Here is a 136850-nt window from a genome sequence, read left to right on the forward strand (position 1 = left end):
GAGATAAGGTATACCCCAAGGGGATAGTAACGTTAACAGTCACTACCAGTTCATACCCCCTCCAGGTAACTAATTAGCATAATTTCTTGGTGGTAGACTCGCCTTTATCCTACAACGTGATCATAGAACGACCAACGCTCAATCACTGGAAAAGCAGCCACTTCCACGTATTACTTGAAGGTAAAATTTCCGATGGAACAAAGGGTCGAAGAAATAAAATGAGACCAGGTGCTGGCATGAGAATGTTACCAGGCCGTCCTATCCTCAAAAGAGAACCATACGTGTACAATCGAGGAAAAAACACTGGAGATAGTTGAGAAGCTAGAAACGATAGAGTTGGTTGAGGGAAGTCCAGGGAAGACGACCCAAATAGGGACAACTCTAAGTCCTAGGGCAAAGGAAGGGATCATTAACTTCCTAAAAGATAACCTCCATGTGTTTGCTTGGAGCCACGAGGATATGCCAGGGATCCCAGCAAGCCTTATCCAACATCGCCTGAATGTTGACCCAAGGAAGAAGCCTGTCCAGCAGAGAAGAAGAGTCTTTGTCCCCGAACGAAACAAAGCAGTGATGGACGAGGTTAATAAATTACTTGCTGCCAACTTCATTCGGGAAGTCCATTACCCTGAGTGGTTGGCCAACGTGGTCATGGTCAAGAAAGCAAACAGGAAGTGGAGAATGTGCGTCGACTTCATAGATCTTAATCAGGCCTGCCCAAAGGATAGTTTTCCCTTACCCAGAATTGATCAGCCGGTAGACTCCACCGCCGGGCATAAACTCCTCACGTTCATGGACGCATTTTCTGGGTATAACCAGATACAAATGGCCGAAGAAGATTAAGAGAAAACTGCCTTTATCACCAGTCAAGGGCTCTATTGCTACTGGGTCATGCCCTTTGGACTCAAGAAGGGGCTACTTATCAAAGGTTGGTGAACCAAATATTCGAGAAACAGATCGGGAGAAATGTGGAGGTGTATGTTGATGATATGCTCGTCAAGAGAAAAAAGGAAGAGGACCACTTGGACGACCTCAAAGAGACGTTCAACACGCTCAGACAGTACAGCATGAAGCTGAACCCGTCCAAATGTGTTTTCGGGGTATCCTCAGGGAAATTCCTCGGGTTTATGGTGTTGCAAAAGGGAATTGAAGCAAACCCCGAGAAAGTCAAGGCCATCCTCGAGATGTCATCGCCAAAGACAGTAAAAGAAGTACAATCCCTCACAGGAAAAGTAGCAGCCCTCAATAGGTTCGTCTCTAAGGCCACAGACAAATGTCTTCCCTTCTTCAAGACTTTGAAGAAAGCATTTGCCTGGACGGAGGAGTGTGAAGCTGCGTTTCAAGAGCTGAAGCGTTACCTGAGCAATCCCCCACTCTTAAGTCCGTCCAAAGAAGGCGAAGATTTATTCTTGTACCTAGTGGTATCTCTTACAGCAGTCAACACAGCATTGATCAGAAAAGAAAACAGGTTACAACTCCCTGTATATTACGTCAGCCAGGCTTTCTAGGGGGCCGAGGCACAATACCCGCGCATAGAGAAGATCATCTTCGCCCTAATTGTGGCTTCAAGAAAGCTCCGTCCATACTTCCAAGCCAATCCCAACATAGTAATGACGGACCAGCCGATCAAAAGAGCGATGAACAAACCTGAGGCCGCTGGACGGATGGTACAATGGGCTATCGAACTCAGCCAGTTTGACATAGAATATCGTCCACGAACAGCCATAAAGGCTCAGGCGTTGGTCGATTTCATAGCAAAATTTACCATCGCCGAGAACACAGGGAACCAAGAAGACCTTTGGACGATAAACACCGACGGGTCGTCCACTCAAAAAGGAGGCGGAGCAAGCGTTGTTATTACTTCCCTAGAAAAAGACGTCCTGAAGAATGGAGTCCAGCTTAAGTTCCCCATAACTAATAACGAGGCAGAGTACGAGGCCTTGTTGACAGGACTAAGAATAGCTCGGGCACTTGGAGCAGAAAATATCGTGCTCAAGAGCAACTCTCAGCTCGTCATAGGGCAAGTCAGGGGAGATTTCAAAGCAAAAGAGACGAGGATGCAAAAATACCTTAAATTGGTAAACCAGCTGGTAAGTGCTTTTCATCGCGCGGAGTTCGTTCAGATCCCACGGGATCAAAATGCAGAAGCTAACGAGATAGCACGAAGCGCCTCAACGGACAACTAGGGGGAAATGACTGAGTGGAGTATGGAAGAACAAGACTTTTCCAGCATCAAAAAGTTTCAAACTTTCCCATGCATACACAATCAGGGTGGACGGATCCCATTCTATCGTTCCTTAGAGACGGACGATTACCACCAAGTCTTGAAGAAGCCAAAAAGGTTCAGAAACGAGCCACCCGGTTCACAGTACTAAACAGCAAACTTTACAGACGGGGTTTCTCCCAACCTTACCTGAGATGTATAGAGGAGGACGAAGCCAGATATGTCCTAGAGGAGGTACACAGGGGAATTTGTGGAGATCACATGGAGCATAAGTCACTTGTGAGGAAGATCGTAAGGGCAGGATATTTTTGGCCCACGATGTAGCAAGACACAGCGGAGTTCGTAAAGAGATGTGACAGTTGCCAGAGGTATGGGAACGTCCAACGAGTCCCTAGGGAAAAAATGACAACCATCTCCTCACCCTGGCCGTTTGCACAATGGGGGATCGACATCATGGGCCCCCTACCACAGGGAAAAAGACAGGTGAAGTTCCTACTCGTCGCAATCGCCTACTTCATGAAGTAGGTTGAGGCAGAGGCCCTTGCAATGATCACCGAGGCAAAGGTACAAAATTTTGTATGGAAAAACATTGTTTGCAGGTTCGGGATACCAAGGACGATCATTTCAGACAATGGTCGTCATTTCAACAGCCACGGATTCAGATCGTTTTGCTCAAGCCTAGGCATCAAGAACAAATATTCATCACCCGGGCATCCTCAAGCCAACGGACAGACGGAGGTAACCAACCGAACCTTGCTCAAGATCATCAAGTCCCAATTGATGGGGGCAAAGGGAGCATGGCCCGAGGAATTGCCGAATGTCTTGTGGGCATACAGGACGACTGCAAGAACACCAACAGGCGAAACACCCTTCAATCTAACATACGGCACCGAAGCAGTCATCCCAGTTGAGGTAGGACTTACTAGCCTCAAGAGAGAGTTTTTCGACGAACAACGCAACGACGACCAACTAAAGCTGAACCTTGATTGCCTGGACGAAGACAGAGACCAAGCCTCCCAAAGAATAGCCAAGTACCAGCAAAAGATGGCCAAATACTACAATCAGAGAGTAAAACTAAAGAGATTCAGCATCGGGGATCTAGTACTCTGAAAGGTGACTCTTGCAACAAAAGATCCAGCACAAGGCAAACTTGGCCCGACCTAGGAAGGACCTTACAGAGTCGTCCATTATTCGCGATAGGGAAGCTACCACCTAGAAGACTTAGATGGAAGAAGGCTATCCCGTCCCTGGAATGTCGAACATCTAAAGAGGTACTACGAAAAAGGAACCATAGCCTGATTGTATAATTTAATTTTCGAATTCTTTAACACAAGTCATGTAATAAATGATTATGAGGAGTTTTAATAGTTATTATTCACGAGTATTATCCAGCAATTTGCACATTCTAATTATCTCCTTCTCAAAAGACCAAAAAATGTCGTCAAAACCCAAGAGACGATAAGATTCCTTAAATAGATGTACATCATCCAAACAAAAGAGACGATAAGATTCCTTAAATGGATGTACATCATCCAAACCAAAGAGACAGTAAGATTCCTTAAATGGAGGCACATCGTCTAAACCAAAGAGACGATAAGATTCCTTAAACAGATGTACATTGTCTAAACCAAAGAGACGATAAGATTCCTTAGACGGATGTAAGTCGTCCAAACCAAAATGACGATAAGGTTCATCAGAAGAATTTATATCGACCACATATAGACAAGGGGAACACTCAACCAAAAATCCCTTAAGTTTGCATCAAGATGAAGGGAGCATTCAAAAAATCCTTTAAGTCCACGAAGGGAGCACTTACGCAAAAAATCCTCTTAAGCCCACGAAAGGACGAGGAAAGCATCTAAACAAAAAATCATTTTTCCTCTAAGTCCCCATAAGGACAGAAGGAATATTCAAATAAAAGACGAAGATAAGACATCCACAATTGAGAACGAATGAGGAAAATACCAACCCATATATCATATATAAAGAGGCGCAAGTTGTTCAAAAACACCAAAACATACCAGACATAAAAATATTGTTCATTTGAAAGCCTAAAAAACATACAGGGCACCCAAAAAAAAGGGTAATGTGAAGTGTCTTCAAAAGTGAAGCCTGATCAAGCCAGAGGTGTGTCGTCACCGCCCTTATCAGCCACGAAAGGATCCTCACCGGAAGCCTGAACAACTTGGGCCACCTCGTCCGCCTTAATTTCCTTGTCAATGGCCTCAAAATCCAAGTTTTCCAAATCCGTTCCAGGTCCGTGCTTCAGTAAATACCTCCTTAGTAGTTCAAAACCCTTGAAATACCACTGGAACAAAATAGTATTATATTCCTCAGTCGTTTGGAAGGCAAGGACGGCCTTAGCGACTACAGCTTTCATCTTCTGGTTGGCCGTCGCAAGAAGCTCGTCCTTCTGTTTCGTCAGCAGTTTCTCAGCCTCAAGTTGCTCAGCCAGGACTTTCACTTGCTCCTTGGAAGTATTATGAGCGTCCATAGCAACTATCAAATCCATCCGTAACCCCGAAGCTTCAGCCTCCAGAGCTTCCACTTTGGAAGTAGCCATGACCGTCTTCTCCTCGTTCGCCAGAAATTGTGTAGTAAGGTGCATCGTCTCTCCCAACACCTAACAATAAAGAACACTGTCAAAACTTGAATCAATAAAAGAAGGACTAGCAAAGTAACGGAAAAGTTACCTGGACGAGCTTGTGAACATGCTGGCTCACCATCTTGTGGGAAGGCACAAGGGAAATCTACTTCATTTCTTCAGGTGTTAAGAGCTCGTTAGCTCGAGTCATAGCGGCCTCAGCATCGGCCCAAATGTTGGAGCCCACCTTTTCCTTGCCCTTGTGCCCGATCTTCTGCTTCTTCGGGGTAGGGACTTCCTCAAGGGAAACGGCAAGAGAAGTTGTCTGTCCCTCATCCAAAGTAGGAGTGGATGAACCCCTTTTAGCCACTTCTTTCTCTCTCTCTCTCTCCTTGTCAATTATCCTTAGCGTTTTCTGGCCAATACTTGAAAGAGGTTCGTTCTTCTTCGTCTTAATTTTGGCGTACATATCCTTGTTAAATTTACTCATCATCTCTGCACCAAAAAGAAAGAAAAATTCAAGAACTCAAACAAGGAAGAAAAAAGAATGGATGATCGCAAGCACAACTCACGTTTTCTCTGCTCTCGGTCGATCATTTGAAGAATGTAGAGGGAAGGCTTAGGACCTAGACAGTGACGGGCCTACGTGTGCGGATCAACCAACTCGTCAAAATCGTCGATCGTCCTCGCGTACCTAATGGCCTCCTGAACTCTGTCTTCAAATTGGCTCTCAAGATCAGGACGCTCCTTCACTGAAAAAAAAAAAAAAAATGTGTAATGAGGACGATCAAAATCAGCAAGAGTACCAAGAAAAAAAAAAAGGCTTAAAAAAGGCAAACGCACCAATATGAGGGGTCTCCCACCGGCGCAGCAACCTAGGGACATTCCCTCAAAAGTCGTCAGACATAGTCTCCCAACCATCGCCCGAAACAAAGAAATATCTAGACTTCCAATATCGGAAGGACGAAGGAAGATCGATTACAAGACGAGAGCTCCGGTCCCAAGGAACGAACTCATAATATCCAAACTCCTTGGATTCTTTTAGACGGTACAGGTGGGTGAACTCGTTGAGGGTGATCATGTCACCATCCGCTATGGTCGTCCAGATCACCATACAGCTTATGACGATCCTCTAGGAGTTTGGCATAAGCTGCCCAGGGGCAATGTGTAGGTGATCTAAGAGTTCCATAATGAATGGATGAACGGGAAACCTCAGGCCACACGAAAAAGCAGCTTCATAGAAGCAGACTTCGCCATGGGCAAAGGCACAAGCCTTCTCACCCTTCCTAGGCAGACGAGCCCTAGTTTCAGCAGGAAATTGGAACCTATCCCTAAACTTATTAAAAACATCCAGCTTCAAGGTACACTTTTCCTTGAGGGCATGGAAAGGCCGGGTTGATGTAGGGGTAGAAGGAAGAATGGACGAAGACGGAGGTACAGAGGTGGCCATATCCCTAACAACCCCGTCCGCGGCAATACCAGAAGACGAACCCCTCTCTTGACCACTCGTTCCCAACTCCGATCCCATAATTTCCCGCCTAAGAACCCCACGGACTGATTTAAACCAAGATAATGACCGATGAAGTAAATTATACAAATCACCTAAGGCTAAGTTAAGACCACTATCCCCTACAATGAAATCCCCAATCTGTGGGTATTGGTCCCCGGAAGAATCTAACAGGCCCCCCAAACGAGCAAAAAGAAAGGCGATGGAGGGAGAAATGCTCCTAAAGTCAGTATAGCCCACCATTCAAGAAAAATACACTACCTCAAAAAAGGAAAAATGCAGAAGAGAAGAACACAGTACAACCAGAAAAGGAAAAAGCGCAGAAGAAGGCGAACGTACCTGAAAATAAGGAGGAAAACCAAATAGGATGGAGCAAAATGCGCCGCAGCAACAGTGAACTCAGAGAAATCAAACACAGAGAAAAGAAAATGGAAGTCAGAAATGTCAAACGCAAAAGGAAAGTGAAAGGATAAAAAAATAAAAGAGGTAAAAGGTTTTTTTTGCCTTGAAAAATGCAGGAAACTGAAAAGGTAGTCACCGGAAACGAGAACTGCTCACTGATCAGAAAAGGACACGTGGCCACGATACATACCACACCTCCATAAAACCATAAATGCGGAGAACATAACCCCAAGTGTTAGAAAACTTTGAAAAAAAAAAAAAGGGAAAAGACCTCTCATATTCCCTGGACCGTCCCAAATTGAGGACGATCACGAAATAGGGGGGCAGCTGATGGCCCTGAAGATATATCCGTCCACCGTGGAAGGACGATACTAACGGACGACAATAAAGGACGATACTGAGAACCACCTAACGAAGACTCCACCATCGTCCCGCAGTTATGGCGAGGCATTACACGAACGGACAACGGTCTCCAACGCCGTTGGAAGATCATTCTGTCCATTCAATACCTTGCATAGGTGTTACGAATCCTGCAATGATTCGACCATCAAAGCAAGGCCAACGGCTAGGAAAATAGATCTTATATATACCCATTGGTAAAGCCCGCAAAGATTATATACAAATATAATCTTAGAAATACTGCACTGTTATTATTCTCTCATTACTAGTTATTCTGACTTTGGCATCGGAGGCTCGTTGGCAAGCGCCACACCGGTGTCCTTATCTTTTTCTTGGATTGTCTTTCAATCAGGTTAACTTGTGGACGGTTCCGATCTGGACGAATCTCTCTACTGACGATCACAGCATCATCAAAGCACACAAACTCTCATAAAATAAACATCAACTAACTCAAACTCCCGATACATACGAAGGTGCCCTCACACTAACATACTAAACAAAACTTAGTCTCTCACTCGACAAAACCTAATCTTTTAACTCCCACACACACGAGTGTCCTTCAACCCAAAAATAATGTCACACTAATCTTCACTTAAGATGACTACTTTCGGCAAGCCACACACTAACATACTAAACAAAACTTAGTGTCCATTTGGGAACAACTTATTTAGATTTTTTTATGAAAGTGTGTTAAAGTATATTTGTACCTTGAAAAAATTTGAAAAAGTGAGAAAGAGCGGGAAAAATGAGGTTTTAAAAAGCTATACATAAAAATTAAAAACTAAAAGCTAAAGCTTATAGCCGATGTCAAACTCAACCTTACTCTCTCACTCAACAAAACTTAATCTTTTAACTACCATACACATGAGTGTCCTTCAACCCAAAAATACCGCCACATCAGTCTTTCACTTAAGATGACTACATTGGGCAAGACCCTCCCACAAAGAGATTAAAGCCACCAAATATTTGCAATACTACTTATTTCTAAGACTCCACTTCTATTCTCTAATAGACAAAATATATCCAATTACTTCTTCAATAAGAAAAATTATTTCGTCACATAAAAAAAAAAAAAAAAAAAAAAAAAAAAAAAAAAAACAACAACAACACCAACAACAACGTATTTCTAAGACTCCACTTCTATTCTCTAATGGACAAAATATATCCAATTACTTCTTCAATAAGAAAAACTATTTCGTTCCATACTTAAAAATAAAAAATAAAAATAAAAAGCATTTTTTTCCGCACCAAGAAAACCCATTATAAAAATAAAATTTCAAATAAGAGTGACAGTTTTTAGACCCCTTAAACAATTGATTAAACTTAAATAATTAGCCAAGTTGTTACTTAGTCTAATTAAACAAGTCTAGGTTATACAATAACAAAGATCAAATCATGCAAAACAGCGGAAAATAAATAACACAAGATATGATCACCCAAGAAACCAAACCGGTAAAAACCTGGGGAGGATTTGACCTAACTATCCTCAAGATAAACTTGAATCCATTATCTTGAAAGAATCGAAGTTCATTCAATAAGACTTACAAGCCCCCACGCTCGACTTCTTATTGCTACCAACCAATAGTACTTACTGACACGACCACGTGTAAGCTCCGAATCCACGGACTCCTTCTTTCTTGAATTCCCACCAGCTACAAGCACACCCGCTTGTGTATTCTTTAAGTTTTAATGGCAGCAACTGAATTGATCATCAAGGTGTAGATAAATCTTCTCCTTGAAAATCCTAAGTTTGTGTAAAGGAAAGCTCCTCTAGATCTCACAAGAGATTTACACAAATCGCAAATATGAGCAACACTAAAACGTGGCTAGGGTTTGCCTTTTATACTTAGGACAAATAAGAAACCCTAAAAACGTTTTAAAACAAATAGAATTGAGTTGGACGAATCTGCAAAAAAGCATTCTGCCCGAGCTTCAATCGGTAGAGCCTAAGCTTCGATCGATCGAGCCAGGCCGAAAGGCACACTGCTTCCTGCTTTAACTCGATTCCAACTTTACATTGACACACAACTTTAAGCTAGCTTTAAACATATTGTTTTGATCATGGTTTGCCAACAATAGACATTAGAGTTCTAAACACATAAAATCCTAAATTTTAGAACCTAACAAAGAGTTAGAGTCAAATTCTAACAATTGTCAATGAATTTCATTAAGTAGTCTTTCTTCTTTATGCAGCAACTTCACCTTAATCCAACCAAGCTTTTCTCAAACAACTCGATCATCTTTTTTAAAGGTACACCAAACATAATCTTGTCTTAAACTTCACTAAGATAAAACCTTAAGCCTTAATACGAATTTGTTTTAAAATACACACACATACAAAACTATAAAATACAAGCACTACAGACGTGGAATTTCCACTGGCAAAGTCAATCAAAAATCTACCATTGATAATATAAATGACAACTACACAATAATTCTTATAAAATTTACAAATATAAACTAATTCAAAATGTCAATATTGCCAAAGATAACATCTCACTAGCACACTGGACAAAACTTAGTTCTTACTCTCTTCTTTCAACCCAAAAATACTACCACACCTTTCCTCACACGAAAGACTATTAGCCCCCACCTAAGACTTAAGCTACCAAACCATTTGCAAAAGTATCTATTTTTTAATGCTCCATTTATCTCTAAAGATGGACAAAAATACCTTACTACTTTTTCAAGAATAATTATTGGGTACTCTCGAAATGTTATAAATGTGTATTTCCTCCTTACATAACTGTAGATTCTACTAATTAAATTTGTAGTGAGGCCCACAATTCATGTAAAAGTGAGGAGTACATATTTATGGTACTACCGAAATATTCAATAATTTTTCCTTTTTCAATAAAGAAAAGCATTTCCTTCCGTACCAATAAAGATCTTTTTCTTCCACACCAAGAAAACCTAGTAAGAAAATCAAATCCCAAAGAAGAATTATGTCAAATTCTAACAAATCTCTCACCACCGTAAAAATGAAACTTAATTAAAGAAAAAAATTATATCATATAATATATAATAAAAGTTGGGCTTAGAAGTCATGATTGTGTCAAGTGTCTTCACTAAATTATAGAAACTTTTTTAGATTTTTTTTTTTAAAAAAAAATAGATATATATTTTTTTTGTCTTTATCTTCTCCTATAATTTCTAAGTTGATAAAAATTTTAATTTGATTACAGTCAAAGTTCTTCATATAATCCTTTTATTATTAATTTATCATTTACATATGAATTTTGATTAAGTCGCGTATTGCACGGATATAATGCTAGTAATAATAATAAAGCAAAGCCCTCGCAACCTTAGTGAAGCCCGACTTCCTTTCAATGATTTGAACTATTTCCTTTAATTATGTAGAATTTTCTTGCATCATCAATTTAATTGCCAAATCTTCCTGGGCTTCAATAAAAGAATAACTCATCCATTTCATACGATCGTAAATACCATATTTGTTTTCGTTAGCCTAACTTTCCGATGAATCTTGATAATTAAAACAAGTTTCGTTCATAGTTCTATGGGCGGCGCAATTCTATATTCAGGGGGTTCATTGAACCCCCTGACTTCCCCAAAAAAAAAAAATTTTATATATAAATTTTTTTTTTTATAGTTTAATACTTTAATTTATTTTTAAAAATATTTTTGCACATCCTAACTTAAATTTTGCACACCCTTATTACAAGTATTTCTAACTCTAAGAGTAAAGAATAAGTGTTTGTGAATTGTAAGTATCACTTTTTTTTATAAATTTATATAATGTGTGTGAGTGTGTCTAATATTGATAGTATGTATTACTTTTTGTTATAATGCTGTTTGTATGAATTATGATGTGTGTGGACATTTGTGTGTACAATATAAATATAATATAAATTTATATAATTTAATAATTAGGAAATAGAAATGATTTGTTACATGTGTGTGTATTGTTATCATATTATAATAATTTTTTTTTTATAAAGTTAGTAAAATTTAAGAAAAAAATTGTAAAATTAGTGATTGTCCAAGCATTTGGCTAGTTAAGTAGAAGCAAAGTGTATAAGTTTATATATGAATGAGTGTGGTTGTGTGCCTCAATAATTAATACAAAGCTAATGAGTTTAGTTTAGTCATTTAATTTAAAATATTTTATAAAAACAATAACAAATAGATAATAACAACTGCATTAAAATAAAAATGTTAAATAGACTTAACAAAATAAAATAGTCATAGTTACCCACATTAGGCATAGATACTCATAATGAACTATCATATAACAATTTAAAATTTGAAAACTTGTAGAAGAAAATTATAAAACTTCATATATTAATTTTATTTTGTCGATAATTCGATATATTCAAATTCTTTTTTATTAAAATTTTTTAATAACCCCCCTAAACAAAATTCCTGGAGCCGCCACTTGTTCTATCTTAGTTTTATCAATCAATATCTACTTTCAGGAACGGAAAAAGGAATGTGCATTTGCAATTTAATAACTGGAAAACAACTTCTAGTGCTACTTTTGTAAATACGACCAAAGTTATATTTGTTTTAACTTCCTCCGGAATGTCAACAAAGATGTTATGCATCAATTCTTCTTTGGAGAATCATTTACCAAAGTTATATTTGTTTATTTGCTTCTTTTTTCATTCCTATATTTTAATTCAAGTGCTAGTAGGAATAAAACTGAAAGCTGACAGAAATCATCAGTAATTAGTCGGGGCAATAAAGGAAACAAGAAAGTTAAGCATAGGAATTTGACACAAGTAGATAACATTTGGGCGCTCAACAATGAACGAGAATTTTTTATTTTTTTATGTCAAGAATCTTGTAATTCAACTAGTTGACATTTTTTAGTATTTTCAATAAAAATATCTATAGTTCAAATCCGTCAACCACCATCTACTTTATAAAAACTTGCATTGAGCATTACTTGGGTTCATTTATTTTTAATCAATGTATTGATGAAATGGCTATAGATGAAGAGTTTATGCTAGTTTAGTCATTAGTTCATTTTCAAATATATGCGTGCGGTAGAGACGTCTCCATCAGATTCATTTTATTATACATGAAAGTGGGTATACAATCAAACCATTTTCCTCGTTTGCAAATAATCAGAGGGAGATTAATTTAATCCGAGAAGGTGACTAATGGTGTTCAGATTTAAACATCTGGATGTGCATATAAACTTAAAAAGCAAGTAATGACATTTGATTACATCTTAAAGCCAAAAGAACATATACTTAAACTAGGAAATTTATATAATTCGCAGCTAGATTAGGAGAGAGTATTATTTTTAAGAGGCTAATTAGATTATTGCCTCTAGCATAACCGGGCACTGAGCTTGATCTTTTAGCATATATATTGTAATTGCTTTGATGTGTTAGAGCACCTATAAGTGCCAAGAGCACCACTTTCTATTCACTTATGGTGATTCATTCTCCTTGAAACAAAAGTTCACAATTTTATTGAATACAAGAATGATACGTACCTCAAACAAGATTGTCAAAAGACTCAAAACACTACCACACACACATGCGCATGCATATCTATATACATATGATAATGACAAAACTACAATGAAAGAACCAGTGTCACCACGCCATATATATAATTTCTCTGACAGCAAAGCATTCCACAACTTAACGTAATTCATAATAAGATAGAAGGAATCCTTAACACCGTGAAAATATTTCAGAGGGCCTCCTTGTATATTTATTACTCCATTTCTTTATTAGTGCATCATTTTAATTGAAACTGCATGTATCTTGCATTATATATGTGGGTTTTGGTGCACACTTGAAGAAAAAAACCCGTTCAGCACCACAGGAGGGTTCTATGTAGTGCTAAGCTCACTGATAAAAATCGTTTCCGTCGCTATCCTATATATTTTTCTTTTAAAAAAGTGTGTATTATTAGACTACTTATTTCTGATCTCTTCATTTATATAACAAAGAAAGCAAGAATCTGTATGGGCCGTGGGCGCCATGGCTTCCACTTCCACTCGTCGGTAATACCTTTTGATAGGAAGTTTTAGTAAACTTTAATTCACTTGTAAAAACAAATAAATATAAAGCTTTGATTAGACAGCAGTGGGGATATGTCACTTTTTTCATTTCTGCGCTTCTAGTAGTTAAGCTCCTTTCTTTATTTGACATTTCCATATTTCTTAAAAACTATTAGCAATTATAGGCATCCTCTTTATCTAGCGTCAATGATGACGTGAAGGAGACAAAATGTGGAAGCCGTGGATATCAATTAAACGCTAAAAATCTTACCGGAATAGTGTGGACGTGTTAAACCTACTATAATAATCTTACCGAAAAAACTGTGGACAGGTAAAACCTAATAAAGGCTAAGCCGAAAGAAGTGGTAGTAGATTTTATATCGTGCTAACTTTGGTTGACTTGCTGCATGAAGACAACTAGAATCGTGTTTTATTTATTTAACCTAACAAAAAGATGAGAATTATGTGATGAAGTACTAGTCTAATGTAGTTAAGATATAAAGGAAAATTAGGTACAATTATAGAAAAAGAAGCATTAGAATGGACTAACTAATATTTCACCCACACATGTACATAGTACCAAGGATAAGGAAACTAGAAAAATCTTTATGTATTGGAAGACAATAATGGTATTGCCGGAAGAGATTAGGGAAGATGGTTAGAGGGTCTAAAAAAGAGTTGAAGATGCACCCTAGAAGAAAAAGGGTCTGCAGATTCACATGCATTGTAAGTGGGGATACACAAGAAATGATAGAATGGAAAGGTTGGCTTTAAAATCTTTAGAAAGTAAATTGAGGAGATTCTCACTTGGGAAAACAGAACATCAAATACCAGAATTACCTAACAACAATTTTCCATCGAAAAACCCTTCAAATTATTTTTTAATAAAAGAAATTGTTACTCTTAATATTTAATCATAAGAATCCAATTCTGTTACCATCTAATTATTAAAGCGCATATTCTTATAAGGTATGTACCTCATATATAGTATAAAAATTATCAAAATTAACCATTCGATGGTTCCTAGTTAAAAAACAGATCATACATGATAAAGTAGGAGGCAATCGGTTTCTTTATTAAAATAAAAAATAAAAAAGTGATCAAATTCTTTAGACGGTAATTTAGCAACAAAAAAAAAAAAAAAAAAAATCTTCGGACGGTAGAGAAGTCCTTAAGTGGTGTTTGGTTGGGATGATCTGGGGGAGGATGTAAAAGAAGAGGGGGAAATATGGGGAATTTTGAATAGTGAGATTGTTTAGTTAGGAAAGAGGATGATTTTGGTATGGCCTAGAGTGTACCCTCAAGCTCACAATTTTCTTGTGTAGCGGAATTGGGGAGAAAATGAGGGATGGAGGGGGCTTAGATGGGAATGTTCCCATTTACCCTTCTTCCCTCCACATTATTTTCTTTTTCTTTTTCTTTTGGTTTTTTTTTTTTTTTTCAATCTAACGTTCATTTTTTAAAAAATAAAAGAAGATTTCTAAACATTAGGTTTCGTTTCTTTCTTTATGCTTATAAACTATTAAAAAAATTATTTAACAAGAATATGAGAATAGATTTATACAAACTACATTTTTTATCCTCTCATTTTTATTCGCAACTAAACAAAAAATTTAGCAAAAAAAAGTTATTTGTCCTCCACTTTTCCATTTCCCAACCACACACACATGAGGAAAAATTAAATATTTTCTATCCTCCACCATTTTTTGTCCTCTACTTTTTCACCCCAATCAATCATGAGATAAAGTATGAGGGCATCATTTTCATTAAAAGAAATTATTTAATTTCTTTGGACGGTAGAAAAATTCCTAAAAGATTGACTTAGAAGGAAGAATTTATAAAAGTTGATGGCTGTTGTTCCAAATTTATGAGATTCATTGTACATGATAAAGTATATGATGAACGCCATCATTTTCATAATTGATTTATTTCATAGTACAGTAGAGAAATTGTTAAGATTTGTGATTCAAAAAGCTACAAAAGCTAATGGTTAGGTCAGTTTTAAATGTTTATTTTAAGCATTATTGGTTTCTATAATAGGAGCCATCAAAGTGTAGCCCCATTGTTCCTTGCAAATGAACATATTAATTATTCTCACATGCATATTTAATTTTGTCCCTTTAGTAATGCATGGAACGCTCCTCAATATCATATCCAAGGATCTCCCACCAAAATATAAATTCAGAATTACTTTCTTTCTTATTCTTCTTCTTCTTTTTTTGTATAAAAGCTTTTATGTATCGTAAATAAATTTTGTGTACGGGTTAGTTAGGTTGAAACTTTGAATCCTTTTTGGAAAAGAAAACGAGGCTATCGAGTATCGACCTTCGTGGACCCCTTTGGCATTATTATGATTCGAAACAATTAAACATGACCAAAAAGAAGGTAGCAATCCTTTTGCAAACATTTCCTGTTCATCTACGAAAACATTTTGGTCCAACACAATAAAAAGTGAATCATATTAAAAAGTTAATAATTGGATTTAGCTCGGGAACCACCTTTCCATATATAGTTTCCGACAAGATTGGGAGGCTTACTGACATAAATGATCTTCCAAGAATAATAGATCTCTATTAAGTATCTAGATTAACCCTAGCCTATATATCACCAACTTTTTTTTTTTTTTTTATGAACATTGATAAAGAAAATGGAAACCATGTTTTGAGCTCACTTGCTGATCTACGGGGATAAATCTGTGACAAGATTTGGGCGGACCTACCATCACTTTTAGAAATAAAAAGGAATGAAATGGGCTATATGGGCTATCACGCAACAAATGGACCAAGTCTAGAATTACTGAGATGGGCCCAAGCCCAGGCCGTGTTAGAACAAGCTGCCAATTGACAGAATTAATGGGCATATTGTGATTCCATGATCTCTACCCACAATTGAAATCTTTCCGTGACAAAAGAGAAATGTCATCCAAGATATGAGCACACCAACCAGGGAAGACATAAGGGGCTGAAAAGGTTTTTAGCATCTCCTTCCATGTTCCAACACAATAACATAAGTACATAACAAAGAGACCAACCCTAGCCTCTCCCCACAACAGACAAGTCGGATTGAGCTGGAATGTAGTAAAAAAAAAAAAAATTTTTTTTTTTGTACTTCGTTAATACTTTTTTTTTTTTTTGAGCCAATAATTCGTTAATACTTTTAATTTACTCTTAAATTCTAATTAATTTTTCTCATTATTGAAAGTGGATTTTTTTTTTTTATTCATATTAAAGTTACTCTTAAATTCTAATATATATCTCTCATTAATGAATGTGAAAATTTACCACCGTACACTCTTGGTGCAGTGGTTACTCCACAAGTATAAATGCTTATAGGTTGTTGGGGACAAAGGCTGGGATTCAAGTCTCCAGAAGGGAACTTCACACACATATACACTTAGATTATGTTAGAATAGAAATTATATCTTGTATCAAGAAAAAAAAATGAATGTGAATTTTTTATTGATATTTTGGACCCCTAAAGATAAAATTAAGGTTCTACATGGTATAAAGAAGATGCATGCCTCTAATGCATTAGATAATTATTGCCTAGATTGCTTGAGATTTTTTCCTTCCAAACTTGAAGATTTGCAGTGAAAATCTTGTTAACTTCTGGAGTCTTGCCAAGTGAGTGCCATTACAATCCCCAAAATATTTTTAAAATCTTATGTATAAATAAAAATAATTAAGTATGTATAATTTTATATATATACACACAAATAAAATTATTATTATTTAAAGTATATAAACTATAAGAAAGTACAAGATAATTTATATTTATTTAAATCGAGTCACTATCTCATTAGTGATAAGTTATATATACCAATTATAACTTTAAATTATTGGGCATTAAATTATCATGAACGCGGTTATCCTAACAAGTATGTTAAGTAATAAAGGAAAAAAACAAAAAGGTTCTAATCCTTACTCTTTAAGGCTTGTAATTTAAATAAAGACACTTTACTTTTGTATTATTGTTTATTGATGGAAATCAGTTAGTCTATGTCTATGGTAGAGAGAAGGGCATATGTCTGTGCATAAATAATTTACGGGGCAAGAGGGCTAGATTTTATTTTAATTTTGTAATTTTAGGTGAGTAAATTAAGTTTTCGTCCAATACTCTAGTACACTAAATTAAACATCAGAGTAGCACAATTTTATAAACACCTGTCATATCAACATCATGCCTAATATATAAAGCATTGGTCGTAAACCAAATTCATTTCAGGTAATGTAAAACACCGAGTTAAATGGTTTGGAAGCTTTTTGTTAGCCCATTACTTTTTTCATTTTGGACCACAACTTGAAAATTAACTAAGGTTTTTTTTTCTTTTTTTTGTTGAGGGGGGGGGGGGGGGGGGGGGGGGGGGTGTGGGTGGGTGAGAAGAGATTACCTAAGTAGCATCTAACAATAACAACGGCACTTAATTCAGGGGAGAGGTACCCAAGCAAGTGGAATGTTAAAATTAAAGCTCCTGTGCAACTCTGATGGAATTCAGTATATATGTATGTAAGGAACAAAGGACCATTATTTTGATGACCCTTATTAACACAGCCTAATGAGACTTGATTTCGCACTCCAGAGGGACACGTATTAGGAGTTAGGACCTTAATAAATCTATCAAACCACCAAATTTGTGGCTTTAATGTAATGTTTGCAAAATTGCATATTAGGTTGTAACTCGTGTTATTGTACAAAAACATTCAACAGTGATAATGATGAAGTGGACTTACATAGGTGAGAGAGATGTGTTCATACAAATCATACCGTATTTTGTTTGGCCCTGATTAGTGTGCCAAAACTTCAATTGAAGCCTTAAAAAGCCAAAAATCATGTTTATAAATGTTGAAAAAAAAAATTTACATCAAAATTTTCCATTTATCCCTATCGTTTGTTTAATAAATTATTTTAATGATCCAAGAATTTAAAATCCTGAATTTTTCAATTTTTGTTAAGTTCGACCAATGTCAACTTAACCTTAAACGGGACCAGTCAAAAATTTGACCAAAAAATCTGACTGTTTGATTGAGATTAATTTTTGTCCATTATGAAATTCCCTTTAAAACAATAGTTTAAGGGCAAAACTGGAGTTAAAACAGATAAGATATCATAAAAACATCAAAATCCTTATTAAAAATACTTTTTCATTATTTTTCATGTTAAAAAGGTTGTTTGCCACAACGAGTATGAAAGGCCTAGACCACATTAAAGTATGATAGATTAGCTACTCTACCAAAAAAAATGGCTTAATGATATCCCTTTCGAATTAGAAGAAGTGAGTTTTCCAAGAAAAGTGCTACACAATTCCTGCATTGTGTCGTCCTTTCGGGCGCGATATCTTAGTAACCGTAGCTACAAATTAGATAAGACCAAAACCTATAAAAACTATACATCTAGAACTTTTTGACGATATACGATTTGGAAAAATCTGAATTCCCAAATAGCTGCTCAAAGATAGAACCTAAAAGAGGAAAAGAAAGGGCCTAAAAAGTGGCAGAACATTGTAAAAGCTTCTAGAAGCTAGTGGAGCATCAGCTAGAATTTAGGATAAGCTCCACTATGTGCTAACTCATGGTAGGGATAAGACCTAAATTCCACCTCACCCCCCTATAAATATCTACCCTCTCCTCATTTGTGAATGTCAAATTGTCAATTCCACCCACAAAAATTCCCTACCCTCTCCAACCTCTCTAGGATTCTCTCTATGCCTCTCTTCTTTCTCTTATCTCTCTAGAATAGCTCTTAAACCTAGAAAATACAGCCCCTTTTGCTCTCAAAAACCCACAAAAAAATTCATATTTAAGCCTCTAAATTCCTTGCTAGAGCTAGGGTAGCGTAGTTACTACCCTAGCTCCCTCTATCTTCCCAATTTTGTTTTGGTCATTTTAAAGGTTTCACTACTATTTCAGTCATTTTTTAGGTTTTAGGAGTATTTCATCATCTTGGAGGTTTCAGGGGTATTTTGGGCATTTTTGGGTTCTGGAGGTATTTGGTTATTTTGAAGGTTTTGTGGGTATTTTGGTTATTTTCAAGTTTCACGGGTATTTTGGTCATTTTTAGGGTTCTATGACTATTTTGGTTATTTTCAAGTTTTAGCGGCATTTTGGTAATTTTTTAGATTTAAGGGTGTTTGGGCCATGTTTTTTTTATTATGAGAAGTGCTATGTCCACATCATTTTCACATCATTTTCACACAAAAAATCATATATGGTAAATTTTTATTAGTTTCTAATTTGAATTCACAATTCAAATTACTTTTTTGCCCACCCATAACAACCAATAACAACTTGTCACTTAGGATTTATTGTGAAAATATTGTAGACATATCATTTCTCTTTTATTATATATATATATATATTCATTGATTATTGGACAGTTGGTTGAGTTGGGTTTTACCTATAATAATTAGATTCAGTTGGATTTGGGTTATAATTAACTGGTTAAATGAGTTACAAACTTACAATGAGTAAATGGGTTTTATGTACCCATCTCATTTATACCTAACCCAAACCCATCCATTTCGTACCCCTAATTTTTTCACACTTAGGCTGCATTTGGCAATATGTAAAATATTTTCCAAGTGTAAAATATTTTCAAGTGAAAATGTTTTACGAAAAGGAAAATGTTTTTAGTTGTTTGTCTGTTTTATGGAAAATATGCCGTAAAATTAGTTTCAACGTTTGGTTTTTCATGTAAAAACCTATTTCCATCAACCTAGCCACCACTAGACACCATCAACCACCACATAACCAATTAACTTGAAAAAATCATAAACAAAATCAAAACTCATTAATCTCAAAATCAAAATCAAAACCCATCTACCAAACCCACAACCTGCCACCCTTGAAACCCGCAAATCACCCAAGCAACCAATCCACCAAAACCCACCCCTAATCGGCCACCATCAACGCTAGAACTCTACCTAACCCATCACCATTGAAACCCATAAATCACCCTCATCACCAATTCTCCAAAACCCAAAAACAAATATATTTCCAATAATAATAATAAAATCCACAACAATAAGGTCTGATCAATGGGGGAGGAAGGGAGGGCAGAAAGGTAGAGAGAAAGAAGTAAGATCGGTATGGGAGGAAGAGCGAGAAAGAAGGATGGAGAGAGAGGAAGAGGGCTTTAGATTTGACCTTGATCAGCGGTGATAGGGACGGCCAAGGACAGCAGTGGACCGAATAGACCATGTCGGTGGTTCTCTCTCTCTCTCTCTCTCTCTCTCTCTCTCTCTCTCTCTCTCTCTCTCTCTCTCTCTCTCTCTCTCTCTCTCTCTCTCTCTCTCTCTCTCTCTCTCTCTCTCTCTCTCTCGGTTGGGGTAGACCATGGAAATAGTTTGAAGGTAAATCTGATATGTAAACAATTTTACACTTCAAGCCCACCTATTTTACAGTCAAAGATCCTAATTTTTGGGTTGACTAAATTTTTAGTCCAAACCAAATACTGACCATCATGTAAAATGTTTTCCCAATTTTCATTACAGTCAAAACAAACATAGCCTTAAATCTTTCTCTTATTCTGTGTTTGGAAAGGGTCGATATCCCTCTACCTCTATAATCTTACAGTCTCGCTTAATTGTCATTGATTTCTCAATCCTCAATCTCCCTCTTCTAGGACGGCACCTATCGACTGTCATGTCATCCGTTAACCTTGATAATGATTTTTTCATCAAAACATCCCTAAGATGCAAGTTTGTTTCTACCTAACCATATTGTTAATTTTTTTCTTTTAAAAAAAAAAAAATTGCTAACAGAATGAATGAAAAATTATGTAAAAGAAAGTAAAGCAAGAAACTTGAATTACTCATTTATTCTATTTGTTTTCAATTTATATATCAAAATTTTTTTAGTCATCTATATTACATGAAATCGCTAAAAAATTTCTTTGAAAATTCACTATTTATAAAAATATATATATTAATCATGTTTACAATCTTTTAAAACTCTTTTTAAATTTCTTTAAATTGCTTCGGCTAAACAAACACCATCCTATGTGTAAGGACACAATTTGGCTCTCAAGCCCAAAGGATGCATGATCTTAGGCCCAAAGAGCTCAATACAATGAATTTGTAGAGATTAGGTTAAAGAACTGGGATTTAATGAGTCAAACAACAAGTAAAAGGGATCCATAGGACAAAAAAATGAAAATAGACTGTTTTAATCTAAAGAAAATCGTCCTCGGCACAATCCGAGGAGATCAGTTCTTATATATTTCTTCTCAAGTTTGATTACAAGTTTAATTCTTGATTGCCACAGTATTTTTCTCTTAATTTCTCAATCCTTTCTCTCAAGGTCATCTTTCAATTTTATACTTTCTTCTTTCTTTCCTCTTTACCCTCCAGGTGTAGGGTAGATTGCTGGTATTGATTTTTATCCCATCAGCACCTTCCTGAAATCTCTGGTAGTAACTATAAGGCTGAAAATTACTGTTTAGGTATCACCTTTATATTAACGCAGCTAGTTGGTTAGGTGTAGAGCATTCAATGCAGTGGTAGCAACTTTCTCTTTAGATATTTTAGGACTTCCCTCTCTTCTATGCTTTTGTGATGCTTATCCATATCAATAGAATCTCCTAAAACGCTGTCCTGGATGGTAAACCACCACTTCGGACCTCGGCTCTGATTAGCCGAGGAGGTATTCATCCTTTGACCGCTCTCATGGACCCTTATGATTAAAACTAACCTATCCACTTACTAACGCGGACTCCTCAGATAATGTTCACCCCTCCTCGGACTACTTCATGTCCTCGGATTAGGCCCCAGGCCCAATATATTCTACTAGGCCTAACATCCCTACACTATGCATCTCATTCATGATCCAAAAAAAGATGGACATCTAAAATCTCAATTTATGAAGAAATGCCAAAAAAATCCAATGAGCTAACAGAATTGACATCATTTTTCCACATGAATACGAAGTATGAACTAAGTATTGCTTCGTTCACCTAACATAATTATCACAAAAATCCAACAACAGTGATCTAACCCTTTGTTCCTAGTGATGGTTACAAATTCACCACAATCTAAAAAAATAAACAAAAGTCAAAAGTCAATTAATAAAATACAAAATAAAAATATACCTAAATTAGGAGGGGTTTGGTATAGATAGGATTCTTTTTTTGATACAATATAGAATTCTACTCTAACCTAATCTAAGTGTATATGTGTGTGAAACTTCCTCCTGGAGACTTTAATCCTGGCCCTTCTAGTTCATGCATTTCTTCAAACATCAAAAATCTACCATTAAAACTGAAGAAAATTGGGAGACACCCAACATATAACGACTCTCCAACCCCGGTATTGCAATAGATACCGTAATATGTGTCGAACATTATTCCAATTTCTAACTTTGGGCATGAGAATAATAAAAACATTAAAATATATATATATATATATATATGTGTCGAACATTATTCCAATTTCTAACTTTGGGCATGAGAATAACAAAAACATTAAAATATATATATATATATATTTATATTTATATGGAAACCAAACAAAAAATAAACTATATCCAAAACTAGAAGGCTAAATATATGGCTAAAATGGCAAAATACCCATTTCTCACAAACTTTCCAGCAAAATGCCTCCTATCTGAAACTATTTAGGGAAATGCCCCTGTTTTGAAACTCGAATTTTAGAAAATTGAATTTCAATTTAAAACTCGATTTTTGGACAATTGAGTTATAGCGAACTGAAAATTTAAAAAAAAAAAAAATTTGTGGAACTCGAGTTCATAAAACTCGAGATCCATTCAAGGATCTCGAGTTCCATTCAAAGAACTTGAGTTCCTTGAAAATATTCAAGTGGAACTCGAGTTCCAGAAAAAATAAAAATAAAATAAATGAAAAAAATTATAAGTCCAAGTTCGCTATAACTCGATTATCCAAAAATCGAGTTTTACATTTGAAACTCGATTTTTTAAAAATTGAGTTTCAAAATAGGGGCATATTCCTAAATAGTTTCAAACATTGGGCATTTTACTAGAAAGTTTGTGAGAAAAGGGTAAAACCCCATTTTCGCCATAAATATATTTATATTCAACTATTTACTATTGTAAGGCATTATTAACTGTAGGAGGGGAACAACGAAGAGACGCAATTCATTACCTTGTAAAATGTCCAACCAAACATAAATTGAATAAAACTAAACTTTTCTCACATAATACATAAGATATTACTGATATTTGATGTGACTTCCATGGAATTGCTCTGAGAGTAGGCTTGGAAGAAAAAGCTCATGAGGCATATCCTTAGACTATGCACCAACATCCTGTATGAGATTATTAGAATTTTTTTTTTTTTTTGAGTAGATATGATTGGTTTTTTGAAGGTTTATTAATATTAAACTCTTTAGTTTTTGTACACAATAATTTATTGGGCACACTAATTTTTTTAAAAAAAATAGATGAAATGTGTAATGAAAAATTGGACTCCAATTGAAATCCAATTTAGAATCTAATTGGATTTAGATTTTTTTATTTTTTCACTTGATAATTCATTTGAGACAAAAATTAAATAAATAAAAAAATTGGATGGGACAAATGGCGTAAAATTGAACTACAATTAAGAATTTAATTCGATTTTCTCTTAGTTTTGACTTTAAATATATATTAGTGTGTTACCCTGTGCATATTCACGGATAATTAAAAACAATTAAAATTATATGTGTAGGGTCTCGATTTGGGGCCTGGGCCCAACAGTTATGGGGTTCTGGCCCAAAGAGCCCTAAACAATGAATTTGTAGAGAGTGGGTTACAAAACTGGGCCCTAACGAAGTGTGTACTAGTTAACTTTGGGCCATACAACAATCAAAAGTAAGAAAATCTCCTTCATGTCCATTAGGTATATGGTCCGAGGAGACATATGAGGTGTATCCTTGTCTCTGTTCAAAGGTTATGGTCTTTCTCTTCTTCTTCTTCTATGTTCCTTTTTTATCTTTTCCGTCCCCCTCTTCATGGGGACTCCCTTCTCTTATATAGCCCCCTTGAAGTCATCAGATCCTTACACCTGTTGGTCATCTGGACCTTCACTTGAGTGCCCGTCCCATCGGACATCTCCCCCATCTTTCTGTGAGTTGTAGTAGCCAAGGTAACACTGTTCGCCAGTCCTCTCCACATTAATGCGACCAGAAAAGTAGCTGTCATGCATTTAATGTGGCAACTGTGGTCTCTCATTGACATCCTATACCCTCTTCCCTCTCACAGGCTTGTGGGACTCATCCCTACTACTAATACTTGTTGAAGTGATTCTTTATTCCTGGTAGGGTACATGTTTGAGCCATACTTGATACGTCCGAGGAAACATTTCTCCTCGGACCACCTTTTAAACAAGTTTGGGCCCATAAGAATGGGGCCGGGAGCCCTTTTGGCGCCCACACCTTCTCCTCAGACGTGGTCGAATTCTATATGGGGCCCAAGGCCCATTGTTTGATCTGGGGACTTTACCCCTACAATACGGTTCAAATTATACATGGTATTAGCTTACACCTTTTTAAAACCATATATTTCTAAAATATGTAATGGTTTTTCATATATACATATATATATATATATACATATATATATATATATAATTTAGAATTTAATTGGATTTAGATTCTCCGGTTTTTGCACCCAATAATTCACGTTCTACAAAAATTAAAAAAATTAGATGGACACATAGCAAAAAATTGGATTCCAATTGAAATTCAATTTAGAATCTAATTGAATTTAGACTCTTCGATTTTTACACTCAACTAGTGTGTAACCCCAAGCATATACATGGGTACAATTAAAAAAAAAAATCAAAATTACACGATTCAAATTATACATTTTTTTTGAAGATGTTCAAATTATATATGGTATTAGCTTACACCTTTTTTAAATCATACATTTTTAAAATATGTAATGGTTCCTTATTATATATATATGATTTAGAATTTAATTGGAGTTAGACTCTTTGGTTTTTGCACTCAATAACAAAAATTAAAAAATTAGTTGAACACATGGCGCAAAATTAGATTCCAATTGAAATCCAATTCAGAATCTAATTGGATTTAGACCCTTCAATTTTTACACTCAACAATTCAATTGGCAAAAAAAATCAAAAATTAGATGGGACACGTGCAAAATTGAGAATCCAATTAAATTTAATTGGATTTTCTCTAATAAATAACGAATGTAGTATTATTTAGAAGTTGATGAATCTGAATTATTTTTAGCTAAACAAACAAATGGCATTGGAAAGCATAATATTTCAAACTCTCTCTTCTTCCTATTTTAAATACTGTACATAATTAGATATATGATTGGGTTTCTTGTAGTTTATTTATATTGGACTCCTCGTATTTTGTATTGAATTAACTCACTTGATACAAAAATTAAAAAGTTCAGATGGGACACATGACAGAAAATTAATCTCCAATTGAAATATAATTTAGATTTTAATTGGATTTTCTCTTTATATATAAATATATATATATATATATAATTCCGTGCCTAGGTGATATAAATCATTTTAACATATAAGGTAGGTGAAAGAAATATAAAAAAGTTAGAATGATAAATTTGTTTCCTTCAAATAGGTTGGAATAAGTCACTTTCAACTTATTAAGTGATTATTCATAAAATGATAAAAATTATCCTTCAAACTAGTTTGGATAAAAGTTCTTCCAGCCTATATTACATGGCATCTCAAAAGATTATTCAGATGTACATTAATTATATGATCTACTTAATAGTCATATGACTTATTTAAATGATTTTATTGAATCGTGAGATATTACATGTGTATTTAATAATAATAATAATAATAATAATAATAATAATAATAAAACGAATTCTTAGATATTAATCATGGTCTCTTGATCACCTTTTCAAGTTACTCCATATGGTTATGGATACATTGCTGCTACCTCGTGATGGTTCTCAAGATAATGATATTAGCTCAAAATGCTATTTGATCTCATAGAATAGAGTCTAGGGTTTAAAAACTTAATATGACTTTTGAAATATGAACAATATAACAAGAAAATGAGAAATCCTAAGTGACTAAGTTAAACTACATGCCTACTTGAAGTTGATTAAGTGAAATTGCATCATTTGGAAATTAAATAGCTCAAAGTAAATCATCTTGATTGAAATTAAATTACAACAGATCATTTCAATTAAAGTCAATTAAGAAGAACTCTTAGGATTCAAACCTATTAACACTAAAATGATTTGAAATTGATGATTAATTGAATTTAATTTGAAGAAATTATACTTTATCACCCTAAATTATGCCCAAAATTACATTTTACAACCTAAACTTTCAGAATTTACAATTAGTACCCTAAACTATATCTCATATTACACTTTGCACCCCGCCATCAATTCTGTTGTTATCTTGGATGGCATCATGTAAAAAAACCTAATTACTCCTCTTCTTAATCCCTTAAAAACAAATGAGAAAGTACACTTTACTACCTTAAACTATACTCTCAATTACACTTTGTACCATAAACTTTGATTTTCTATCTAAGATAACAGCATAATTGACAATGAAGTGCAAAGTGTAATATAAGTTATAATTTAGGGTGTTAACCATGCATTCTAAAAGTTTATGGTACAAAATGTAATTTAGAATATATTTTAAGGTGGTAAGTATAATTACCCCCATTAAATTATCACAAGGAACTACAGATTGCATCAAACTAATGGATACTTGATTGAAATCGCAAATACAAGTACAAAGATACAAGCATACGAGGATACACTCCTTACAGACAAAAAAGACTACTGTAGAATCTAAATTAATGTGATCAATTTGTGCTCTTGATAAGTTCTCTAGGTATATGCACGTTTTCTTTCTAATTGTGCAAAGGCCTCTATTTAATGGCCTGTTTGGAAATTTAGAGAAGGGAGGAGAGTAGTGGGGAGGAGAGTAAAGAGGAATGGTTCCCCTCTACCTTATTTGGATATTTTTAAAATTAGTAAGAGGGAAGGGAGTAATTAGCCCTTCCCCTTGTTTGGATGTTTTAAAAACTAGAATGGAGAGGAGAGGAAATGATTAAAATAGACAAATTTACCCTTATTTGAAAATAAACTTGCAACATTGGTCTATTATTAATTTAGAAATGGTAAATTGGGAAATTTATCTAGTCAATAATTTATCTACTCTACTCTCCCTTCAAATCTCTCCAATTTGGGAGAATTAAAAATAAGGGGTTAGAGGTGGTTGAAACCCCTCCAAACTCCTCCCCCTCCTTCTTTAAAAAGCTTCTAAATAAGGTAATTAAATTACTCTCCCTCCCTCTACTCTACTCCCCCTCCTTTTTTAAACTTCCAAACAGGCCATAAGTATTTATACTTGAGGGTTCTAGCAGTAATTTACTCTTTTTTTGCTATGTCAGTTTTCATTTCACTTTTTATGTCTAAATACTTGTAAGGTATGGAAGACAAAGATCGAAATTCAAGTATATAAATTGGGTTAAAATAGAAATTTTATTTAAAAAAAAAAAAAAAAAAAAAAAAACAAAAGTGTTTCATGCTCTTTATAAAACTCGACAACCTCTTGTAACCGTGGAGGTAACCACGTTATACCTCTCTAGCGTGCTCCTCAAGATGTAACTACTAACCAGTAACTACTGCCATAATTGTTTCTCACATGTTTCTTGTAGTTGTTTTGTTTGAATTAACACGTGCTTCTCACATGTCTCATTTTAATGGATTGGCTTGTTACTAGTCTTTCTTTATGGGCTTTTATCCTCCGTTTTTAAGTAGATGACATGGCATTTCCTTTACTCGTGGGCTTATCTCATCTTGCCACATATATCCCATTAAAGAAATTATCTGGCCCAACAATGTGAACGGTCTTTCTGAACCCTTCATATAATGGATTAAAACAGATTTTTTTTTCAACCTAACGGTCTTTTAAGTGCATGGAAAACTTTAACCAAAAAAAAAAGTTTAGTCAAAATAAAAAAGTAGCCTTTAGAATTTGACTACAATTTTAAAGGACCTGTAAATGCTCTGCCACCATTAAAAAACTAGTGAACCACAATTTTGTTCCGACATTTGAAACATACTAGCCAAGGATTCAGTGGCCAGCACAGCACACGTGTAACATGTTACAATGTCACGCAAATATTATGTTTAAATATGCTGTCGTTTTTAATCATAACATGTTCTCGTGGCGAGAAATGAGGATAACGATAACGACTACCCATAATACACTTATCACTTATCAGGTACAACCATTGGCGTTTGATTATTTATCCAACTGCCACATATGTGTTTTAGAGTACTCAATGTGAGCTAACTATGCGTGGCTCATCTGAAACCACATGTTATAAAAGTGGCCTATAAAAACGACAACTTGCCTAAATACATGGTCCGGATTTTCCCCATCCTGTTGCTCTTTGACTTTGACAGTGACCGACCTTCCTCCTCGGATTGGCAAGACACAGATGTCTCCGTATACTATAGTAAAAGTCCAATGCTTTCCATCTGTGTCTAAAATTAGACAAAGAGAAATAAAGAATATACTCGTAACAAATCACAACCCCCAAAATTATAAAAGTAATGAGTTAAAGGGGTTTTTTTTTTTTTTTTTTTTAATGCGAATACTTCAAAACTTTATTAAGATTAAAAATTAATGGTAACATCATGGAGAAGAGTTTGTAATGAAAACAATAATTTTCTTCAAATTAAACTGAAAAATATTTATTAATGCCTAAATCATTTTTAACTAACAAATTAGCAAAACAATTGTCTTATCTATGAGATATATGAACTCGACGATACTCACTCATAGATGACAACATTCCATAAACAATTGGGGCAACCAAATCTAGTGGCAGTTTTAGAAATTTTTTTCAAAGTGGTCATTAATAAATTGTACAAAATTTAATAAAAAAATAGCTTCATATATTGATAATAACAACAACAAAAAAAAGATTAAAAAAAAAACACTCAAATATGTAGGCTTACAATTTCCTTCTACTAATTTTTTTCTTTATTTTAAAATCATTGCATGCTAATCTCATTAATTATCAATGTCGCAAGCTATATCTCTTTCAAAATTTCAGTTAAAAAAATTTTTCTTGAATTTTTCTTTTTGTTTGTAAGGGTCCAATATATTGTTAAAATGACCAAAGTTTAAGGGCAAAATTTGACCACAAACTTAGTTGTAGCCTAAGACTACAACTTTCACAAAACAAATTAATATAATTACATATTTTGAAAATCTAACTGTTAAATTGAATGTTCTTTATGTTCTTAAAACACATGTTAAATTTTATCACAATTCAATATTATTTACTATTTGATCCATAAACTTATTTTTTGTGTATAATTTTAGATTAGAAAAACTCAAAAATTAAACATTTGATTGATGACATAAGTTATTGATCTTTGATCTTCTTGAAGTTTTGCAAGTATAGAGGATATAGGAAAAAAATGTAATATAATTGTGGATTTGTTAAAATTCATATTGGAGTTGTAGCCTTAGTTTTTAACTAGATTTGTTGCTAAAATTTGTTCAGAGTTTAATTATATTGGGCCTAAAAAAATTTAGGGTGGTCACATTATTTTAAAGGTAAAAAAAATCATAAAATTTTTAAAATTTATATATAATAATGATTTTTTTTTTTCCAAGTCAAGATAGTCTTATGACTACACTGGCTCTAAGATGGAGCTGCCAGTGGCCGACATAGGAACTCACTACATTAAGGAGTGTTTGATTGCACTCGGTAAGAAAAAATTGAGCAAAATTCACTACATTAAAAAAAAAAATTATGAAAAGAAAATAAACAAATACAATTTTAACGGAGTGTTATGCAATTCTCCAAATAATTTGATTGATTGCAATTAAAATAAAAATAAAAACTCAATCTCAATCAATTTACTTCCACACTAGTTAATCAGACCCGTTTATTATGGCATATTCTTTATATTGAACCAGAATATCACATCCCACTTAGTGCCTCTGGGTCCTACGATTTTAAGATACACTAAAAAAAATCGTATGGTTGGAGATGAACTACAGAAAATGGGAAATTAATCAATTATATATGGCAGGCCCTGTTCAAGTGATGGGTTCAACGTCCACAATGACAATGTGTGCCAGAGCTACACCTTATTGGAGCTCATTTACATGGCTCATATGAACGGTTTAAAAGAGGAGGACAAAAAGTGATGCATTGGGTAGATAGCACGTGTCCTAGTTCACTTTCCTTGTCCCCACGTGGGCTCAGTAAACAATAGGGTTGGTCCCCACAAAAAAAAAAAAAGATCCTTTGTCTCTCACATGACAGTGTGGGGCCCACTTATAGCTTTCCATTATTGTAAAGTACTGGGCCCCACTTCCTCATCGAGATTATACTTCACCTCGTGCCACGCGTCTGGTAGACTCCAAAAATGGAAAAATTATTAGGCCTATCAAGAAGACTGTTGACATAATTTTCCTTGACCTCTCAATCAATAAAATGTTATTATTTACATCTCTAAAAAAAAAATGCTATTATTTATACAAATGTAATATCATCTAGTAATTTTTATTTTTTATTCATTGTGCTCATTAAGAAACTCACACGTACATTTATATAAATAGCATTATCTTTAGATAGGGAGGACCACATCAACGGTCCTCCCGACGTAAATAATAAATTCTCCCGAAAATGGGTTTTTGGTGAGGCCCACATGATCAATTCCTCACGTTAATCACTCGTCACATTCAAAGCCTTGTTCCAGTATGAAAGGTTGATTATACGTGTGTTTGGGATGAAATTATAAATTAAAATTATTTTACTATTTAACTTATTTTTACTACTATTTATGACCTTATTGCATTTTTTGATACTATTCATGGACCCTATTATACTATTTCAACTAACTTTTATCTTTATCTATAGTACTTTTAACAATAATTTTTTAGTTTCAGCAAAATAAGCAGTATTCAAACACACCCTATGTGTTCATTTGGCTCCAAATTAAAAAACCAGTTTCTTTTACTATTTAGCTTTTTTTTTATTACTGTTTATGAGCCCCATTGTACTTTTTGAAACTATTCATGAGTTCCACTATATTATTTCAGCTAATTTTTACCTTTATCTACCATACTTTAAGCAAAAAAATTTCAGTTTCAGCAAAATAAAAAGATCCCAAATAAACCCTATGAGTGCGGGAATTCTGTGTAACGTTAGTCACAATTTTTGACACAATTTATTTATGTGATAAATTGTGAGCAGTAGAGTAAAAATGATGGGCCTATGTGGATTTATAATTTTATTACTTACAACTTGTTACATGAACAAATTATGACAAAAGTTATAGTCTTAGCATTTTCTAGAGTACAGTAACTTTATCATTCGTGAGCTGGTTTGACTTTAAATTAATCCGAGCTTAAAGTATTAATTATGTTTTTTAATTTGCACTTTTCAAGCTTATTAGGCGCCATCATATACACTATTAGATTTGCTCTAATTAAAAATTCTACTCTCACTACTTTTTAGTAGTTAGTATTTACACGCGCTTTAGAGAGTTAAGTAAGACAGAAGGAAGAAACAAAAGTGCCATCTCAGGTAGGGCATTAGAAGACAGTCGGTAATGGGCCTGATGGCCCACCATATTTATAAAAAAGCATACTCCATTTTTTGCAACCTGTCCTCTTGAGAGGTGTGTCTATGCTGTTTCGTGCTCACGTGGGACTGAAAGCACATCCTGTTCTCGTGTACTTGACTTTCTCTCTACCAATCACAGTAAGAGCATTCACATCGGATTGCTAAATGTCATATGTAGGACAGATTTAGCATTAAACCTCAAAAACAACCGAACACCCCGCCTGCCAAATGGTCAGAATTGCAAACCTAAAAATTACTGTATTATTTTACTCTCCCCCACTGTCTCATTTGCAAGGTCTGTAGCGGTACTGTAGCAATTTTGCTGGTTAAATAAAAGTTGGGATGCTGAAAGTATTGTAAAATGGTATAATATAATTGATAAAGTAATTTTTTGAAATGGTAAAATTGAATAAGCTAGCATTTCCTGATGTGAATGCTCTAAGGTTGCCAGTTGCCAATCTGGTTTATTGATTCTGATAGGCAAGCCTAGAAAGCTTGAGTAGGTTTAGTGTCACAAATTTTTCTACAATTTTGTTATAACTTTGGGACTTATAAATGGTGAAATTATATGCCTACGTAAACCTATTATTTTATTTTCACCGCTCACAAATTGCACAAAATTGTGAAAAAATTTGTAACGCTAGACTTACTCAAAAGATTTTGACTTGGGAATTTTTGATTAGGCAGATATGTGAAAAGGACAAGAGGTTGGACCAAATCAACGAGCCAAGTTTATAGTTTAGACCAAAATAGTAAGTGTATCTCAAATTTTCTTTAAAAAAAATACTATAAATAGTAACTGAAAAAGATGAGAATATATCGTTATCCCTAGCAAAGTACAAATCCTTTTTCCCCCTACTATTACTACTCCTACTACTTGGATGTCAATTATTAATAATAATAATTAAAAGAGTCTAAACTTTATTAAAATAGCCTAGTAACATATATGTTAAGGGCACTCGTTAACTTTAAGCAAAAAATAATAATAATAAAGGCACTCGTTAATCGGATCTCACTTATGTGCCAAATAGAGTATGTGTATTAATATTTTTTTCTTTATAATTTTACCACTTTATTAACGATTAACTACTCTAACTTCTATGAGTTCCAGTTAGCTCAACTGGTAAATTTTTTTATTGTTGAATAAAAAATTTAGGGTTTAATATTTGCCTACACCAAAAAATCGATTGATGTCTTGATCTGATGATAAAAGAACTATCATCAAAAGCAAACACCATAGTTTGAAACTATCTCTAAAAAATAAAAAAAAATAAAAAAAAAAACTATTCTATAACCTCCACCTATAGGAGACCTATAAAAAGATCGTAATTCGTTCATACATCAAAAACAACTTACCTCTCTAAATTATTTTTTATAGGGGTCATTTTATGGGAGAGAAAATTACATAAAAGCCTAGGGTTTAAATTCTCTTTAGATTAATGTGTCCATTAAAGTTTCAAACTTATTTTTACTCCAAAAAAAAAAAAAGTTTCAAACTTATGAAGTTGTTTTAATTTGAATTATGAGTTATGATCAAGTAGAGAAAATAGGGAAATCATTCTAAAAACATTGTGTATCTCTCATCTACTAAATTTCAATTTTTGGCAATCATACTTCCTGTTGTTCTCTTTTCGTCACAGCCGAGAATAACGAAAATGAATAACAGAGGTACACAATAACTTCAAATTGAAACAATTTCATAAATTTAAAAAGTTTAAATAACAAATTAAAATTTTAAGACTTAATATGAAATAATATGAAATATGGTATAATTGTAAGCATTTTTTTTTTCTTATGTATCATGCCTACTTAATCTTAAACTTTTATTTATTACTATAAAATATGTATAATTTAGTTTAGTATGTTATTTTTTTTAAAAAAGATATGTATCATAGAATTTAATCATGTATAATATTGGTTATAACAGAGTTTCTGTTATTCGTATTAACAGCTACTCTAAGAGGAATGTTTTTATGCGATGCTAACGATTTAATAACTATCTTTGTAACTTCAAAATGTTTTAGTTCATGCTCCTATCTATTATCTGGATATATCAAGAAAGATGTACGGTCTAATGAAATTACTATGAAATATTTACTCATGGGTGGGACAAGCTCTTCTATTCTGGTTCATGGTTTCTCTTGGCTATATGGTTCATCCGAGGGAGAGATCGGGCTTTAACAAATAATTTAGAATCTTTTATATTTCTTTACATAAACCACAAAAACATAAAATTAGAAGGAAAAAAGGGTGAGAAAACATGAAGCAACAAACAAAATTAAATAAATAAAAAGAAAAGAAACTAATACAAAAGATATAGAATCCAAAGATAAATCAGGTGAAGCATCTACAGCCCTAAAAGCCACCTCCTAATAGAGAAAACGGATAAGGCGTTGGTGGACTCACCTCCATCCCAGCAGCCATTTCTGCAAAATAGCTTATTTGCCCACCACTATTCCCATAACCCAAAACACCGCTTTCCAGCGGCGACACCGCCATAGTACTTCCAATTCCATTCATAGCAGAGCAACCAAAAGGCTCTTGGCCAATCTGAGACCGACCCATCACCTCACTTTGGATCAACCACGCCGGCGTCTGAGTTTCCGGCGACGGTGACGACTGTTCACAAAAGTTTTCGATTTTAAAACCTGTATTTGGAGACGAAGAGATTACTACTCCGATTGCACCCTCATCTTCGTCCTCTGTCTTTATTGAACTCGTTGTCGTTGTTGTTGTCGCTGCTACAGTGCCTGAAGAAGACGAAGAAGTAGAAGATATCATTAGCCGCCGCTTCTTCTCGCTTATTAGCTGCCTAGTTCGTTCTCTCTGAAGCATCAAATTGGGTAAGATATCTGGGTCTTCAGCTACTTTGTGCAGGAACGCCATCATTTGCTGTGGCCGTTTCTCTGTAGCTTCCAATCGTTTCTTCATGCCCTCAAGCTCATCCTCCATGTCCTTCTGTTCTTTCTTTAACCTCGCTATCTCCATGACTAAGTCCTCGTCTTCCACTAGTTCTTCGTTCTTGCCCTGCGTGTACGAGCTCCGATTGTGCTTTTTACGTACGATGTTCACCAACAAGTGCTTCTGGCCACGAAGAAACCACTCGTTCGCGAATTCCCATTTGTCAGGATCGACCTTTCTGAATCCCTGTTTGTTAGCTTAACACAGTTAATTTCTATCAAACACTATAACTAACTTTGTGTAAATAAGGAAATCAAGTGGTACGGTTGGTTTTTTTGACAGTTAAAATAAAAAACTTACATAGGTGTTGAGCTGACGAACAAAGCTAGAGAAATTGTTGTGCTTGAAGTAGGCAGGTAAAATCCTCTGTGAGAAGTCTAAGGGATCGACGACGATGAAGCTGTTGTTGGCTCTCCCCCAAGTGATTAGACTGTCAGTCGTCGGATCATTTACCATCTGATAAGTTTTCATAATGAACGGCGCGATGACGTTGTAACCCTCCATTACATATACGCACTCTCTCTCTCTCTCTCCAACTTTCTCTATCACTTATCCTTTTTGGTTGAGAGAAGAGGCGTAGACAAAAGTTTTGAGTGGGGGCTAAGTTTAAGTGCTAACAAAAAATGGTTGCGTTTGTATATATATACGCATATATGTGCCTTAAGGGGCACTTTAGCACATTGGGTTTTGTTGAGGCAAACACCGTAATATATATATATATATATATATATTTTTTTTTTTTTTATATATATCGGGAGCTAACTTAAATTTGGTCACGGGATGGGACCCGCGTGGCTCCGCTTTTTATTATCTTTTCCTACGAATCATGATCCGGGAGCTAGATATTTTCTTAGAAAGGATACTTATTCTCCCACGCGCATACACGGCAGAGCGTGGAGTTGTTTGATCTTATTGATGTGGTCCCCTTGCTTGCAAACAAATTGTCTTTTTATATATATATATATATATATAGTGTCCAAGTAATTGGCGATCTTAGAAAAAATTTAATATCAATATTACAATAAATATAAAAAATTGTCAAAAAATAATTGCTTTTTTTTTTCATAAAAAGTTTTAAAAATATTTTTTAATCCAATACCTTTTAAGTATTAGTTAACTTTTGGCGTGTATGTATATATTCTATTACCATCATCTAAAATACTTTTTTTCTCTCTCCTTTTGCACTTGCACAACTAGTCGACTACTCCTCCCCCTTTTCTTTTATCCATACCTTATTGATGTCTAAACCACCTTATTTAAAAATACTTGCATACCTGTTTCATCAGGGGCGGCGTTATGTGCTGGCCAGGGGGTTCCCCCTTTTCTTTTATCCATACCTTATTGATGTCTAAACCACCTTATTTAAAAATACTTGCATACCTGTTTCATCAGGGGCAGCGTTACATGTTGGCCAGGGGGTTCCCCATTTTCTTTTACCCATACCTTATTGATGTCTAAACCACCTTATTTAAAAATACTTGCATACCTGTTTCATCAGGGGCGGCGTTACGTGCTGGCTAGGGGGTTCAAATGAACCCCCTGGCCTGGCAAATTTTATATATATATATATATAATTAAAAAAAATTTGTTTTGACTCCCCTAAAATAAATATTTGAACTCACCCTCACCTTAAATTTTGTTTAAATTTAGCTAAAATAAACTTGAATATAATAATTTTAATACTACTTTCACAATATTTTCACAATATATAATTAGCTTCTCACAATATTTACACAATATATAATTAACTTCATAATGGAGGGTAAGTGACAAGTTGTAACTAGTTTTTACTTTGACTCACAACTGACATCACTTTTTTACCTTTCTTTTTTTGCTAATATATCACCTTTTTTTTACCTACCTTTAACAACTTGTCACTTATATTTTGTTGTGAAATTTTTGTGTAAATGTTGTGTCAACATCACTACTCTTAAAATATTTAATTTTATAATAAAAAATGTTTCAAAATTTTGCTTATTCGTTAAAAAATAAATAAATAAATAAACATCCTATCTAGGACTTTGGCTTACTTTTCCATTAACAGCAAAATGAAGCTGTTTTTCCTTACACTTTTTAACTCATCAACAAAAAATTACACTATCGTTCCAACCATCATATCTATATTTATATCTGTGATTATTTCCTCATTTTCTCTATCTCTCTTTCTCCGTTCTCTGTTTTCTTAGCTTTTATCTTTGTTTGATCAAGTAGTTTTCTTAACTTTTATCTCTATTTGCTCCCAATTCAAAGAGAGTGACCACATTTATGGTTAAAAAGTCATACACTTCAAAAGTAAAAATTTATATCAGTTTTTTTTTTCTTAGTTTCACATACTCCTAGTCCTACTCCTATGTTTGTTATTATTCTTCTTTATCCACACTTTATCCACACACATATACACTTACATTAAATTAGAATAGAACTTCTATTCTGTATCCAAAAAAAAAAAAAATTATTATTCTTTATCATTTATTTTTATTTAATTAATATTACATATAAATATAATAAGTTATTATGCATTTAATGATTGTTGTCTTACTAATCATTAAACTATTAATAAATTTTTTAGACCATTATACAATATAGCTGTATTGTATACTAAATTGTATTTATTTTGGATTATTGTATATAATATGGTAGTTGTATTTATATATATAAAAAAAACTAATCATTTTATTTTTTAATAGCCCCATGACAAATTCCTAACTTCACCACTACTGATCCCCAAAAAACAAAATCCTGGAGCCGCCATTGTTTTTCATCCAAACCAAGCTCCTGCTCTGCATGGATTTTTCCTACGAGAATGAGGCACCATGAATCTAACTCGTCCTGCCTTGATACCATCCTTTCCTCCCCACCCCCCAAATTATGCTAAAATAAATAAAAAGCTAAAAAAAAATACAACGGTAGTTAGAAAGAATCAAAATCTTAATAAGTTGAATAAACTAAACAAAAACTCTAACAAACAAGTTCTAAGAAAATTGGTAAAAAAAAATGAAGCAATAAAGAGTTTTATATCACAATCTCAACCAGTTATAATTCCAAGAAATTTAATGTCACTCAAATTACCATTAGGAAAAAGTTTACTTTCAAACCAGTTTAGAGAAAAATCCTCAAACCCACTACATTTTTTTGTTTAATAATACATTTTATTGAAAAACAAGGACTACAAAAGGCTTGTCAAACCCGATCCATCTCCATCATGTGGGTAGAACACCCATCTGGGGATAGAGGAGGTGGAATGAGGCCCAAAAGACAAGTCCGAGGCTACCCAAGCAGCAAGATTGTGAGCAAGGAAATTAAGTGACCATGGGGAGTAACTAGCCTGCCAATTTACAAAAAAGGGGAGAAGAGCCTTCCTCAAACTCACTACAGGGTGATTGATAAAACCATCTGTGTGTACTATGTGTTGGGCTTTATGGAGCCTTGGTGTAAGGACTCAATTTGTAACGATCCCAAACTGGTATTGGGTCCATACGTTAAAGACCCAAACAATAAAATTTGTAGAGCGTGGGCTGAAAGGTTAGGCCTTGGTCACTGGACAGTGGTTAGTCATGGTCTTCATGGTGGATGCACAGAGGTGAGCTAGGTTTGTTCATGGATATTGTCCATGAAGCTTAATGATCTTATTATCCCTTTCCCTTTCTGGCCCCCTCTTTTGGCGCATGAATCCTTACATTATATAGCCCTTCTCAGTTGATCCTCACCTTCCATCTGTAGATCAGGCAGATACCTACTCGAGTGCCTGTCCCATCAGCCGCCTCCCCCTACTTTCTGTTAGTTGCAATAACCGATGCCACACTGTTCAGGAGTCTTTTCCCATCAATGTGGCTAGGACGTTTGTTGGTGCATTCAATGCGGAAGTGACGTCTTCTCCTTGAACCAATCCCACACTGTACCCCTGTGCGTGTCCCATTCTATTCGCCTTTTCTTCTGGGAGCGCTTTGGAGGTTACCTTTGATGACGTGTCCTTCTTCCCTTTTAGGCCTTGGGATGCCGAGGATATGGTCATCCTCAGCTGCATTCCTAGGCTATTTGGTATTTTAATACTTGTCCTCAATAACTATTCTCCTCGGCGTGGGCCTTGGGCCCTAATGGAAAGTAGGTCGGGACCACAAATTATCTGGCCCCACACATAATAAAATTTAAAGTCAACTAAAAATATACATAATAAAATAATGACGAGTAAAATTTTGAGGCTCAAAAGGTCACGTGGCAAAATAGTATAAAATCTACTAAAGGAATGATGGTAGAGAAACAAAAAAAGACTTTATACTTTTTTTCATGAGCCCAATTCCTGTGTGTTGCTAAGCCGGCTAGGGATGCTAGCAACACTAAGGGACCATAGAAAGGGTTTGATACCCAAAACTTTCACCCAAATGAAAGCTTCCCTTTGTTGTTGTATGTGACTAAATGGTCTTGCCAACCCTTTCTAAAACTCCAAAGCATGGCTAGCCTCTTTAGCTATCTTGGGTTGTTGGCTAGGGGAAGTATACCATGTTTTAGATGTATGCTTCCTTCCTACAAACTGGTGGGACCCATTAGTTGTGAGTCCCACCAATTGTGAGAGGAGAGAAACATATACCTGAAACAGGGTGTATTTTCTCTACTGGCTACCACCAAGAGAAGGTTCCCAAGGAGCTAAGAGGATTGGGAAAAAAGCATCCAATCATAATTTGTCAAGATCTTTCCCTATTTGTGCTAAAAGTAAGGTCTTTCTTTTACTCGAATAAAGACTACCTACACATTACCCTTGTTCAACACTTGGGAAGTCCAAAGCCTCAACTATTAACTAAAAACCAATCACTAAACACTTCCAAAACTCAATATAAAACCCCTTACATCAGGTCAGAGAAGGGGATTCATGTTCAACCTTGAAAACCCTTTAGAGCAAAAACTATCTTAGCCACTTAAGATTTATAGCATTCTGAAACTTAGAGGTGAAACTAGGGGTACTAGAGAGCTCTCTCTCTCTCTCTCTCTCTCTCTCTCTCTCTCTCTCTCTCTCTCTCTCTCTCAAGTTCCTCCTCTTTTTGAATGTGTAAAACAGTTTCAAACGTGGTTAACTAAGCATTTTTCAATACTTCAAGTTTATTAATCAAATATTTGGAATTTTGGGTTGACTCTCTAAACATAATCATATTACAACGAACCTGAGGGGAAATTTGGGCTCATTTTGGTGTTTCGGCCCACGTCACAAAATCATCCCTGACAAATTGTTTTGTGTATTTTTCACTGACTTGCTTGTTTGGAGTTCCTCCAACCAACTCTATTGATTGATCTTTGACCTAAAGAGTTGTCTATTTTTTGTTTCGTAGGCTTCCAGAAGATGAATCCCAGTACATCTGACCTTGTTGTAATTCCTTTTGCCATTCCAGTAATCTATAGGACAATTGTACCTCTAGAATAAAAAAATAAAAAAGTAAAAATAATAGTGATTCATTTAGAAATTTTATAAATAAAAAATAAATAAATAAATCTCGTTGAGTTGTTATTGGACTTGATCACCTCAAAATCGAGTTCAACCATAAGATTCAAAGCTTATTTCAAGCTTCAGCCGGGTTCAAAACCATGGAACTTTTGATTAAATTGAGCAAGAGCAAAACAAAGCTTGGGTCAATTTAATATTCAACCTGTCTGGTACAACTTATTTCATTTTGTTCATATTTTTGAAAATGTGCTGCTTGAAAAAGTTATCCCTGAAGGGGAAAAAAAAGTTTTTAAAAAGTTGGTACTTTGAAAAAGTTTAGTTTCAAAATAAGATGCAAATTTAAGTGGACACTTGAACTGTTAAACACCTACCAGTGACAGTGAGTGTGACCCTGCAAATTTCTAACCTTTTTGTTGCACTTCTCCATCCCGTACAAACTCCAAACAGTCTCTTTAAGGATGTGTTTGGATAGAACTTATTTTGCTGAAACTGAAAACTGAAAACACTGTAGCAAAATAATTTTTAAATGTGTGAATAGTACTGTGGGACCCATTTTTAATGAAAAAATTGATAAAAAAATGAAATTTGTGGCTCCGTGAACAGTGCATATATGCACTGTTCACTGTAGAAAGTCAACATTTGCGATTACTGTTCATTGAACAGTAACCGCAATACCCAAAACGCGTGAAAAAAAAAAAAAGAAAAAAAAAGAAGGAACAAAACGCAGAGGAAAACGCAAAAGCTAAGGCTGTGTTTGGTTGCTGGAAAACGTTTTCCGGAAAATACATATTTTCCGGAAATGTTAATTTCCGGAAAAGGAAAATGTTTTCATGGTGTTTGGTTGCACTTCAAAAAATTTTCCGGAAAATATTTTCTGCTGTTTGGAAAAGAAAGGAAAACACAAATTCAGAAAAACACAACCCACAACCCAGGAAAAAATCGCGATCCACGGCGACAAATTCAGTCCGACGACCGCGCCGTGGATCGCGATCCACGGCGCGATCGCGATCCGAGATCGCGATCTCGCTGCGTCGATCGCGATCCACGGCGCGATCGCGATCCGAGATCGCGATCTCGCTGCGTCGATCGCGATCGCGGATCCGAGATCGCGCCGTCGATCGCGATCTCGATCCGGCGCAATCTCGCGAAGGCGAGATCGCGATCGCGCGATTTGGGTTGATTTCCATCTCCTTCTCCCTCGCGCGCGCGCTCTCTCTCTCTCTCTCTCTCTCTTTTCCGGAAATCCTTTGAAGTGAAAATAGAGTCGGTAATTGATTTCCGTGGTCAAAGGCTAATTTTTTCGGTCAACGGATTTCAATTTCCGGAAAATAGAATTTTCCGGACCAACCAAACACACCTATTTTCCGGAAAATCATTTCCGGAATGCGTTTGAAGTCGATTCAAACGCACCCTAAATACAAACACACACTAAGTTTGTTAAGATTTAAGCGGCTGAGCCACCAAGTCACGCTTTGTAAAGAGAGTGGGAGAAGCTCCAAAGTGTGATGAATAAATTGAATACACACAAACTATCTTGCTCTTCTTCATCCCATAAATCTCCAAATAGTGTCTTAAGTTTGTTAAGCTTAGGCCATCAGCAAGTCACGCTTTGTAAAGAGAGTGGGAGAGGGCTCCAAAATAAAATGAATGAATAAACAAATATATGAGTGCCCAGAATGAGAGTGCCAAGCATTGGCCACGTAGAGATTTCTTCTTTTTTTTAAGATAGAATTGAATTTATCACCATTGTTTTTTTTATCCAAGATCCCAATTGTTTTTGGTATTGACAAGATTCTAACCTAGTTCCCTTTATTAGGTGAGAAAACTTTAACTTATTTAAAGACCTCCCTTTCTTGATTATCATTATTTATTATCACATCAACAAAGTAATTAGTTAATTGTTAAGAGCATTGTTGCATGATGGGAAAGCACCTCTTGATTTTTCCAACGAAAATGTTCATGATTTAAATCATATATTCCACCTCCAACTATAGAATTATAAAAATAAAAAAGCAATTAATTTTGGTATACACTGGATTTCAATCCAAATTCTTTTTTTGTGATTCCTTTTTGATTAACACCCCCCCCCCCCCCCAAAAAAAAAAAACACTTGAATCATTGAACTAACTGGAGAGTAATTCTAGCACAACAAACTAGGCCACAACTTTCACTTTCACATACATAATCTATCTTTTTTTATTCGCCGCTCACAATTAGACACGTAAGAGCATTCACAGTAAGAAAGCTAAAAAATATAGTTTTTAACAACTCAAAACACTACTTTATATATTTTAACACCCCACTTTATAATACATCTAACATCAAAGGTTTTATTTTAATATTCAACATATTAAAATAATATAAACAACTTATTAAAATAAAATAAAATTTCCCCACAAAAATCCATAGCAATTAGCCACCACAATCACGTTCTCCACCAACACCGTGGCAGCCACAACCTACCGCAAAACAAAAAACCCAAAACAAAACCATCGCCACAACCGCAACAACCATCGTCATCAACAACCCATCACAAAACCCATTAAAATAGACCACCACAGCTAGCCACAACAAAAATCACATTCTATTATCATCAATACCAACTACGTCCCATCAAAAATCACATAAAAAATCCTAATATCACATTTGATTATCAATACCCATCAAAAATCTTCTTCTCAAATTACCAAAAACCCAAATATCAATAGCAAAAAAACTCAAATCTCAAATCTGAAAATCACATTCGATTATGGAGTGGAACCCTGAACCCCGTCGCCCCGAGCTACCTCACAATGCTTCATCCAGACACTCTCCCCAGCTCCCGAGCCCCGCCACCTCGCCGAGTCCTCACTCTCCAAAGCCATCAACACTCCCATCTATGGCCTCACTGTCCTCTGCTCGTCTCCGAACCCTTCATCGGCGAACATATCCTCCAAGCCGCCTCCGTCAACTTCAAAAACCACCAAGAGAAAGAGCCGGCACCACCAAGACACCACAAAATCAGACCCACTAGCCACTGACCCACCAAATCAGACCCACATCACCACCATGCATGATGACCTCAACCATCAAATCAAACCCACGAGACGCCAAATCACAACCGCCAAACCACCAAAAACAAACAAAGGCACGGGAGAGAGAGCACAGAGAAGAGAGAAGCGAGAGAGGAGAGAGAAGAAACTTGAGGGAAAAAGAGACATTAATGATTAAAAAATGGATTTTTATGTTTAGTTTTCAGCTACAGTGAGCTGTTATAAATAACAGCTCACTCTAGCTGAAAGCTAAAATATTTTAAATATAGCATCTTTGTTGTGTGTATGTTTTAATGATTTGAGGTGTTAAAATAGTTTTTTAGCAATTTTAACACTTTTGCTGTGACTGTGAATGCTATAAATAATTGTGGTTTAGCTTGTGTTACTATAATTTTTGCTAAAGCGAAGTCTGAAACAGTAGCTTAGATTCGGTCGCTCGAATTCGATTGCATTTGGCTTTTCATTTTGGGCAAACAGGCTGGAGTTGGCACATATAGATATAGTTTATTGCATAATAATATCATACACGGCGTGTTGTGTTGTTCTTCGGCCACGTGTAACACATACTTTTGTAAATAGGTTTTTGGAGTGCGTGTGTGTTAGGAGCGTGAGGAGCAGATTTATACGCTTCAAATCTATGCATGTCCCCTTCTTGTAGGCTGTTATTAGAGTCAATGGGTTCATTTTGAGTAATTTAAATGAAATCAAATAACAAAGTCACTTCTATTTTCTTTTTCTTTTTCTTTTTACCTATCTATTATTCTCTCTTAAATGAAATATAGAATATTTAAATTATTGATAACTATTTCATGTGTTCGCTTATTTTTACCCCTAAGCTGTCTTAGAGCAAAGATATCATCATATATAAATTACCACATAAGAAGACGGGGAAGTGAAAAATTACTTATAAAAATTCTCAGTGTCAATAGTAGAATTGCATGAAATTTGATAACCCGAAGAAAATAATGTAGGAGCAAGACTCAAGACATAGTCATTACATATGTTGTTTTTCTATAAAATTCCTTTATTTTGATGAATTTGATTTCTATAAAAAATTTTATTTCTATTATAACTTCTTTTTTAAAAGTAAAATTTGAGTCACCATTGAACATTTTTTAGACATTGTACTATTAATTTTTGTAATTTTTCTATTTCTCTTCTTTTTTTTTGGGGTGATTTTTCCTTTTTATTTTTAAGTTTAATTTCATGTCAAGCACAAATTATGGTTTTCTTAAGTTTTCCTAACCTTTTAAGGTTTCTCTAAGGTTTTCCTATATAAGTGGAAGACCAAGCCCATTGGGCATCAAATGGATTCATTGATAAAATTTTAAAGAATTTTTCTGTTTTCTTTTTTTTTTTTTTTTTTTTTTATGTCTTTTAGATTTAGAGTTTTCTTTAATACTAAAGTGTGTTTCTTGAAGTAAACGTATTTTACTTCTTCTATCTATCATATTGTGTTAGTATGTATATGAAAATATCAAAATTGTTTTTGATAGTTATAGTCATCTTACTAATTGAACTACAAGATTCATTTTTTAAGAATTTTATATTTAAAAGTGTTTATGAAATAATCCTAATTAATTTTTAATGGAAATATATATGGTTCAATTTCAAACCAATTCTTGAACCAAAATTTTTATCAAATTGAAAACAAGTAAATCTAATTAAATTAGGTAATCCATCTTATAATATGCCAAACACCTCCTTGTGTTATGGTTTTTTATTCAATTAGCAGTTGAGCCAAATAAAACCCACCAATAAAAGATGGATATGTTTCCAAGTGTTGAACTCTTAATATATCCTCAAGAGGTCTTTGTTAAACAACCAATAACATAGGCTATAATAACATAAAGCCCATCCAAAAAAAAATAAAAAATCATTATATATAAGCATTTTTTTATGAATAAAACTTAAATATAGTTTTTAGCTGTTGTACTTTAAATTCTCAAATTAAATTCAACCATATGATTGTCTTAATTATAAAAATAAAAACTTTATAATGATTGAATTTAATTGAAAAAACTTAGATAGAATACATAAAACTGTTTTTTTTTTTTTTTTTTTTTACTAATAAAACTGTATCTAAAATATATCATTCTGTTATAATCATTAATCATATTTCCTCCCTCCCAAGGGGAAAGATTCATAGTAATAGGTCAAAAAGAATTCAATTTTGGACATATTAATTCTATTTGTTTATGCATTGTACTATCTTAAGAGTAGATTTTCCCTTACTTTTCGTCTTACTAATTTCTAGACGAGATCCACCTTAGAAAAGAACGATAAATGAAACATAACAATAAAAAATGAAATGATTACAATAATAATGAATAGATATAAAATGCCCTATGCATCTTGGCCGGACAGTGACGATAGCCTCTGGTTATCAACTATGTGAATTCCAAATGAAAATTACAATCTTTTCCTTAGCAAAAACATGATCCTCCATTAAAAACAAAAGCATGCATGATCCATTAATTACTCTCAACAATTCGACCACATATCCATTAAAGCACTTTAATATTTTATGCACTTGACGTCTTGACCCACATGCTCAGTTGCTCACCAACAAAAAGTAGGCATGGCCGTAAAATATATATATATATATATATATATATATAAATCTTTGTTCACCAATAATGAAAACACTACCATGATCCATCAGACAGCAACTTCAGTCTCTGGAGGAAGTGAGAAATTTGTTAATTTTGTATAAAGAAAACTATAGCTATCACATCAATCACAAGTAAGATAGTAATTGTTAGAAGTATTGGTTAAATGATTAAATTTACTATATCTTAATAGCTTAAGCTTTTGAAAAAATCGGTAATTTAATAATAATTAACAATTTTGGTGATTAAGATTCACAAATACTTAATTGCAATATATATATATATATATATAAATTAGATTGCAAATCAATTTTGTAGCTTTTAGGTGCCAATACCATTATCTGTAATTAAAACAACTATAATGGCTTGTTACTGCTACTGTCACTCTACTAATTGAAAAGGATTTAGGTTATGACATAATATTTGTTTAGAACATATTACGGTGACAAGTTGTTATTAATTTTCACGTCGAACTAAAACTTACATCATTTTACAATTTGACACCTCAAACAATTATGAAAAATTAATAATAAAAGATTTTGTAGATTTTTTTTAATAATTAAATTATTACAAAAAGTGAAGGACGAGAAATCTAAACCATAATTCTTTTTATAATAGAGACAATCGATGTCACTAAATTATAAGACTTTTGATGTATATTTTAACTTATTGTTAAAATAATTGGAATTAAATGGAAAAGGCATGTATTTGTCTATCTACTCTTAGACTTTGAACGGGAGTGAAAATCTCCGAATAGAAGATACAAGGAATTGAATAACCGTCAAATTAACGACCAACAAGTATGGATTAAATGAAAGCTCATAACAATGGGTTTAGTCAAGTAAATTAATAAAATAAAATAAAAAGGTCAAATAAGGGACTCTGATTTCGAATCCTACACCTAAAAAATATATGTATTCCTAATGATAAAAGACACTATAATTTTTTTTTTTTTTTTTTTTTTTTGTTTCCCACGTTGTTTTTTTTAAACTTTCAATAAGAGACTAATCATTGTTCACTATGGGTAGGCTCATAACAGGGTATATCGCTGGCCTAAGGAGGTTTTTCAAAGTGCTGATATCCAGACTTGAACTAGGGAGCTCCTAGTCAAACCCAAGACAGTCACTTTAAGACCAAATGCCCAACTACTTGACCAATCCCATTGAGTTAAGACACTATAAATTCAAATCTTATAGGATCTAACTATCTATTAAAAAAAATATATATATATATATATTATACATTTCTTCAGCAATAAGAGCATTCACATCAGCTCATTTAAAAGATTCCACCTATTTTACACCAAAAACCTACTTTTTCTATTTTACACTATCACTTTTACAAAACACCCACATCAGTTCATCTATTCTATCACTCCTCTTATTTAAATAATCAATTTACTTAATTATTTTATTATTTCTCTCACCTCACCCGTTTTAATACGCGCTCTCTCTCCCTCTCCCTCATATTTTCTGATTTCTCTCTCTCTCTTCTATCTCTCCATACCCGGTCTCTCCCTCTCGGTCTATCTCTCTGTCTCATCTCTCTCCCTCTCGGTCATAAACCAATCCACATCATCACAGCTCCGATCACTGATCCACAGCTCCGATCACAAGCATCGATCCACAGCAGCACCGATCCATAGCTCCGAGCTCCGATCAAGACCCATACCCACGAGCTCCGACCAAGCGAGACCCACGAGCTCCGATCGTTCCGATAAGCACCGATCTGTCTCTTTTTTGTTTTTCCGTTTAGGTTTGTTTGTTTTTCTGTTTGGGGGTTTTTTTTTTTTTTTTTTAGCAAGTATATCTCTGTGTTGGTTTAAGCACCGATCTGTCTCTTTTTTGTTTTGCCGTTTGGGTTTGTTTGTTTTTCCGTTTGGGGTTTTTTTTTTTTTTTTAGCACCGATCTGTCTTTTTTTTTTTTTTTTTTTTTTTTTTTTTTTTTTTTTTCCGTTTGGGTTTGTTTGTTTTTCCGTTTGGGTTTGTTTGTTTTTCCGTTGAGGTCGTTGTGCACGGAGAAGAGAGAGAAAAATTGGTGCGAACGGAAATTAATAAAAAACTAAATACACATGCTACAGTGCCCGTGTAAATTTACACAGGTACTGTAGCTCGTTGAAAATTTTAGATGATTATGCATGATTTTAGTTGGACTGATGTAGTGTGTTTTTTGCTTCAAAATGTGTATTTTACACATTTATACACAATTATGCAAGAGCTGATGTGAATGCTCTAAGATTTTCACCATGAATGTTCCTGACATATCTGGACCTTAATGCAATGTCCCACACTTACCAATATAATATTTACTCCCCATTAACTTATTTAATTAGGTATGAACTGGTGAGTTAAGACACTATAACTTCAAATCTTATAGGATCCTACTATCTATTAAAAAAAATATATTATACATTTCTTCAGCAATAAGATTTTCACCATGAATGTTCCTGACATATCTGGACCTTAATGCAATGTCCCACACTTACCAACATAATATTTACTCCCCATTAACTTATTTAATTAGGTATGAACTGGTGAGTTAAGACACTATAAATTCAAATCTTATAGGATCCTACTATCTATTAAAAAAAATATATTATACATTTCTTCAGCAATAAGATTTTCACCATGAATGTTCCTGACATATCTGGACCTTAATGCAATGTCCCACACTTAACCAACATAATATTTACTCCCCATTAACTTATTTAATTAGGTCTGAACTGGGGTAGACAGTCGATCCTACCAGTTACACTGCGATTTGTCATTTCCTTGAAGTGTCTTTATCATGCACACAAGAGCCCATTAAAAAAAAAAAAAAAAATCATGCACACAAGAACCATGACAATATAAATTGACTCTTATTTTTCTTTGCCATGTATATCTGGTTCTAATTCAATGGAATCTAAAGCAAGATCACGTTGATTATAAGAATACTATTTAACGTCTAATCAACCTTTTACTTGTATCAGTCTAGGTAATAATCATGCTTATGTAAGCTTATATAAATAAGATAGAGACCCTTCTCTGAATTATTGCCTAAACTAGAAACAGTGTTAACAGGAGTGAAGGAATTAGTCTCTGATTGGTTAGTTTAAATAACCAGTGAGTCTCTAATTGGTCGGTTTAAGCAATTAGATAAAGTTAATAGACAATAAATAATAGTGTGTTTTCTTAAGGTCCAAGTTTGATAAACAACTCCAAAACGACGCTTCTACCATATGTAAAAGATTAGATAGTCCACCAATCATCTCTAAGTTTTAAAATCAATTTGCTCATTCATGTGATTGATTTGTCATGAAAAAGACCACCACCACTAGATTATATATCTACTAGTCAATTAGTTTTTAACAAATAGCCGACTTGAAATTGCAATTAAAATCTCGACTCGTCACCGTCTTATTCATACCCTGTATTGTGGGTAAACGTGATCCATAGTAATTGGTGGGGTCTTCTTCATTATTATGATTGGATGGAGGTTTGGCCTAAGTAAAAGGTATCAAACGTCAGATTATCAAAAAAGGTATCAAACATCAGGAAAGGATAAGGAAGTGTCAAAAATATCTTAAGGAGAAACCCAGGAAAGGTCAAAATTAGTGTGAGAGCATATATGATATCAAAAGGAGATACGATAGAGACTTGGGTTGAGCCAAGATTATACTGTTCCGATCACAAAGATTATAATGTCTAATCACAAGAAAGTGGTGAGCGGGTTGGTTTTAGCTTTGTTGGGCTTAACAAAACCGACCTACAATAATAGTCAATTCATCTACGGGGAGTCGTGCTTTCTTTCTAGCTCTAAATATTATTGTTTTTATTGCGGTTTAAATCAAATTTATATTTTTATATAAAAATTTGTTTTGTGCTTGTGTCGGTTTGCAAAAGATTATTTTACCGACTTATTTTACTATTCAGTTTATTTTTGCTATTATTTATAAGTTTCACTGTACTTTTTGGTACTATTCATGGATCTTACTATACTATTTCAGCTAACTTTTATTTTTATTTACAATATTTTCAACAAAAAGTTTTCAGTTTCAATAAAATAAACAAATCTCAAACGAACCCTTAATATAGGCATTATAGTTACCATATAAAAATAATGAAGAAGAAGAGGAAGATAATGATAATTGGTTAAGATGGGTGGTGATGACTTAGGAAGCTCAAATACTTCATTTAACTGTATCGTAGTTGTGTTATACAAGTGTTCTATCGTACTGATCTTTTTATGTTATAATTTTTCAAAAATTACTCATGTCATTGTATCTGTACTTGTATCCGTGCTTCATAGGTAATGACATTCCCATCCCCTTTGACCCTGATCACAACTCGGATGTGTTGGAGACTCCTTCACCATAGGAGTTATTGTTGGAGCATTTTTATTAAAAAAATATTTGATATATGTAGATTTCTAATAAAACTATGAATCATTATGACTTATATTTGGGCTACTAATTCATGAAAAATATGGTTGTGTTCATTACACCAATGTAAATCTCGTGGATTGAAATTTGATGTGAACAAGTCGTTGTCCCGTACCCACAATCTCATAGAAAAACATTATGATCCACTTGTCATAGTCGAAATTGTAAAATCGTTAGAACTATTCTTGATCTTGCAACAATTAAGAATGTCAAATTATAAAAACAATATCAATCATTCATAACAATTTTCTTATTTAAATACAGCAAAACTTAAGGAAAAAAAAATGTTCTTGGAGTGGCTTATCTGCTATATTAAATTGGATTATGAATATTTGTTTAAGCCTAACATTTGCATCTGGGAATGATACCTAGGATAGCACAAATTCTCTCTAATTATATGTGCGGCATGTTGCATTGCTTGTCTAACCGCAGCATTTTTCTTATGCTATGTTTGGTTTGACGTAACATGTTTTTCAGAAAACATTTACCTGATTTACGAGTGTTTGGTGGATTGAAAAGCCCTGATCAACTTGAGAATATTTTCTCTTAAAGCAGATTTGAGTATACTGGCTTGTATGATTTTTAATAAATCATGATTTTATGCTTTGGCTCTAAAAATGATATGCTTCTAGAATAAGTAGTGAACAGTAAGTGACATACCTAAATTTCAAGATTTGATTCTATAGTTAGGATGAATAATTGATTTGTAAATTAGTACTCATAATTTAGTATGTATAGATCATAGATAAATTTTTGTATGCCTTAGCTTCACAGTTTAGTACCCAAAGGAGGGGTTCTAAACCATACTACTGCTATTTCTATATAGTTGTTTTGCTCAATGTGTTGTATGTTGCCTTATGAGTGTATGTGGTTGTATATCTATGTTGTGCTTATTGGAACCTATGTTTCTTATTTTTATGCATGCACCATTGCTTCCAATCTCAAGCACATTATGAATTGAGTTTAGCTTTGTTTGACATGATATAAGTATGAACATAAAAATAATGGTTTTTTTGTGGTTTAGTACATCATGTTGTTTAATGAATGTATCTATAAGTTTATGCTAAGGTAGAATTGATAGTAACAAGTTTTGATAACTAGTTTAAGTGTTACCAGAACCCAAGTCTGAGGTCATTCGACTTTAGGCTCCCAGGTTCCTCTGCTTTCAGGTTTGGGATAAATGATATGGGCATTTGGTAAGTCAAGATTATTTTAAAATATATTATGCATTAAAAGGTTTTTTATTAGAAATATGGCATATAATCATGTTTCAAACAAAGATGTGTTTGTGAGCTTTCGAAACCTTATGAATATGATTTAAGCGTATTAATGTTATTACTCATTTCATGAACATAATGTTTTAAGAAAATAGTTGAAAGGCTATTGTTATGAAATATTATGTAAAAGTATGCATTTCAATATGATGTGTAAGTATGAAATGTTTTCGGGTTATGTCCTCTAATATGATCTGAAATCAGCCAATAGGGAGTTAAATATTGGTTTTCTATGAAAAATATTATTTGATTGGCCATTAAAAGTGATGAGAATACTATTGTACTTGCCCTTATTGGGAATGACCAACTTGTGGAGGATGTCAACCAACCTCGTGGTTGATGATCTGAGCACATCGAAAGAGGTGTGATATGTTATGATATGATCCCAGGAATTCATGGCATTATGAGGAATGCTAGATGTCTGGCAAAATGTGCTGAGAGCCTCCCAAATCGTTACAGGCTTATCAAATATGAACTAACCAATATGTTATTTATGAACATCTATGTTATTTTATGATCATGAGAGAATGATTATGTTGAAATGCATTACAAGCATAATGATAAGTTATAAACTCTCATGAAAAGAAGTTTATATTGTTCTTTAAAAATAAAAGTTTTTGAAGTTCTATTATTCTTTAAAGATAATGCTTCTGATGAAATGTTTTACTGTTCTTTAGAAAGTTTATGTTAAAAAGGTATTAGATATTTGTTCTTTATAAAAGGTTAAGTTTTGTGACCATAAAAGTTATAATCTTTTATAAGAAGTTCACGAAGAAAAGTTATGCTATTCTTCAAAGATGATGTCTCTGATTTAAGTCAAAGTTATAAATGATCTGATTTCAGTAATTTATGAAATGGTCAAAGCTTTGGGACCATAAAAGAAATGGTTATTTTGTAATATGAACTTTTTTATATAATAGAGAACTAGAGATACACAGCCAATGCCTGCCATTCACAAGAAGCCTCCAACCAAATTAATTAACAATCCAATTGAGAAGCAAATAAAGTAACAACATAACAACAAAGATATAGGGGGCAAAAATGTGCTGCTACAACGAGCAAATTGATTGCATCACTCCCCACGTCCATTAGAGGAAAGCCGCTCAGTAAAGAAAACATCACTAGAGATTTACAGCTCTATATTAACAAACTTAACAACCCAAGCAGGACGTTTCTAATTTCCACTAATAAAATTATACTACTGCAGGCATTACAAAATCTGCAAATGAGCAGATGTGCATATGTATCAGAGCTCCTCTAACTCATAGCTCACAGCTGAGTTGAGACGGTGATACCAAATAGAGAAGGAACTAGGCTCCATATGGCGAAAACCAAACCTCCAACAAGGAAGAAACTGAGCAACACAAACAACTGCCCAACAAAATCCACACCATATTAAACAATGGTTTTCATCAGCACAGTCCCCTGGATAAATTCAATTACCAGAAGATGCCAACACATTATACTCTTTAAGACGCCTCTGAAATTGAGCCAACTGGGTCTGCAATTGAAAAATTCCTGCAGCCTTCTGTGAAAGGATGGCATTCAATTTGGAGATATATTCATCCAATTGATTGCCTGGCTGATCAGCTTCAACCAGCAGATTCATCTCCTGCACAAATAAACTACCAATCATACCAAATATAAACATAGGAAACATGAAAAATTAGTAGATATGCTTAAAAAGAGATTGCAGTGACCTCTCTGACAATGTCTATTGTCTCTTCCACTTGTCTCCGGTGAGCAGTTACAAGATTTTCCTCCTCCTGCCATCAGGCACATCAGGATTTCACTTCCCAATTAAAATCAAAATCAAAATCATATACCTACACTCTAATTACCTTAAGTAGGGCATTAAGATCATCATCAGAATGAGAGTTGTTAGCAGCAATGTCAGACATATCCCTCCTTTTAATCTGAAAGTCAATCTTCCTCTTATCCTCCAAAGTTGATTTTTGGTAGGTCTCTACCTTTTTATTATTCATCCTTGATGGTTTCTCTTTATCATAGTTATGCTCAGAGTAATCAAAATCATCTTCATCCATGTCATTTTGACCACCTCTATGACCTTTGTGATAATCTAAATATACAGCTGCAGGCAAACTTCCCTCTATCCTCCCACTTGGAACACGATCCACATTAAATGGTGGGGAGGGTTCTTTTTCAATATGTTTGGACCAGCCAAACTTGTTCTTGTCATTGGAAACATAAGTTATATTATCCTCAAAGGTTGATTCATCTGGTAAAGCTGACAAGGGCAATGCAGTTGAGTCTCTCAGGTTTGAAGATGAAGACAAGGGATCCCTTTTTGAAATGTTCCCTTTCGACAAACTCTTCACTCTAGAATATAAATATCCATTAGAACATATAAATAATAATAAGAGCCACTTGCCCACTTCCATTTTTGGACAAAAACAATGTACCTGTCAGCATATCTTAGTGTGTTGAGAGTGTGTTCACATGATCCTGAGCTTGGTGAAATGCATGATATCATAACAGTGCGTGAGTCACCAACAAACGAATCTCTAAGAACTTCTGTCAACTTACTCCCTCTGAAAGGAATGTGACCCTGGTCATTGTCAAGAGCTCTAATGCATTCTTTCAAAGCAAGTAAGCTTTTATTGATTTCAGCACCTTCCATTCTGCAACAATTTTAAAAAAAAAAGAAAAAAACAAACAAAGATTACATGTCTAGGTACCTCACTGCAACTCAAGCTTTACTAACAGTGGCAGTTACAGATTCACAAACTAAATACAATGAAAACAAATGTCAATAATCCAGTCCAAATTCTGGCAGGGAATATCTCCTACCTATAACTCCTTAACCATGACTATCTGAAGCAGTGTTACTGCTTTGAAGTACCATATCATAAGCATGCTGAGATGTCCATATAATAAATCCCTACCTTGTCTGTTTATCATTGTCGGTAGTATCTGCACCACGTTCACTTCCAGCAAGATCTATAAAAGATAGCTTGCCTACAAGTCGAGAAGGCTTTGACTCAGTCCCATTGGCTGACCTCTTGATACAAAGCTGAAGTATAGCATGTGATCTTGAAGATTCCTCATTTGCACCAGTAGTACCAGTACTTCTTGTAGCATTTCCTTTCTCAATGAACTCCTTGATCGTCTCAACATTTGATACCCTGTATTCTTGCAAACCTACAATGCAGACCTGCTGTTTCCCATCCTCCCTCATGCAAAGCTTTCTGCAAAATGTAGAAATCATTCAGGAAAAATGAAGTGAAGAACCTGAACCTGAACACATGTTTCTGTTGTGTAGGATGAAAAACTTACTTCCGATCATTGAGCAGGTCAAAAAGTTTCCCTCCATATATTTCAAAGAAACTGACAAATAATTGAAAACCTTGGTTCCAGTAGGTGTGATGCATTAAGCTTAAAATATCTTGGGTCGCTTTGAGGGGTAATGGTTGCATTGTGTAAGTCTTTCCGCTCCCTGAACAAGCAAATATGATCAACTTAAGCTGATGCAAGATAAAATGGAAGAAGAATAACAATCGGGAAACAGAACCAAGTCAATCCACAATAATATGAAAAAGAAAAGGTTATCTTTATTTGTTCAAAACATCTAGTATGTCCCATTCACAAGGAAAGACATAACAAGACATTAATTTCCCATGCTGTCAAACCTTTTGCAAAGAAATCTTTATAAATGCATTTATACGGCTAAATGTGGAGAGATTATTTTCTGTTTGTAAATATCAAACAGTAAGCATCTCATATGAATATATGATCTACATATACTTTTTTTAATTAAGAATACCTAAACCACTTGCCTGTTTGCCCATATGCAAAGCAGGTTGCTTTAGTTCGATGGAAAATTAGTGGAACTATTGGCTCCACAGTCTCTGAGTATACCTACGGTAGAAATAAAAGAACTAGTGAAACTAGCTGAGTGATTATTGTAACATAAGCCAAGTCTTGTCATTTACTCACTTTATCATTTGAAACATCTTCATTCAGCACAGCATCAAAAACAAATTCATGTTTCTCAACATATTCTGTTAAGTCAACCTGCAGAAAGTGGTAAATTAGACTTTGGTAGAAATCAGGTCAAAGAGCCCATTCATCAGATATAGAATTTCAGCTCCAGGATATAGGATTGAGTTGCAATAGTTTAAGGTTTGGACAATGAGTCCAACTGGCAGATACTGCCACAATTAGAGTAGAAAACTTTAATAATCATTTCTTTCTACTTTAGGCATTCAAGACTCTCCCACTTTCAGTTCCAATTTCAGATATAGACATTGAGTTAAAAACAACAAATCCATGTCATTTGCTCATATATATATATATATATATATATATATTATATAAGGCAGAAATCATGCCACCATATCTCCTTTCTACTTAGGCATTCAAAACATTCCTCACAATTAAGTTCTAACTTCTAAACACAAGTTCAGCTATCTTAAACTTTCACGGTATTAACTAATATAAGTTCATTAGTCTCCACAAAACATCACCACAGTCCCACCAGGAATTCAATAAAAGGGGTAAAGGTAGCTGTGCAGGTAAGTATGAACAGGGGCTTAGACAATCATACGACCAAATAAGAATAGACAAGGAAAAAAATCCCATCTAGATATTGACCTCACCACAGATGCCTACGCAGAAAGAGACTCAGCATTAGGTACTCACTTTGAGTTTTGTTTCATGAACTGTGAGAGCATTGGAAGTTGGTTCTATGGTAATAATATCTTCCTCTTTCTTTGCTATTTCCTTCTTATTTAGTGGTCTCTTGCGCACCTGCAGTGAAAATTATCGCTAGCATTATTATCACAAGAAAGTAGGCAGCTAAACATAGCACAAATGCATGGTCTACTTCTATGCAGTAGTCCTCTAATATACACCTTCATTTTGAAGTTTCTGTAGAAAATACACAGCTGACAACAACCTTGACTAATCTAGATGGTATTGCAAATTGTCCAAGGAATCAAAACTACCATTCACCACACAGTAAAGAGTAACAGAAGCATTCTGATTGACAGTATCAAATAGACATACCACAACTTTGATCTTAGCAACATTATTGGCTCTTTCTTTATCTGCTGAGAAACTTTTGAGAAGATTATTGTCAGGCAACCCTCGGGATCTGTTTATAAGCTTGTTGGTGGAAAGAAACGGCTCGGAGTCATCAAAACTTCTGTTGTGAAGAGGTTGATGAAGTTGCGATCCACCATATAGGCTTGGGACCGGCATCTAGATATGGGATACATAAAAACATCACTTAAAAGTTTTATTCAAACTTAGGTCCAACAAATTTGTCATAAATTTACCCACAAAACACATATTTATTAACCAAAAACAAAAAAATTGTTAAATCAGGGATGGGGGATTTATGGTGTTGTTATGATTGATGGGTCATCTAATCACCCACATCATGATCATCTTTCCAATAAAAACACATGAAAATCCAACTGTCTACAGGAAAATTAAGCCATGCAATGACCAGCCCCTAAAAAAGGCCAGTATCATTGCCATTGAACTCTGTAAACAATAATAAAGAAGAATTTGCATCAAGGCAAGTATAAATGTATAAGTCCAGCCTAATCTGGAAAATGGAACCTGGAAAATATCAAAGCAAAACCCTGTCACTGTTTCAAGTGATTATAGAGCTGTTATCTCCATAAATTTCTATGCTCAGTATTACAAAGCAAAGAACTGCAGCAGTGAAGATACAAGCATATCAGTGAAGGTTGATATTTAAGAAAAGTCGCTTTATATCAGTTTATCAATATGACAGGTCATACAGCAAGACCAGGCACTAACCTCACTGTCATTTAGTTTCTCTAGTAAAACTCCATCAATACTGCAAGTCACGTGTGAAGGCCAATAAGTTAATGCATGATTAGTTGCTTTAGTGGAGTTAAGAGATAGTTATTCCAAATATGCTGAACATCTTAGCCATTAGGATTAGTTTTGATTTCAGTTAGTTTCAGTAATGCTTTGTTCTAATATATAGGAACAAAGCTCACTTGTACAGATTAATCAAGAAGGATAATAAATCATTTTCCTCTTGCTTAAGTTGTTAGCAAGCTCTTAGTCCGTCTCTTAATATGGTATCAGAGGATTAATAAGATTGTGCTTCAATTATCATGCTTCAAGTTCTTCCTGCTCTGGGTCTTTTGCTACTTCAATCTCCCAAGATCCCTCTATCCCCTACTTCCTTCACCATGGAGATAACCCTGGTACTCCACTTGTGCCTCAACCAATCATAGGTGATAATCACCATACTTGGAGTAGTCTATGATGATGGCTCTCACGCCTAGGAATATAAGTAGACTATGTCAATGGGTCTATTTTGCCCCTCATCATACATGTCTGTGCCTTTGTTCAATGTGTGGACTAGGTGCAACCCATGGTTCTCACGTGGCTCTTGAACTCTCTGCCTAAGGAGATTTCTGCCAGTCATATGCATCAATACAACTAGCAATGTATGGCTGAATCTCAAAGAGAGATATTTACAGAGCAATGAACCAAGAATCTTTCAGCTTCAGAAGGAGATCGCATCACTCAACCAAGAAACCCTTTTACTCAGTGCCTATTACACGTCTGAAGTGTCTCTGGGATGAGCTGATGAATTATCGCCCACATCCTAAAGGTTCAGTTGGGGGCACTAAGCAGTTTGGTTGAGTACCAACACAAGTAGCCATGTGCTTTCTGTTGGGACAGAATTAAGCACTTTCCAACTTTTGAGAGCAAATTTTGCTTAGGAATACTTTGTCATCCATCAAGAGGGTTTTATTGTTGTACAAGAGGAAAGACAGATAGAGATTGGGTCAAGTTCCATTCCCATGCCTACTATTGAGCCCACAGCTCTTATGTCCAAGTCTGATCATGCTAAGTAAGATTCTAGATCAGCAGGCAAACCTTACAAATAGAGATCAATTTGCACCCACTGTGGGTTTGCAGGGCATGTAATTGACAAAATTTGCAAGCAACATGGACATCCTCCAAGATATTGAGCCAAAGGGAAGGGACCAATAGCAAACCCAAGTGTCTGTTTCCATGCCCCAATCTTTCTCTGGTTCAGATGAAATTTCCAACCTGCCTTTGTCTCAAGCCCAATGTCAACAATTATTGGCTTTCATCAAATCACAAGTCTCTATAAACCAAGTGGATTCCAATCCCCAAGCAGCAAATGTGATTTCTCAGCCTCACACCAATCAACAAATAGCAAATGTGACGCTTCATGTCTCAGTCCATTCCAACTCTATCAGGTAGTTTTTTTTTCTTTGTCAATTCTACCATCTGTTGATCTCAAACGCTCTTATCTTTTCTTCAAGAAGAATCAGCCAATCAATTTTCTCCATTCATGATTGGATCATAGATAATGGGGCCACAGACTATGTGGTCCATTCAGTATCATGTTTCATTTCTGCCACAGCAATCACTCGTACTCCTGTTCAATTGCCTAATGAGGACTTGGGTTGACTTCAATGAGATTCAAATCAGATGCTAACACATTACTGCAATCATTCTTCATCATGATTGAAACCTAATTTAACTCTAAGATTAAGTGCATAAGAACAGATAATGCCCTTCTATGACAGAATTTTTTGCATCTAGATCCACCAATTAAGCTAAGTTGACACTCCACAACAAAATCCAATTGTGGAGAGACATTATCACATACTGAATGTGGCAAGGGGTCTTAGGTTTCAATCCAACTTACCATTGAAATTTTGGGGAGATTGTGTTCTTACTGCAGCCTACCTTATCAATAGGTCACCATCTCCAATTCTATTTAATAAATCTCCCTATGAGTGTCTCTTTAAGGTTTTCCCATCCTATTTCTCATTTAAAGGTCTTTGGCTGCTTGTGTTATGCCTCTACACCTGTGCATCACAGAACAAAGTTTGATCCTAGAAACAAGGCTATAAGCTTCTTGATTTCTTTACCAAAACTAGTTTTGTGTCTAGAGGTGTTTTTTTTATGAGAATGTGTTTCCATTTAATTCCTTAGCTTCTAACCTGCATCACTCACTGTCCACTTCTTCTCAATCAATCCCTTCATCCAATGATACTATTCTTGACTAATACTGTCAACTAGCTTCCTCAACAGACATCCCACTTCATTCATCTTCTACTCTTGCTACTCCTCCCTAAGGTAAGCCCCATGACCTCGAGCACTCCATTTCTTATTCTAAGTTGTCCACTGCACATTGGAGGGATGCTGTGGCAGCTACAGCTCTAGAGGCTCATAATACTTGGACTGTTACCACATTAACCGCTAGAAAGAAACTAACTCATTAGTTGTAAATGGGTCTACAAAATCAAGCAAGGCTGGTAGCCAAAGGCTACACTCAAAAAGTGGGTTTTGACTGCTACAGACATTTCCTCGTGTGGCTAAGCTTGTTACAGTTCGGTGTCTTCTTGCTCTAGCTGCTGTCCACGATTGGCACTTGATCCAATCAGATATGAATAATGTTTTTTTTTTTGCATGGGAACTGTTAGATATATTATGGCCCAAGTGGCCCAAATCTATTGTAGGCCCATGTACATGTAGAACAAGCATATTAACCTTAGGTGAGTCTATGGTTAGCCTACAGTTAGTCATATATTCTCTAGTATATAAACCTTACATTGGGTTTATTGTAACACAAGTGCTTAATATAATATGTAGAGGGCTTTCTCACTATGGATCAAGGCCGTTAGGCCAAACCAACATAAATCTTTCAATCATCACACACGATCATACAACAACTTTCACAGGGGCTTAGATGAGGAGGTGTACATGAAGTTACTACCTGAATTTGCTAGTGACAGGGAGTCTAAAGTCTGTCTGCAGGTTGAACAAATCTCTCTATGGTCTAAGTATTTACCATCTTTGAAGCTTCTTTTATTGGTAGCTTTGGGTTATGGTAACAACTATGATCATAATCGATTACAAGCATCTAAGCACATGCGTTGCGACTTGCAAGTGCTTAAAGGCTCTTCTATTTTTTTGGGTAAATGTTAATAATTTGTATCTATTATAAAAAAGAAATTTTTAAAAAAAAAAATGCTAAATTTTAGGGAATAAAAAATGAATGTGAAGGAAAAAAATTCAAGAATTCTCTTTTTGAATTCAAAATGAAATTTGTTATTTGACATTTATCACAAATTACTTTTCATTAATGAGAAGGGTATTTTTGAACCATATAAAAGTCTAATTAAAAGATGAGAATCCTATCTTTTATATATATATATATATATATATAGATTTCACAAACTTTGATCTTAGCATTTTAATTATATCCACCAACGTACGGTGGAGATTAATACGCTTGAAAATAAATAATTATGATCACAATGTGTACCACATACCCTATATACTAACCAATTCGTGAAAACACAACGAGCAAAGCAATTCAATTATACAAGCGACTCTTTTTATCACATACATTTTGCAAAAAAAAAATAGACTTACATGATAAAATTGTAAACAGAATGTGAAAAAAAGTGAGAGCAAACCTCAGGCAATAGCTCGGTATCGAAGCTATGTAGATCGAGCAAGCCGGGGCTGAACTCACTGGTGGGTGAGACTTGATCTTCACCATTCCTTCTCAAGCTCATGGACCTCGAACCCAGAGGCGTCGGAGGGTCCGCAATGTTCCTGCTCATTCTCGACCCCTGAACTCCACCTCCATAGAACCCGAAATCCTGCACATTAATATATATATATATAGTAAAACGACTTCGTACTCCAAGCATTTCCTTGTAGTACCAGTAGTCACACTCTGCGATTATAATTAACAAAATAGAAAATAGAAAAAGCATTTTTACCTGAGAAAGACTTGTCGAGGATTGGAGCCACTTAGAGGAAGCGTCGATTAAGTGATCGGAGTACTGACGCTGGTGGTGCGACGACGAATTAGATCGCGACATCTGTCTCCCAACCACATTCATCTTCTCGATCTAACTGTTACCGTTTTGTTGAGTTTTGAGTAGCTGAAGAAGCTTATGATATAGAGTTGGTGGTTGTTAGAACTTGGAAGATATTTTTTGAAACTTTTTTCTTTTCTTTTCTTTTTTTTTCTTTTTTTTTTTTATCTGTTTGAAGTTTGAACGAACAGTACTGTGTCAGTGTGATAGAGGAAATTATTTTTTTTGAAACTTTGAAAAGAAAGACCGGGTACTGGAGCCACGTAGGAGTAAAAGGAAGGGGCGCGTGTGTTGTACTTGTTATTGGAGGAGGGAGATACGAGTGGCGCGGTCCATGTGTGTTACTTTTTTTAAAAAAAAATATGGGATAGAATGATTTGACGTTACAGTTTTATGCGGTTTGAAACGGGATTGCTGAACCATGCTCTTCGGAGTGGCGCGTGTTGCAATCGTGAATGACTTTTTTTTAGCTTTTTACCCCGTGCTCCCTCTGAAGTGGTCAAGTAGGCTATCGTGTTTTTCTGGTTTGATTAAAGTGTACACTGTACAGTGTACTGTACTCACTCAAATTGTCTCTCAGGCTTTGTTATTGGTCCTCAAGTCGTCGCCGAGTACGTGGCCCGCTTCAATGAAACACGACCTGTGATTGTTTATGCTATCTGGGATCCACAACCCACAGCCCACATCCTACATCCTACATCATGATTCGCCTCAAGACTCACTTGAGATTTGACAGCTTCTAGACTTGTTGTTAGAGCTTGGTATGCATTTAAAATGCGTTTTCACATTACTTTTTAATCTACCGTTTTGATATTATTTTGAACAATAATACATAGGGTAGGACTTACCGTAGATGTTATTTTTTAAATTTCTTTCTTAAGATTATGTAATATAGATTTTTTCTCATAGAATAGAAGTGTATTTTTTAGTTAAGCAGCCATATGACTAAATCTTAAGATGAGGACTTAAGAAACAACACTTAAAGTATTGTACCTAAGTTTTATTCATACTTAAAATATGCTACCAAACAGACCCCTAGCATATGTTGTTGTAAACAAAGGCTATTTTAAAATATCAAAAATTTATTTTCTATATTTTAACCAGGAACAGACCTAGTAGGGGCCTAGGCCCTTGCCCCCTTCCTAGCCCAAAAAATAAAAAATATTTAGGTATATATAATACCCAAAGCCCAGCCCAGCCCACCCTTCCTAGCCCCCCCAACCCAAGCCTGACCGGCCCCCCCTAGTCAGCACCACCTAGATCTAGAGCCCAACCAAATTTAAACAAACTTTAAAAACCCATTATCCCTTAACCTACAAACCAATTCAAATTAAATAATAATAATAATAATAGAGAGAGAGAGAGAGAGAGAGAGAGAGAGAGAGAGAGAGAGAGGTGTGTTAGGCAAATTCAGCGCCTTCAAGAGCTTAATCTGTCTAACCCACCACCGTCTTTCTACCACTGCAGCCTCCACCTCCATCCCAAAATCCCGATTTGCCCTTTCAAGTATTTTTTTTTCTCTCTCCTTAAACTTCAAAACCTAGCATAACATTGATATGATTTTTCTATCCATACTCCATAGGCCATACCCTTATAATGTTGCTGAATATGTGATTGTGTTGTTTTTTTGTTTTGTTTTTTTTTTCCTTGGCTGAGGATGATTGTGAATTGAATTTGAATTTGTGATTGTGTTTGAGACTTGGAGTCTCTGTCTGTCTCAAAGATAATTTTTTGTTGTAACTGATGAGTGGGAGTGTCTGAGTTGAGAAAGTGAGATGTGAGTTGGATTTAGATATAGTTATAATAAAACTATATATAAATCATTTGGTACTTTGATTCTTTGACTGTTTGTTGTTTGTTGGCAAAGGGGCAATATTAGGGAATAAGCAACAAACATAGATGAAAAAATAAAAGGTTATTGCATTATAAATTAGTGGTGGGGGTAAGGCCATGAGTAACACACAGAAAAGTGACAAAAAGACGATATAAAAAGACAAAAAGAAATACAAAATATAATAAATATGTGACACAAATTCATCAAAATAAAATTGTCACTTGCAGACATTGGTAAGTGGTAACACATAATACTATAACTAATTTTTATAAATTATATTATTTTATAATTGAAAATTGTAAATCTATTAATTAAGAAACAATGATTTTGTTATTTGTCTTGGTTGATAGTTTGTTAATACTATTTATAGATGCTTATTTGAATTTTTTGTATTATATTTTTTGCTTATCTCCAGCCTTCTCTAGCTTGAAATTCTGGGTCCATCCCTAATTTTAACACACCACTTTACCGCTCCATTTGTTTTGACGTAAAATATTTTCTCATTTTACCATGTTTGTTTTGCAGTAAAATATTTAGTCAAAAGTAAAATATTTCAATCAACTAAATCAACTAGATAAATTTATGTAAAATATTTTACATTTGTTCTCACCTCGATACTCTCTCTCCCTAATATGTTAATCCCTTTCACGCTCTCTCCCTTCTCATTCTCAAGTTCTCCCCCCCCCCCCCCCCCCCCAAAACCAGAGCCACCAAGTTACCTTCAGGTTCGTCAGCGCCACTCGTCTTCAGCGACTCTCATCGCCTACTCCACCTCTGCCATCGTCGACTCTACACCTCCACCTATCGATTCTTGGTTCGATCACCTCAAATCCACAGATTCTTTTTTTGGTCCGACTATACACCGGTTCTAACTCCACCGATTCTTTTATCCTCCATCTTACCGGATCTACCTCCACCTTCATCAACTCACCCATTAGCTCTCAGATCTAGGTTTTTTACCACTGCATGGGTTTATTGATTTGGGCTTTTTGGCTAGTTTATGGTTTTGGTGGGTGGCTAGGTTTTTGAGTTGCGGTGGGTGGCTGGGTTTTTGGGTGGTTGGTATGGTTTATGGGTTCATTAATGGCTGAGTTGTTGGGTGGCCTTAATGGAAGGCTCAGGATGGGTAAAAGATTTTCAGATAGAGGAGTTCCACAGTATAAAGCGGTCTTTTTCTAAAAGGCAGAATAATCCATTGGCACAACCAATTAACTTAAATTGATGGACAGAACAGCTCCTTAGTGAGAGGTCAAATTGTTCGAATGAATCATTGGTATAGTCAAATGCTTTGTAGTGCTCTATATGGGGTGTACAATCGCAGTGACTAACAATAAATTTATTGGGTGTGCCTGAAAGTGAATGGGTGAGTTGGAAATTGATCAAGGAAGAGCTTGTGTGGATCTGATGGTGGTTTGGGTGGTTGGTGGAGTGGCAATGAGTTGGTTTTTGCCAGATCAGGTGGTGGTTGTGAGATTGTAAAATTCTTTCATTTTGTTGAAATATATTCTCTTTTTTTATGCATACCAAATACTGTAAAATGAAAATATTTTCAATAAAATATTTTGCATGTAAAATATTTTACCTTTGCAAACATTTTACGTTGAAAAAATACATCATACATTAGATATTTTATTAAGTTACTTGATTTAATTTTTTTTTTCTTATTTTTTTTCTTTATTATTATTTCTCAACTGTCATATTTTCAAATAATCGTCCTTTTCTAAAGGTCAAATTTTCAAAATTTTGAATTTTCTTAACAAGCATTTTTTAAATTAAAAAATATATATATTCCAATGGTTATACTTCTGGAAATCCATTTTTTGTGACAATCATATTTTTTTATTTTTTTCCCTTAATGATCACAAGGGTTTTTTTGAAGAGTATGATAGATGCAATGGAAACTCATATCCATTTTAATTGAACTAAACTATAAATCCATTAAAAACTATATACATAAAATGCAAACTAAACTTTGAACTTGTCAAAACTCATATCAAAAGCATAAAACATATTTATAGATGCAATCTAAATATCAACTTACCAAGTAGAAGTTGTTTCAATTGAACTAAACAACCAATGTAGCCCATAAAAAAATTACATACATAACTCATATCCAATAACATTAACTCACATAGAAAACCCATCAAATTCGACAACCATTAAGCTTGCCACTTCCTTTGATTACAAATGGTATTTAATCTTAACACAACAACACAACCAATGAGTTTTAATGGTAGCTTCAAAAAGAAGAGGAAACAAATAAACCAAACCAAAAGTTTTCACAACACTCCTTGTAATTGCCATAAATGTTCAACGAGGTCCATTTGGATTTCAAAATGAATTTCTTGGTCCCTAATGCATTGATAAACATGAATGAACTTCATAAATTCATTTGTATGCTCGCATGACATTGGTGTACATGGAATCTCATTGATTTGTTTATAATCTAAGTCCACCACTTCAGCTTAATTTTGCTCATCTAAAATAATCATGTTATGGAGAAGTATGCATACCTTCATAATGTCTTGTAGTATTTCACTATAGAAAAACCATGTAGGTCCACGTACAATTACAAATCATGCTTAAAGTACTCCAAATGCATACTCTACATCCTTTCTATATGCCTCCTGGACTTTTGCAAATAATATTCTATTTTGTCTTAGTGGAGCTAGAATTTTTTTTACAAATATTGACTACTTTGGATATATGCCATTAGTAGGGTAGTATCACATTGTGTAGTCATTACCATTGATTTAGTAATTAACTATAGGGGCACGTCCTTATGCGAGCTTAGAAGAATATATGAGACTGCTACAATACATTAATTTCATTATTTGACCTAGGTAACCCAAAAAATAGTGTCATATTCAAAGATCATATGAAATCATTGCTTTCAAAATAATAGTTAGCTCATGAGTATGACCACGATACATCCTTCTCCATGCAACTGAACAATTTTTCCATTTCTAATGCATACAATCAATACTTCCTAACATGCCTGGAAATCTACGGCTTTGGCCATTGGTTAACAATCTAGCGATATCTTCATTGTTTGGTGACCTCAAGTATTCCTCTAAGAAAATGTCAAATACTGCTGCAACAAATTTTTTTAGACTCATCATTGTAGTGTTTTCTCCTATTCTCACATATTCATCCATAAAATCAACTTTTACTCCATAAGCAAGTATCCTAAGTGCAGTGATCATCTTTTGAAAGGAAGATAGACCAAGCGCATTATTTCTTTTTTGGTAAAGTAAGGTTTATGAGCTTCTACCTTAAATAGAATTTGGAGAAAAAGAGAACGTCTCATTCGATATCTCCTTTGAAATAGATTGGGAGGATATATTGGTGATTCAACAAAGTAGTCGTGATAAAGCCTTTTATGGCTTGCCAAATGATTATGTTCGATATACTGACGACACTTACATTGTGATGTCGAACCCGTGAGAAGTTGTATGATTATCTCATCTTCATCTGAGTCATCATTAAGCAATTCACAAAAAAAATAAAAAATAAATAAATAATAGCGACCCATGGAGATAAACTAGAAGAAAACATTGGAAAGCATTTATCATTATAGATGCAAGAAACATAATATGAAATGAAATTGCTAATTTTAAAAGAAGATTTGATCATTATGTATAAAATATAAAATTTTCTTTAAATAAATGCATGGCCTAACTAGAGATAATTAATTGTACCTTAAATTATTCAGGAAGACGAGTAAGTATATATACTCAAGAAGAGACAAACAACCTAGAAGCAAAGATGTTTCTTGCAATGAAATGTTCCTTATGTACAAAGGCTATTATTATCTAACAAAAATGCCCTTTCAAAATTATAGGCAACACAAATTCTATAGTAATATGAAATCAAGCACAGAAAATACACAAGACATTTTATATAAAGCTAAAATGTTACGATTACTTAGGTGGCAGTGGCATAATAGAATATACAACGAAATTACATAATAAGAGTCAAGATCGTTTGCTAAGATCACAAAATACATATCAAGGCCTAAAATAAGCTACTATCAAAAAATGTCACAAAATACAAATCAAGACCTAAAATAAGCTACTACCAAAATAAGGTTGAAACAAGACATTGCCAACATTATCTCAACCCAACGAACTACTTAAACTTTGTTTTGCAAGGATTTACTTTTGGAGTGTATCATATAAACGTCTTTGTGGTTTGTTCATAACACCTGTGTCTAGCATCATAATTCTTTCGTTCTTTTTCAACTCTTGCAAGCAAACCTTTTTTCGCTTTGATATGCACTTTCTCTTTTTCATGTATACATGATTCTTCAAGAATTTTCAATTTCTTTTTCAAATATTTTGCTGAAAAATCTTTCTCATCATCTTTTCTTTTTCAATTAGCCTTTTCAACTTTTCTACTTATTGGCCTCTCGAAATCCATAATTGTCATCTACCCTCCCCCCTTGATCTATTAAATCTAGAATTTGAGGTATTTCTTTTCTTGGATTTTCACTAGGCGTAGTATGTACCCACTTGGGAAAATCCTTCAACAATAGCCAACAATGTTCATATTGAAAATGGTCACTGTGAATTTCTTTAAACAATTCCTTTGCTTTCTCAATCTAAATATATATATATATATATAACATAATTAGTTTTTTTTAAACAATTCATTTGTGCTATCAATCTTAAAAAAATTAAAGATCTCACAAAATTTATACCTTCATTTGCTCAATGGTTCCACTTTCATTCTTTGCTTCAATTTTAGCTAAGGACCCACAAAATTTAGTTATTTCCCTATTAATCACCCCCACTGGCTTGTTAGGGATGAAATATTACGTGTAAAATCAATATTATGGTCCTTGAAGTATTTTGCAACATTGCCATAAAATGTTGTTCTATGTTGCTCATTACTTTGCATAAGATTGGCACTAGTATTGAGCCATACTACTATAAGCAGCTTGTCTTCCTCAAGACTAAAGTTGATACCATGTTTTGTTGTTGTCTTAGAAGTGACAACTTCAAAATTTAATGAAGAATCTTTGACTAACATGAGACTATTTTCAGATACACCCAAAAGTTGTTCCTCAAAATTAATATTCCCTCGTAAGATATCAGTGTACAATGAAATGTCTCCTTTTGAGTCCACGCTCTAAATAGATATATAGATAAAAACAATTTAGACAGTCCAAAGAGAGCCCAAAAAAAAAAAAAAAAATCAAATGCATATATGAATGCACAAAAAATTGGAAATAAATTCTAAATGCAAAAGATATATCATTCTAAATGCTAGAATTAGATCTTTGGTATAGATTGTTTTATTCTCATGATTAAATTCCTAAATGTAAAACCATTTGTGAGAGATATGGTTTTATTCTATATGCTAGAATTTATGAGAAAAATAGATTATCATTCTAAATGGTGGATAAGAATTTAGAATCCGTAGTGTCTCACAATTTGCATCCAAGTAATTATTCTGTGATACAAAAGAATTGGAAAAAAAATGACACAACACATATGAACTAAGAAGGTAGAGTAGAAGTAGAAATCGAAATACTAAGAGAATCATGAAGAAGATAGAGAACTTACCTGTATGCAGTAGTAGTAGAACAAATTGGCAAAACCAAGCAAAACTGAGATTGAATCGGCAATACCTTGAGAGAATCGACGACGTCGAAATACAAACCCAATTAGCTTAGATGCTAAGATGAAACTCTAACGCTTTGCTTTGAGATGACCCAAACTGAACCATAAATAGTTTTGATTATGAGATTAGAATAGAGAGAGAGAGAGAGAGAGAGAGAGAGAGAGAGAGAGAGAGAGAGAGAGAGAGAGAGAGAGAGAGAGAGAGGAAAAAAGAAGAAGAAGAAAGATAGTGAAGGAGATTTTATAGATCAATGATGCTGGAATTAGTGAGATAGTAAAGAGAAAATTGGTCAAAAGGTGGCTCATGAAAGGAAAGAGGAGAAAATAAGAGAGTCTGTGAGAGTAAAAGGCTGAAGTGAACATGTGGTTGATATGAAGAAAAGATGAGATGTTTTGTTTGAGAAGAAAGAGAAAGATGAATAAAAAATTAATAAAAAAGAAATGACATTCCTTTCGGTACCATTCCAAACGTAGCATCCTATTGTAGCAAATGCTAAAACTATTTGGTATTTGACACACCTCATGATGACATTTTTTTTTTTTTTTTTTGTTTGGTATGCCAAATGCTAAAACTTTAGCAATTGGCACACCAGATGCTAGTACTTTTATGGGTAGAGCCCACATGCTATTTTTTTCAAATTAATATACACTATACACAAGTCACAATTTACTTATTAACTAGTTTGGGTTGCACGTGCAAGATTTGTTCTAGCCATTATAAAAATTAATAGTTAAGGTTAGATTAAGAATTCATTAATAACACAAATTAAAAATATAATCATTTGAGTGTTAAAATGCATAGAAATTGCACCATTAAATAAGACATTAATTTGACTATATAAGAAAGAAGCACAAAAATTATAATAGGACACATAATACATCACAAGAGATATTGAGATGAAACTAAAATTGAAGATAAATTGTGCTACATTAGGTGGAATTATGTAAGTACCATGTAAAGTAATAAATTTTCATTATATAATTAGGGTAAATTAGTATTGTAAAACTAATCCTTAAAATGAAATGAGATAAAGTAACAAAAATGAAGTACAATTATTTCCTGTTAGCCGGTTAAAGCATTTACATCTGGATGGCTAAAAAATATTCATTTTACTATCTAAAAACCTACTTTATCTATTTAAAAAAAAAAACCATTTTACAACTTATACTACATCATATTTCTTATTTTTCACGTCACAACCAATATTAGTCATTTATTTATTATTTCTTTCTCTCTTCCTCTCTATCTTCTTTTTCCCCCCCTCTTTATCTACTACCAACAACTGGTCATCCTCTCCTTTCCTTTCCCCTCCATAGCAGCCAAACCCATACCACAATCAACAAGCAATCTCAAACCCAAAATCAACACAGCAAAATCCCAACAAATTCATACCAAAATCACTCAAAACCAACCAAAAAATCACAATAAACCATCACTACGACACGGCTACGCCACCACAACAAACCTAGTAACCACCTACAACTTAAACTCAGTCACCGCTGAAACACCAAAACCAATCACTATATAACACCCAAATTAAATAGCCACTATCCACTGAAACACTCAATCCAAACAATTACTAACCACCGAAACACACAACCAACACCACCCTTGAAACACCAAACCACCGCCACCACCATTGGAACACCGAATTGAAACATAAAACCCAAACAAACAACCGCCAACTCACGCCACCAAAACCTAGATTGCAAATCGCAACCAACCTAATTGCCACCTAAACTCGGCCAATCACGACCACTGAACCCTCTACCTCCCAAATCACATCCCATTAACCTCCATCACCAATCCACCACCACAAAATCGAGAGAGAGAGAGAGAGAGAGAGAGAGAGAGAGAGAGAGAGAGAATAAAATAATATTATTTTAGTTTTACATACATGCCCCAGTAATTTCTATATATACAAACTTATTGTTCATAGATGCTAAAATGTTTTAGCAATAACAACTTAGGTAAACTAGGTTTTAGGCTTGTGTGAATCTAAAATAGCAATTTGGGGGTTTTACACCCCTTAATGCTAACGTTCTAATGCTCTTAATATTTATCACAATATATCAATTCAACTTGCACTTTGCACATTCCCTTTCAAGAGGCATTAAAATATACCATTCGATAACTTTGGAATCAAAATGCTAAAAATGTTATAAAGGGACACTAGTATCAATTTAACTTCATATGCATTCTGTATATGTCTGAAACTAAACTTTCAGTAGGAACCTTCACTTACAAGGTAACACTCAATTATTTCATATCAACTCATTTTCCTATATTAATTAATCTCAAGACCCATAATTAGACATAAAATTCTAGTCACAGTTAAGTTCATGCTTTCAACAATGCCTTAATTACTCAAAGATGAAACTTTTGGTAACATATATAACAATTGGTGGTACCTTAAAAGTTCCATAGCAACTTTCCAAAGCTAAATTACCCTCCTTTAAAAGTTCATGATTTTTTAGTGGAGATTGTGGTATGTCTTTGTGTTAGAATTTATTTTCTCTTTCTTATGTGTGTGAAAGTTTGTTTCTTAAAAAAAAAAAATAAAATAAGTTTTGAATTATCCCAAAAACACCAGACATGTGTTATGTTAATAATACATCACAACTACCATCACCAAGTTGAGATGGCCGAGTTGGTCTAAGGCGCCAGATTAAGGTTCTGGTCCGAAAGGGCGTGGGTTCAAATCCCACTCTCAACAAAAATCATTTTTCATTTTTTAACTTTGCCACTGTCTTGCGGAGCCCACCCTTTTCGACGACATCAGATGATCTCCACCGTCAACGTTTAATCCAAAATATTTTCTAGATCAGTAATCACTGTATCCTCCTAGATAAGACTTATAAATCCAACGGTGCACATTCATCCCAATTCCACCTCCCGCTCTTTTTTGGACAAATTTCAAACCCAGAGAAAAAAAGAAAAACGAAAAACCCATCAGCAAGTTTTACACCAAAATTAGCGCAAGATGGCTCAGGCAGCGAGGCTCGACCTCCGAATGCAAAAGGAACTCAGGCTCCTCCTCACCGACCCCCCTCCCGGCGCGTCGTTCCCACTTCTCTCCTCCTCTTCTTCTCCCTCCTTGTCCGCCATCGATGCCCGTAAGTCCCTATTGGGCTATCTTGTATACTATTTTCCATTTCTTAAATCTTTAATTTTTTTACTTACTTTCTCTATTTTGGGTTTTATTTTGTGGTGGTGGTGGTGGGTTGGTGTTTTTAGAGATTGAAGGTCCTGAAGGGACTGTATACGCCAAAGGGATGTTTCACATTAAGATTCAAATAACAGAAAGGTTTTGTCAAATTATACTTAAAACGTGGTTTCTAATTGCTTTGTTCAATTGGGTATTTTTTTTTAGTGACAATTGTGGATTTCTATTTGTTTTTTTTTGGAGTTGCAGGTACCCATTTCAGCCTCCAAGTGTGACGTTTGTGACACCTATCTACCACCCTAATATCGACAACGGAGGCCGAATTTGCCTTGACATTCTTAATCTTCCCCCCAAGGTGAGTTTTCTAATTGCATGTTAAAATTTGTGCAAATTGACTGTTACTTATTAGGATTACGCAGAGTAGATTTATGCTAAGTGATGTCTAAATTTTAGTACTTAAAATTTGTATACATACCAAATTAGTCATTCTGTAGTCTTGTGGTTATAATTCTTGCTTACATGGCAAAAAAAAAAAAAAAAAAACCGTGCAATGTTGTTCCTAATGGACATTCCTTGCTAGTTTCTCAGATTTGTGAACGTAGATTGGGTTTGAAAACGTTTGATGTTTGTGATTTAGTGTTACAAATGTCTATATTCTGCATTAGTTAGTTGTGGGAAAAATGTGAGGCGCTGTAGAATGTTTCAATGAGTTAAAGTTGTTTTAAGTTTCTGAAGTTGCTTGCATTTATGTTTTGGTTTTGGTTATAGATGGGTTCTACTTTTGTCATTTAGATTTAAGTAGTTGATGACTCTATTTAGGAAGCTTCTAGTCGGTCATCTGAATATGTCAATGGCTGTCCTTATTCAATGTGATAGCTTTTGAGTTCTTTCAGCCGTTGCCTAGTAATGCATTACTAGGCAAACGACTGAATCATAAATCCAAAGATTGAGGATTAGTTTGTAGCTTTATATCTAAATTCTAAATATTTGATCAATTTGTCTTGCAGTCACCTTTTAGTAAAAACCAATCTATATGATCTGTATCTTTCATATTTTCTGAATAACACTCCAAGAGTTAATGTTCAGGCGGTCAATCTCATAATTCTCAAAGACGACCTTAGCTCAATAGTTGAACTAACTATTGTTGACAAACTGATTGACAACTGTAATTGCTTGGGAGTAATTTTTTTTATTTTTATTTGGTTGGTCACCAGCAAGATGTGTTTTGTGCCATATCCAATAGTCTAATTCATTGAAATGTTTAATGGGCAAAATACTGTTGAGATGTTGTGATTTATTGGTCTTCACTGTAATCCAAGCAGGGGGCATGGCAACCATCATTAAACATTTCAACTGTGCTTACAAGCATAGGGTTGCTACTGAGTGAACCCAATCCTGATGATGGCTTAATGTGTGAAGCAGTAAGTTTCTTTTCACATAAATGTTTGGAGAACTAGTACTGGCTAATGAGGTCTCCTTGTTTTTATTTATGTTCGAATAAACGTGCAGAGTAGGGAGTACAAATATAACAGACAAGCCTTTGACCAAAAAGCTCGATCCATGACTGAGAAATATGCCAAGGTTGGAGTCAGTGGGAATGCTTGTAGCAGTCAAAGCATACCAACTAACTCAAATACAAGCATGGTACTAGTATACAATTGGTTAAATTCAGTCAAAGCTTTCTCTTTCCCCTCATTCCCCCAAGTTGAAGCGCCTTTTCATTTGTAAATTTCTTATTCCAGATGGAAGTAAAAACAGCTGGAATGGAGTCAAGACATGAAGTAAATGAGTACGGTGTAAGCCAGAAGAAGTTATGTGGGACTAGGTGGAAGCTGTCACTGGAGTCCTCAGGTTCTACCCTGAAAAGGGATGGTGATGGGAAACTGAATGAGGTGCCTAATGACCACACGGTACCTTCTAATTACAAGGACCAGAGGGAACTAGAAGGAACCAGAAAAGGGCCAATAGACATGAATGATGAGTACAATCAGGATCAGGATAAGCTATGTGAAACCAGGCAGAAATTATCACTGGAAACCTTTGGTCAATTCCAGAACAGAGATGGCCATGACAAAGAGAATTTGGTACTAAATCGCTGTCCATCACCTAACCCTCAGAAGCCTTTTGTGGCTTCTTCAGGGTCATCAATGACGAAGGTTGGAAACCATTATGATCATGAAGAGCAAGGTAGTAAATCAATAAATGACAGCATCAACATGAGATCAAAGAAGCTGACTGTTGGCAAAAAGCAGCCACAGGGAATAACTTCAGACACCTGCCAGATAAGAGATGGTTGTAATGAAGAAATGATTGTGATCCCTCAACCATCACCCTCTGAGTTCCATTCATATGCGTCTCATGAGACCTTGCCACTTCCAATGGCTGCTAAACATATTGAACTGCCTCATAAGGGTTTTATCGATGGAATGGGAAATGGCTACAATGGTATAAATTCTAAGAAGCTCTGTTCTGTTGGCAAGAAGCTTTCAATGGGGTTCAGGGGCTTATCTCAGATTCAAGAAAAGGATAACAAGGAAAATGTGGTTCCAGTTCACCAGACACCACTTCCACATCCCAAAAGCCCTTCTCTGAGTTCATCTATGCCCTCAATGGTATCAAAGGTAGGGAAGCATTTTGAAAGCGGATCAGAGATTAGTGGCCTAAATGTGAGTTACAAGAATTGTGGGATTGGTCGAAAGCTGTCACTTGGTCCCCTCACTCAATTACAGGGGAGCAATGATGATAACAGGCAGTTGCTGTCACTCTCCCAGAAACTCTCTGAAGATCCATCCAAGGACCTGCCCTTGCAACAGGATTGCAGGTGTGATAACAAGCAGAAGTTGAATCACGATCACAATGTGAAGATTGATGAGGGGACCAAGCAACAGAATACAGAAGACAAATCACCAGTTTCTGAATCGGTAATTGTTCTGGATAGTGAAGATAGTGAGGATGAAGGGTATGTATCTTTGAGGAAATCATTGTTAGCACGAAAGCGGATAGGGAAGCGGAAAGCTAGAGTTTGAAAATTGTCACAGTTTCAAACTTTCAAGTGAGCTGACAGGGATGAACTTTTTTTAATTTACTCTATGCTCGTGATTCAATGTAGTATGGTGGTTTATAACATAAGAAATTTCTTTTTGCCTTAACAGGGAGTATACTATTGGAACAATACAATCAACTTCTCAAATTACAATGCTCAAACAAATCTAAAAGAGAAGACCAAGAAAGCGATTTATTATTATGTTGTGGGAGCCCTAGTAGCTCTTCTTAGGGGACACATCAAGGAAGCCTTTCTTTGATCACTTAAATCCCCTATTTATTATGTGAGTGCTAACTGCTAAGGAAGCTATGGAGAGAACTAAAGTTGGAATGTTACTTCATGCTTAGATTCTGCTTTAGCCTCCCCCCTAACACTTCTTTTGAAATGAAAACAAGAAAAGAAAAAGAAAGTCAATTAACCCTAAACCAGCAAAGTCGTTGTATGAGACATAGTTTGTGATGGTACTCGCATGCAGTTTGTAGCTTGTGTCTTGCAAGCATTTCTCTCCGAGCTATGCAAAGTCGTGCACTAGGCATATTACTCTAAAAAAAAAAATTATGAGACACATTAGGTACATTGCTTAATTTAAGATTATCTCATTAATTTGGATGGAGCTGGCTTTGTTTAACGTTCGTATAATTCTGACCAATTATTATTATTATTTTGCTGAGAATTTTGAACAATTATAGTTTGAGAGAGCAAAATGGTGCATCCTAAATGTGGTCTTTGCTGAGGATAGAAAATATTGATAAAAATGAAAAGATAGAAAATGTTGGGGGATAGAAAATATTTTTATTTTGATTAAAGGCGTTCGCTCTTGATAATAGTTCTTTATTATCAGACCAAGATACTAGTTGGTTTGGTGTAGGTGGGGATTAAACCTTAGATTCTTTGTTTAACCGTTAGAGATTTTACTAATTGAGCTAACTGGAATCTACAATTATTATGTCCTTATTATAAGTAGACTGCTAGAAAAGTGGGGGTAATTTTTATTATGTCTCTATTAGAGCATTCACATTAGTGGATATAAAATAGAAAAATGTGTCAAATTTACACATTTTTGCACAAAAACTACCCACATGAGTGGGTGTATAAATGTGTATATTTACGTGTTTACTTTAGTGACGGTGTATATTTATACTATTATTGTAGCTGTCTATCCTATGATTTTAATCTTTTTTTCTCTCACTTGTCACTCTCATCATACTCTCTCTACCCACCACCACCACCAACACAACCCATTACAATGCTTGATAATCCAAACACAAAATCTACCCAAAATCAACGCAAAATCAAACCAAAATCAACTAAAACCATAAAAAAAAAATAAAAATAAAAAAAAAAACTCATCCAAAACCCAACTCAAAATCAACTCCAAACCAAACCCAACAAAAAATTCAAATCAACTTAAAAAAGCACCTCGTACAAATACGTTGGAGCTACTGCCATTCCTATTGATATGGCCTCGCCCTTGTGTGTGAGTGTGTGTGGGTTTGAGATGAGATAGAGGTAGAGAGCTAGGAGGAGCAGGAGTTGTGAGTTGAGAGAGACCCATTTGAGATGAGAGAGAGATATATTATTGAAAATAATAATAGAAAAGAAAAATAATTATTTAAATAAAATAGAGTGTATAATAGATGATCTAATGTATGTGTAAAATAGAAAAAGTAGATTATTATGTTAAAATCGATAAAAAGAAATTGTGCAAACTAATGCAAATACTCTTAGTATTGCTCTGATAAGCATCCAAAAATGACGTTGTTTCAACATTTGAGTGGTTTTTTTTTTTTTTTTTTTTTATTTATTTATAATATTTAAGCAATACTGTATTGCTTAAATATTTAGAAAATCACTCAAAGACTGTTTTTGGGTGCTTAATGGAGTAGTACTAACGAAGACTAATGAGAGGTTTTAATTGAATAAATTTGAAATTAGATAATTCAATTATATGAAAGTAAAGTTAGCGTCTTAAAGTGAATTTTGACTAAATTTAGAGGATGCAATTTGTATTTTTACCTTAATTAAAAAAAAAAAAAAAAACTCTTGTAAATCATGGACTCCGAGGTTAGACCCAAACGAAATGTAACAAACTCCAACTAGTAGGATAAAATTGGGTTTGGGCTTTGGGGCTTCTTTTTTAAACCTCATCTCTGAATATCACCTGTACTCGAGCTCGGTTGAGATTGGGCCATATAGAAAACAAAAAAAAAAAGGATGAGAATCTGGGTGGCTCTGGCTGGCTCACCGCTAATAAACTGACTGTGGTGAGGCGGCTTGATTTTGCTTTTGTTTTTCCGACGCTGGGTTTGTGTTGTGGAAGTGGAACCAAGCTAGAGCCTAGAGGAAGAGGCGTAACTACGATACAGATAGAGAGAGTAGAAAAAAAAAAAAAAAATTGATGGCTTCGATTTGCCTCTCAATTCCGAGCTTCAAAACCCTAGCTATTCTATCTCCATCATACACATCTTCGACTTCATCCCCATCTTCTTCTTCTTCTTCTTCTTCTTCTTCATCTGTGGGCGACGCGTGCTTCGTTCGCTGCAGATGCTCAATTCCAATGTTCGATTCTCAGCGCGTGGTTTCAACTCATCGTTTGAGGGCAAAGAGGCAAGTGGTCCGTATGGCTCCCGATGAAGAGAAACTCACGCGCCGTAATCCTCTCGATTTCCCCATCGTATGTCTCTCTCTCTTCCCCTTATTTGTATAGATAAATGTGAAATTACTGCCAACTTTTTGTAATTCATTTATGTTTTCAGAACTAGCTAGTTCATATATATATTTTTGCTTCGTTGAAAACGAGGTCTGTTGAGCTATATCCTCGAAAGTTTTATGCTTTTAAATAGGTACATACATGGTCTGTGTCTATGACTATGAGAGACTAACAGGTCCTTAATTCGTTGAGTGTGGGTAGGACATGTTTGTTTGGCCTGTTTGAGAGGGAGTAGTTATCCACTGTTCTAATCTCAGCTATTGCCCGGTGTTTACTTCACCTTAACAGCCCCTGATGTTTATTTTATCCAGTTGTGGCGAGCTCACAAGAGTTTTAGATTATAGATAAAATGATTCTATGTCCATGCATTTTTCGGTTAACTTTTCCTAACTTGCTGAGGTTGCTAGTTGTCAAGTGATGGTGGTGGTGCGCCCATCTGAAAGTGATGTTAAGTCGATGGACAACAGGTGAATATTCCTGTACTGCCCCTTGTTGGTCCCGAGGGACGGAGGAGGCTAGGTAATCACAACTTACCACCTCGCAAGTTGTGATATATATATATGTATATATATTAACAGATGGATGCCTATGAACTCTAGCTCAGATGACATCTCCCCTTGTAAGAGTAAGGTGCAGAGTGAGGTTGAGGGTTAAAGCAGCTTGAAAAAAAAAAAAAAGGTTACGAGCACGAATGGGCAGGGCGTCCAAGTCATGGGAAACAGACAAGAAAATCCATCCTCCAAAGAATAGAAAATCAGTTTTGCTTTAGATGCATATGTCATTTCGTATCCGTTATCTTCCACCGTAATTTTCTTGCTGAACCAACATTCCACCGACTCTCTTTTCTGCTTTATTGCTCTTCTGTTCCTTCTTTTAGTCAGCATCATTATCGATGTATCAATTGAAGACGCTGTCTCTGTAAGCACTATCCTGCTGATAGATATTATTGGGAAAGGATATTGCTTGTATATTGTGGTGGTCTTTGTAATTTTTTTTTTCAAATATTGCTGCTACATTTTAGGGCCTAAATAGATCAAAATTGAAATTTGTGAAAACTATGTGCGTTGACTTCAACTATAAGTTTGGAGTGATAATGCTGATTTGGACATCATGGTTTTGGCTTACTTGAGCATGTTTAACAAGCCTAACTTCAAATCACTTCATTTGATTGTGCAATTTTAGATATCAGCTTTCTGTTGTCCCCCTCTTTTAGGACTTGGCTGATGAGTGAGCTTTAAAATTTTAAGTCAATCAGGTAAAATTGTTGGATGACTCTAATGTTGCTATATCTCAGTTAATACTGTATGATCCTGCTGCTTCCTGAAAGTAGATGAGGTCTTCATTTTTGAAGGTTTACTGCACATCAATTCTTAAACATAGGTGTTACTTGATGGTTTTATTTGTATGCTGCCTCTCTGCTGTTGATTGAATATTGGTTCCATGAACTTCCTATAGCAAGTAATGTTCTTAGAGTTTTTTTTGCAGTTGGTCTATTTTTCACTATGAATGTTTTTTGTCTGGCATTTTGATAAATAATCTAGTTCAATCTACTGGGCAGGAGTGGGAGAGGCCAAAACCAGGGCGTAGACCTGATATATTCCCCCAGTTTAGCCCTATGAAAACACCATTACCACCTCCATTGCCATATGATCCTCCGGAAGAAGATGAGGAAGAGGAAGAGAAGAAAGAGGAGGAGGAGGATGATCCTGAAAAGGAAGAGCCAGATCAGCCTGAGAATCAGTAGAACTCTCTCAGTGGCAAAGTATGGGCCTTAGACATTTTTCACAATTTTGTTTTTATTCTCTTAGTTCATGTTACCTCTTGCTTCATGTGGTGCTTATATATAGTGGATAATAATGTAATGGTCATCCAGTTAGAATGTTGCTTAAGTGTTTTTTTTTCTTCTAACTTTGGGCAAAAAGGATCATGCAAAACCCTTGTTGGGACCTTTTGCAGGCTTATTTATGAAGAGTACTTTGAAATTTATTTTCTTTGATGGACTTTTTAGATATATAAGAGATTGGATTAAAGGAATGATTACTTATGATATGGGGAGTTAGGTCGACTGTTTCCTTTTTGACTTGCTTCTTTACTTGTTTGGTACCTTCATTTTGGCTTACCTCAACAACTTCAAAATCTAGGATTGCTTTTCATGATAAAATTGCAAGCTAACATGGCTCTTTGGTTGCATACACTGACTTGCTTATTTAAAATAATTGTCTAGACCCTCAATAAAACATGGTCCTCAAATTTCTGTTTAGTGGAGTAATAGCTATTCATGCCTGAGAGCATACAATGGTATGAAGACAAGTCTCATTTGGTCCGTGTGGCAGATGACTTGTTGATTTCTTTGTGGCTGCAGGTTGTACAATGTGAGACACAAGTATTACCCATTTGGGGAAAAAATAACATGTAGGTTTCTGGTGAAACAAGCATAACTTGTGGTTGAGTTTTCTATTAGGAAAATGGAGAAAGGTTCAGTTTCTCTCAAGTTATGCACTTTTTAGCTTTGGTATGGCATCCCTTTTTCCCTTTAAAATTTGTGCACATGTTGCCTAGGTGCACAACGTAGGGTTAGAACTGGGCAAGAATCATTTTTTCTAGTAGAATTTGGAATTTGGGACTTCGTGATTTCGCTCAAGTGTAAACATTTTCACTTGAGCGAAATCTTGTGGGCAAAATTGTTGTGTCAACTTTAGATGGTCATATCTCCCTCATTTATAATCAAATTGGGTCAAATTTGTGTTCGTTTTGAAACTTTGAATGTTTACTTTCCAATGAAATAGGTTACTCTTAGAAATTCATTATGATGCAAAAGATATGGGTAAAAGATTGTCAACTTCCCATCTTTGAGCAGATTAAAACTTGTCATCTTTGATAAGTTTTTGACCCAGACTTAACTTTAACACAATTTTTTTATGTGTTTTGACAATAGGATTTGCAAACACATCTATGGACCCTAATAGATTAGGACTATTTTGGATGTCAAACATTCTTGTTCAATTTTGCGTAACGGTTTTATGACTCTAATATGGCAACATCTTTGTCAATAGTTTGATTCAGCCCATGGTCTTTAGGAGAATAGTTCCTACTACTTTCAGGAAGTAGATGCCCTATGCATTATTGGGATTTCACAAATTAATTTGTTTGTAATTTGTAGAGGTGAATTTTGTTTTTTGAAGATGATAATGTTGCCTTGATAATCTTATTTATTGAAAGAATCCTATTTTTTAAAAGAATTTTATTAAAACAATATTGAAAATTAGAGATGACAATATACTAATTGTTTAGAACTTTGAAAGATTATACTTTGTACTTGTGCCAAAAGCTTTGTAACTCAATTGACACTTTTTTGGCTTCCAATGAAAACATCAAAGTTTTAAATTTCTCTTCTCCCTCCTATTGTAACTATTGATTATTATTATTATAATTTTTTAAAATTTTAAATGTGGGCCTTGAAGCTATCTTTCAATTAGTTTTTATTTAAGTTATCAATTCTAGGGCTGTCCAACCCAAACCCAATAAATTCGTCCAATTTGGAGCCAATTGATCCAAAATCGGTTTAATTCAAGTAGTGCGGCGGTTGATAGTGGGTCTGTGTCAAAAACAACCAATTTTTGTGTCTGAAACTGAAAAGTTTTTGCTAAAAGTACTATAAATAAAGTTAAAAGGTAGTTGAAAGAGTATAGTGAGACTTATGAATAGTACTAAAAAATGCAATGAGATCGATGAATTGTAGCAAAAATAAGCTAAATAGTAAAAAAAACTAACTTTTTTAAGCCATGCCAAATGCATAATTAGTGGGTCGAGTAGCAGGTTTCACTGTCTGAAACTTGATCTGACCAATGTTCTTCCTCACATGCCACCTTCAAGCTGCCATTCTCCTCTTCAACACCGCTATTCTCCTTCGAAGTTGTCATTCTTACCCCTTGATGTCAGCATTATTTCACAAATTTGGCAAGATCCCACTGTATCACAGCCATATTTGGGGAGATAACAGTTAGATCTAGTACTACTTCACTAGAATTGGAAGCGTTTCCACCATGTGTTGACACCACATGCCTATAGGCGAGACCAATCTGGCCAGCACAACAATCGGTCTTTGGCGGTTGATGACCCATACTCCTCGCCATTGGCGTTGGGCCTCACAATCCCAAACCTGACATGTTCGGGTTGGATGCCGGGTTAATCCCAAACCTGACCCTGGACACCCTTAACCAATTTACTTATGTACTGCACATGCAAAGCAGATTACATGTGATAGTCATCCAAGTGGAATGTTGCTTAGCTGGTTTTCACTGTTTGCGCCGAAAGAATCACCTAAAACTCTTATTGGGAACTTTTTCAGGCTATTTTTTAAAGAGCTGTTCTGGTAAATTTTTCTGAGTAATTGACGCTTGGGAGAAAAAGCAAAGAAGATTATACTATTCGTCAGTGGAAAAAAAAAAACATATCCTGATGTTGAAGTATTGATTTAAGAAAATAAAGAAGGGCGTGGTTAATCTCCATACTGAAAAAGCAATTGTTTATTTTGAGTCCTATAATTTTTGTGTGAGTGTGTAACAAATATCACGTGGATTACATGTAACATATACAAAATTCTACCTCAGAATTTATAGATTCATCGTGTTTTTTTTTTTTTTTAGTAGCTCTATCTGGTTTCTTGTCACTTACCATACAACAAAAAAGGCTCTATCTGGCTTCCATAACAGTTATAGATACACAATTTACCGAATTAATGTCTATCTTTCCACCAGGCAATGTTAACCCAGCTTCAGTTTTCTCAAGTTGTTTTGGATCAGGCAGGAACACAGCCTCATTTGCGAGCATGGGGATGATATCTGACATAGTTGGTCTATCCGTTGCACGCTCTTGCACACATAGGAGACCAATGTGGATGTATCTGAACAGTTCACTTTTGGGACATGAGGAGTCCAGTGATGGATCCATCAATTCAAGAATATCGCCTCGCTTCCACAAATCCCATGCCTGAAATTATTTTCATCATTTATGAAAATTGTGAGTCTTAATCAAATTTCAGAAGAGAACTCTTCAACTCTAATTGAGATTGGAATAAGATAAGGTTTGTTTGATTACTAACTTGTTCTATAAGAGTGATACTGCTGGATGAAGAAAAAACTGAGCTTTTCTTGCCACTCACAATCTCTAGCATTAGGACTCCAAAACTATAAATATCAGATTTCTCGGAGAAAATGCCATTCATGGCATACTCAGGAGACATATAGCCACTGTATAAAAAGAAAAGAGAATGTTCATATTTGCTATGTGTGTGTGTGCTGTGTTTATAGCAAAGATCAATATGGTTGCTATATGTAGTCTATACTCACTATGTCCCAACAACCCTCTTAGTATTTGCTCTGCTTTCGTTCTGTCCAAAAATTCTAGCCATACCAAAATCTGATATTTTAGGGTTCATGTCATCGTCAAGTAAAATGTTACTAGGTTTCAAGTCTCTATGTATTACTCTTAGTCTGGAATATTTGTGAAGATAAAGAAGTCCTTGTGCAACCCCTTTAGTAATGCTGACACGTTTTCTCCAGTCGAGAAGTTTTCTTTTAGTGGGATCTGTTGTAAAATAAAGTGTAAATGTAGTTAGTGGTCATAGTAATAATCACAAATTTATATATATATATATATATATATATTTATATTTTTAGATAAGTAATAATCACATTCTTAAAGTATAGCCATATGAGTAGATTATAACAAACCAAAAATGAAGGAATCCAAGCTTTTATTTGGCATGTACTCATAAATCAACATATTTTCTTCTTCGTGAATACAACAACCCAAAAGCCTAACAAGATTGACATGTTGAAGTTCAGCTATTAGTGTAATCTCATTCATGAATTCTTTGAGCCCTTGTCCAGAATCTCTTGCAAGTCTTTTTACTGCAAACTGCTGTCCATCTTGTAATAAACCCTGGAATTAAGTTCTCAATGTTAGAGAACAACTGTCTCAGTCAAGCCTCATTTACTAATTTCCAATTCTTACCTTGTAAACTGGTCCAAAACCTCCCTCTCCAAGCTTGTTGGAAAATGAGAAGTGATTAGTTGCGGCCAATATTTCAGGAAAACTAAATAATTGAACCTCATTGCCCTTCTTTCTGTCTCTTTTGATCTTATCGTCAAATTTGTTGAAAATTAGGGATCTTAACTCAAGTAATCCCTTGTCCTGGCTTGTTTTCCCTTCTGCAGATTAGAACACAAATATGTACTCTTAAGTTACATATACATGTGACTAATAAGTTTCATACCAACAGAGGATTACCTTCTACTCACCATCTTGTTGCAAGAGTCCAAGTTTTCTCCTCCTGTAGCACAAATAACCCAAAAGTAGGATTGCTAGACCAGCTGTAATGGCAACAATGCACCATATCCACCACAACTCCTTTGTGCTTCCTGCGGAATTTTCCCTTGTGCCTCCTTCAGTGGGTGTACCCTCTGATACAAAATCATAGAAATCAGTTCTAAGATTGTTGGACCTGTTGCTAATACGGTTCATGCTTGAAGCACATTCTTATGCCTATTATAAACAGATATGGATATCATAAGCACGTTTTAGGTTGGATTGAAATCATGAAGACAAACCAGATATTGATGTGAACCATTTAGTGTAATTCAAAATGTCATACCAGACCACTTATAGAAGATCAGGTTTATAAATTATATCCTACTGTTTGTTACATGGTACATATTTAGATGATCGCATTATTAAACAACTGCCAATCTGCCATTACTGGTGAAATTTAGTCTCTCAGCTCTATAGGGTCATCTAACAGTCAACAAAACCAGAAAGCTGAAGGGCTAAAATTATGGAATAAAATTTGGGAGAAGAAAAATTGGAAAAAATTACTCAAGGTGAAAATTAAATTCAGTACCAACTGAAGGTAAACTCATACCTTTATTATTTCCTAGCTCATGGATGTATATTGCTGGAAAGTTCTCATTCCCAATGAAATTTGCGTCCTTATTCCAAAACTCACATCCAGTACCATTGTCAAAATGGTTTTTATAAGCAATGCAAGAGCAATTATTCCAACAGCTATAGTGACAATCACTGAGAGCCAAGCTGGAATTATAATGAAAATACTTCAATTTAGTTTCCTTGTAATAGCCTTTTTTTGGCACAAACAACTCAGAACCGTTCCTGCATTCTGTGTGATTCTGCTCTATGCACACAGCATTTGGATAGTTCACATTAAATTTACATGGACTAGTGGTTGTGTTTTTCCATGTAGTACCATCCACATCTAAAGTGAACTGCACGATCTGCCCCCAAGAATTCAGCTCCCACCTTGAGATAGTAGAATTGTTCTTAACTTTGTAAGAGAAGTATTTCTCATCCTCTTTTGACACAAAACTGAATTCATACACATCAAGGCTCCTTTTCAGATCAGGAGCCATTTGGAAGCTCCCCTTATTCCAGACCCCACTAGTCCAATATACATCCCCTCGCTGCCAGACGATCAACTGGTCAGCACTACCAGGATCCACGCCTAGCCTGAAAGCCCCTGGTGCAGGGACCTGGCTACTCAACCATGAATTTAGTGCCCAACTTTGTCCAGTCTTCCGGTTCAAGCCTAGTTTCATTTGGGGCAGTAGTGTGTTGGTTGGATGATCAAAACTTTGCCACAAGACTCGCCCTGCTCTTCCATTCGAATAAACTTCTGTTAGCACTAGGTTTCCAGAATCCAAGAGAGTTGCTGTCACGTTACTCAACACTTTCTGAATGGGATTTATCACAATTGGCTGCCCTCCATCATGTGTGATCTTCAACAATCCTTCGTTGTCTAACGTAAGAACTCCAGATGATTTATAGATTGGATAATCTGGGTTTGCCACCCAGACTGATTCTGGATTTTTTGGTAGTTTACTGTACCATATTCCTAAGTAGTAGTCACTTGAATAGCTAGGGTTGAAGAAGCCTAATTTGAAGATACCATTTTCAGAAAGTAGATGCTCCTCATCTCTCATCTGTTGCCCTTGCTTCAATGAATAGATTTCTTGACAAGAAGAATACGGTGATTCCATGCAGAGACACGAGAAAAGAAAAAGCATGAGGTTCCTAAGTTTAGCCATGAGCAGACCAATACGGCAAATACCATTTAGAAAGAAAAAAAAAAAAATCTGCAACTATTACTATTTGTTTGCTTGAGATTATTATTAGAAGAGATGAAACTACTCTGAGGCCAATTGGACCTTTATCCAAGACAAAAGTGACTTGCTGGAAACTTGAAAGCTGTTCTATTACTTTTTCAAACTACTAATCCCTTCCAACTTTTACTTTTTCAAACTACTAATCCCTTCAAACTCGTAATTCGTAAACAATGTGAGTAGTTGAAATTTCAGGCTTCTCTTAGTTATCAGAACTTGTAAGTTTGAAATGATGACATTAGGGTAGGTCGACTTCTACCCTCTCTTTGAAAGTTCTCAACACACGGGGGCTATTGCTTTTTTAGTCTTACAAGCCGACAGATTCCTAGTAAACTTGTTCACAATTGAAGACTGCAATGTCAAATGTCTAATAAAAACTTGGTCACAATCAGAGACCGAAATGTCCAATGACTTACATGCGTTTGCTTTCAAAATTGAACGTAATTGCCAATGTTACATTCTAGAAGGATTGCAAACAAATGTTGCCTTTTTCATTTATGGTGCAATACTGCACCAAATGATTATTCTTAGAGACCTGTTTAGCCAAGTAGCCTACAATATTTGCAAGTCCTAGTTGCAGAGACGGAGCCACTCCTAGACAACGGAGTTTTTTTTTTTTTTTTTAATAAAAATAGTATACACCCCACACACACAAGGAGTGGGAACCAAGTTTAATATCACACAACTCACCACACGCTCCACTATTACATTAGTAGTAGTTTAGTACTTTTTTTTTTTTGAAACAAAAGTTTAACGAGTGGTTTAAAAAAAAGGTAGGCATTTGTATTATAAAAAGTAAAAGGTTTTAATGTTTTATGCAACAATTTTTTTTTTGTTTTTTGAGAAAGTTGTTTTATGCAACCTGGTTGCAAGAATTTTTATGCAATCCACTAAAAACTATTCACACTTATAGTCACATGACATTTTTAATGACTCGTGTGACTTATTTAAATAATACATGTGGATGGTTTTTTTAACTGCTACTATATAAAAATTTTTGCAATCTAGGATGCATAAAAACCTTGCTCTAAATTTTATATTAGATAAATCTAAAAAAATTGATGTCATCGATCACATAAAAATTTCAAGACTCTTGTTGTTTAAGTAGCAGCTCTCCACTCTCATTGTAAATATTGAATTATCAAAAAAAAAAATTCAATATCATAAAAATAATTAAGACATTATTTATCACTGTATGTTGAAGTTGCACCAATTATATCCATTATCCACTAATTTTGGCTCAATAGACCTATAAGGTATGGAAATGAAGGAATATCTGGAAATTAATTAAATAAATAATAAAATGAAATATAAAAAACAATAATTTTTATATAGAATAAAAGTATTGTCTTTTACTAGTCAAGAAACTATTTGAATTCTAATCAAATTAACACAATTACTTAAAAATAGGATCAAACCTCCTAATTGATTCATTTAGAGATTTTCATATTTGATTTTGAGGTTAAAAAGGGAGATTTTTGCAAAAATATTTTCAAAATCAATTGTAAATGATTTTTATGATTTAGACAAATGTCAATTTTCATTTTTAGATGATTTAGTTGAAATATATTAGGAAATAATTATTTTCTATTATTTCTTTTGTTGATATTTTGTTAACATTTAGTTTGGATTTTTATGAATTTTTATTTATTTATTTAAGCTTTGCCCCCCTATGTCTCAATCCTGCATAAGCTGTGACTGTAACGAGAAAAAACACTATTAACACTTTAAAGTTTTATCAACAAAATACTCAAATAAGGGAATTGCCATAATTTCATAATAATGTATAAGATAACTAAGATAACTTTTACTAACATATCTTGAGGTTTTGATTAATGTCAATCAGGTTCAAGATTTTTCAAAACTGCAAAATTTGGTCGCTAAAACTAACTTAACCCTTAAGACCATTGAGAAAAATGACTAATTGGCTTAATAGTGTTTAGGAACCAAATTGGTTTTAGGATTCAAAATAATTAGTTTTGAAAAATCTTAAACCTAATTGACATTGGTTCAAACCTAAAAATATGTTAATGAAAGTTAACCTAATGTATAAGATTGCATTATCGAAGGAATCTTTCGATGTGGAGATAAGCATGAACAATCTTATAGTGAAGATAGGCATTATAGTAGATTTGTAAAAGAGGTGTTAGAAATACAGAATGATTATATTGTATTTCATGAATAAAAGAATATACATCAGTGCCTTTATATAGGAGACATATGTGTGCAGTACAAGTAAAGTGTAGTACAAGTACAAGTACAAGTAACCTAACTGGGCCTAAAGCCCATAATATAATATACGTTAACAGCCCCCCTCAAACTCAAGGTGGATGTGAGACCAACTTGAGGTTGTCAACCAAATCACGAGTGCGTCCCTTAGGAAGTGACTTGGTGAAGATATCTGCAAGTTGATCTTTGGAGGAGACGGAGAAAAGCTTAAGAGCACCATGGACAAGATGATAATGGATAAAATGACAATCAATCTCGATATGTTTAGTCCGTTCATGAAAGACATCATTGTAAGCAATATGAATGGTACTTTAGTTGTCACAATAAAGGGGAGTAGCAGAGGAGGTGGACACACCCAAATCCTTAAGAAGCTATCGTAGCCAAAGGAGCTCAGATGTGGTATCAGCAAGGGCACGATATTCTGCTTTAGTACTGGAGCGAGCCACCTAAGTTTGTTTCTTACTTCGCCAAGAAATTAAAGAAGAACCAAGGAGAAAGCAATAATCTGTAGTGGACCTGCGATCAGTAGGATCTTCTGCCCAATCAGTATCAGAGAATGTACGGAGTATAAGAGGAGACTGAGTTGAGTAGAAAAGGCCATGAAAGAGGGTGCCCTTCAGGTATTGAAGAATGCGCAGAACAGTAGCATAGTGAGTTGATCGTGGAGCAGACAGATACTGGCTCACCTGATGAATGGCATAGGAGATGTCTGGACGAGTAACTGTGAAATAAACTAAGCTGCCAACCAATCGTCTGTAAAGAGAAGGATTAGACAATGGTTTCCCCCCCGAGGGTGTTAGATGCGCATTAAGTTCAACTGGAGTGTCAACAGTCTTGCTGTCAGTGAGTCCAGCTCGAGACAACAGGTCAGAAGCATACTTGGCTTGAGTAATATAAAGACCATCTGTGAAATGAGTAATTTCAAGACCCAAGAAATAGCTAAGATGTCCAAGATCTTTCATCTCAAACTGCTGACTGAGAAAATTCTTGAGTTCTTGAATGCCACTGAGGTCATCACCAGTTATGATCATATCATCCACATATAGAAGAAGCAAAATGGTGCCTTTATCAGTACGACGAAGAAATAAGACAGAATCATACGGACTAGCAGTGTAACCCAAGCGAAAGATAGTGGAGCTGAACTTGGCAAACCAAGCTCGTGGGGCTTGTTTAAGACCATAAAGTACACATTGAAGATGACAAACCTTATTTGATTTAACAGAGAGACCAAGAGGAGGTTACATATAAACTTCTTCACTCAGATCCCCATTAAGGAAAGCATTTTTAACATCCATCTGAAAAAGATCCCATTTACTAGCAGCAGCAACAGCTAAGAGGGCACGAACAGATGAGATACGAGCAACTGGAGCCAAAGTCTCTTCATAATCAATCCCATACTCCTGTGTAAAACCTTTGGCAACAAGACAAACCTTGTAGCGCTCAACGGACCCATCAGAGCGAGTCTTGATCTTATAGATCCACTTACAACCAACCACAGATTGTCCAGGACAGAGAGTAACCAGATCCCAAGTATGGTTTTTGGTTAATGCATCAAGTTCCTCTTTCATTGCAATCTGCCATAAAGGGTCAGTAGAGGCCTCACGATAGGTTTGAGGCTCGTGAAGTGTAGCAAGGGCAGTGTAACAATGATAGTCAAGTAAATGTGCATGAATGGATCTTACTCGGGTTGAGTGGCGAGGTGGAATGTCTTGTGGAGGATCTTCATTCAGAGCAGGAGCAGGGGACCCAGGCTCAAGGTGGGGTAGCTCGTCATCAACCTGTTCATCTTCAACCTGTCTAGGAGAAGCATCAAAAAATATCTGGAGAGAAGTCCAAAGGAGGATTAAAAGTATTTGTAAAAGGAACAAGAGACTCATCTGGAAAGATTTCTAAAACAGAGGAGTTAGTCAAGGAATAACGAAAGTGAGAGAGTTCAACAAACAATCGGTATTCCTAAAAGACAACATTACGAGAAACACGAAGACGATGAGAGACAGGATCATAACACCTATACCCCTTTTGAGTTTCGCCATAACCAAGGAAACAACAAAGTCTAGATCAAGTCTCAAGTTTGTTGTGCTCATGAGGCTGAAGAAGAACGAAACAAGCAGATCCAAAGGAGCGAAGGTGATGATAGTCAGGGGGTGACCCAAAGAGACGCTCATACGGAGTCTAATTATGGATGACAGCGCTTGGAATGCGATTAATCGCATGAACAGCATGAAGAGCAGCTTCACCCCAAAATGGGGCAGGAACTTTGGCAGAAAGAAGAAGAGCACGAACAGTGTCAAGAATATGACGAAGTTTTCTTTTGGCTCGACCATTTTGCTGAGAGGTACCTGGGCAAGTTAGATGATGTACAGTGCCATAGGAATGTAACAGAGCTTGAAACACATATTAAGTATATTCAAGAGCATTATCAGATCGAAAAGTTTTGATATGTTTGGAGAATTGTGTTTCAACCATTTTTGCAAAGTTGCTGTATATTGGTAAAATTTCAGAATGAGATTTCATAGGAAATATCCAACTATAACGAGAATAAGCATCAATAAAAACAACAAAATATCGAGATCCACCAATACTAGTAACAGGAGAAGGTCCCCAAATATCAGAATGAATTAACTCAAAAATATTATTAGAAATGGATTCACTGTTATTAAAAGGCAAAGCTGGCTGTTTTCCTAACTGACATGAAGTAAAATCAAAATTGTCTTTGGACACAGAACCCAAAAGACCTTTAGACGCTAACTGTTGTACTCGAGATGATGGTGCATGACCAAGACGAGAATGCCAAAGTGCGAGAGAAGGTAAGGAAGAAACTGCAGCAGCTGCAGCAGCAACAAAAACAGGAGCAACAGGTGGAAGATGAAGATTGTCCACGGGAAACATACGCCCAACTCTAGGACCGATCCCAAGCTCCTGTCCCGTCCTTGGATCCTGCACAATACACCCAGAATAGTAAAAAATAAGGCGATAACCTAGTTCAGCTAATTGTCCCACAAAACACAAATTATAGGATAGGTTAGGTACATGGAAGACTCCAGGAACATAAAGGTTAGAGGTTGAAACAAAACCTAGACTATTCCCATGAATGGTGGAACCATCAGCTATATGAATATTTAGAGGATGTGATGCAGGGTCAAGTTTGGAGAATAAGGACGAGTGAGGTGTCATGTGATTGCAGCAGGCAGAATCAAAAAGCCAAGTTTGAGACTTACCGGGTAGAACAGATAGGGCAGTGGAAAGAGATGCATTACCAACCATACGAATAGCCTGAGCTATGATCTCCTGTAGTTCAGTGGGGGAGAGGTTGATAGTGGATTCAAAAGACTGGGACTCAGCTAAGGTGGAAGCCATTGGCGGAGTAGGCTCAGTATTAGCAACAACAGCAGTAGATTTGTTACGACGGTAACAAGTCTCAATGGTGTGGCCAGGACGCTTGCAATAGTTGTAGATCTTTTTGTTGGTCTGCTTGTGACGATTGCTAGAGCCAGAGGAATCACCTGATTGCTGAGGTTGCTCTATGAGTGGAGTAGATGGAGTAATAGCCAAAACATTGAGCTTATTCTGGCTTGAAGGGTTGCAAGACGAGCTTCTTCTCTAACCAACTCGTTCACAGCGGTATCAAGAGACTGCGATTTAGAAGCTGACCTCGAATGGGCTCAAAGTCCTTGTGAAGTGACATCAAGAATTCATAGAGGCGAAATTCATCTCTAATAGAAGCATATTGCTGAGCATCCTTTGAGCATGCCCAAGTTGGATCAGAAAGGTCAATTTGGTCCCAAATGAAGCGAAGCTGATCAAAATAGTCATTGATGGATTGCCCTGGTTCTTGCCTGAGTTGATGTAATTCAACCACTAACTGATATTTCATGGATCCATGAGTAGTAGAGTACCTTTTGGCCAATATATCCCATGCAGATTTTGCATCATCAAAACTGCCCAAGAGATTGGAAATAGAGGGAATGGAAGTGTTCCGAATCCATGTGAGGATCATGCGGTTATGACTATCCCATTCAATCATGCGACCAAGAAAGGCAGCATCTTCTTCATTTGCTCCCTTGACAGGAATAGTGATTGCACCAGTACAATAATGCCAGAGCATGCGACCCTTAAGAAAACTGCGCATAGCTTGAGACCAAGATAAGTAATTTTTATTCCCCTCCAATACAGTATTGATGGGGCGAGGGACAAAAATATCCTTTTTATCCATTTAGAGACACAATATACAAAAACAGACTGCAAAAATGAAATCTACGCGAAAACTGGGTAAGGAGAACCTGGATTGCAAAAGTCAAACCTGGAGAAAAGTCAACGGTCAACGGCTCAGATACCCAAAGTCAACAGATGACGTCAGCGGCTGACGCAAGCAAGTGTCGTCAGCAACGGTGCAACTAAGGCTGACGTCAGCGAGACTGTTGAGGCGTGTGTAGGCGCGTGGAGGCGCGTGAACTGAAGCTGCGGCGCGTGGGAGCGCGTGTGGCGCGTGATCAGCGGAACAGCAACTTTGAACGGCACATGGCGGCGCGTGCAGTCTCCGATGGTGTCGAGGCTTCCACGAGTGTGTAGATCGGCACAGGACGATCTCAGTGGTACCTTCAAAAACGTAATCAGAGCAATATTTGCAACAGTGATGCAAAGAGCAATGGTCTGTGCAGTGTGAAACTCCTTAACGATGGCGGCTGCAGGTCCGGAACCCAAGGGCGACGGCTGGATGACGTCAGAGGTTCAACGGCGAGAGGCTGCGGCGGCAGTTGTGATGACGGAAGCGTTGTTAAAAAGGAAGTCACACTAATTAAGACAAGACTGCTAAGAAAAGGTCAGAGCAGTGGCTCTGATACCATGTTAGAAATACAGAATGATTATATTGTATTTCATGAATAAAAGAATATACATCAGTGCCTTTATATAGAAGGCATATGTGTGTGGTACAAGTAAAGTGTAGTGCAGGTACAAGTAAAGTGTAGTGCAAGTACAAGTAACCTAACTGGGCCAAAAGCCCATAACATAATATACATTAACAAGAGGAGTTCTCTTTTACAATTTGAACTAACTTGGTTTAGGCCTAACTTATCCGAGCTTGTTTCCTTCTTCCCCCATGGATGAGTAAACAAGTATTTAAAAATAGAGTTTCTTGAGTACTCGGCTTTCAATCGAGAACGCACATTGACGTCTTGCAATTGGGCTTTAAATAATCTTACAGCTGAACAAGTCCAGATCTGCCCGTGGCTTTTATGGAATTGAACCCACCGGCGGCACTTGTGAACAAAAAAAAAAAAAAAAGGGAATGACACAACCTAATGACTATGAACTCTCTCCTTTTACTTGGACACGTTCAATAACTAGTTTGAAATGTTTGTTCATTTCGGATAAAGTTTAGATACAGTAATTCAAGTGCAGCATATTGAGTTCTTTTAATTGAATTTAAAATTTTGATTGTTTTGAATTTAATTATCCTTAGAAAGATAACATTATCAATCTCTTATTGGTCAATACATCTAAGTATTTGAATTTAATTACATACGTAATGTACTACATATAAAGTAACATACCTTAAATTTACCCTTAATTTTAATATCGGTTCCAAACAAATTTGGTAAAATAGGATTTGTATTTGGTGTAATAGCTAGGCCTATTTTACCATACAATAATGAATTGACGAATGAGCTTGAAAATTGAAAATTCACTTTTAAGTTCAGCCTTTAGATAAGACAATTTTTTAACCCTTCAATCTTTTTACCATTTTATCTTACAAATTTTTACATCTCATAACACTATGGTAATTGCACCGTGCAATAATTGCATGGGATCCGAATTTGGTAAAATATAGATAAAAGTTTGCTTCTCTTCGACCTTATCATTTTCCTATAATTTGTTCTGGGCTCTTTGGTATGTTTGGTGAATGATTATAAGTTAGATTTTTAATTTATTTTTTTACGTATTATATGTGGGTTCCACATTACTTTTTGTCTCAGTTTTATTTCAAAATTTTAACTTTTAGTTTTTTGACAATAAACTAGTTTTTAGTTGTTTGTCTCACCTTATACAAATAAGCTACTAAAAATAAGTAGGAGTAATTCGCAAACAAACATACAGGCTGGAAAATAGACATACATGCAACAGGCCAATTATGTTATGGCCTAAGATGAGGCGATTTTGGCCCATTAGCATTGATTTTTAAAATATTTAGGCTCGAAACACTGTTTGGGAAATATATAGCAATATACCACTTTTTTAGGTACTCGAGTTTGGCAAGCTCGAGTACCATGTTTTTTTAATCCACTATCGCCCCATATTCAAGGAGCCCTATAGTGGCGTTTTTAATCCCTATAGTGACGTTTTCGGGCCCTATAGCGGCGTTTTCCTGCAAAATTTTTTTATAAGTCCCCATAACAGTTTCAAGGGGCCCTATAGTGGCGTTTTTTGGTCCGAAAACGTCACTATAGGGCTTAAAAACGCCACTATAGGGTTCCTTGAATATGGGGCGATAGTGGATTAAAAAAACATGGTACTCGAGCTTGCCAAGTTCGAGTACCTAAAAAAGTGGTATATTGCTATATATTTCCCAAACAGTGTTTCGGGCCTAAATATTTTAAAAATAAATGCTAATGGGCCAAAATCGCCCTAAGATGAAACAAATTTGAAATTTTTGCATTTGAGATAAACTTCCCTCAACCTTTTTATTTCTTAAATATATAATCTAAAGAATGACAAAAAGCTATACAATTGAATTTGGAAATATTCTTCCCTCTCTTCAACTCTTATCTCTTCTATTGTTTAAACTTAACACCTTATCTTATAAAAAATGAGTTTTTTATTATTATTATTATTTAAATTTCAACAGTAGTAAGACTTTTATTTTTATTTTTTATTTTATAATATTTATACCAGTTAGTCAATGAGTTATAGCCTAAATAGCATTTCACCCCTCGTGACTAGTCTCTAGATTGCGGTTTCAATATTGTTTGGGAAATTTTAGGCATCTAGTTTTGGGAGTGGGATAAGTGTTGAAATTTTGTGATGAAAGAGCGATAAAAATTTATTTATTTAATGTCATGGTTTGTAATTGAAAAGAGAAATGAGGAATATTTTTTAAGTTAAACAATGGTTTCTTTATTTTCTTTTCTTTAGCAGTACTAGCAAGCGCTAAAGCAACTTGATACAAATTTATAGGAATGCTAACAAAATAAATAGAACAAAAACTATTCTCATTTCAGAGAAAGAGGCTGAAATTCAGCCTCAACAATGGAGCTTTGAGCTTGTACTTTAATTTGGAATATTGTTTTGACTTGAGAGACCATGGGGTATCCTTGTTTTTCTTTTTTCAAGAATAATACAAATAAGTTTCTCAAAAAAAAAAAAAAAAGAAAAAAGAAAAAAAGAATAATACAAATAAAACCCTATGACAGTCTTGAGTAGAATTCTAATATTTTTCTTGAAGAGAAAATGAAATGGAAAATAACATGTGACTCTATCAAAACAAAAAAGAAAAAGAACATATGGCTTGACCTTATTAGAGGAGAGCAGAATTTTTAACTTTTATTGGTGCGAGTCTGTGAACCCCAACAATCTCTGGTCAACATATGTTTCCTCGTCTGTATAGCTATTGTTCTTTGTAAGAAACGTGGACGGGTAGGTATGAATGTCCGCTGAAGATTGGCAGCTATGGCCTATGAAACTCCAGCACCATGCCTCTCTTCTTCTCTTTTTTCAAGATTCAAGAATCCATTTCCAGCACTTTCTTTTTCCATTCCCACAAGACCATGGTACGTACGATCAGATTTTGCTTTCATAATCACAACTTATTTTTCTTGAAGCTTTTTTTTTTTTTTTTTTTTACTTTCGGTAGTAATATTTTTATTTTTTATCAATATATATCCTTGATCATGTCTATACATTAATGGGTCTGCGTAATTTTTATGTTTTATTTAACAAGTTTTGATTTTCTTTGGTTCTTTTTTTTGGGTGCAGTCTCTCACACCTTTGATGTTTAGGTCATTGCTGAGGCTTCTAACATCACTAATTGGTGATCCTGCGGCATCAGTCTCAACCTTACTATTCTACAGCGACCTTTTACCTCAGAATGTCGTTTTGGAGAGATTGGTTCAGCATGAATTACTACATGAAGAAAATTATCTCTTCCATTTTCTCATAAACTTCATGAGATGTTTCTGGTAACTGTTTCGTGAATACCACAAGCTGAGATTTGACTCATCTTTATTTCTCCATCTCCACATGGATTTTTATCAAAATGAAACATAGTTGGTTCTCAATTTTCTTTTTCTTTTTTCTTTAATTGTTGAATAGTGGATCCGCGGATTTTTTCGTGCAATTGTAAACTTAGTCATTTGGTGAGTCTATTAATTTCGGACTTAATTTTACACTGAATAATGTTTTGTTTCCTTACTTCCATGTCAATAAGAACTTCTGTTCGAGTTAGTGAATGTTTATAATCTTGGTGTTCTCTATTATGATCCACCAAAAGTCTCTCTTCTTTTTTTTTTTTCCTTGTATGTTTGTAAGGTAGACAGCTGACAATTGAGGAAAGAAATCAAGGACCCCACCCCACCAATTATTCGAGTTAGTGCATTTTAAAAGCAGTATTTGTTCTAGGGTCTTACTAATTAATGTAGCAAGACCCAATTTGAAATTTTGAATTACTAAATTGGATCAAGATCATCTCCATATTGATATGGTAGAAGTTATATTCTTGTTGTAGATACAACAACCGACTAGTCTGCATTTAAAATTGGATGGATCAAAGTCTCTTTAATCAACTATGCTTTTTAAGTTTTTGTATAAAAAAACCATGATTTTTAAGTTTTGAAATTAGTTAGAACAATGTCATTTTTTTGTTTTTTTCGTGGGTGCCGTGTACGAATATCTCTTTGAAAAATCCATAAACTCATCATTGTTTTTTGTTTAAATGCTTTTAAACCAAAGCCTAAGGCCACATCAATTATTGTCAAGACTCAAGAATAATCAAATAAGGGTATGAAGGTAAAATTGTTCCAATCAGTTGGCCTCTGATTGGGATTTGGAATTAACTGAATAAATCATTAATCATTCAAAAATTAAGAAGAAAATTGGTTAAATTTAGGGGTGTGCAGCCAACTTGCTAGCCCACTAAAACCGACCTGACCCAACCTAACTCGCCGGGTTGGTTCGGTTTTTAGGGTTTCGTGGATTGGGTTGGGTTACAAAATTTTTTTTGTTAGTGGGTCAGGTTGGGTTTGGGTCATAAAATTCCAAACCCGCCAAACCCAACCTGACCCACCCATATATTTAATATATATATATATATATATTTAAAATATATTATATAATTAATAATTTTTTTAAAATAACTAGCTCTTCATTTCCTATATAAAAACCAATTAGTTCACACAAACCCTAGTAAATTACAATTGTTATTTAGTCATTAGAATTGTTTGCTTTTAAGGAGTAACATTAATACTAATCTTTGAGTTTTTTTTAATATATTTATATTTATATTTTTTTCTATTCAATTTAATAATAATAATAATAATAATAATAATAAATTTGTCCAACCCATGGGCTCAACCCAACTCATGTGAGTTGGGTTGGACTTATGTGATGGGTTGGGTTGAGTTGAATTTTTGTTGACCTACTATGGTGGGTTGGGTCAAAAAATCCTCTTAGCACAACCCAACTCGACCCATGCACACCCCTAGTTAAATTATTGATTTTAATGATGGCTCCATAATGATTGCTTTTTATCATTAAAGTAAGATATCAATTAATTTTTAGTGTAGGCAGAGTTTGACTTTGAATCTCAAATCTCTTATTTGATGATAAAAACTTTTACAAGTTGAACTATCCTAAAGTCTAAAACCCGCACATAAGATAATCACTTATTTGATAACATAATTTTTATTTGAGATGGTGCAAAGCTGTGGGCTCACTATCGAGGGACCTTGTAATTGCCAATACCAATGTGCTCTCTTTTTAAGACTTAATTTTAGCTAATGTCATCATTTTCCTTGACCCTTAGTATTCTTAGTCAATCCAAAGTGGCTTACTTAATTAAGCTCGGGAAAAAAGACAATTAAGAACCTATACTAACATAGGTTGTTACAAAAACATAAATAAAGGAAGCATTAGGGTTTATGAGATCTTGCACTATGACACATATTTGGGGCTGCTATCTCTTATTGGAAGAAACAAAAAAGCAAGTCTTGATTACATTAAAGAAAGAGTTTGGAGGAAATTGCAGGGTTGGGGAGAGAAGTTGCTGTCACAGGCGAGTAGAGAAGTCTTGATCAAGGCGGTGGTTCAAGCCATTCCAACTTATACAATGAGTTGTTTTATGCTTCCATTGGGTCTTTGCCACGAAATTGAGGGGCTTATCTGTAAGTTTTGGTGGGGTAAAGAGGAGATTGTTGGAAAATACATTGTGTAAAGTGGGGTGATATATGTGACCCAAAATCGGAAGGTGGAATGGGCTTTAAGGAGTTATCATTTTTCAATGAAGCTCTTCTTGCAAAACAAACATGGCGATTGCTGCACAATAAAATCTTTTTGTTCTATAGAGTTTTTAAACCAAGGTTTTTTTTCAGAATTGTTCCATCATGGAAGCTAAAGAAGGTCATGGAGGCTCTTATGCTTGGAAGAGCAATTAGAAAGGGCGGTGTGTCATTAGAAGAGGAGTAAAATGGAGAGCTGGGAATGGAGAATCTATTAAGATTTGGGGCAATAACTGGTTGCCTACAGTAAATAATTTAGGAGTGACGACCCTTTGAGGGTAGAATTCCAAGACGCTAGTATAAGTACTCTAATTGATCCCTTTTCACGTATTTGAGATTTTAATTTATTATCCATTACCCTTATCCCCACAGATACAGAGCTGGTTTAGAAAATCCCCTTAAGTCATGGACTTTCTGAGGATGCACTCTATTGGCCCTATGTGTAATTGGGACAATACTCCGTCAAGTCGGGCTTATTTTTTCTCAAGTTCGAGTCATGTTGCCTATCATTACCAACCCATAATCCATCCTATTAGCCCAAGCCACCATGGAAACAGATTTGGATATTTTCCTTGCCAAACAAAATAAAAAATTTTCTATGGTGAGCAAGCCGTAATGCATTGCTAACAAAATCAAATCTGGTGTGGCGTTGCGTCATTGATGACCCATCATGCTTTTCTTGCTCCAATCAATGTGAGGATGTATTGCATGCACTATGGTACTGCCCGAGGCTATCATAAATCTAGGATGAAGAACCTCAATGGAGCTTTAGACAAGTTTCAAGACACTTGGAATTTGCTCAGTTGCTGTCCACGGTGTTGGAATTGGACTACAACTTAGAGTTATTCGCGATGATACTTGGACCATCTAGTTTAGGTAGGCATGGAAATTTTTACTTGACTCGACCCGACCCTAATGGGGCGGGTTTTACCTGACTTAGGGGCGGGTTTTACCTGACTTGTGAAACATTAGGGGTGGGTTTGGGTTGGGTGCTGGTCTTAGGCATACTCGCCCCGAACTTGACCCGAATACAACAAAATTACAAAAATACCCTAACTATACATATATCACTAACTTCCAAACCCTAATCAATCTCATTCTCAACTCTCAATTCTCACTCCTCACTCAGCTGCCGCCCCCCTCAAGGTTTATGCTCTCCCTCCCACTTTCACTGACCCACGCCCACGCCCACGCCCACCCTCACTCTCACCGACCCATCAACCCACACCCACACTCACTTTCTTAGCTGGTTGTCGTCATCATTACCTCCATTTGTCTTTGCCGTGAGAAGTCACTCCGTTACGCCTACGTCAACTTTGTCCGTCACCACCACGATTTGTATCAAATTCTTGCTTTGTTTTAGGGTTTTCTTGGTGAATAATGAAATGGGTTTGTTGTGGTTTTCTTGTTTCTCAAATGGGTTTTTGAGAATTTTTGGTATCTTGGGTTTTCTTACTTTGTTTTTATCTGTCTCTTTGTGTGTGTGTTTTGTATAAGTTTATGTATTTTGTGTGTTTTTATCTCTCTGTTTCTTTGGTTGTTGTCATTGCTTGATTCTAGGTTTTGGTTTCTTTTATTGATTTTGATTTGGATTTCTATGCTTGTGTTTGTATTAGGATTTGTGTTTGTGTTTGTTATTTTGAAAGGAAAAATCATAAATCTGAAAATTTTGTATTTGTGATTTGTGTATTTATGTTAGGATTTGTGTTTGTGTGTATTTTGGGCCAAGCATGATGGGATAGGACAGGCTTGCGCGACTCGACGGGGCATGTTTGGGGGTTAAAAAAACTCGTTTATTAAACGGGGCAGGTTCGGGTAATGGGAGTAGGCCTGCGGGGCTAGTTCGGGCATAAAGAAACCTGCCTTGAACCCGACTTGTTACCATTCCTAAGTTCAAGAGCAACAAGTTTAGCTTCTCACCGCTGGGCTTCCCATATGATTAGGTAATGCAGCGCGCCATTGTAGGACTTCAAGAGTATTGAGCAGCCCAACCACTAGTCCAGCCACAAGCAAACAAGCCGAGAGTCAGGTGGAAAGCTCCTAATGGCGGATTTTACAAAATAAATTTCGATGGGGCAATGTTTACTGAGATAGATAGAGTTGGGATTAGAGCAATCATTCGAGACTACAAATGTTTGGCTATGGCTTCTTTGTCTCAAATTATTCCTCTTTCCTTAAATGTGGTGGAACTTGAAACTCTGGTAGTAACAAAAGCCTTAGAGTTTGCTTTAGAATTGGGGTTGGATTATGCTATTCTTGAGAGAGATTCAAAAAAACTGATGAATTCATTGATGGATGATTTGCTTTCCTTAGCGTCTTTTGGACTTCTAATCCAAGATGTAAAAGTTATTGTTGAATCTTTTCAATGTATTAGTTTTTCTCATGTTCGTAGGGAGAGTAATACCGTAGCTTATAACCTAGCTAGATATGCACGTCATGTTATTGGTTATTCAGTGTGGATGGAAGATGTCTCATCATACATCTTTGCTACTTATCAGGTAGATTTGCTTATTTCTTAATAAATTTGAAGTCTCATTTCTAAAAAAAAAAAAAAACATAGGTTGTTGCAAATCCATATTTATACAATGTGGACCGGATGCTTTTTCACCCTATTGGAAAGCATGTGCTCAATTGAAAATTCCAATACCATAACGTATTGTTTGTGTTATCATGATGTGATTATATAATTTTATTCTTCCAAAATTTTTTTTAATGAATTATTTTCATTCTTCCCTATGTGAAAAGGATAAGGTTGAGATAATTAGTTGGACAAATGCAGTCAGGTACGATCAATGCCTTTGCTGACATAGAAATTAATCACATTATCTAAACATCATTTTGAATATGGACAGAAATTGCATAAATTAAGAATTATGCTATAAACTAACCCTTGCTAAGCTGAAAGGACACTAATCAGTTTTTCTAAAATTTAAACTATATTCTCCCTTTGGATTGTTGTCAGTGAAAAATAATAATAATAAAACTCATGAGAAGAGCTATGAGTGGAATCTTACAATAACCATTTTAGCCTTAAATAATTGGAAGATTTTGGTTTATTTGTTCTCCTCCTCTATGTTTATCGAGAACATAAAACGTTTTATTTTGTCTCACATGTTATCTGAAATTGTCCCGAAAATCTATAATAACTACGTTAGTTGATTGGTCCTTTTCTAAGTTGGTCACTACTCATTCCATTGCCCAACTCCAACCAAGTTTGTTACTTTTCAATTTCATGGCTAAAACTAGAAACTTGAAACAAAGGATGAATACAAAACATATTGATTAATAAGTCATTTCTTTTCCTTTCTTTTAATTTTTGCCTCAAATAATACACATTAAATTACCGGACAAGAACCATGTAACATGCGCTACCATTTAAAAAAAGAAGAAGAAAAAAGAAAAAGAAAAAAGGTAACATGCGTTGCCCATGCTAATAATTAAAGCGAAAGCAAACATTTTCTTTTATGTTTTTTTATAATTACTAGTATGATTTGTTGTATTTGGTGTATAATAAGAGTAAGGTCAATGATAGATTTATATAAAAATGAAATTGCTTTCTATGACAATTTGCAACTTTAATAATAAATCTAAGGACATACCAAATTTCATAACATATTAAAGTAATTGATGTAAATGATTAACACTTTTTTTTTTTTTTATAAATTTATCATTTTTTTATTATTATTATTTAAAAAAAATTAAAAAAAATTAGGTGAGGAGAGACTATCCTATATCAGAGTTAGAGAAAACTACAAGTCTCAGAAAGGACTTACATTGGACTTATAAATTACCTACCAAAGAAGACTACTAACAACAAAACTTACCGTTTACTACTTAAATATGACGTGAAATTGGATATCTTATTATTGCTAACATTTAGCCGCTAAATAAATATAATGTTGGAAGAACAATTTCTTAGGCAAATACCTAGTTTAAACCGTTATACAGGCCGTTAATATTTTTTTTCCTGTACTTACAGTCTGACACAACGGCTCTGAGCCCTAATTTGTCCAAGCCAAAAACAACACGACAAAACAGGTAAACTAAATAATGTTTTCCTCCTCAAAACAAAAAACAGAAAAAAGAAAAAAAAGAAAAGAAAACCATAATATAATGTAATCAACAAAAAAAAAAAAAAGAGTTTCAAACGAGCTCATCAACAAGCGCACTTGATGGTCATCAACATATGCGGTCCAGCTCAGCAGCAGATTCCATCATCTACATTGACTCAAGCCCCTAAAAAAAGAGAGGTCTTCACATCATGCGGCCCACGACCCACGATCCCAAAAATTCCCATCATCTTCTCAAAATACCCCTATTCCATTCAAACGACGAGTGGCTGTCTATATCTAAAACTCATTTGTCTTTACCCAGGTCATTATCGGTCTTTCTCAAAAAAAAAAGGTCATTATCGGTAAGTATGAAAAAGTCCGTTCTCAGTTGAGAGAGTGGGTGAGTGAGTGTGTGTGAGAGGCGGAGTTTTTTTAAAAAAGCGCTTTGACGCATTTTGGGCTTATCGCTCTCTCTCTTTTCTTAACCTGTTCACTACGAAGAGCATTTCGTTAATGGTGGATCTTACTCACTGAGTCGAATCGTTTACTGAGCCGAAGCGAGTACGAGATCGACAACAATGTTGGACGGACTTCTCGGCCGAGGCTTTGCCTCCAAATGGTTTTTTTTTTTTTTTCCTTTTAACAAAATTTTCACTCAGTTTTTTTTTTTTTTTCCTTCTCTCTATTATATATAAATGTATAAGGATTTTGGATTTGGATTTGGATTTCAATTTTGTGTTCTTAACTTTTTAAATTTTGATGTGGTTGTAGTAAGTCGTTGATTAAACTGACGAAGACTCGGATCGATGTGATACGGAGGAAGAGAAAGGCGACTGAGAAGTTTTTGAAGAAAGATGTGGCTGATTTGCTTGCGAATGGCCTCGATATCAATGCTTATGGAAGAGTAATTGCTCGCTTGTTCTTTTTAGCTTTACATTTATGCTCATCTGATTTGATCTCAGAGTCGATTGAGTTTTTCTTTTTTGTTTGGTTGCTGAGAAAATTTTTGGAGAAAGAAGAATTCAAAATTTTGAATTTTGAGTTCATTATCAGAGATAGAGAAAAATAAAAATCCTAAATTTCAAATTTTATAGATAACAAAATCATTTCTTTAAAAAAAAAATTTTGAAAGAAGAATCTTTACACTTGGTTGGAATCTAAGTATGTTTTTCTGTGCTTCAAAGGTTGTAGTATTTCTTTACAAATTTAATTTGTTTTGTGTTGAGTGGCTTGTACTCAAAGAAGGGTTATTGTTTATTGCATGGTGGTGTGAAACAGGCTGATGGACTTCTAGCGGAATTGATGCTTTCATCATGTTATGATTTCGTTGAGCACTCGTGTGATTTCGTATTGAAGCATCTTTCCATAATGGAAAAACAGAGGTTTGAATTTGAATTGCCTTATTGTTATGGCTTTAGATGAATTGTTTGCGGCCCTTTAATTTTCATCCAAAGTTTCGGGATAAAACCTATGTTATAAGCTAGATATACGATAAGTCTATATTTGCACGGTTGAATGTGATACAACAACCACACATTTAGCGCAGCCTGCTCTAAATTTATAGCCCTATTATCTTTAGTGCACCATATTGGCTGGAAAATCCACCTCATATGCTAATATATGCCATTTTTGTACCATTAAACTTAATTATTATGTGGTCATCTATGGAGCTCATTTTTCTACCTAAGAAGCACGGACATGCCAAGGACACTCCTACATGTGTGTCAGTGTGTTGTGAGGAAACAATATTTGTTTATTTTTATTTTTTTAAATCCTTTAGTTTTAGATATGTTTCTAAAGATTTTGATAGGTGTTGTTATTTTCAAAACCTAAAAATAAACATAAATATGCCTATACATAAATAAAATGCACCTAAAAATATGTATTAATTAATCAATTGTTGTATCCCCATGGTATAGTGTCATAATTTTTCAAGAATTGTTGTGTTGCCTTGTTTTGTCATGTTGTGTCCGTGTCCAAGCTTCTTACAATCATGCAATGTGGGCTTATCATGTAACTATTGGCCATCATAGATGACCTCTTATACCATTCAAATTGGATATGTATGTACCATTAGATTGAGGCTTATTGATTTGGATAAAGCCTAATGTGTATTATTTTATGAGCTGGTGTGTCTCTTCTTATGATGAGTTTGGCATTGATACATTTTTGTTGGGTCCTGTTCCACCAGAAGTTCATTTTATGGTGCAAGTTCTGCTTTCCTACCTGAGGGCTTGGTCTTGAAGGGCCAATGAAATGGAGTTAGAGTGACACAGGACAAACCAGGACTTTGCATCAATAAAATTAAAGAACAGAAAAATAAAGGATAGAATGTAGGAATACTAAACCCTAATTCTAATTGATGTCGGGAACCCTACTTATTGAATTACAAAACTAATCCTGACTTTAAATAAAATAATAATAAACCTAAATTAATACTAGGACCCAAAAATAAAATACAATTGACCAATAAAAATAAAAATTAACTCTAAAAAGAAATAAAACTAAAAATTTAAAAATATACATTTTTCTCTTCCTGCATCATAGAGTTTTCTTCATTTGACCTTAGGCAATTATGTCTTGATACTTGTTCTGAACTGCACTGTTTTGACTATACTTTTCTATCAAATTTTCTTTGCTTGACATTTCTCTTGCTTCATCTTCTTTGCAGTGAATGCCCTGAGGAATGTAGGGAAGCTGTGTCATCCCTGATGTTTGCTGCTGCAAGATTTTCAGATTTGCCAGAATTACGTGATCTCAGGCAAATGTTTCAAGAGAGATATGGGAATTCCCTGGAATTATTTGTGAATCAAGAGGTAATGCTTTGTGAACTCACTTTTAATGGTACAAGTTCATAACTGTTATATTACTAATCAGTTAAATTTCATTTATAGTTTGTAACACATTTAACTTCAAAGCCAACTACATTGGAGAAGAAAGTTAAGTTAATGCAAGATATAGCACGGGAGTTTTCAATAAAGTGGGATGCTGGGGCTTTTGAAAAGAGGATGTCTAAACCCCCCACATATGTACAGGTATGCCCTTTTTTGTTCTATTGTTCTTCGTTCAATGGTTTTACTGACAATAGAAATGGCAAGCAGATCTTGGGATTGTTAAGATTTTTGGGACATCTTTCATACACTCAACAAATGTTGTTTTGCCTACTTGTTTTTTTTTCCCTAAAAATAATTCCTAAAATAAGTTTTTAAATTTTTTCTGTGATTCATGTTCTAGTTCTACATAAAATATCTTCCACTATCTTGAATTTACCTGCAATTTCTGTGACTGACTGCAGAACCAACCTAAAACTTATGGGTCTTTCAATGTCGTTGATGAAAAAACCAAATCATCCAGTGGTATGAAGACAGTCTCAAGAGGAGAGAAGGATGATTTTTTATATAAAGAAAGACTTGACCTTAATTATGATGGGCATAAATTATGCAATGGCAAAGAGGGTAGTTTATCAAAAAGAGAAGAACTAGACCTTCCATCTAGACGTGAACTCTCTGGCAAGGGATACAAGGCACTCAATGGCAGAGAAGAAACTATCCTGAAAAAGGATGGTCATGACATGCCATTCGAAGGAAGGCAGGAGATTGCTGATGACAAGCATGAAGAACGTAATTGGATGGGAGATGCCACCCCAAAGTCCGTTAGATCTAGCAGTTCATCTCGGGGGAAAAGACTAGAATGCATTGATGGTGGATCCTGTTTGCTTAATGGTAGGGAGAATACTGCCCTTGAAAGAGACTACCCAGGATCATTACTTAAAGGAAAGCCAGAAATTACTTCTAGCTGTGCTGGACTGCAGTCGAAGAGCAATGTTAAAGAACCATTTGCAGGTAATAATCATGCGGGTCTACTTGATGATACAAGCTCAGTGAGGAAAGTTGAACGGAATGAAATAAATAAGGTGAAGCCCTATCACAATAGCGGCATCCCTCCTCCTTATGTTAAGTCCAATGTTAAAACAAAGGCTAGCAGATCTGGGTTCGATTCAGGATCCTCATTGTCTAGTTTGGACAATGATGCCCTTGTAGACCATTCAATGCACAAGAGAGGCAATGCTGGTAATACTTCAGGAAGGATCCAATCAGGTTCTGATTATTCTGACTATGAGAGGCAGGTTGTCAGATCTGCAAGTGTGAGTGATCATGGTCAAGAGAAAGATCTTTATCAGGATAATACAACTGGTAACCCCTTACCAAAATCAAAATCATCCAGGAGGAGACACTTAAAATCACATTCCCATCACGATGATGCTGGCTACTTTGAAGATGCAGGAGTTGTTACAAGAAAATCAAGAAGCAGGAGAAGGGATGACTCGAGACGTGGCTTGCAAATTTTGTTTGATGATGAGCACTATCAGAATGAGGCAGAAGAAAGGATATTGGATAAATTGCTGATGCAGTATAGCAAGAAACCATCGTCCTATGAACCAGGGAGGATGAGAAGAAAGTCTAAACCTCATTATGCACATCACATGGGCAATAATGCAGATGGATTCCCACAGAATAGCAAAGATGGGACTGAGGAGAAGTCAGAGGTTATTCCTTCTCCAGCCCGGTCAGTTTCTCTTCCTCATAAACATACAGGTCCATCAGAGGCAACCAAAGTTTTTTCCCGTGCTGCTTCTTTTCAGCCAGATAGGTCAAATCCAGCTCGGCATGTGCATCCTAAGTTGCCAAACTATGAAGATTTGGCTGCCAAGTTTGCGGCCATGAGAGGAAGTTAAAAGGCTTGAGCAATCAGTTACGAGTATGATTGCAACCATTCTAAACTTCTTGCATTTGTTTGCCTGAGTGGATCACTGTTTTGGAAGAAAATTAGCATGGTTTACTCTCATTACAAATAGCTTGACTTACACTTGCATTGTCTGCGTTTGGTATGGCTCTACATGTGTCTAGGGCTGGCATTACTATTTTCTTCAATCCATGGAGAATGACATCTAAAGGTTATATTCTAAATTTCAATACAGTTCCCAGGCCCATTGGTTGTGAGAGTTGTAACAATGCATGTAGCTTTAATTGATAAAGGGTTCCATATATAGAATTTAAAGAGTGAGATTGCATATTGTATTGTTCTTTGAACAATAAAACAAGGGGTATTAGAGTTCCACTGTCAAAGATGAACACTTTTCGTGGTAATTGACTACAGTTTTAGTTGTTGCTTTTAGTTTTTATTGAATAACTCTTCAAAAGAATATCTATTCATGGTCATTGCAATTTTCTGTGGAGTGTGGAGAGCTAGGGAAAGAGGTTTTGAGTATGAGGAAGTGAGAATTTATGCCTCGATATTTTAGGTTAAGTTGTGGTTGTCATTTTTTGCGCAGAGAATGCGATGACGGTAGGTGCAGTACTATAATAAAGTAAATAAATACAAAATGACATATATGACCTCGAATGTCAGTAAAAGTAAAACCCAGAGCTCAGAACAAAAGTCATTTTAACATTCCCCAGGTCCAATGCCCTCTGAAGATTCGCTACCCATTCTCTTTCCTTGTCAAAGGTAAACGATCGGTTCCCGCCAAAAAGCTTCTTACCCCTCCCGTATATAAAACAGTGCACCTTTTACTGCCCCATACTCCACCACAGAGAGAGAGAGAGAGAGATGAGGGGGACATCCAAGGTGATTATGGGGGCAACCTTGGTAATGGTAGTGAGCCTTGCCATAGTGGTAGGCCTAATCTTGGTGCTACTAGCTGAGCTCTACTGTTCTCTCTTACTCCGCCGGCGTCAGCTCAGAGACACCAACTCTGAAACCGCCACCACCACTACTGCCATTGCCACTGTCCCCACAACCACCAGCACTCCCTCTTCAGAGCCCTCACAGCCCCAAAACCAGTCATCTCCTCCCCCTCTTCGTAGCTTCTATTCCCAAGGGGTTCTCCATGCCCCAAGAAGCCTCCTCTTCCCTGCATTCTCTACCAAAGAAGACAATGCAGAATCAAAGAAGCAGCATTCCAAGCTTCATCATATCATTGATGTACTCCAAACCCAAGAGACCAACACAAGCCCTCGTCAAATTGGACTATTATCTGCTTCTTCTTCCCCACCAACTCCTTTCATTCATATAACCACACCAAAGCCAATTCAAGAAGTCCATATTCAAGGTGGTGGTGACACTACTTGTAATGACAAAGCTGGTGGTTCTGGGGAGCATTTTATGTACATTTCTAACCCCATATATGACAATGATGCTAGGCCAAGCAGCGTGGATACACCATTTGAAACACCAGACACATCGCCTTCACGGTTAGAAATGAGTGGTTCTTCAGGTGATGATGAGGTTGCTCAGACATCTCCATGTAGTCCCTCAAGCCCAACCACACCTCCTTTGACTCCAATGAAGAAGCTCCCAGCTGAAGCTTGCTCTGTCTCCCTTAAAAATGCCAGATCTTTAGGTACTTCAGGTAGTGAGTCTAATAGTAACAATGGCCATTCTTCATCATCATCAGGTTCTCCTTGTACCTCTCCTTCATGGTGATGCATTGTCAAAGGCATAACCAGACTGGGGGGCTTTGTTTTTTTTTTTTTTGCTTTTTTGTTAACCTTGAAATTTGGGTTTGATGTGAATATAGTAATGGAAATGGAAGTTGGTAGCAGAGAAAAAGACACAGTAGAGGGTAAGAAAGAAACTTTTTCTCTGCATGCGTGGCCACGGCACCCAAGGCAAGCCACGCCAAGGCCATCTAATTTTCTTTATCTTTCTTTTTCCACCAGTACGTACGTTGCAGAAATGCTTTTTTGTTTTCATTTGCTTGTGTGGGTGTTTTTGGAAAGTTGTTTCTGTTCATATCTACTGGTGTAGTTGAAAAGAAACCATTGTTTTTCTTCTGGGAGTATGAGAAACTGAGAATGCATGTGAACTGTGATGAGATGGACTAATGGGCAAAGAAAGAGGGATGAAAAAGATTAAAAAAATTACTGAGTGACCTTGGGTGTTGATTTCAATGTATTGAACCTAAAAAACAAACGAAATCTGTCACCCGCGAGGTCTTTTGTCCACTTTTGATAAGGACGAGTCGTGTTGGTTTTGCTGGGCCCTATGACCATAAGCTTTGAGACAAGGCAAGAAGCTTCAGTTTCTGCACTGACTGAATTTATGAAAGTATTAAAAAAAGTTAGCATCCACAGTAGATTTATAATTTTAACTACTTAGGATCGATAAAAATTACTTTATCTATTTTACCTATACACATGTTACAGCAGTGGATTTATTTTAGCTTTCAAAATAATAAAATAATATAAATATCACAATAAAATAATATAACCACTACAATAAAATAATATATTCAATTACCAAAAAAACATACGCAGCACCAATCACCTCTACCATCAGTCACACCCACACCCACAACCACAACCACAACCACAACCACCCCCACCCCCACCACCACCACCACCGGCCACAATCATAACCCCATTGCCACCAGTCACCATAACCAAAATCCACAAACCCACTGTCAAAATCATCCACCACCACTACCATAGCCAAAATCAACCGCCACCACAGCCACCAAACCCATATGAAAATACATTAAAAAAAAAAAAAAAAAACAAACAAATTCAATCACAGCAAAGAGAATAGAGAGATGGCGTGGGTCTGATCGGAGGACTGGGTGGAGGCGTGGGTCAGAGGCGTGGATCGGTGGCTTGGGGCTTGGGTCGATGACATTGAGGCAGGCAGAGGGGCACAGACTGGGTGATGGGGCTTGGCATGGGTCAGCGAAACAGATCGGCGATGAGGGAGCTGGCCGGCGAGCTAGAAAGAAAAAAAATTGAGGAAGAAAGAAGAAAGAAGAGAGAGCGAGAGAGAGAGAATGAAATGTTTATTTAATGAGAGAAGAGAGAGAAGTGTAATATATATATATATATATATATATATATTTTAACCTTTGAGTTACAGTGCACATCTAAAGATAGATGTGCATTGTAGCTGAGGTAAGCTCCATTGTTGCATCATAGTTTTTTCTGATTTGAGAGCTAAAAAATACCATTATACCTATATAGCACCATTGCTATGAGTGCTCTTAAAGGAGCATTATGAGTGCCCTCTGATCATGGAGAGCACCACATAAGTTGAAACACAATCTTAGCCCCTTCCAAAATAAGTCATTGTTTGCTTTTATAGTTTCTTGTCTTTCATGGAATTTCCCTTAGAGGGAGCACCCTATATATATAAAAGGTACTAACAGAAACAGGGGGCTTTCAGTTGCATTAATCAATCTGTTGACAGAGCTAGTTTGGCAGCTCCTATTGCGATTGATTTCCAATTCAATTAGTCTTTGTTTGGTAGTGAAAGTTAGTTGTGTTAGCTAGACCCGGCAAAATGAGACTCGGCTCGTTAATTGTTTTTTCTTTGGACTTATGAGACGGATCAGCCCGACCCCAACCCGCTAAAATGGCAGGTTGGATCCATTGTTTACTAAGAAAAATAATAACCTTTTTCTTATCGTTTTGGCTTTGTTTGTCTCATACTTTTTCACTCTCAAATCTCTCTTTCAGATTTCTACTTTCTCATTTTTCTTCTTTTAACTATTCTCAATCTTTCTCTTTTTCGAGTCCAATGAAAATTGATTTCCATCTGCTAGCATTGTGATTCATTTTTGCCTGTTTGGTCTTAAACTCGCTTAGTAGTTACCTTGACAGTAAATTTCTTTTTCCATTCAAAACACCCATAATTTGTGAGTTTGTTTAACTTTGTTAACAGAATGAAAGAAAATTTATGTAAAAGAAACTACAGAAAGAGATTTTAATTACTCATTTAACTTTTTTTTTTTTTTTTTTAAATTCATATTGATTTTCTTTAGTTCTCTTTAAATTCACTATTTATAAAAAATATTAAATATCACAATTTCTTATATATAATTTGTGTGATACATTTTTAGTTAATTATTTCTTATAAGATAGTATTGTCTTTTTCAAAATTCTTTTTGAATTACTTAAAATTACTTAGACTAAACAAACACTACCCTATGCAGTTCATGAGTGATCCTAACATGATTATGTCTTTCTAAGTAAAGTTTTCAATGCTAGGTGTTATACTGGTAACTATATTTCATATTTTGTTGACATACGGTTTGTCTGTCATTCTTTTATGAAATTTTTAGATGAGTGAACTTTGGATTGAGAACTTAAGAATTTATGTATTATTTCATTTTTATATTTAAAGAGTGTTTTTTTTGGGTGCTAAACTAGGAGTCTTTTAGCTGAATATTGCTGAATCTGGAGTTTATTTGCGTTATAGGCATCGTTCCAAGTTACTCAGGGGATTGAGAAAAGAGAGTGAATTTCGGCAACGGTGTTGCCGAAATTCAACAAAAGTATGAGAGAGAAAGAGAAAAAGTTGGAGAGAGAAAATTTTGAATTTCGGTAATCACATTACTGAAATTCTACTACCCAAACCTACTAATTGAGTGGCTCAAAGTGTGCTAGTGCTAGGCGGGTGCCCAAAGGGAAACTAATTGTGGCAATGCCATTGCCGAAATAGGGTTTTTTTTTTTGTTTTTTTTTGTGGCAATTGTGGCAATGCCATTGCCGAAAATAGGAGGAAAAAAAATAGTGATTGCCAAAATGTGGGGAGGAATTAAAAAAAAAGCGCTATGTCCACAATATTTTTACAATATTTTCACAACAAATCATAGGTGATTAGTTATTATTAGTTTAAATTTGAATTTAACATAGAAATTACTTTTTTAATCCAACAATAACAACCAATAACAACTTGCCACTTAGGATTTATTGTAAAAATGTTGTAAAAATTGTATGCACATATCATTTCTCAAAAAAAAAAAATTTGTGGAATGGATTTGTGGCAATGGCATTGCCGAAATAGGAGGAAAAAAAAATGTTGCAATTGGTTTGTGGCAATGCCATTGCTGAAATAGGAAAAAAAAATTTGTGGCCATTGTGGCAATGCCATTGCTGAAAATGGGAGGGGGAAAAAAAAATAGAGGTTGGAGCACTCAGTGACACAACCAAGATGAAAGCTCTTGTAAGTGAATGTACTTTCTCTTCACTGCAAATGGACTTCAATTTTTTTTTTGCCTAACCAGATTATAATCCCCAAGATGGTTGGAGCACACAGTTGTATTTTCAAAGACATAAGATTTCCAATAGCTAAGGAACTAATGAGAAATGATTTGTCCACAACATTTTCACAACATTTTTACAACAAATCCTAAGTGGCAGGTTATTACTGGTTGTTATTGTTGGATTAAAAAAGTAATCTCAATGTTAAATTCAAATTTGAACAAATAATAACTAATCACTTGTGATTTATTGTGAAAATGTTGTAAAAATATTGTGGATGTAGCACATTTTTTTTTTTTAATTCCTCCCCAGATTTCGGCAACCACTAATTTTTTTTTTCCTCCCATTTTCGGCAATGGCATTGCCACAATTGCCAAAAAAAATTTCCCCCTAGCAATGGCATTGCCACAATTAGTTTCCCTTTGGGCACCCGCCTAGCACTAGCACACTTCGAGCACTTCACACCCGGGCAGTAGAATTTCGGTAATGTGATTACCGAAATTCAAAATTTTCTCTCTCCAACTTTTTCTCTTTCTCCCTCATACTTTTGTTTAATTTCGGCAACACCGTTGCCGAAATTCACTCTCTTTCCTTAATTCCCTAATTAACTTGGAACAGTACCTATAACGCAAATAAACTCCAGATTCAGCAATATTCAGCCAAAAGACTCTTATCTTTAGGTATTTAAGAGAATGGCATGAATTGATAAGAAATTTTCTAAAATTTTTTAAATAATTTTATTGTAGAGTTCTTAAAATTCCAATTATTACAAAAAGTTTTATAGTTCACTGCATTGCTTGCTCTCGTTGACATGGAGAACAAGGATTCAAATCTCCTCCCTAGTTGTCAAATTATATATATTAAAAATATTAAATCATCATTATATGAGTTGATTAGAGTATTCCATTTAATAGTATGTAGCCAAATATTGATTACTACTTTAAAAAATATATATATATATATATATATTGATTAATACTATTTTGGTATATATTTTAAGCAAAATCTTAATCACTCATTAAAACATGGATGATTAGTTTTGGATTTAAAAATACTCTATTTGCATATACTATTTATTTATTTTTTTTAAAAGTGCTATACGGAGTTCATATATATTATTTAAAATCTATAATATTTATTCTTGTTGATCTTGAATCTCAAACCCTTCCTTTACTAAACCAACCTCGTAAGCGAGGAGTTATCATTTAGCCTAATGAGTGTGGTGGTAAATTCTACATGGACTTGGTTTAGGTCCAGTGTATCCAGTGTGTTGGATCCAGTCAGATGGGACACATTTCCAAAAGTTGATATATGTTATCATCTCAACAGGTTTAGTACTAATGGATAGGCTTGGGTCAGCTTTGTGCCCAACCCGGAACTGACCCGACCAAATCGGGTGGTCAATATTTCAACCGGTTGCCGACTGGAGTGGTTGATCAGATTGGGTGGGTCGGAGCTTCCACAGCTGTTGGGTGAATCGGTTGGAGTTGGTTATTTGGAAAACGGCGAAAATCTGGCCAAGAAAAGATGAAAACGACAAAACTCTGGCAAGAAAATTTTGAAAAAAAAGGTAGAAATCCGGCCAAATCTCGCTAGATCCAGCGAGATCTTGGCTAGATCTAGTGAAATCTCGCCGAATCTAGCCTAAATCTTTCCCAAAAAATTCAAAAATCTCGCCGGATCTACACTTTATCGCTAGAAACATGAAATGGGTCGGTTGGATCGGGTTCCTCAGATTTGAGAGGAGAAGATCCGATATCTGACCGATTCAGCTCAGATTTTGGAGAATAAAATTCGTCGCCGACCACTGAAGTAGTTGGTTTGGTTGACGGTGGGTCGGGTTTGGTCGGCGGCAGCGGGTGGGTTGGTTCTGACGAGTCCTTGGACAGCCCTACTACTGAACACTGGACCTAAGCTTGACCCATTCTATATGGAGTTAGTTTAGGAAATCTAGAAAAATTGAATTAGAATTTATGATGGGCATATCTAGTAATTGGATAAAGAATCACACTCTTTCGGTAGCCAAACTCTTGGGATGGATTAGCAATGTTTAATTTTAATTAGACTCTATGTTGAAAGGCATTATTTAAGCTGACTGGAGCAAGATTTGATAGATCTCGTTAAATGACCGCATCAAACTCGTAACTAAGGGCCTGTTTCATAAGAGATTTCTAGTAATGTTGTTTGTGTTTTTTAGAAATACGTGTGAAAGGCATTATTTAAGCTGATTGGAGCGAGATCTGATAGATCTCGTTAAATGACCGCATTAGACTCGTAACTAAGGGCCTGTTTCGTAAGAGATTTCTAGTAACGTTGTTTGTGTTTTTTAGAAATACGTGTGGGTAAAAAAATGTATGAAAATACGTATAATATTATTTAAATACTGAAAACTGTTATTTAAACAACAATAACAAACGGATCCTAAGACTTAACATGATGGACCATACGATGTCGCAAGTCTACCATTAGATCAAGAGGCCATTCATTTATTACGAAAAAGAAAAGGGTATGTGAAGCCAATGGGCTCATCAAGTTCAAATTGTTGGTTGATTTGGGGATTTTTGTTTATTAGGATTTCATTTTTGTTCCCAGATCAATTAACTTTGTAGCCACAATCTGACTTTTTTTTTTTTTTGGGAAAAAGAGGTGGTACTTTGCACATCTCTTTTTTTCCTTCTTGGATTCTCTTTTCGGAGGAAGGAGATAACTTGGGACCATCCCTCTTTGTCACCCCCCCCCCCCCCCCCAAAAAAAAAAAAAAATCCTTATTTAGCAAAAATAACAAATGTCACCTTTGTAATTTAGTGAGTGTCAATTTGATCATAGAATTTTTTATTTGAACAATTAACCCTCACATGAGGTTTGTGACAAATCAAACGTTTTGCTTCCTATCCAAAAAAAAAAAAAAGTTTTGCTAGTATTTTTGGCTAAACATTAAGGAATTTAATCATATAATTTGTCACATTATCAATAATTTTGACAATTATGCCACATTATCAATAATTTTGAAATGTAATTATTACCAAGTACGCATTAGCTGGTTAAATTTGTTAGACTTAAATTAACATGAAATAATAACAGAATGCTTGATTTGTTACCAATCTAATGTGTAGAAGTAAATTGCTTAAATCAGAAGTCCACAAATTGAGACCCCCCCCCCCCCCCCCCCCCCCCCCAACCCCAAAAAAAAAAGACAAAAAATAGAGAAGGCTGTTGTGTTATCATATCATTTTGACCAGAATGAAGTGCTATTATCTGCGGGATGAATATGTTGGCAGGAGCAACAAAGTAATCTAAACTTAGCATAGCACCTCATATGATTAGAGTGAAAATGACTTGGATGGCAATGAGATATCTGTCAATTAGAGAAAGGCACTGACCAAAAAGTTGAAATCATGGCAGGTAGGAGGGCTTGAATAGTGAATTCTTGGATTTTTAATGGTTAGAGTGCTTGAGTTTAATATCCCTCCCAAGCTGATTTGTTTGCAATGCCTGTTTTAGGCCATATTGCATATAATTCAGCAATCAAGTTTTGTTCTTTAGCTATGACACTTCTTACTGCTGTATTTATTGACTTTCAAGTTCCATAATCACTCTTGCACGTACAGGAGCATGTAAAATGTCTGTAAGTGTCACAAGCTTTTCTAATGAGATCTCAAAATGTACATAGAACAAATATTCTTACAACATGTTTGTGCAGCTTCGATACCAGTTCACCTTTGATCAGCCACGATGAATTTCCATCAGATCCAGGGATGTCCTTACCAATGATCGAGGAAAACCTGATATCATATGGATGACAAAACAAGGGAAATGAAAACTTCTTCCAGTTAGTAAAAAACGTTTGGGTTTTCAAGCTATATTTAAGCATTAATTACATCACCAAAAGGTAATGTAGCTAGATCACCAAGGTTGACTGCATATTTTCAATCAATAGCCAAAAAATGGAGACTCCCCAGTGAGTGATGAAAACATGCTAAAGAAATAAAACATACTATAAGTTCATAACATGCAAGTAGTACATACAGTTAAATAGCAAGTATGGGTATCATCCAGAGCAGCAAAACAGTCTTCTCCCACTTTCTTGCGATCTACTGTGTAATTTCATTCCAGTTTGACGTGAAGGGCTAGCTTTTGCCAATCTCTTTGCTGCAAAAAAGGGCTTCTCTATAAGCATGGAAACCAATTTCTGGGTAAAAGAGAATTGGACTCAACAGTTGGTTGATGTCATCATTAATGGTTAATTGGCAGGGCAATATCAAAGAAAAACTGTTGCCAAATGATGAAGCAACTAGTGGACCTAGACTATTCATTTAAGAACTTTGTTCAGAAGTTATAACTTAAATGACATTTGCCCCTTTCTTTGTTTTAGGAGTTTTATTTCTTATTTGATTTTCCTCCTTTCTGATCAATTATGGTCATGTCAAAACTTTGAAGGCTTGATCAACCCTCATATTCTAGGTGCAGCTTTGCGGTGAAATGAAGAGACAAATCATTGCGTTTGATCCAAAAAAAAATCAACAGAAAAAGGTAGCTAGAGTTACCTATTTCATAGAACAGCTCGTTCACATTCTGTGCAGTTTTTGCAGATGTTTCAAGAAAAACCAAACCATTTTCTTTTGCATATTGCTCACCATCCTGTAATCATTTTTGAAGTATCGAAAATTTGTCTTTAGCAATTACATAGAACAATGGACTCACTTGCAACAAGGATCAAATAAGCAACAAATAAGTTGCATAATTGACATAATCTCTCCTAATCAAAATCACAAATATGGAATGCACCCATACAAAAGCTATAATGCTTTTTTGTGTTTGCTTTTGTTCATTTTTTTATCCCATTTTTTCCTATTTCTTTGGCACTTTTTTTTTTTTGGGGGGGGGGGGGGGGGAGGTTTCCTAACAATCACCTCTCCTAGACCCCAGAAGATTGGAAGTTTGTACACTGGGTGCAATTTTTTTTTTTTTTTTATAAACAGTTTGATGCTTGCACAGTTCAATACAAGTCTTTGACAATTTTTTTTTTCAAACACAATAAAACATAAAAATAAATTTTTTAAAGTGAAGTGCATTTCATCAAAATAGGAAGAGGCCAAAGTAGGATCCTATGCAAACCAAGGCACAACTTGGCATTCTCAGGGTCTAGGGCAAAGCTTAGGTTGTGAGTCCTCTCCTCAAATGTCTAGAGGCACATAACATGAAAATAACAAATAAGAATATTGAACTATAACTACCTCGACTCCCACTTTTCTCTTCTCTTCCAAGTCAGCCTTGTTAGCCGCCAAGAACATTATCAAATTTGGATTTCCTGATATAGTAAAAAAAGATATCAAATTAGATTTTGAACTAATACCGTTCACTTCCACAGTACGTTAATGCTCAACAGTTTTCAAAACATTATGTTGAAGGGGGTAACTCTGGCCAATATATGAAATTGAGCTTGATTTCCACATGATTCTGGATATGGTTTCAATAAAATATTTTTACTTAATCAGTCTAAAGGGTGGTCAAACTTATCAGAACTTTGAGATGGCCAGTGGGTTTTGAACCCATGAATCATTCCATTCTAATTGGACAAGGAGGTGCCATTTGAATTACAAATTATTGACAATAGTAGCCACGTAATATGATTATAAAAATTTATCCTCAAGGAGATACCCCTAAAGTGATCTTGCATACTTTGGAGATGGCAAAAAAATACATATGATGTGAACTAATTGTAAGAGTAATGGACTACTAATGCTCTGCAAGAGAAGAAAGAATGGAAGGTATAAACAACTATAACATCAGACCTGGAGGAAGGCATATCCCAAGCAATGTATTGGAAAAATTGCACTAGTGATTCCATGCATGTGGGCCTACATGGAACCCATGTAGGTGCCACAAAGGCCTCACATAGTGGATAGTCTAGATCTGTGCATATCAAGACATGTAAGAACTTGTATTGCATTTGCAGGTGATATGATCCTGACTCGAAAGTACCACAGTTTGTGAATTTCATTGAAGGAAGTGGACAGAGAGAGAAGAAGCAATAGAAAACCAAGATATAGAGAAAAATAAAGTTTAGTCTCAGCTTATCTGAGATTGACCAGGGAAAGATTGCCACTTTGGGGGGAGAGGGGGCAGTTGCCTATGCCCCCATTCTTGAAATTTTGAATCCCCCATGTTCCCCATAAAAGGAAAAGATAAATTTCTAGATCCATCCCATCCCCTTGACTGATTTTTAAGTCAAGAAAACATAAATCACCAATTTCTGTCAATTACCTTGTCTTTGCAATTCTTGAACCCACTTTTTGGCCCGTTCAAATGATTCCTGAAAGCAAAGCGCCGTACATTTAATTAGTCAGACGGATTCCCACTTTATATGTATTTATCACTCTTACTATAGACAATAAATTCTCACTGTCACCTGTAATTCTAACAAATTCTTCACAAAGCATTCACAAATCATTGATAGGTATAAAATTTATGATCAACTTGGATTAGCATTAAGAACAGGATAGTCAAAGATAAGTCATACTCATCATCCAATACCTAAATAGATTGAGTTATCTACCAATTTTGAGACATATTTAGACACATTATAATCAGATATGAGCGTATTATCCAGTGTTATTATGGTCAGAATGATTACAATATATGCCTACGGATTTGCCATCACTGGGAAAAAAAGAAACAGTGTAGGAAATGTCAAAAAAAGGCAACATAGGGCTAATTACCACTACAATATCAATGAAACATACAAAACCAAAAGAGAAAGAATTAAGCTTATTGGCATCTTAAGGGTAATATAGATGTTTCAAAACCTGCTTATATTTAGATTAAACAGCTAACATAATATGAATTCGAGATAAAAATGAAAATGTGAAAAGCTAGCAATAAAACTAATCCTAGATAAAGGTGAATATGTGAGAATCTAACAATTGAAATATTGGAATGTTGAAAAATAGCTACCATGCTTGTAATGTCATAAACCACAACTGCTGCAGCTGCACCACGATAGTACATAGGAGCCAAACTATGGTATCGCTCCTGTCCTGCTGTGTCCCATATATCAAATTTTATTGTGGCTTCATTTAGTGACAAGACCTGAGTGAAGAAGGCTGCTCCAATGGTTGATTCCTGCATATTACACTTATGTTAGAGGCCACACAACATCATGATTTTGAAGAAAGAAAAATAGTCAAGAAAATGAAAGTGAACCTGGTAATCGAAAAACTGGCCTTTGACAAATCTCAATACCAAACTGGTTTTTCCGGTTCCCATGTCCCCAAGAAGTACCTAGGAAAAGCTTAATGATGTCAAAACCAACAAACTTCTCCCTCTTGCTAATCATTCGTGTAAAAGTATATAACAATGCACAACTATAAAAATTTCAAATTCAGTTATTTACAAAAAAAATTAACTAAACTTAATCCAGAAACTTTCTTGCATTTTCAGTAGATTCGCTGGGATCATACCTAACACGCCATAATAAGGTTTTATAAACCAACTTAACTTTATATATTAACACACTCTATAAATTAGATATTCTAGGTCTACAGGACTTTGACAGAGCAAAAAGAATTCCTCACAAATAGGATATCACTTCGCCGGAATGCGTTTTTAAGTAATCTATGATCATAAAATTATGCAGTTCCCTCCAGGCTTCATACAGCGGCTTATAATAATTGAAGCACATGAAATTGGAAAAATCATGATTTGGGAACTATTAATGATTAATCAGCATCTAAATATCTAGTCCTGGTTGTACAAAATGAAATCTCGCCGAAGTAACAAATATTAGATACTATTTGTCAAAGTCGTTAAACTGTGTCTCAAATAATAACACAGGCGTCTCTGGTTTGACCCACAAGCTCAATGATTCTCTCTAGCTTCACCAAATCAAGCTTAACCATGTGAGATAGAATTAGCCCTTTTCATAGCATGAACTAATTTTATAAGAAAAATAATAAGGAAGACATACCCACCAGCTTGGCTTGTATATTCTTGTTGCCTGTTGTCCTTGCCATATTTCTCAATCCAAATAGATACTGGTTCTTGAAAATTCTGAGGGACGAAACAAAGAGACAGAAATAGAAAAGAGAGTTTGTGGCAGAGATGATTATCAAGTACGAAAGTGAAATCCAGCGAAAAGCAATGATGAGCTATGAGAAAGCTGTAAACCACGAGGATAAGGAGATGGACATTGATATTGGCAGAGCAGTTTGTGTTGGTTCCACGGAAGATTAGATCTATTTACATACTATTTGTAAGTGAGAAACCTGGAAGAAGTCAATTTAGTACTAGCTATATGGTTTCGAATCAGGACTGGTAGTTTGTTCGTTGACTGGTAAGTTAGTTGCCCTTTTTGTCGGTTCTCTTCTTCAAAAGGCAAAGTTCTCCACTCCAACGAGGTGATGAGCTAAAGCAAGAACATGCGGCCCATTTTTTTCGGCTTTGTATATGCTTTTTCTTTTCTTTTATTTTTTCTTTGTTTTTAACAAACTTTTTTTTTTTTTTTTTAGAAGAGAAATTCTTAGTTTACATTCCACTTGCAATGTAAGATTCATATGGTAAACTAAACAAATATGTACAATATTATACATATTTGCAAATAATGTACAATGCAATGCAAACTCATACTTAAGGTTCGTTTGGGTAGTGCGGCTGTGTCCGCGTTTTGGGCGTTTTTTTTTTTAAAAGTTCAGCGCATTATGTACTGTTCATTGGCCATGAACAGTGATTTTAGGCCAATGAATAGTGTTGAACAGTAACAAACAGTAAAAAAAATTATTATTTTTAATTGTTTTCAGTTTTCTGCAAAATAAGCTGTATCCAAACACATATTTACACTTTGAAAAATTTTCCTTTAACTTGTTATGTAACAAAATTACAGTGACTTATTTTAATTATAATGATAAATCTGTGATTGCACACCAGACAGATTAAAAATGCACTTATGGAGATTTGCTACTAAGATACTCCCAACAAAGTTGAACTTATTCAGGTTTGATGCTTATATCAATTGTGCGCGTCGAAAATGAGACTGTTGGGCTTAACCTCACTTGGGCTCACAACTTATTTATAGGGTGGCTTTAGGATTTCCTACTTTGGGTCGTTCTCGGCACAGAAACTCAAAATAATATCCCTTCTCTCTTCCTAAATAACCGTTTTTTCTCCATTTTTTCTGAACCCCCTTTTCTTCCCCAACTTCTCTTATTTATAGCTCTAAGTTAGTGGGGAGATCATGATTACTGCCATTATTAGTGCAATTGAAGGTTCAATATTATCTGTTGTAAGTGAATGTTTAGGTGAGAGTGGAATGCAGCGATTATGGCTTTGGAACTTAGTTCCAACTCAAGTGAATATGCTCGGTAGTGATGTTCCCTGAACTGCCGAGCATCCTATGGTACGTCCGGACAAAGTTTCATTAATTGTTCGTGAAATTTATGCCGAACATAGGTTAGGGGCTGAGGCTCAAAACTCGTAGTTCGTGAAGGTAGTTTCAAGCAGAACTTAAAGTAATGGGGCTGTGCCACTGGGCCTGAGCCCAGGGCCCATCTAGGTTTTGGGACCTCGGTGCCGTACATCAATAGTACTCTTTTTAGAAGAATAAGAGGAGTATTATGCAGAAAATATTTTTTAATAGATTGTGTTAACGAGCACCTTATGCTTATATCAATAGTACTCTTTTTAGAAGAATAAGAAGAGTATTATGCAAAAAATATTTTTTAATAGGTTGTGTTAACAAGCACCTTACGGTGCTGATTAACAACACATATTTGGGCAACTTTTCAGATTTTTGGACAGCTTTTGGTATTTTTTTTTATCTCTTTTGGTAATTTTTTTGATAACTTTTTTTCTTTTTTTTAAGTGAAACCCAAAAAGGGAAATCTTAACAATCACCGCACATTTCCGTTTTTTTAATACCTTACTTCATCGGAGATGATGAGGATTTATAGGTCTTTGGATTTCGAGATTCATTCCTCCATTTGGCCATTACCTTGATTGTGGTTGAGGAGGGTGTGCCTTCATGGGCGAAATCTAGGGGAGCATTTTTAGTGATGCTATAGGTTTTCGATCTTGGGGCTATTACCCTAGTAAATATAGGCCACGTGCTTTGTGGATTGTAAATCCCCATTCATTGGTCGTCCTTTACTATATCTAATCGACGGGCTCAGGCATTGGGTCACTTGCCTTTGCTAACTTAGTGACATACATGTCTTAGACTCTTAGCCAATGAACAGGGCCAAATCAATCATCTACCTTGTTTGTTCACTCCTAATTGGCTAACCAGAACCATATATGATCTCTTTTGCATCAAATCACATGACTTATTATTGTATTAAGAACATATGTGGATGATTGTTAAAAAAAAAAAATGTCTTTTTTTATGGAGTAACTTAAAAACTTTCCTCCAAATTTTATCTTTTATCTTTTATTTGGAGGAAAGTTTTTAAATCACCTGACTTACTATTTAATTAAAAAAATATGTGGATGATTGTTAAAAAAAAAAGAAAAAAAAAGCCTTTTTTTATGGAGTAACTGCAAAACTTTCCTCCAAATTTTATCTTTTATTTTATCTTGCTAAACAGATAAAAAAAATTTATAAACCAAAACCTTATGATAAATCCTTATGCCCTTAGAGCATATTCATACCTATTTGGAAAATTATTAGATACTAGACATTTAACAATAGTGATGATGAAGTGGTCATATAGGCTTTTGCACTAATGTTATGAATGTGTCACTTGACACTAAAATTAAGAAAATTAAAATAGACATTTGATGTAAAATTATACTACAATTAAAAGCTAATTTGGATTGTAATTGGGCTTAAAAGTTATTTGCAATGCCCATTTGACCAATTCATGTATCACAAGCTTGCATTTAAATTGGCTTTGAGTAACCATTCTAGTGATTACCCATTAATTTCTTTGTGAAATTGGAAAATATTGATGAATCATTTGTTCTTTAAATGTGCAACCCTTTTTTTTCTTTATAATTTTATAGTGGGGGAAGGGAGATTTGAACCTTGGTTGTCTTGTTCGAAAATGCCGGGAGATGCCAATCAGTTGAGCTACAAGACTTTTGATCTTTGAATATGCAACTTGATGCTATAAAAAAAAAAAAAAAAAAAAAAAAAAAAAAAAAAAAAAAAAGAGATCATATATATAATTTTTTGGATACAAGATAGTTTGAATTTTTGGTGTATGTGCCATGATGATTGTTCATACTATCAAACTAAAATATTAGTTGATTTTTGGTTTAAACAGGATTTAGACTTAGGCCCCGACAACAAATTTTTATACCAATTAATTTAATTATAACCCACGTATAAGAAAGAAGATCATATAAGAATTATCTCATTTATAATTTGTAAAGTTAATGCATGATGGAGGTTGTATATTAGCTTTATATTATTTAAAATTATGAAAGTCGTATAGAGAATTGTAACTGTTTTCTTTTTTTCAAAATAAAAGATATGAATATTACATTTTCTAGTTGCTAACATCCACGATGTGCAAGATTTTTTTTAAAATATTTTTAAAGTTAATACACATATTCATATTATAATTACAACAATCTCTTTATTATCAAGATTAAAGGAAAAACAAACTTTCTCTAGAATTCAAAAAGAAAAAGAGGGAGAGAAAATATTCATTCCTAAACAACGTTTTTTTTAATATCAATTCATAAACAACATTTACTTACAAAGTTTTGTGCATCTTTAAAGTACATTAGAAATTGATAATATTCTTCAAACAAACTTTCTTAAAATCAAAATTTTCTCACCCTATATCCAAAAAAACATATTACCTATCCAAAATTTTATAAATCAAGAAAAAAATGATACAAGCACTTTTAGGACCCAACCCAATAAAAACACGATTTTAATCCAAAAAGGGAAAAAAAAAAAAAGTCAAAATTCAAAGTTTCTCCCTCTAACATCGAAAATAGAGAAAAAAGGTATGTAAAAAATTTATTACAAACCAAAATTAAAATGAGATTATAAGTCATTAGACATAGAATTTATAATGATTAATTACTCAAATAGTTGGTAGACACATTCAAATAAAAAGCCAAGTTGAGTGTTTCATGATATATACTCGAATTCTCATTTCCAAAACAACTAAATATTAACCAAAATTATATTTAAACCAAATGCATAAGAGAGTTTGTGATGGGCAATCAAGACACCAAAACGTATCAACCCATAGCAAAATTGCAAGAAAGTATAAGAAATTTACCATAAATGTGACAAAAACAATTATAAATCAACAAAAAGAGAAGAAAAAAAAATTGAAGAGAGAGAGGGGAAGAAAGAGAGTCGTCACCTTTTTTTGTAGGAAGAATATAGAATGATTGAGAGATAGGTGTATAGGAAGTAATAGGAAATTTAAAATAAAGAAGATTGGTAGAGGAAGAGTAAAAAAGAAAAAAAGAAAAAAAAAAAAGATTAAGAGTTGGAGGAAGGAAGACTAAGGGTAAGGTGAAGAATTATAGGGAAGAAGAAGTGTTAAGAAAGGGGGAAGAATGGTTGAAAGAATGATGAGGAGAAGAAAAGCAAAGAAACTTTTTTTTTTTTTTTGGGAGAGAAAGAAGAAACCAAAATTAATTACTAAACCATTATTATTATGTATTATATAGATATTATTATTTCTTTATTTTTAACATTAAAAAGAATGAAAAAATTTGAGGAAAAAAGAGTGATGTAGCTGCTGAATATATGGCGCAATAGGAGCTTTGCAAAATTAAATGCAAAGCTTCTATATAAGTATAGATTCATAGGTACATCAATAGCTGAAGTAATGTTGCCACTTCCCCATGTAGGATGATTCGAAAATGGGCAAGAATTCTAAATTCGCAACAATTCGTTTTGTGTTCTCCACACGTCACAATCAATACTAACAACCATGGTTGTCAAAATCGCGATCTAGATCGTAGGATCGCACGATTTTACGATCCCACCTCAACCAAACGATTAGAATCGCACTAGGATTGTAAAAATGGTAGGATCGTGTAGGATCGTAGGATCGTGTAGGATCGTAGGATCATATGGGATCCTACCGATCCTACCAAAAACATAATTTTTTTGTTTTGGATAAATTTTTTGTTTTGATGAAGTTTTAAGGATTTTTATTTTTTCATGTTGTGATGGTATGACTTTTTATTTTTTATTTTATAAAATTATGTCAACCTAAGCAAATGTTTTCTAGTTTCTAGTTCACTTGTAATTAAAATAAAAGAATGTTTCATCATTTCCAAATGAAGAATTTGACTTGGCTTTGCTGCATTTTAAGCTATAATATTGTTAAATTTGTTTGATCAATATACTAATTTGTGTTCTAATATTACAATTTTTTTTTTAATATAATTTTATTAGTTATGCTTGTATTTGTATATAGATTGATTGATTTTTTTTAGTATACTCTTTAATTGTTGCTGAGTGGTATAACTTGAATAGTTGAGTGTGAAATTGTATCTTGATATCTTTTACAACTCTAGTATACAAATATATAATGTTTACATAGATGATAAAATGAATGATGATGATTAGGAATTTAGGACGGTGGTTATAAGAACCTTAGGATGAGAATAATTAAATATTCACTTTATCTTAATATTCATCTTACTTTTGGATTTCATATTGTAGTTAGCTAGTTTCCATTTGCTAACTTATTTTGGATTTCAAATTTGGAACTTAGAACTTAAAAATATTTTCCTTATGTTTTGATAAATATTTTGGTATTTGGTTGCTAATTAAATATTTATTGAACTTTTTAGATACATTAAGTCAAAACTTAAATATATTTGTTTCGTTAATATAAACTTAGCGATGTATGACATGCAAATTACATCATATGATGCAAATCTAAGTTTTTTTATGGATGAATTTATAATTTACGTAATTATTCAATATACAAAATCATTATCAATGTGTTTTTTGCTTTAAATCTGAAAATATATAGGATCTTACGATTCACGATCCGATCCTACGATCTACGATCTCACCTACCTTCAACGATCCTACATAGAATCCCGATTTTGACAACCTTGCTAACAACTTCGTTTAGACATCTAATCTAAGTCATTAATTAAATAATTATGATTATTAAAAGAAAAGTTGGTTTAGGGAACACATCAAATGTACGTATCTGGATGTAGACAACGACATGAAATAAATGATTGTAGTATAAATAATAAATTGAATTGTACAATATTAGCCAGCATGAAACTTTGCCGCTAATGGTGGGTTTGAAAACTTATATCAATGGCAATTCACACGCAGTTCACATGGCCGAAAATGAAAAGAGAATAACAAAATGGCAAAATTGACCAACCCCAGAGGCCAGAGGGTGTGGTCCAATCCAATTCGTGGCAGAACCTAACCAAATCGGTAAAAAGTCCTATAATTTTCCATTGATTTTATACATCCACCTGCTTGGAAGTTGGAAAGCAATTGCATTGTCTTTTTGATTATTGGATTTGGTGGTGGTATTCCGCTCTTCCCATAGACTTTCAAATGCATTGCAATGACAGCGGGGCACCCCTTATGTTTTTGTCTTAATTAAGTACAGCAAAATTGACTAATTGAGGGATAAGGATTGGGAAACAGTCCAAAATTATAATTGCCCGCTTCGAGGCTGAAGCTGAAGTGCTTAAGCAGATTAACTTTGGTGTCACTGTCGTATTCCTAATCTTCATGTAATATAAAGAGCCTCAATTTATACATTTTTAGTGTTTTTATTAGAAACATTTATAATTAAAATCTCTCATTTTTTTGATTCTCAAAAAAAAAAAAAAATCTCTCATTTTTTAATTATTGAAATAATATATATATATATATATATATACACACACACCGTACAAGCCGGCTGTGAACTCCTTATTTATTTATTTATTTTTGAGCAAATGCCGGCTGTGACCTTAATGTTCATGTTCAACGTGTTCACATGATCACTAATGTTAATATTGTACATAATTCAGGTGAATGGCTAAGAATTAAATGGTTTTTATTTATTTATTTATTTTATTTATGGGTCCAGATATATATACTATTAGTAGGTAAACCACTTTTTTTTAATGGAACTAGGCGAACCATTAAACAAAAATGTCAAAAATAAACCTTGGAAAAAGAGCTATTATCTTCAATGAAATCTTGATATATCACCTTATCTTGTGTTTCAACATAGAATCTATAATTAACTATAATTTGAGTTGTCAAAAGCCTTGTAGCTAAATTGGCACCTCTTCATATACAAAATGCTTGCGGATTTAGGAGGAAAAAAGTTCGAACTACGAGGTTAGCACATTATCAGGGGAGTTCATGGTAGTAAGTGAAGAAGTTAGTTTTAGTCATAAGGACCTATGAGGGTGGTCTGAGGGTCTCCTCAGTTAATCAAAGTCGAGGTCCGAAGGGGTGGTCTGCAATCCAAGGGAACGTTTCAGGAAATTCCATTAATACGGATAAGCATCACAGAAACATAGAATAGAGGGAAGTCCTAAAATATCTAAGAAAAAAGCTGCTACCACTGCATTGAATACTTTGTAGCTAACTTTCTAACCGCATTAATGAGGAAGTAATACCTGAACAGTGGTTTTCAGCCTTACAGCTATTACTCAAAGACTTCAGGAAGGTGCTGATGGGACTAGTATCAATACCAACCATTTGACCTACACGTGGAGGGTAGAAATGAAAGGGGGAGATAGTATAAAATAGAAGGGATACCTTGAGAGTGGGGGATCAAAAAATTAAGGAAAAATACTGTAGCAATTAAGAATTGAACTTGTAATCAAACTTGAGAATCAATATATAAGAACTGATCTCTTCGGACAGTGTCGAGAATGATTTTCTCTAGATTAAACTAGTTTACTTACATTTTCTTATCCTTTGAATCCACTTTACTTGTTGTCCAACTCACTAAAACCCAGTTTTCTAACTCACTCTCTACAAATTTATTGTATTGGGCTTTTTGGGCCTAAGTTTATTCATCCTTTGGGCTAGGGACTCAAATCTAGTTCTTACACACACACACACATATATATATATATATATATATAAATATATATATTAAGAAAAGAAAAGAATTTGGGTTAAGATAGCATCTTAAATTATACTCACCCTCAAAAAAAAAAAATTATATTTACCGTAAATTCTGAGATTGGGCTATAGAAAGTGAAAAATAACTTGGAAATTTTAGTGGAACTTGTAAAACAAAAATTCCGACTACAACTTCCACCTAAATAAGTGTCATTTTTATCATTCCTATTCAACAACTCCATACTTCATAGTCCATATATATTTCTTATCTATCTTTTCTTATTCTACTATATTTCGCTATTTGTTAATCTCTTCATCTTTCTTATCTCTCCCTCGTTGAATTTATAGCATCAACTCATCAACAAGGAGGTGTTCAAGGTTGGTGGCCCACCTCCTGTCATTCATAGATGCTTATTTTAATTTAAATCCCCATTGATCTTCACCATCTCTGCCGCCACACCAGTAGTCTTTGTTTCCAAAACAATGATAAAAATCACCTATATTAAAAACGAGATTCAATATTCAAACATATCCCACCCATCATATAGATACTAATAGAATTGAAATTTAAATCGCTTTTGTGGTAGCTAGTTATGATCAGACCCAAATGAGTCCAGATCCCGTGATTATTCTATATACATTACCTTTGATTTCCATCGATTTATACTTTCTATGTAAATTACTAGACAATGTGATTGATGAGATATTAAATGATGAGGATGTGCAAGTCCCATCTTTAGTGTCAAGCATATAAAGTGAGAGAGAGACTGGATAGTCTATATTTTGGAAGAGGAAAACAAAATAGGAATACGAGAACACAAGGATTACGTGGTTTAACATTGATGGCTTACGTTTATTGTATAAGAGTGTTAGTACATAACCTGCATTACAATAAACCATAACATAAGTATATAGTAGACTAAACTCTAGACATTTAGGGTCCGTTTGGATACAGCTGAAAACTGAAAACTGAAAACTGAAAACTGAAAACTGAAACTGAAAACTGAAAAACACTGTAGCAAAATAATTTTTAAATGTGTAAATAGTACCGTGGGACCTATTTTTAATATTTTTTTCTGAATAAAGTGATTGTGGGTCCCATGAACAGTATACAAACAGTATATGCACAGTAAAATTTGTCTCCCGCACAGTACATAAACAGTACTTTTACTGTTCATTCGCTTAAAAAAAAAAAAAAAAAATCTTGAAACGCACTCTTAGTTCAAGAATGAGACTTGTCTTGCATACACAATAGGTTTGGGCTTGGCTTATTACATTAGGCTAATATATCTAATATATTTCTAACATTTAGTAACTTTCTGTGTAATTAATCTTGAATCTTAACTTTATTGAACTAAATCTAATTATATTATATTAGCCTCAAGCATGCTAAGAAACTCTTCTATTTTTTTTTTCAAAGGTTAATAATTTCCATTTATCATAACTCGGAGACTCAGAGTTGTAAGTAGTGTAGTGGTTTAGCTTTTTAGGTTTTTTTTTTTTTTTTTTTTTTTTTTTTTTATAGGAAATTTTAGCTGTTTAGTTGATTGTGTTTTTCTTTTTTGAAAAAAAAAAAGGTAAGGGCCTATTTGATAAGATAATTTAAATATAGTTTTTTATTTATTTTATTTTGTAATCCATAAAATGGTGGATCCCATACTTGAATCTATTGTTTGACTGATATTCTCTAAATACAATTTTAGAGAAAATTGTATCTTACTTTCCTTGTTCATATTAAGATTTTGAAAACGGCCAAAAGAATGATTTCAAGATACAGAAAATGTTTTTAATAATATAGTAGTAAATAAATTAAAAATAGTGGACCCCACATATTTGTCCAAACTCTTCTAGATTTTAAATTAAAGACTTTTATCTTTATCACAAAAAAGAATCTAACACTTCAAATTTGAAATTTATCATTATCAAAAAGTAAGTACATGAGCTCTATCCCTTATCATTATTCACAAAAAAAAAAAAAAAAAAAAAAAAGTAATCTACAAATTTTACACTTTTTTTTTTTTTTTGTAAATTTTTTATATAAAAAAATCTCAAAAATATAAATGGTCTCCCAAACATATATATATATATATATATATTTCAATATTTAAAAAATTGCTTTTAAAAGTGGGAGCTAAAGACGTATAATGTAAAAATTATTATCTAAAAACTAGCTTCAATATCAATTTTTTGAAAATTATTTTAATATTTTTTTGAAAAAAAAAAAAAAACCTCCTACCAAACATGCCCTAAGTCTCATAAAAGAAAATTGCTAATTTAGTGGGATTGCACATTTCTTTGTAGTTAAGGAATGAGGCTGGTAGTTTTCTTTTTGAAAAACTTTTAGGACCAAATAGTTGGCAGTAGCTTTTAGTATTAGTATAGATAATGTCCTAATTTTTAGCAATTTTAAAGTCCACAACTTAGAAGCCACTTAAATAGTAGTATAGATATAGATGTAGATTATAACTTCCATATAAGGTAGGACTTAGTCGCTCCTAATCAAAGCACATGTATCTCATATTATTTGGTTTTCTATTTTATTTTGGAATTTCTTTTTTATTGTTTTCATATTTTTTTGAAAACAAAAACAAAAATCCTCCTACCAAACATGTCCTAAGTCTCGCAAAAGAAAATAGTTAATTTAGTGGGATTGCACGTTTCTTTGTAGTTAAGGGATGAGGCTAGTAGTTTTCTTTTTGAAAAACTAAAATTTAGGACCAAATAGTTGACAGTAACTTTTAGTATTAGTATAGATAATGTTCTAATTTTTAGCAACTTTAGAGTCCACGACTTAGAAGTTACTTAAATAGTAGTATAGATATAAATTATAACTTCCATACAAAGTAGGACTTAGTCACTCCTAATCAAAGCACATGTATCCCATATTATTTGGTTTTCTATTTTATTTTGGAATTTTGCTTGAAGATATGTACTCTTTAAAAAATCAATGGACAGATAAGTTTTTCATCTTATCCTTGACTTTAAATACAATAATTTTTTATTTAAATATAAATTAAAGAGGATTGTTCTGAATTTGAAACTTATATCTTTTTTTTTTTAATTTATTAAATGAAATTCTTAGAAAAAAAATGGATTTTTCTAGACGATAGTTAGGATAACTGATGAGTATCAATGATTTTTAGGAGCAGAATCAGCAGATCGGGTAAGATCAAGTTTGACTCCATCCACTTAGTGATCAACCTAATCATGGTTGGGATATGATCAAGAGTCATGACAATCCAATCACGCAATATATATATATATATATATAGATAGTACTGCATAATCATATGACAATGAGAGTTACCAAATGCTCACAATCATTTAGAAGAGAGTAATTTAGGTACCACATAAAAATCCATAATTTTTACAATAATTCTATATAATAGATTGTAATTGGCTATTTGTCACTTTCATATAGACCTATTATTTTTTTTCTACCACTTACACTCTATCAAATTACAATTGTGGCAAGAAATTGTAAAAAATTTTGTGGACTTTTTCTTTGAAAGAAGATATATAACTTTTAGTACCACATAAAATGTCACAATTTTTGTTACAACTATCATACATGTCAGACTATGACTAATTATTTGTCATTTTTACAAGAATAAACTACTTTTTTTCTACCACTTATAATCTACCACGTGAATAATTGTGAAACAAACTGTGTCATTTTATATGCCGTCTTAAAATTTTTGATAAAACTAGAAGGGTGGGATCTTTTGGCAAGCTGTGGACAAATTTCGGTCAGTTATTATCAGCCACGTACATGATAAACGCCCCACATGGAAACCTCATCTCTTCATGCAACCCCCAGGCATAACCTGCTACCTTGTTTTTTTTCTGGGTTGTCTCATATTCAAAATACAATATGCCCCAAAAATAAAAATAAAAAGAGGTTTTCCCTTTACTGTTACATAGATTGCTAAAAGTAAATTGCCATTTCAGCGTAAAACAACCAATCGATCAGCTTAGAATGACAAATAAACAAAAAAACTATACTCAAATAATAATTAACTGTACGTTAACAAGTCAAGTTGTTTTAATTTTTAAATGCAAAAGTTTTGGGTTTGTCTATATGTTGAAATTGGAATACAAAGGAAAATTCATCAATAAAAAAATAGTTAAATTTTCCTATTTGTTTTACAAAATAAACCAATTAGGTCGTGCCACTACCATATATCTTTTGAAGGAAAATGTGAGCCAAACCAACAGAATTTTCTTGGGATTTGACTAAATTAAGATAGAGATTCTTTGGCTTGTTAGTTACACTCCGGAGTATGGACAAACAAGGAGGAATCAAAATCTCACCACTTGATTGAATTACTTGTTCTGGCCTCACATTAAGAGGATATTATCATAATCGATCTACTTTGTAATATTATATTATATATTCTTATATAACTCAGCTTTCCCTCTTCGAGTTTCTACCAGCTTCGTTCTCTCTTGTAACACATACATCATACATGGCATCCCATGGTAGCCTTACAGTTTCCACATCCCCAAAAAGTGGCAAAGGAGAGGCTGTCACCACTTCACCAAAAGGCCAATGCTTGTGTTCACCAACAACACATGAAGGATCTTTCCGCTGCAAGTTTCATCGGTCAAGTTCATCTGCCTGGATGAAGCGATCAAAGTCCACGCCGCATAATGGTTCCGTAGCTGCCTTCTCTCCCAAATCAGTCGAGTCTACTTAATATGCTGCTTGAAAATATTGTCCTCCTTCAAAATCCATGTACAAGACTAGAACCGCAACTTTGTATAAGAATATAGGCATATATATGTATGTGTGTGACTCTGTAGCTTGGTGGAGATGTCTTTCTGTGCAACTCTTCATAAATCACAAGTAGCTTATTTCTATGTTGTTATTGGTAAAATACTCTCTATCTCTTTCTTATTGATGAAAACATATGAGAGTTGTCATGGATGTTTTCTCAGGCTTAAGGTATTGCAGCTGTTGGTACTTTCTGTGCATCCAAATCATGACTTGAGCTACGAGCAAAATATGTGACAAGCTTCTAAGCAAGTTTAATTATTCAAGCTATTAAATTTCCTTCAAAACTTTCCAAGGCTTAATAGCAATTTTTTTTTCCCGGACAAGTCACACAATATTAAGCAAAAGGGGTCAGGGTAAAGATAATATTATTTGTATTTCATTGTTCAGTGAATACAGCCATAGTTTGAATTTTGTTGGGAAACTAGTACCTAATTAATTAAGTTTTATCTAATCAACAACCATTTCCAGCACTGTAAGTTTGTGGAATTTGTGTATATTTGTCGAAAATTATTTTGTTTTATATATAGAATTATCATCCACATACGTATGAGTGATCTATAATTCAGATCGGCACTTCTTGCATTATCTTGCGTGTGAATCTTGATTTTTTTTTTTTTAATTATTAAAATTTTCTGGGCCATAGTAAAGGTAATGGTTGAGATGGGTTATGAATGGCCTTTGAATTTTAGCCATTTTATATTTGATCAAATTTATATCAATGATAAAAACGAGAAGCTAGCCCATTGTTTTTCTGTGAATCAGGCAATCAGCAGCCAAAGAAGTGGTGGCCCTCAATGTGGACAGTGGAAGAAAATTTGACGTGTAAACTACATCTATCTATTGCATCTCTTTTTCTATCTCCCTCCTCTTTCTTTTGTTGCTAAGCATATATATCAGTTACATGTCACTCTCTCCATTTTAAAAGTTTCTGTAAATTATTTTTTGAAAGGCATTCTGAATTCTATAGATTAAGAAAAATTCAATCAATCAGTTGAGAAGAATCATGTCTTTAAGAATATCATATGGTAGTCCCACCCACATCAGTAGTAAGAAGAGAGACTAATTATATATATTAATGCTGTTATTCTGAAATCACATGGCTACATTCATAGTGCCAGTAATAATGAGGATCAGGGTATACTTTGAGAATATTAACTTTGTCTAGCATGTGCATAAATTTCCATTAAATATAGTAATCGATCTAGGCATTTATTTGTACTACACTAATCTGGAGGGTTGCAACCCTGTAATCACTTCGAAAGACCTTTTGTTTTTGCTAGCAACTCTTGGTCGGGTCTCAAAAGCTATCTATAAAGTACAAGGCTTTTTTACCAAATTGACGAAAAATACAACTTTTTTTAAAAAATAATTTTCCAAAGGAGGAATATGTAAATTCCGTCTTTTGAAAAAAGTTGAAAGCACTTCTCGAAAAGCTCCACCAAATGGGGGCCTTAGAATCCAATGCCCTCTTTGATTATCCTCATCTTCTCAATATAAGCCAGCTAGGTCAGAGGCTCTTCTTATACTGTCCCAGTTGGTATTCCTCAATTCCAACTGGTTAAGGACTAAGAGTGGTAAGCTCCCTCAAAGTCTGAATTTTTTTCACGTATATCTGCCTAGGATTTGATTCATTCTAAAAATGTTAAAGCGAACTAGTGGACATTGGCATGGGATGATGCTATTGTGCCTCAGCATTACTTCATTTGTTTCTGGTTGGCTATTAAAGATAGGCATTCTAAACGTGTCAGACTTGTTGCTTGGGGTTACTTTGAAGATGTGTTATGTGTGTCCTGCAAAAGCCAAATTAAGTGTTCTTTTACTCAAGGAATTTGGTAGGTTTGGTGGCTTGTATGAGGTGGTATCTTGTGAAATGGTTGTCTACAACTTCCTTCTTAAATGGGATTGGTGGAGATTGGTTTGGGTAATGCTGTTGTCCGTAACCGTAAGCATTACTTTATTTGATTTTGGTTGGCTATTAGCCTAATAAAGACAGGCTTTCTAATCGTGACAGACTTGTTGCTTGGGGTTACTCTGAAGATGTGTTGTTACGTGTCTCCTGCAAAAGTTAAATGAAGAGTAGGGATTATGTTTTCTTTTAAGTGCTCTTTTACTCGAACAATTTGGTCTCAGGTTTTGGCGCCTTGGTGGCTCATATGTCAGGTGGAATTTTGTGGAACGGTTGTATAAAATGCCCCACTCAAACCCAACCCCGTTTGAGAGGACGTTATATACAACCATTTCTACAAAATAATAAATCTTATTGTATGGCCTATTCATAGATTTAGTGTGTGTATATATATATATATATATATATATATATGTGTGTGTGTGTGTGTGCGCGCGCAAAATACTTAAAAGAGAAGATCGGTAATACAAAAAAAAAAAATACATTACAAGTACAAAAATATAGTAAAGTTGTATAGAAAAGTACAATAAGATATACGTTAGTATAATAGGCCTAAGAGTAAGTTTAGGACTCCAAATACATAAATAAACCCTCAAATTCAAGGTGAAAGAAAAGAGAAATTTGAATTTAGAAAGTAGATTGTACAAACGCTCCGGGGGTGTGACTTTGTAAAGATGTCAATAAATGATCATTAGAACCAACTCAATACAATTTGGGGCCTAAGGCGATATTTTGAATGCAAAATGAAAAATGTATTAAACTAGGTCTCGTTCTAACTTAATGAATTCTTGACAAATCAAGAAAATAAACCTAGAATTCACAAGAAATTTGAAAAATTCTTAGAGAAGTATTTTATTTTAGATTATTGAAAACCAATCTAGAAAATACATAGTTATAGAAGACCTTATGAGTTTTAGTTAGGCTTCCTTGAATGAAAATTACAAAAATACCCTTAAAGTTCCTACAACATCATAAAGGCCAAATTACCGCAAATAAAATAGCTAAATAATATTTTTTTTTAAATGGTAATAATTTTCTTGCTTTTTGATATGCAAAATTATTAAATAATTTTTTGTATTTAGGTTCTTATAACATTTATTTTATAATTGATAATAGCTCAACCGCTTTATCAACATGCTCATTACAATTTTCTTTTAGTGAAACAATTTTAAGATTTCAATTTTATTGACCCAATATTTTGGGGACCTTGGAGATAGAGGAAAGAATGGAAAACTCTTTAAATTTTTTTTTTTTTTTTATAAATTGAATATCATCCTACAAACTTTTAGAGAGGGGCTTTTTTGTTCCAATGGGGGGCCTTTAGAGTCCCTTTTTAGAAAACTTGGGGGTCCAGGGGGCCTTAGGCGTAAGCGTTGAGCCGGCCACAGTGATCATGAGAATGAACAGAATAAAGCTGGAGGGAGCCTTGGAGAAGGTGATGTTGGACAAGATAATAATCACTATCAATATTT

The 136850-nt window shown here is 34.8% G+C and overlaps 8 protein-coding genes, 1 long non-coding RNA gene and 1 other non-coding gene across 13 annotated transcripts; 6 read left to right on the forward strand and 4 right to left on the reverse strand.

Annotated features, from left to right (window-relative positions):
- Positions 1-33943: 33943 nt before the first annotated feature.
- Positions 33944-35318, reverse strand: LOC126715239 (heat stress transcription factor C-1). The gene is made up of 2 exons (XM_050415747.1): positions 34944-35318; positions 33944-34829 (listed from the first exon to the last, which is right to left on the reverse strand). Exons 1-2 carry the CDS (start codon positions 35145-35147, stop codon positions 34038-34040), a joined length of 996 nt encoding a protein of 331 aa, XP_050271704.1. The 5' UTR covers positions 35148-35318; the 3' UTR covers positions 33944-34037.
- A 17048-nt stretch (positions 35319-52366) lies between these two features.
- On the reverse strand, positions 52367-61466 carry LOC126715240 (kinesin-like protein KIN-13B). Of its 2 annotated transcripts, none has more exons than XM_050415751.1 (12): positions 61207-61466; positions 60895-61083; positions 56444-56638; positions 56078-56185; positions 55373-55450; positions 55213-55294; positions 54713-54872; positions 54322-54624; positions 53839-54057; positions 53257-53755; positions 53116-53181; positions 52367-53027 (listed from the first exon to the last, which is right to left on the reverse strand). In XM_050415751.1, the coding sequence occupies exons 1-12, from the start codon at positions 61327-61329 to the stop codon at positions 52851-52853; spliced, it is 2199 nt and encodes a 732-aa protein (XP_050271708.1). In that variant the 5' UTR covers positions 61330-61466; the 3' UTR covers positions 52367-52850. The 2 variants fall into 2 exon arrangements, with proteins under 2 accessions (XP_050271708.1, XP_050271705.1); XM_050415748.1 differs by having other exon boundaries at positions 54713-54868; positions 55209-55294; positions 61207-61465.
- Positions 61467-71402: 9936 nt separating this feature from the next.
- Positions 71403-71483, forward strand: TRNAL-AAG (transfer RNA leucine (anticodon AAG)). Its single transcript has one exon. It is a non-coding gene; the product is annotated as a tRNA-Leu (tRNA).
- A 180-nt stretch (positions 71484-71663) lies between these two features.
- On the forward strand, positions 71664-75519 carry LOC126715241 (uncharacterized). 2 transcript variants are annotated; one of them, XM_050415753.1, is made up of 7 exons: positions 71664-71883; positions 72005-72074; positions 72183-72288; positions 73256-73354; positions 73443-73577; positions 73676-74985; positions 75086-75519. In XM_050415753.1, exons 1-6 carry the CDS (start codon positions 71751-71753, stop codon positions 74957-74959), a joined length of 1827 nt encoding a protein of 608 aa, XP_050271710.1. In that variant the 5' UTR covers positions 71664-71750; the 3' UTR covers positions 74960-74985; positions 75086-75519. The 2 variants fall into 2 exon arrangements, with proteins under 2 accessions (XP_050271710.1, XP_050271709.1); XM_050415752.1 differs by lacking the exon at positions 75086-75519 and having other exon boundaries at positions 73676-75082.
- A 1634-nt stretch (positions 75520-77153) lies between these two features.
- On the forward strand, positions 77154-79733 carry LOC126715242 (uncharacterized). Its single transcript, XM_050415754.1, has 2 exons — positions 77154-77650; positions 79245-79733. Exons 1-2 carry the CDS (start codon positions 77375-77377, stop codon positions 79428-79430), a joined length of 462 nt encoding a protein of 153 aa, XP_050271711.1. The 5' UTR covers positions 77154-77374; the 3' UTR covers positions 79431-79733.
- A 2457-nt stretch (positions 79734-82190) lies between these two features.
- LOC126715243 (G-type lectin S-receptor-like serine/threonine-protein kinase CES101) lies at positions 82191-85912 on the reverse strand. The gene is made up of 7 exons (XM_050415755.1): positions 84609-85912; positions 83989-84150; positions 83702-83898; positions 83419-83629; positions 83035-83272; positions 82788-82935; positions 82191-82675 (listed from the first exon to the last, which is right to left on the reverse strand). Exons 1-7 carry the CDS (start codon positions 85786-85788, stop codon positions 82379-82381), a joined length of 2433 nt encoding a protein of 810 aa, XP_050271712.1. The 5' UTR covers positions 85789-85912; the 3' UTR covers positions 82191-82378.
- A 9565-nt stretch (positions 85913-95477) lies between these two features.
- On the forward strand, positions 95478-96531 carry LOC126715244 (uncharacterized). The gene is made up of 2 exons (XR_007651828.1): positions 95478-95858; positions 96064-96531. It is a non-coding gene; the product is annotated as an uncharacterized LOC126715244 (long non-coding RNA).
- A 6455-nt stretch (positions 96532-102986) lies between these two features.
- On the forward strand, positions 102987-107813 carry LOC126715245 (uncharacterized). Its single transcript, XM_050415756.1, has 6 exons — positions 102987-103250; positions 103403-103535; positions 103910-104013; positions 105303-105447; positions 105526-105666; positions 105927-107813. The coding sequence occupies exons 1-6, from the start codon at positions 103210-103212 to the stop codon at positions 107364-107366; spliced, it is 2004 nt and encodes a 667-aa protein (XP_050271713.1). The 5' UTR covers positions 102987-103209; the 3' UTR covers positions 107367-107813.
- A 142-nt stretch (positions 107814-107955) lies between these two features.
- LOC126715246 (endochitinase A) lies at positions 107956-109412 on the forward strand. Its single transcript, XM_050415757.1, has one exon. The coding sequence runs from the start codon at positions 108242-108244 to the stop codon at positions 109115-109117; it is 876 nt and encodes a 291-aa protein (XP_050271714.1). The 5' UTR covers positions 107956-108241; the 3' UTR covers positions 109118-109412.
- Positions 109413-116195: 6783 nt separating this feature from the next.
- On the reverse strand, positions 116196-120963 carry LOC126715247 (ras-related protein RHN1-like). Of its 2 annotated transcripts, none has more exons than XM_050415760.1 (8): positions 120632-120963; positions 119869-119946; positions 119620-119787; positions 118930-118978; positions 117900-117973; positions 117210-117303; positions 116692-116814; positions 116196-116447 (listed from the first exon to the last, which is right to left on the reverse strand). In XM_050415760.1, the coding sequence occupies exons 2-7, from the start codon at positions 119929-119931 to the stop codon at positions 116714-116716; spliced, it is 549 nt and encodes a 182-aa protein (XP_050271717.1). In that variant the 5' UTR covers positions 119932-119946; positions 120632-120963; the 3' UTR covers positions 116196-116447; positions 116692-116713. The 2 variants fall into 2 exon arrangements, with proteins under 2 accessions (XP_050271717.1, XP_050271716.1); XM_050415759.1 differs by having other exon boundaries at positions 120636-120959.
- Positions 120964-136850: the final 15887 nt, after the last annotated feature.

The sequence above is a fragment of the Quercus robur genome, chromosome 2, assembly GCF_932294415.1.
Source record: "Quercus robur chromosome 2, dhQueRobu3.1, whole genome shotgun sequence".
In the NCBI taxonomy this organism is placed as follows: domain Eukaryota; kingdom Viridiplantae; phylum Streptophyta; class Magnoliopsida; order Fagales; family Fagaceae; genus Quercus; species Quercus robur.

Excerpts from the sequence above, each read along its gene's own strand:
- LOC126715239 (XM_050415747.1), bottom strand. The coding sequence starts at position 35,147 with ATGGAGGGTTACAACGTCATCGCGCCGTTCATTATGAAAACTTATCAG. Across the intron at positions 34,830-34,943 it reads TTCGTCAGCTCAACACCTAT|GGATTCAGAAAGGTCGATCC; the intron begins GTAAGTTTTTTA and ends GCTAACAAACAG.
- LOC126715240 (XM_050415751.1), bottom strand. The coding sequence starts at position 61,329 with ATGAATGTGGTTGGGAGACAGATGTCGCGATCTAATTCGTCGTCGCAC. Across the intron at positions 56,186-56,443 it reads TTGCTAAGATCAAAGTTGTG|GTGCGCAAGAGACCACTAAA; the intron begins GTATGTCTATTT and ends TTTTCACTGCAG. Across the intron at positions 55,295-55,372 it reads AAGATGTTTCAAATGATAAA|GTATACTCAGAGACTGTGGA; the intron begins GTGAGTAAATGA and ends TTTCTACCGTAG.
- LOC126715241 (XM_050415753.1), top strand. The coding sequence starts at position 71,751 with ATGGCTCAGGCAGCGAGGCTCGACCTCCGAATGCAAAAGGAACTCAGG. Across the intron at positions 72,075-72,182 it reads AAGATTCAAATAACAGAAAG|GTACCCATTTCAGCCTCCAA; the intron begins GTTTTGTCAAAT and ends TTGGAGTTGCAG. Across the intron at positions 73,578-73,675 it reads CTAACTCAAATACAAGCATG|ATGGAAGTAAAAACAGCTGG; the intron begins GTACTAGTATAC and ends TTCTTATTCCAG.
- LOC126715242 (XM_050415754.1), top strand. The coding sequence starts at position 77,375 with ATGGCTTCGATTTGCCTCTCAATTCCGAGCTTCAAAACCCTAGCTATT. Across the intron at positions 77,651-79,244 it reads ATCCTCTCGATTTCCCCATC|GAGTGGGAGAGGCCAAAACC; the intron begins GTATGTCTCTCT and ends TCTACTGGGCAG.
- LOC126715243 (XM_050415755.1), bottom strand. The coding sequence starts at position 85,788 with ATGGCTAAACTTAGGAACCTCATGCTTTTTCTTTTCTCGTGTCTCTGC. Across the intron at positions 83,630-83,701 it reads GTTTTGGACCAGTTTACAAG|GGTTTATTACAAGATGGACA; the intron begins GTAAGAATTGGA and ends ACTTAATTCCAG. Across the intron at positions 82,936-83,034 it reads AAGAGGGTTGTTGGGACATA|TGGCTATATGTCTCCTGAGT; the intron begins GTGAGTATAGAC and ends CTTTTTATACAG.
- LOC126715245 (XM_050415756.1), top strand. The coding sequence starts at position 103,210 with ATGTTGGACGGACTTCTCGGCCGAGGCTTTGCCTCCAAATG. Across the intron at positions 103,536-103,909 it reads ATATCAATGCTTATGGAAGA|GCTGATGGACTTCTAGCGGA; the intron begins GTAATTGCTCGC and ends GGTGTGAAACAG. Across the intron at positions 105,667-105,926 it reads AACCCCCCACATATGTACAG|AACCAACCTAAAACTTATGG; the intron begins GTATGCCCTTTT and ends GACTGACTGCAG.
- LOC126715246 (XM_050415757.1), top strand. The coding sequence starts at position 108,242 with ATGAGGGGGACATCCAAGGTGATTATGGGGGCAACCTTGGTAATGGTA.
- LOC126715247 (XM_050415759.1), bottom strand. The coding sequence starts at position 120,677 with ATGGCAAGGACAACAGGCAACAAGAATATACAAGCCAAGCTG. Across the intron at positions 117,304-117,899 it reads AGAGAAAAGTGGGAGTCGAG|GATGGTGAGCAATATGCAAA; the intron begins GTAGTTATAGTT and ends AAATGATTACAG. Across the intron at positions 116,815-117,209 it reads CGAGCTGTTCTATGAAATAG|CAAAGAGATTGGCAAAAGCT; the intron begins GTAACTCTAGCT and ends CCTTTTTTGCAG.